Here is a 144,179-nt window from a genome sequence, read left to right as displayed (position 1 = left end):
GTTCCAGTCCCTCCTAGAGGCCGGACCCCACCACGGGGTAGGACGGACAGACAGCACACTCCCCCAGTTTCTAAAAGGGGGAATCCAAAGGACAGGCCCGAAGTCAGCCAGCCCGAGAGGAACAGTCAGCAGCAACTTTCACAGCAGGAGAACAATGGATCACGATGCAATGATCGTCAACTTGGGGCCTGATGTGCGGGCTCAAGACGAGACCCCTCGGAACCCCGCAACAACCAACACTGGTCTCGAGACCAAGAAGAAGCAGCAAGAAGGAACCCTGATCCACCTCACTGAAGGGATGAGAGATCCATCCTATGGACGCCCAAAGATTGCGGAATAAGGGGCGAATTTCAAAAATTTTTCTCTCCCTTCAACTGGGAATCGTATTCCCTATTTAGAAAATCATATTTTCAAGGATCAATCTTGAACCATAAACTGAACCAGATCTGAACCAAAAGGAGTGGGAGAAGATTATACCTGATACGGAGAAATACTATCTCCCAATGGAGGTGTTCACGCCCAAGGAAGGATCCAAAGACTGCTCCCACTGAAGATGGCGCAGTGCAGGATGGAGCAGAATCAGCAACGTTCTTCAAAAGAACTTGACCCTTCACAAGAATCAACTGGATGGCTTGTGAGTATAGCTCCAACCAATCTTTTCACAAAAGATTGAAATCAAGATCCAATCTTGATTACTCCCAAAAACTGGAGATCGAACTAAAGGAATGGCAATGGCAAGAAGGTGGCGGCAAAAGAGAATTCGCAGTATGCAGGAAATCTCTCAATCTCTCTTTCTTTAAAGAGAAGAATGCTATTGATTATGATCTGTGTTCCAAGGCTGCCGCCCCCTTCCCCTTTTTATAATCTCAAAGGGATCAGCTTCTAATCAAATTAGGAGTTGTTAATCCAAATCATATTTGGGTTAGAAGTCCCTTAGTGATAAGGGATAATCCTTATCTTATCTACAGATCAGATCAGCTATCTCCTAATCTAATTAGGAGGTTTCCATATCTAAATCTTATTTAGATCTTGGACTCTCTGAGTGGATAGGGTCTAAGCCCAATCCTTTTAGCTGACCCACTTCAGAATTCGCCCCCTTTAGATGATTGATCAAATAAGCCCAGTTCGAAATGGGCTTAAGGCCCATTTAAGGTTATGTACTCAAAAACCTTCCAAATTGCTGCCCAGTTGGGCTTCCTTGTATGGGGTGGGACCCAAGCATTGATCTACACATCAGCCACATGGGTTCAGCCCAGCCTTTGTTACAAGAACTGGCCGAATGCACTGCTGAAGACAGTGTACCCCCTGAAACCCATCAAATGAGCTCTATGGGCCCAACACTTACACTAAGTGGTCCCTGGGCCAAGCCACCTTGTAACACCCAAGGACTGTGGCCAGATGCAAGATTAGCCCATCAGGTGTTATCCTCAATGGTCTTACACTTAACCTCTCAGCCCATAATGATCATACACTGCCCGACAAGAGAGGACCTCTCCCTCGGCTGCAAGGAACAGTGTTGCACTCTCCACTTATATGGATGCCGGGAATTAAAACCTTTTGCAAACATTTTAGAAACCATATATATACTTTTATATCTTATATAAAATATATTTTGCAAAACAAATCTCAACGGTTGAAATCGGCTGCCGGCAGTCTTGGTTTCCATCAATGAGAGTGCATCCCCGATCATTACCTTTGTCCGACAAAGGGGCTGATCCTGTCACTATGATCACCCACTCAGATGAATTCTCGGACTGTCCCAACATACCCAGGTTTTGACCCCCGCTAAGGATCTCACTGATTGGTACATCAAAGATAGCCCAATCCGACACCTAGTGCAGTATCATAATCGAGTCTACGGGTCAGGTGTAACTTTCCAGTTTTGCCCATCAATCTCCAAGGTCCAGGGCAATACTAGAAATTTGGTCCAGTTCAAAGATTCAATTAATCCTACACTGTATGTGCCTAGGGTCTCACCCTGGCAGCTGAGACAGGCCACCCCAACCGACTTGGTGGCACAACAGTGTCAGCCTTGTCAGGATAGGTCTCCCCAGACCGACCCACCGGCTGTGAACATTCTAAACTAACACGAGTCTCATTAAGTGTCCAATTTAAGGGTATTACACAGAAACATACCAAGGGAACATGAATCAAATATGTATCTTTATTCATTTACAATAAACTCATTAAGTACATCATTCTGATTGAAGCTAAGGAAATACAAAACTGTTTAACAGCTCCCACTTGCACTTAGGTCCAATCAGGTACTAGCTGGAGTCCCATGCTTTTCACGTGTTTCTCAAACACTTTCTGTGATAGTGGCTTTGTCAATGGGTCAGCTACATTTTCCGCTGACGCTACCTTCTGAATCAGGACGTCCCCTCTACCAATAATCTCCTGCAGTACGTGGTACTTCCTCTCGATGTGCTTCTTCGAGTGGGCTCGTGGCTCCTTAGCCTGAGCAATGGCTCCATTGTTGTCACACAACAATGGGATGGGTGATGTGCTGGACGGAACAACTCCCAACTCGTGAACGAACTTCTTCATCCACACAGCTTCTTTGGCAGCCTCACTTGCGGCAATGTATTCGGCCTCGGTCGTGGAGTCTGTAGTTGACCCCTGTTTGCTGCTTTTCCAGCCAACAGCACACGATCCTATCGTGAAAACATATCCAGATGTAGACTTTCTATCATCTGGGTCTGACTGGAAATCGGCATCTGTAAACCCCTGAATCTGAAGTGAGCTACCGTCGAACACCAGACAAAACTCTTTTGTCCTTCGAAGGTACTTAAGTATGTTTTTCACAGCAGTCCAATGCTCCTACCCTGGGTTGGCCTGAAATCTGCTTACTACACTCACTGCCTGAGCAATGTCAGGACGAGTGCACAGCATGGCATACATGATGCTCCCTACGGCAGAGGCATAGGGAGCGTCTTTCATGCCATCAATCTCCTCAGAAGTCTTGGGAGACATCTTCTTGGAGAGAGTGACTCCGTGCCTGAAAGGAACATTTCCTTTCTTGGAGTTTTCCATGCTGTATCTCTTGACTATTTTATCAATGTAAGCAGATTGGGATAATCCTATTATCCGCTTCGATCTATCTCTATAGAGTCGAAGACCTAGTATATAGGAGGCTTCTCCAAGATCTTTCATGGAGAATTGTTGTGAAAGCCATACTTTCACCGCAGTTAACATTCCTACATCATTCCCAATGAGAGAATGTCATCTACATACAGAACAAAGAAGGTAACCTTATCCCCACTGTACTTCCTGTAGACACAGGGTTCATCCGGATTCTGTTCGAAGTCAAACGATTTGACAGCAGAGTTAAAACGGATGTTCCAACTTCTAGAAACTTGCTTAAGTCCATAAATGGATCTGTTAAGTTTACATACCATGTTTTCCTGACCTGCAGCAATGAAGCCTTGCGGCTGCTGCATATAGATATCTTCAGTAAGATCTCCATTCAGGAATGCAGTTTTGACATCCATCTGCCAAATCTCATAATCATGGTATGCTGCTACAGCTAGCAAGATCCTAATGGATTTAAGCATGGCCACAGGCGAAAAGGTTTCCTCATAATCGATGCCTTCTTTCTGAGTGTACCCTTTCGCCACAAGACAAGCTTTGAAGGTCTCAATCCTACCATCGGGGCCCTTCTTCCTCTTGTAAATCCATTTGCAACCGATTGCTTTTACCCCGGAGGGTGGATCTACTAGAGTCCAGACTCCATTGGCCTCCATTGAGTCCATCTCTGCTCTCATGGCCTCCACCCACTTCTGGGAATCTATGTCCAACATAACTTCCGCGTAAGTCACGGGATCCTCCTCACTAGTCAAGGTTTCCACCAGGTAACTATCCTGATCATAACCATAACGGACTGGTGGTCTGGATGCCCGAGTGGATCTTCTAAGTTGGTCACTACCTGGAACTTGTGGGACATCTCCCACTACTCCTGAGTTCTCCTCATCAAGAACAACTTCTTGACGATGGGTGTCCAGGATATAGTCGGTTTCCAAGAATTGTGCATTTCGACTGCAGAACACTTTCAGCTCACTTGGGTCATAGAAAAGGTAACCTACAGAGCCTTTTGGGTAGCCTACAAATAGGCAACGGCTAGTCTTAGATTCCAACATGTCTGCACTCGTTCTTTTAACGTATACTGGACAACCCCAAATCTTCAAGTGTCTGACACTTGGTTTCTTTCCGGTCCAAAGTTCATATGGAGTATTCGGAACCGATTTGGTTGGAACCCGATTCAGCACGTAAATCGCAGTCTCTAATGCGTAACCCCAAAAGGATGTGGGTAACTCTGAGTGTATGAGAAGCGACCGGACCATATCTAATAAGGTCCTATTCCTCCTCTCTGAAACACCGTTAAGTTGTGGTGTAGCAGGAGGAGCTAATTGTGATACTATCCCATTGTCCTTTAAGTAGTCCCTGAATTCGTCAGAGAGATATTCGCCACCTCGATCTGATCGAAGGGCTTTAATTTCTCTCCCTAACTGTTTCTCGACCTCTTGTCTAAACTCTTTGAACTTTTCAAAGGATTCAGACTTGTGTCTCATTAGGTACACGTAACCATATCGTGAAAAATCATCTGTGAAGGTGATGAAATACACGTGTTGATTTCGTGTCCTAACACTCAGGGGACCACATACATCAGTATGCATTAGGTCAAGTGTGCCTGTACATCTTTCAGGCTTACCGTTAAATGGCCGTTTCGTCATCTTGCCTTGTAAGCAAGGCTCACAGGTGGGAAGATCTTCTACAGCTAGAAAATCCAAAGGACCATCCTTTACCAACCTTGTGATTCGGTCAACACCGATGTGGCCAAGTCGGTAATGCCACAGACACGTGGGATTAACTGTATCACGGGCTCTCTTCTTGGGGATTTCAGCCGACGTAGTTTCGGTTATGTTAGTTTCTAGAGAAGGATGTAGAACATAGAGACCGTTCTCCAGTTCCCTGTAAGCGATGAATCTGTTGTTTCTTTTAATAGTAATCGTATTACTAAAGAAGACCGAATAACCATCTGCACACAGTTTTGAGACAGAAATCAAATTTCTTCTTAAATTTTGTACATAAAGACAATCTTTCAGTACAATTATTCCTTCTCTAAAACATAATTCCACGGTTCCTATGGCCGCGGCTGCAACAGTTGCAGTAGTCCCCAAGTAGAGTGTTACTTCTCCTTCACTCAGCCTTCTGCTTACCTTGAACCCCTGCAGTGAGTTACACGCATGAGTTGAAGCCCCGGAGTCAATACACCAGGATGCAAAAGCTACCAACAAATTGGTTTCTATAACACAAGTTTCGAAGTTACCTTTCTTGGATTCCATGTAGGCAGGACAATTCCTTTTCCAATGGCCGGTCTTCTTGCAAAAATGATAGGCATCTGATGCCTTGTCCTTCCTCTGTTTCTTGGGTTTGGCAGCCTTTTTCTGGGGCTTTCTCTTTGCCTTCCTTTTCTTGCCCGATTTGCCAATTTCAACAAGCATGGCAATGGGCTCATCCTTTTTAATCAATTCTTCGGCCCTCTGCAACATATTGCTGAGTTCCTGCAAGCTGACGTTCAGCTTGTTCATGTTGTAGTTCATGATGAATGGATTAAAGGATGGAGGCAGAGAGTTGAGAATTCCATCGATCTGAGTTACCAGATCCAGCCCGGATCCTAGTATAGGTATTCGATCTGAATTGAGAATTACAATAGATCGAATACCTATACATTGAGTCTAGAAAATAAAAAAAATTATTTACAGACCAAATGTAATAAATAAATCAAGAAACTGCAAATCTTGCAGGTTCCCTGCGCAAACCAAGATTTCGATCTCCTCTTGTACGTACAGCCCATAAATCAAGAAAATCATAAAGAACAATTCAAAATAATAATCAAATTTATATAAAATTAATTTCAGATTATTCGCCCATTAATTTTGGGAACAAAATTTCCCAAAACCCATATCTGCGCATATCGGGTAGAACACCTTCTACCCATTTGCGCAGGTTCAGATCTGAAACAAACTGGTTCAAGATTTGAACCTGGCTCTGATACCACTGAAGGGATGAGAGATCCATCCTATGGACGCCCAAAGATTGCGGAATAAGGGGCGAATTTCAAAAATTTTTCTCTCCCTTCAACTGGGAATCGTATTCCCTATTTAGAAAATCATATTTTCAAGGATCAATTTTGAACCATAAACTGAACCAGATCTGAACCAAAAGGAGTGGGAGAGGATTATACCTGATACGGAGAAATACTATCTCCCAATGGAGGTGTTCACGCCCAAGGAAGGATCCAAAGACTGCTCCCACTGAAAATGGCGCAGTGCAGGATGGAGCAGAATCAGCAACGTTCTTCAAAAGAACTTGACCCTTCACAAGAATCAACTAGACGGCTTGTGAGTATAGCTCCAACCAATCTTTTCACAAAAGATTGAAATCAAGATCCAATCTTGATTGCTCCCAAGAACTGGAGATCGAACTGAAGGAATGGCAATGGCAAGAAGGTGGCGGCAAAAGAGAATTCGCAGTATGCAGGAAATCTCTCAATCTCTCTTTCTTTAAAGAGAAGAATGCTATTGATTATGATCTGTGTTCCAAGGCTGCCGCCCCCTTCCCCTTTTTATAATCTCAAAGGGATCAGCTTCTAATCAAATTAGGAGTTGCTAATCCAAATCATATTTGGGTTAGAAGTCCCTTAGTGATAAGGGATAATCCTTATCTTATCTACAGATTAGATCAGCTATCTCCTAATCTAATTAGGAGGTTTCCATATCTAAATCTTATTTAGATCTTGGACTCTCTGAGTGGATAGGGTCTAAGCCCAATCCTTTTAGCTGACACACTTCAAAATTCGCCCCCTTTAGATGACTGATCAAATCAGCCCAGTTCGAAATGGGCTTAAGGCCCATTTAAGGTTATGTACTCAAAAACCTTCCAAATTGCTGCCCAGTTGGGCTTCCTTGTATGGCGTGGGACCCAAGAATTGATCTACACATCAGCCACATGGGTTCAGCCCAGCCTTTGTTACAAGGCCTGGCCGAATGCACTGCTGAAGACAGTGTACCCCCTGAAACCCATCAAATGAGCTCTATGGGCCCAACACTTACACTAAGTGGTCCCTGGGCCAAGCCACCTTGTAACACCCAGGGACTGTGGGCAGATGCAAGATTAGCCCATCAGGTGTTATCCTCAATGGTCTTACACTTAACCTCTCAGCCCATAATGATCATACACTGCCCGACAAGAGAGGACCTCTCCCTCGGCTACAAGGAACAGTGTTGCACTCTCCACTTATATGGATCCCGGGAATTAAAACATTTTGCAAACATTTTAGAAACCATATATATATACTTTTATATCTTATATAAAATATATTTTGCAAAACAAATCTCAACGGTTGAAATCGGCTGCCGGCAGTCTTGGTTTCCATCAGTGAAAGTGCATCCCCGATCATTACCTTTGTCCGACAAAGGGGCTGATCCTGTCACTATGATCACCCACTCAGATGAATTCTCGGACTGTCCCAACATACCCAGGTTTTGACCCCCACTAAGGATCTCACTGATTGGTACATCAAAGATAGCCCAATCCGACACCTAGTGCAGTATCATAATCGAGTCTAGGGGTCGGGTGTAACTTTCCAGTCTTGCCCATCAATCTCCAAGGTCCAGGGCAATACTGGAAATTTGGTCCAATTCAAAGATTCAATTAATCCTACACTGTATGTGCCTAGGGTCTCACCCTGGCAGCTGAGACAGGCCACCCCAACCGACTTGGTGGCACCACAGTGTCAGCCTTGTCAGGATAGGTCTCCCCAGACCGACCCACCGGCTGTTAACATTCTAAACTAACACGAGTCTCATTAAGTGTCCAGTTTAAGGGTATTACACAGAAACATACCAAGGGAACATGAATCAAATATGTATCTTTATTCATTTACAATAAACTCATAAAGTACATCATTCTGATTGAAGCTAAGGGCATACAAAACTGTCTAACACTCACAATAGTGTTCGGGAGCGAGAGCGGACCAAAATTGAGGTGCCTAACCATACAAAAGTTAGCAGCACCAACGCCGAGCCAGTAAAGAAGCAATAGCAACGGCGTCTCAAGACTCGTCGAGCCTCATCCAGGAATAGCCTGCCAGTGAAGAACAGCAAACCGTTGGAACAAAGCAAGGAAAGGGAAGAAGTAAGCTCGGTGGCTACACGGGCGGCTCCAGCTTTATTGAGTCGACCATCCCCCTGTTACTCAAGCTACTAGCGGTCCCAATGCCGAAGGATTTCAAGGTACCTCCGTTGGACAAGTACAACGGATCTTACGACCCCAGCGATCATGTAGACGCGTTCTTGTCTCAGATGCACCTCACTGGGGCTGATGAAGCATGTATGTGTGTGGCTTTTTCTACAACTTTCAAAGGATTAGCCCAGGCTTGGTACAGGAACCTCGCATAAGGCTCCATCAAAAGTTGGGTATAGTTCGTAGACATGTTCACAGCCCACTTTATCACAAGTAAGAAGTGCCTAAAGTCACAAGAGAGCCTTCTGAACGTCGTGCAGAGGGAAGGTGAGTCAATCTGGAGCTACATCAAGCGTTTCAATGAAACGTGCTTACGGATACCGGATCTCGACCCAGTAATACGCCTCACCATAGCTCCGAAAGGAGTCACGCACAAGGAGTTTAGGTGGTACATCAGAGTGAATCGGCCGAAGACCATTACAAAGTTTCTCGCATTAGCCGAGAGATTCATAAGTACCAAGGAAGAGCTCCGTCAGAAACCGGAAAACCAACAAGGTGAGAAGAGAAAAAGATAAGAAGAAGGTACGAGCAGCAGTAAACACAAAAGGAAGAAGAGCAAATCACCAAGGAGAAGTAAGTCACCTCGCTCGAGGAGTAAGTCCCCCTCCCGAAGCCACAAGTCAAGTCAGCGAACCAGGACCCCTCCTGTAGAAAGAACCAACTACACTCCCCTCAACATGAAGTGAGGAGAGATCTTGATGGCAATTAAGGACTCCTCCTTCGTCAAATGGTCCGAGGAGACCCAACGACCAGGAACCTGAATGTGTACTGTCACTTTCATCGGGACCATGGCCACAACATAGAGAACTGTCGGAATCTCCGCGATGAAATCAAAGAGCTCATTCGCCGCAGATACCTAAAGAACTACATTTTGCGCAAAGAGAAAGAACAGGGAGATCAACAAAGAGACCAAAGGAGAAACGCTCTAGAGTCAAGCAGATAGAATGAGCAGCCACCTCGACAGTTACCAAAAGAAAGACTGATCTGTGGGGTGATCAACATGATCACCGATGGGTCCATTGTGGTGGGGTGCACTACAGCAGCGGGGAAGACCTCAGTCAGAGAGCTAAGGCATAAAGCAGAAAACCCATCGAAACGACCTCGGGTAGAATAGCTTATCTATTTCACCGAGGACAATGCACATGGGATACAATACCCTCATGACGATGCTCTTATGGTGAAGATCGTCATCAATGACTTTGAAGTGAAGCAGATTCTGGTGGACTCATGCAATTCAGCTGACATCCTATCCAAAGGGACTTTCGATAGGCTACAACTGAAGCAAAGCGACTTGGAGCCAGCAAATACACCCTTGGTGGGATTCAGTGGCAAAGAAGTCAGACCTCTTAGTCGGATCACAGAACCAGTAAAGGCAAGAACGTGGCCAAGCATAGTGTGATTTGAGCATGCCTTTCTGTTAGTCGTAACTTCATCCCCCTACAATGTGATCATAGGTCAGCCCATCCAGCACGTCTTACGTGCAATAGTATCGACATACTACCTAGCGATGAAGTTCCCGATGGATTACGGAATAGGGGTTGTACAAGGTGACCAGCTTAAGTCCCGGAAGTGCTACATGGCTACATTGAAAGGAAAGGCAAAATTGGCAGAGGATGTCAAGCTAGAGCAACCAGCAGACTACACCGAGGAGCGATATGCCCCGATGGAGGAAATAGTCCACATACCAGTTTCTAAGACCGAACCAACGAAGACTCTCCAGATTGGTGCCCTGATAAGTGAACCACTCCGAACACAACTAGTAAGTTTCCTACTTAATAATTTAGACATTTTTACCTGGTCCGTGGAAGAAATGCCCGATATCGACCCTAGTGTGTGATGGAGGCCCATCACAAGGCCCATCTCACCCCTAGGAGCGGCAGCTCCCAGGATAAGGTTAAGTCAAGATAAAGTCCAAGAAAGATAAGAAGAACTTCCAAGAACTCAAGATAAAGCAAGACTCTCAAGATTAACAAGACTTCCAAGATTATCAATAAATCAAGATCAAAATTCCAACAAGACTCCAAGAAGCATCAAGATTAGCAAGACTGCCCAGATTCATGCATAAGGAGAGCCAAGGAGATCGGACGGTGGGAGATCAAGCCCAAGAACTCCAAGAAGGTTCGACCTTATCAGGACAGCCCAAGAGGATCAAGATCAGGATCAAGATTCATGTTCTTTTCCTAGTTACTTTACAACTTCCAAGATGTACTATAAATATTGATTATTTCCAGTTAATACACACTTCATATTTTTAGAATTTCTTCAAGTTCTCTTCTTTGAGTTTCGCCACCTTTTCTCTCTCCTAGGGAAATCGGTGTTATTCGCTAGGAACTAGCGAATGCCCAGTGCTTGCATAGCCAGCTCTGGTGTCCATTGCTTCCACACTGCGTCAATGTGATTACTCACAAGTTAAATGTGGACCCTTTAGTCAGGCCAATTAGACAAAAAAAATGCAATCTCGCCCTGGAGCGGTGGAGGGTAGTCGATGAGGAGGTCAAGAAGCTCCTCGCTACAAACTTCGTCAAGGAGGTCCATTACTCGAGCTGGTGAAGAAGGCCAATGGCAAGTGACGCATGTGCGTCAACTACACCGACCTAAACAGATCATTCCCAAAGGACTACTTCCCCTTTCCTAGAATAGACTGCCTGGTAGATGTGACCTCGGGGCATGAATTGCTAAGCTTCATGGACGCCTACTCCGGCTACAACCAAATTAGGATGGACTTAGCCGACTAGGACAAGACTGCCTTTGTAACTGAGCTCGAGCTGTACTGTTATAAAGTCATGTCCTTTGGTTTGAAGAATGCTGGAGCAACTTTCCAGCGACTTGTAAATAAAATTTTTGAGCCTTTGATTGGTAATAAAATAGAGTGTTATGTAGACGACATGGTCCTAAAGACCCAGTTTCCCAATTCTTTAATTGATGACTTAAATTCGGTTTTTCAAATTCTAAGGAAATTTAACATGAAACTTAACCCAAACAACTGTGTCTTCGGGATGACGTCAGGTAAGTTCCTCGGTTACATAGTGAACCCATGTGGCATTGAAGCCAACTCGGATAAAATTAAGGCCATCTTAGATATGAGACCACCCCAAAAAATAAAGGAGGTTCAAAGACTCACTGGCCGAATAGCCGCTCTTAACTGGTTTATGTCTAAATCAGCAGGTCGGTGCCTACCTTCCTTTAAGGCGATAAAAAGTAACGAAAATTTTGCATGGACTGGAGAGTGCCAGCTCGCGTTTGATTAGCTGAAAAAGTACCTAAGTACCACCCCAATTTTAACCCGACCTGAGGAAGGAGACGAACTAAAGTTGTACCTCTCCGCAAGTGACAAGGTGGTCAGCTCGGTACTAATCAGAGAAGTAGACCGGGTCCAACGACCAGTCTACTACGTAAGTAAAGTTTTGCAAGACATGGAAGCTAGATATCCCGACCTTGAGAAACTAGCGTACGGGCTAGAAGTAGCAGCTCGGAAACTATGACCATACTTCCAAGCCCCCACCATTGTCATCCTCACCAACAGACCTCTGAGGCACATTTTGCTTAAGCCTAAGGTGTCAAGGAGACTGACGAAGTAGGCCATCAAGTTGAGCGAATACGACATCTGGTTTGAGCCATGTCCAGTGATCAAAGCCCAAGTCTTGGTGGACTTCGTAGCAGAGTGTATGTTCAGCATGCCAACCCCTGAACTGATTGAGCCCACTAATGCGTCGGAGGCATCAACCAGTGCGGCACCGCTCCCAGCCAGGGTAGGACCAACCTGGGATGAGGAGCCCTAGATCCTCCACGTAGACGGCTCATTTAACCAATGAGGAAGTGGAGCTAGACTGGTACTATACGGCCCGAGTGAGGTGAAGCTGGAGTATGTTCTTTGGTTCGGATTTGAGGCATCAAATAACGAGGTGGAGTATGAGGCACTAATTGCCATGCTAAACTTAGCGAAAGAAATGGGTGTCAAACACCTTGTCGTGGGCAGCAACTCTCAGATGGAAGATGACCTAGACCTTAGTCGCGTGAACAGCTGGACCAAGCTGCAAGATAGAGGATCAGAGAACCCAGGGTGGCTAACCCGACGAGGTCGCTCTAATGCTTAAGTCAGTATTGTATTATGGTTGCAAGCTTAATACTTGAGTGGTAGAATGCTAGTGAGCAAATAATCGCACGTACCTGAGTCTTGGGGGTTGATGCCCTTATATAGTTGGGATACCGTAGGTCTCTTGAAACATCTCAGAATCTTTGGCCCGTGACGTTGGGTTCCATTCCGCTTTGGTAGGAGAGTAACGCATCAATAAATGAGGTTTATCGTTTCCCTCCAATTCGGACGGGGAGAAGATAAGGCCTATGGTTACGCAACATGATTCCAGGAGGTTCAGAGATAACTAGTGACCTTCTAGGTTCGGTTACGTAACACCTCGGCATGTGTGGGTACCGAGGTGCTCTAGTTCCGAGGTGCTCTAGTACCGAGGTGCTCTGGTTCCGAAGTGACCAAACTCCCGAGGTTCTACAATCTACTATCATGGCACCACATGCTGATCTGTCGCCTGGCTGGCAGGCCGCATCCATGTGTTCCTTACTCATTAGATCGGGCCAAATCACCCATCATCAAAAATGACCCAAAAATTAAAAAGGTAAAAAACTAATTATTTTTAAAGTATATATGTATAATAAATGTATATAAATATAAAATATAAAATTTATTAATTATAAACTTTATATAATTACACATAATATCTATATGTATACATAATTATACTACATATATATATATATGATTATATTTTTTTACTAGACATGGATTTTAATCAAACCGAATAGGGTTAAATCTACATCCAACCTCATTATTAATCAGATGCAAGTTTTGACATCCAAATCTACGATAATCAAATTCAAAGTCTAATTGGGTATCAGACTTTTGGAGTCCAATGACAACCCTAGAAGATAGGGCCCAAGCTAAGTAACCCTTAAGATCAACCTAGAAGTTATATGCATATATGGTAAATATTATTATATAATATTTAAATAACAAATTTTATATTAATATATAAATAGAAATGTTAACAAGGCAAGCTTGTCCATGTCCTAGGCCCAGACAAGTATTATTATTCTTGAGGTATGGGGCAAGCTAGGCCAAACAACCTTAAAATTTGTTAATACATTATCAAAATCTAGCCCAAGATCTTTTGTTTTCTTGGTTCATTGGACTACACAATGGGGGTAGTCCATCCTCATAGCTCTTTTGGCTTGAATATTATTTAAAAATAGTTAAAAAAAACAAAAAGCAATGCATGCATGGGCTGCACTCAGTTTGGTTTAGTCCAATTAGGAATGTCACATTGCTCTTAGGGATGCAACTTGGGTGGGTTGGGTTAGGATGAGGATCAACCCAAGCCTTACCCAAAGTCTTAAACCTCAAGCCCGAGCTTAGATTAATTTAATTATGACTACAGCATAGTTTTATATATTTACTAATATTTAAGTTTTTATATATTTATGTAATATTTACAAATTTTGTAACATTTAATCATTAATAAAATAAAATAAATAAAATAGAGCACTAATAGATAATATGGAAAAATAATTATTTTATTAAATAATTAGCAATATTTTATTATTTTTATTAAAAATTATTAATATAGTTAATCCAAATTACTAAATTACTTAGTTATTTTCATAACAAATATTAAGTTAAAGATTAATTATTTTAATCAACATTACATTCTTTCCTTCGGTTGTTTCACTTCCCTTCATAAGTCCCCACTAGTATATTATATTTAAATTCATTTTGCTTACAGCCCTACCCCAACGGGATGCAAAATGTGGTGTGTATATATCAAATTAAATCATTTGTGGTATGTCCATATCAAATTAAATCATCCATGGTGTCTCTATATCAAATGGGGTAACCCTTCATAAGTAGCACATTTGTTGCAATTAAGGTTATAGGATTACCTTGACATAGCCCAATGAAACATTAACATGTCAATGATAGAAAATAAAAAAAAGGTAAAATAGATGATATTTTAAAGAGAAAATTTTCGATTAGTACCATGTACTTTGGGTCTAGTGCCACTTTGGTCCTCGAACTTTAAAACGTGACAATTCAGTACCCAAACTTTCAAAACATGTCAATCCAATATCTATCATTAACCAACCGTTAACTGGTATTTGAAAAGATACAAATGCCCTTCAAGTGTCATCTAATTTTCTTTATTAACCATCCAAACGTTGACAAAAAATGAGCAGTCCCATATCCTTTTTCTCTTCTATTCAAGAATGTTGGGGTTACTTCTCAATGGACATTCTGGTGACCCTAACTTTCTTGAATAGAAGAGGCATGGATTTGGAACTGTTCATTTCTTGTCAACGTTTAGATGGTTAATAAAGAGAAATAGATAACACTCAAAGGGATTTATCTCTTTTCAAATGTCACTTAACGACTGGTATTGGATTTGCACATTTTGAAAGTTCAAGTACTAAATTGCCGCATTTTAAAATTGATACCAAAGTGACACTAGACCCAAAGTACGGGACACTAATTGGAAATTTTTCCTATTATAAATTCATTTCCTTCCCTGACATGTCTATATTTCATTGGGAGAAGTCATAGTCATAAAGCAGCTGCGACTAAGGCCAATTCCCCTCCCTAAATCCGGGTGAAGGTAATTCAAGTCTCTGCTAGCTACAAGCGACCAAAACCTTACCAGCAAGTTAGCTAGCATTTTCTCTAACACTGTTATTATAATTTGTACTTACCATGGTTTTTAAAACCAGACCGGACTGGAAAAATCGGGAATCGACCGGTTTCATTTTCCTCAAAAACCGAATTTCCCCCCAAAACCATTGATTTTGGTCAACGAACCACTGAACCGGACGATTAACCGTTCGAATGATTTTGACCTTTTTTTTGAATGTTTTTTATTTTCTTGCCAAAACGGGCCGAAAATTCAATTCAAACGGTCAGACCATTCGACCCGTTAACTGAACCCCTAACCAATTCAGTCATCGGGTCGGTTTTAAAAACCATAATACTTATAATAAAAGCCCAAATTAATGCCCATTTGGGAGGGTTAAAGTAGTAGCTTCCAGCTTTCTGAAGTGAATCCCACACAAAGAGTTAATAAATTATGTTTGGTGAAAAAATTAGAGAGCTCAAATCAGCTGTCACTCAGTCGTTTGGAGAACTGTCTACTTCAACCTCTTTCAATAGTTCATCCGGAGTGCTTCAAGCTCAAGGTAGTTGAACCAGTGAGTGAATCTTCAGCCCAACCCTATCAACCAACGTTACCTAGCACCATAAGGTAACTCTTGCTAAATATCCCGAATAATAATTAAAAAACTATTTACATAGAAAGTAAAATAAAGCATTGAAGTCGAGAACAGAGATAAATATAATAAAGAAGAAAGAAAGAAACCATAGCCGTTTTCCAAATCTTTATTTCGTGTTTCCGTTGTCTTTCTTTCTCTCTCCTTCACTTTTTCAACGCACTAGCTAAAATGCTGAATATGATTGAGCAAACCATATGCTTGGCCATGTGTTTCTCTTTTTCTTTTCTTTTTTTTTGTCTTTTAGGAAGATTCCGCTCTCCTTTTTTGCCAGAGGCAGAGGAAGTTACCAATAAAAGCTGATGCAAACACAGTTGCGTTACTTGACCAAGGTACAAGAAAGCTTTTTTAAGTTCTCTCGCCACCAACTATTTTTTTGGCAAATTTCTTAAACTACCGGTTTAGGAAATTGACTAGCTAACTCTACTTCCATTGTTTCACTATTATCTTTTAAAGTATCCCTACTTTTCATAAAAATTGCCACAGTCATTAAATACTAACAGAGGCATACGAAAAGTCTGTTTTGCCCTTACAGTAAGAAAGGGCATGAAATAGTAAATTACTATTTTGCCCATTTATCTAATAACAAGATGCACCAAAACTCCGATCAAACAAAGAAGCTAAACCCGCCTGTTGGAGTAGAGAAGGTCAGTCTTCGTCGCCTGCAATGGACACCGCTGCAACTTCCATCCAGCAGTTCGACGGTGAAAACCCTAACTTTATGTTGTTTGAAACCCTAAAACTGACCTATCAATGGTGCAAATTCCATCCGTGATGTTATTTAAACCCTAAAACGATATTCAATGGCACTAAACCCTAAAACCAGCTTACTTAAATATGAGTTTTGTCTCTTTTGTTTATCTTACATGAATTTTTTATATTTTTCTTGCAGTGGGATCAACGGAAGTCAGCAATTGCATATATTTCTCCTGCAATATTCAAACAGTAAGGTATGTACAAAGATTCTTGTACATCCTTTATCTGGAGCGTCTGGTTCTGAAGTTTATTGTTGGGGGGACCATTTCATAGACATGGGTGCCTACCTTTTTCAAACCTCATGTTTTCGTCTGGGTAAAGTGGCTAGAGTTAGGGGACCGACCACTTCATTAGTGTTTCAAAGGGTTACAAGTGGCAACCCATGTGTTTGCTACAATGCACACATGGGTTCCACACGTGTGTAGCTCAAAGAAACACATTTGTTGGTGTTCACAGTATCAGGTATTTGGTTTAATTCCTGAACCACCAAATTTACATGTACAGTTATATAGCATTTAACCAATGCCTCCAAAGGATAGTAGATAAGTGCTAATGGGCAGCTACCATGTTGGCAAGCCTTGCTCAGATTTGCCTGGGCCCAGCATGTCCTACACTAACCCTAGACAAGGAATCCCAGGGCCTAGGTGTTCAGACATGACCCACATGTGAATACTTCTATATGTTTACACTTGAATGTATTTTCATGAATAGCTTTCAATTGGCAAATTTTATTGGCATCTAATATATGAATACCATGTACTATTTAATGGGTTTTGATGCAAGAAATGGATGGAAACAGGTATTTGGTCATTGTGAATCATGGTGGCCAATGGAAGACCATCAATGGGAAGTTGTTATATGTGGATGGTGAGGTGGGATATGTAGAAAACATAGTGATCGGATATGCTTCCTGAAAATTATTGAGGACTTTTGCAAATTGGCTGGGGTACCTAATGGCATTGTGGTGAATATCAATTATAAGATACTAGGGTGTGCATTAGAGGAACAAATCAGGTTGTTGGGTTGTGAAAATGACATGTTGGAAATGTTTGCTATTCATGGTGGGCTACGTGAGATAGTGTTCTATGTTACACATGCTGATGCAAAATGTCTAAGTGTAGAAGACAGGGGTAGTATGCAAAAAGTAAGTGTTGGTAACAATGGAAAGGGGAAGGGAAAATTTGAGTATGGTGATGATTGTTGTCTTATTGATTCTTGTTCAGATGATGGTGCGCATGGTGATGAATATGGTGAGGAGTGTGATCAGGGAGATAATGAAGGGTTTGAAAGTGAATGTGATGACATGGATGCTAAGGAGGATGTACCTGATGATGATGGTGAGGGTGTACAGGGTGTTGGTGTACAATGTGATACATCTATGGATGGAGAAGGGAATAGAGGTGGGAATGGGGTTACAACTAACCTATCGGACTATGGACCAGCAAGTGAATATGATAGTCTGTGCGATAATAAATCTAGTTTCAGAAGGGGCAAGGACCGCACACAAGGTCTACATGAGTTTGACTTCTCTAATCCAAAATTCCTGGTAGGCATGGCATTTGCAAATGTTAAGGAGTTTAGGGAGATTTTGAGGCATTACTATGTGGTGGAGGGCATTGGAATCTAGAAAAAAAAGAATGAGAAATGTAGGTTTACCAGTGTTTGTGCTAGTGATTCATGTAACTAGAGGATACATGCCTCCCTCAGTCATGATGGGGATAGTTTCATAATGAAAACCCTGAATGACACACATACATGTTTGAGGGTGACCACAAATAGGGAGGCAACAAATACTTGGCTCTCCATCAAGATAGATTTAAGGGTTGATCCTACAAGAGGATCTACAAATGGATCCGCCCTCCGGGGTAAAAGCAATTGGTTGCAAATGGATCTACAAGAGGAAGAAGGGCCCCGATGGCAGGATTGAGACCTTTAAAGCTCGTTTGGTGGCGAAAGGGTATACTCAGAAAGAAGGCATCGACTATGAGGAAACCTTTTCGCCGGTGGCCATGCTTAAATCCATTAGGATCCTGCTAGCTGTAGCAGCGTACCATGATTACGAGATTTGGCAAATGGATGTCAAAACAGCGTTCCTGAATGGAGATCTTAGTGAAGATATCTACATGCAGCAGCCGCAAGGCTTCATTGTTGCTAGTCAGGAACACATGGTATGTAAACTTAATAGATCCATATATGGACTTAAGCAGGCTTCTAGGAGTTGGAACATCCGTTTTGATTCTGTAGTCAAAACGTTTGACTTTGAGCAGAATCCGGATGAGCCCTGTGTTTACAGTAAATCCAGTGGGGATAAGATCACCTTTTTGGTCTTGTATGTGGACGATATCCTACTCATTGGGAATGATGTAGGAATGTTGACTTCGGTCAAGGTATGGCTATCACAGCAGTTCTCCATGAAAGATCTTGGAGAAGCTTCATACATACTGGGTCTTCGACTCTATAGAGATAGATCGAAGCGGATAATTGGATTATCCCAGGCTGCTTATATTGACAAGATTGTCAAAAGATACAGCATGGAAAACTCCAAGAAAGGAAACGTTCCTTTCAGGCACGGAGTCACTCTCTTCAAGAAGATGTCTCCCAAGACTTCTGAGGAGATTGAGAGCATGAGAGACGTTCCCTATGCCTCAGCCGTAGGGAGCATCATGTATGCCATGTTGTGCACTCGCCCGGACATAGCTCAGGCGGTGAGTGTGGTAAGCAGATTCCAGGCAAACCCAGGACAGGAGCATTGGACTGTTGTGAAGAACATACTCAAATACCTTCGAAGGACGAAAGAGTTTTGTCTGGTATTCGATGGTAGTTCACTGCAAGTTCTAGGGTATACCGATGCCGATTTCCAGTCGGATCCAGATGATAGAAAGTCTACATCTGGGTATGTTTTCATGATAGGATCGTGTGCAGTTTGCTGGAAAAGCAGCAAACAGGGGTCCACTGCAGACTCCACAACCGAGGCCGAGTACATTGCCGCAAGTGAAGCTGCCAAGGAAGCTATGTGGATGAAGAAGTTCATACACGAATTGGGAGCGATTCCATCCAGTACATCACCCATCCCGTTGTTGTGTGACAACAATGGAGCGATCGCCCAGGCTAAAGAGCCTCGGGCCCACTCGAAGTCAAAGCACATCGAGAGGAAGTACCATGTACTATGGGAGATCGTTGGTAGAGGGGACGTCCTAATTCAGAAAGTAGCATCAGCGGACAATGTGGCAGACCCATTGACTAAGCCACTGACACAGAAGGTGTTTGAGAAACACGTGGAAAGTATGGGACTCCGGCTTGTACCAGATTGGACCTAAGTGCAAGTGGGAGCTGTTAGACAGTTTGTGTATGCCCTTAGCTTCAATCTAATTTGATGTACTTTTGTTATTTAGTGGAAATAAAGTGCATGTTTGATTCATGTTGTTTGGTTTAATTCTGTGTAAAACCCTAAAACGGGACATTTGTAGAGACTCATGTTAGTTTTAAATGTTCACAGCCGTTGGATAAGTCTGGGGAGATTTATCCTGCCAAGGCTGATGCTGGTGTGCCACCAAGTGTTGGGATGGCCTGTCTCAGCCATCAGGGTAAGACCCGAGGCACATGCAGTATGGGATTACTTGAATCCTTGAACCGGACCAGATTTCCAGTCTTGCCCTGGACCTTGGAGATAGATGGGCAAAACTGGAAAGTTACACCTGACCCCTAGACTCGATTATGACACTTCACTAGGTGCTGGATCAGGCTGCCTTTGATATGCCAATCAGTGAGATCCTTAGTGGGGATCAAAACCTGGGTATGTTGGGGCAGTTTGAGAATTCATCTGAGTGGGTGGTCATAGTGACAAAATCGGCCACTTTGTCGGACAAAGGGTAATGATCGGGAATGCACTCTCCCTGATGGAAACCAAACTGCCGGCAGTTGATTTCAATCGTTGGAATTTTGTTTTGCAAAATTAATATATTTACATATATATGTACGGTTTCAAAATGTTTGCAAATGGTTTTAATTCCCGGGATCCATGTGAGAGGAGAGTGCGGCACTGTTCCTTGTAGCCGAGGGAGAGGTCCTCTCTTGTCGGGCAGTGCTTGATCATTAAGGGCTGAGAGGTTAAGTGTAAGACCATTTAGGATAATACCTGATGGGCTAATCTTGCACCTGCCCACAGTCCCTGGGTTTTTATAAGATGGCTTGGCCCAGGGACCACTTAATGTAAGTGTTGGGCCCATAGGGTCCATACGATGGACTCAAGGGGTTCATTGAGTTTTTCAGTGAATTCGGCTGGGCCTTGTATTAAAGGCTAGGCCGAACCCATGTGGCTGGTGTGTAGATCAATGCTTGGGTCCCACGCCATACAAAGAAGCCCAACTGGGCAGCAGATTGGAAGCTAATTAAACACTGAACACTTAATGGGCCAAAAGCCCATTTCGAGGTGGGCTGATATGATCACCCATCCAGGGGGCGAATTTTAGATTGAAGTTAGCAAAAGGATTGGGCTCTTAGCTCTATCCACTCTTAGAGACCAAATTCAAATCAGATTTGAATCTGGTAACCTCCTGATAAGATCAGGAGTAAGCTAACTCTATCTGGGAAAGGGATTAAGATTATCCCCTATCCAAATACTGATTTGGATTGGGATAACTCCTAATTAGGAGATTTCTTAATCAAGAAGAAAAGAGAGGAGATTTTCGAATGAACCAAGAGGGAGAGAAATCAGATTTCGATCCAAGAGGTTCTGGTAAGCAAGAAAGGTTCCTGCGAATTGAGATTAGATCTCATTCTCTCCAAAAAAAGAAAACAGTTCAGCCTTTTCGTTTCTGGAAATCTCCTCCTGCCGCCGCCATCTGCATTGTTGCAAGATTTGATCTTTGCAGAAAAGAAAGTCAAGAAACCAGTTCTTGACATCAGTCTTGCAAGAAAGACTGAAAGAATTCAGTGTTTAGTACATCCAGGGGATTCTTGTGAAGGATCCAGTGTGTAGGACGCACCCTGCTGGTTCTGTTCCATCCACAGCTGTGTCATCTTCAGCAGGGACAGATCTTGGAGCATTCTTTGGGCGTGAACACCAACTTTGGGAGATACTGCTTCTCCGGATCAGGTATAATCCTCCCATTTATCTTTTGGTACAGATCTGGTTTGATTAGGGTTCAAGTAGATCCTTGAATATTGTATTCTAAATTTAGGGAATATGATTCCCAGTTGGGAGAAGGTAGGAAATTTTTGAAATTCGCCCACCCATTCCGCAACCTTTATGGCGTCCATTAGATGGATCCTACCATTCTTTCAGTGGTATCAGAGCCACAGGTTCGAATCTTGAACCAAAAGAAAATCAGATCTGACCCTGCGCAGATGGATAGAAAGTGTTCTTTCAAGATTTGCGCAGATTGTTTTCTTTTTCAAGAAACTGTATCTTGTTTAGGGCGATTGATCTGAAATTAATTTTTATTAAATCTAAAATTTATTTAGAATTGTTCTTTATATTTTTTGATTTAATGGACTGTTCGAACCTGGAGATCGCAGTGCAGATTTAGCGCAGATGGTCTGCGCACCCTTTTTCTTTTCTTTTTATTTATTTCATTTAATTCGGTCTGTAAATAATTTTTTTTTTATTTTAGACTGAATGTATAGGATTTGATCAAGGATGTAATTAATAGAAATAGGTTTTCTGTTTTATTTTTCTTGATTAAAGAAGAAGAAAGAAGAAGGCGGCGGCAGGAGATTTGCAGTTGGAGAAATCGTTTTCTGCGATTTGCAGTTTGTGAAACTGCAACCCTTGTGATTAACCTCTATTTTGCAGGTGGTGCGAACAGTCCATAATTGTTTTGTGTTTGTTTGAAATCAAAACTATTAATTTCAGATCTTTCAATAATTAATTCTTGAATTGAAAATCAATTTTGGACCATTTCGGACTAGATTGGACCAAAACTGTTTGGACCGAATCTGGGGTTCGAAGGGGGCTGTTTTCAGTCCAATTGTCTCACACCTTTTGTTCCAAATCTGATGTTCAATTACAGGGATTAATTCGGCCCACCTGTAAAGCCCAGTTTTAAAGGGTTAAAACTGCAAAAGCCCATTAATGTGAGATAAGCTGTATGGGCCGAACTGCTATCTGCGATTCAGCCCATACACCTAGTGGACATTAATCGTTAATGACTTGTTTTTTTTAAATGGGCCGTTGAATGGGCTTTACAGCAATTAATTGATTGGATCAATTCCTCCTTTACATGTGATGTTTGGATGTTTGATGTGCTGCGACCATGGGCCATAAGTACTTGGCCCGTGATGACTCGTTAGTGGCTCTTGCGCACACCATGGCTGAATGCACATCATTGCCATGGTGTCCCTGAAAGTCATTGGATGACCCCCTCTTTGCCTGGTGGGCCCCACAACCCTGAAAAAGGGATGCGTACGGAACCCCTAGCCGATTAAGGCCCACCAGAAATCTGACTTTATGAAAGTCAGTGGGAGCCACTTTGGTTTGACCTAAATTAGAACTAGGGCGTAATTTTGTTCCCTCCAGCAAATATGAATGAAAGTGATAGGGAGATCCATATGATGGACTCTCTAAAGGCCTTCCGTCATTAGCACAATGGTGGGTCCATCAGTAATGAGGAAACGCACCATAAAATTGGGCTATCCATTTGCTGTTGGATCTGTTAGAGTGTTTCATAAGATGATAGGGGCATCATAGACCGATGTGGGAGGGGCTTCACCAGAAAATGGGAACTCTCTCACGGTACCTTGGCGTAACCTGAATATGATGGGTGTGCACTCATTGGACAGAAGGGTTTACCTGAAAACGGCTCTGGACCTTGTCTGACAGAGGCCAAAGGGAAACTCATTTGATGAGTGGATATGATCCGTCACAGAAAGGTGGTGGAGTTATGCAGCTGAAACAATTGGCTTCACGCACCCCATGTGATTTCCCACATTTCCAGAGACATTTCGTCGTCTCCGTCACTGAGATAGGAAGGAAATCTCAGAGATGAACAAATGGGAATAGAACATAGATTAAAAGCCATATCTATGTAGGTAAACATGAATCAAACTAAGGTTGTGGACTAATGATTTTGCTGTTTTATCAGAAAATGGCAAACGGTCAATTTGCAAAGCTTCTAGACGATAACAAGCTTAAGGGCCCAAACTATGCCGACTGGTACAAAAATCTTATGCTGGTCCTAACTTCCGAAAAGTTAGACAAGGTAGTGAAAAATCCTACCCCGGAACGTCCGGGTGATAGGGCTTCTGAGGCCCGTAGGAGGGACTACCAAGATTGGGAGGATAAGAACTCCCTAGCCCGCTGCTTTGTCATTGCCTCATTAGACAACTCAATACAGAGGCAGTTCGATCAGATCGAACTAGCCAAGGACATATTGGACAGTCTAAGGACAATGTATGAAGAGTAGAACCGTTCTACTCGACAGAAGGTCCTGAAATTGTTCATGACCGCGCAGATGACCAAAGGGCAGAAAGTTCATGACCATTGTCTTCGGATGATGGGATACATTAATGAACTTGAAGCTCTTGGATCCGGACTAGATCTTGGCACGCAAGTGGATGCCATCCTGAATTCTTTGCCCTCTTCCTTCAATGCGTTCACTATGAACTACAATATGAATAAGCTGAATTCGGCTGGGCCTTGTATGGGTTGGGCCCATAGGGTCCATACGATGGACTCAAGGGGTTGGGCCTTGTATGAACTACAATATGGGTTGGGCCCATAGGGTCCATACGATGGACTCAAGGGGTTCATTGAGTTTTTCAGTGAATTCGGCTGGGCCTTGTATTAAAGGCTAGGCCGAACCCATGTGGCTGGTGTGTAGATCAATGCTTGGGTCCCACGCCATACAAAGAAGCCCAACTGGGCAGCAGATTGGAAGCTAATTAAACACTGAACACTTAATGGGCCAAAAGCCCATTTCGAGGTGGGCTGATATGATCACCCATCCAGGGGGCGAATTTTAGTTTGAAGTTAGCAAAAGGATTGGGCTCTTAGCTCTATCCACTCTTAGAGACCAAATTCAAATCAGATTTGAATCTGGTAACCTCCTGATAAGATCAAGAGTAAGCTAACTCTATCTGGGAAAGGGATTAAGATCATCCCCTATCCAAATACTGATTTGGATTGGGATAACTCCTAAGGAGGAGATTTCTTAATCAAGAAGAAAGGAGGAGATTTCGAACCAACTAAGAGGGAGAAATATCAGATTTCGAACCAAGCAAGATTGCAAGAAGGGTTCCTGCGATTTGGGATTAGATCTCATACTCTCCAGAAAAGAAAAACAGTTCAGCCTTTTTCGTTTTCTGGAGATCTTCTCCTGCCGCCGCCATCTGCAATATTGCAAGATTCGATCTTTGCAGAAAAAAAAAGTCAAGAAACCAGTTCTTGACATCAATCTTGCAAGAAAGACTGAAAGAATTCAGTGTTTAGTACATCCAGGGGATTCTTGTGAAGGATCCAGTGTGTAGGACGCACCCTGCTGGTTCTGTTCCATCCACAGCTGTGTCATCTTCAGCAGGGACAGATCTTGGAGCATTCTTTGGGCGTGAACACCAACTTTGGGAGATACTGCTTCTCCGGATCAGGTATAATCCTCCCATTTATCTTTTGGTACAGATCTGGTTTGATTAGGGTTCAAGTAGATCCTTGAATATTGTATTCTAAATTTAGGGAATATGATTCCCAGTTGGGAGAAGGTAGGAAATTTTTGAAATTTGCCCACCCATTCCACAACCTTTATGGCGTCCATTAGATGGATCCTACCATTCTTTCAGGGTGGTGCAGCTACTCATGTTGTTCAGAGCACTCATGACGTGACACTAGCATATGCAATAGGTTCTTCATCAAGTAGGGGAGCTAGAGGGATACCTACCAATTCGGGAAGGGTGGAAGAGGGACGTTGTACCATACTTACACTAGCCCACCAATCAGACAGGGTAATAATACCCATATGCACATTGTTCTCTGATATATGTTGTGCCATGAATAGAAAATTGACATCATTTTCCTTGTGTGTGTAGGTTGAAGAACAAAGTATCCAGGAGATCAGACATTCCCAGCCTCGATAGAAGCATGGGAGCCTAAGAATGATCTTTTCTTTTTGTTGTTGATAGTATACTTGGCAGGTGTGCATTTGGAGACATATCCCACCATATTAACTACTATGTGCCTGGACACAAATCCCACTCTTGGTGTATGAACCATGTGGATGATCAACACACACAATATTTTGTGTATTTATTATATATGCTAATATTTTTTTGGACTATGTGGTTAACATCCCACACAATACTAAACTTTTTTGGTATAATCAACACTCTTAGTGTGGGAAACATGTTTTCTATAAATGTTGATAAACACTCATTCATTGGGTTGCCAAACTGGTCCCAATGGGAGGAGGGGGAGGATAGAAGCTATATGTCAGTTGACCCATCATCAAGACTGTAACAACCCACTCATCAAAACTGTAACAACTGACCCCATCATCCTCCTCTTCTCTCTCTAAGGTTAATTCAACTAACTGTAACAGTTGACCACATCATTTCTTTTTGTATTGTTTTGTGTAATGATAACTAAATGGGGGAAGGAGACATTGCAATTGTGAAAATAGTCCTAGCTATAGGAATTTAGGCACTTGAATTTAGACACTACAAATGTGAAAACAATCCTAGCTATAGGAATTTCTTTCTATGTTGTTTTTGTGTTGTTTGATGCGGGACCTGAATTTAGGCACCTAAATTTGTATTATTTACATATTAGAAATGGCCAATGCATTAGCACCTATAGGAACCCAAATGAATGAACTAACCACCCTTGTCCTAGCTAACCAACCAATGCATTAACCCCTATATGGAGTAACTGTTTGCAATCAAGTAACTAGAGTATCAGGGTTGGGAAAGTGGAAGGAATCAAAAATTCATAGAAAAATCAAGAAATAGGGTTTATACAGGGTATTTGGCTATTGCTATTGGGAAATGGCCCTTATTTTAATAAACACTATATTTCTCTCAGCTATACTTTGAAATTCCAAAATCTTAATTGTAATTGTTACTTTAGATCCACCCCTGTATTATTTTTTAATAACTAATCTTAACATTTGAAAAAAAAAAAGTCATCTAATGACTTAGGGCTCAGGAGATGATACAAGAGTAAGTCATAAGACTGTCTAGTTAGTAGTTGTTATGCACATAATATGAACCATGTACTCTCTCCCCTGAATTCTTTCTTAGTACTCTCTCTTCTGAATTAATTGGCTGCAATATGCCTGAGGAGGGGAAAAAAGCTCACACTAAAATAGTTTGAACATCACTAAATTCAACATAATTTTGTTGTTGGAGCAGCTATTTTTGTTTTGAGAAAACAACATAGCTTGGACATCACTAGCTTTTGGGTTTTCAGTAAGTCCTATTGAATTGAAATAATATAAATTGGAATTCAGAAACAAACCTATTGAATTGGCTTCTCATGACAGCCCCTAGTGTTCTGTGTGTAAGGTTTAGTTGATTCCTCCTTGGGTGGTTGTTCTGTGTGTAAGGTTTAGCTTTTGGATTTTCAATAAGTACAAAACTAAGAAGAACTGGAATTGGCCATAGAATTCAGTCTAGTTTCTATTAGTTGCACACTGATTCTAACCATCTAATTGAGTGAAGATTCTACCTGAGAACCTTCAAGATGATACAAAAGTCATAAGATTGACTAGCTAGTGTAGTTGTTATGCACATAATATGAACCATGTACTCTCTCCCCTAAATTCCTTCTTAATACTTTCTCCTTTGAATTGATTGACTGCAATAAGCTTGAGGAGGGGAAAAAACTCAAACTGACCTATAATTAGTTATTGGTTTTGGGCAAAGGTGCTTGAATTCACTCAATTGGAGCCAAATCAAGTGGTATTCATGTTGGCAAGAGAATCATATCAATGTGATTGGTTTTATAGTTTTCAAAATAAAAATATCTTGGGCATCACTAAAATAAATATAGTTCTCTAGTTTTTTTTAGAAAACAACATCATGCATGTTGGCAAACATTCCCTAAGGCATTGTACTAGAAGAGTATTGACCAATCAAAGGAACCCATAAATTTTGATGAATACCACCTGATTAGTCACCTCTTTTATGATACCGTTGATAGGTCATAAGATTTTCTAGTATCAGACATGATTCAACATGGCACCAAATCTTTAACAACTATCGAGTCTCCCCTTTTGGCACCTGAATTTGGGCAACCACCATTGGATTCACATCCCATGCAATTATGCACCACCAAGCTTCGTATAAAGAAAACTATGGAGCTGAATGATCCACCGGGCCTATTTTTTTGCAAATTTATCAAACCCCAATGAAAAAGCAAAAAACTAAAGTATTTGAATTCAACTAAATAGTAGACCATCAACATGGCTTTTAATTCAATCAAATTGTCCAAGTACCAGGATTACATAATAGTGCAATATACATCTTTGATTCGTAGATTTTTTATATGACCCAACAATTTATCACAAAACTCAGACATTCGATTGAAGTTATATTTCTCTGATTGGACAACTACTTCAACATCATCTAGTGGGTCTTTAGAAGGCCCAGCCCCATCTCCTTTGATGGTTACGCTCCCCATGCTATGTTGCACATGTGGTCTCCATGGTATCCATGCAAAGAACCTACACCCACCTTCTTCCTATAAAAAATATTGTAGATTAAGCAAATGAAGATATAACTAAATTATAGAAATAAAATAAATCTTACTTAGGGCTTTGTGCAAACCCAAAATTGTCTCCTTTATGTAACAGGCCATTTAGATGTGAAGACCTTGCAAACCCCATTTCCAAATGGACAGCTCCTTGTCTCATCCTTCCAATAGAAGAAATTACATCTTCTACAAGGGTAAACTACAAAAATAACCAAGAATTGGGCTAGATGATATGCTATCAAATCGAAAAAATCATAACACACTCTCCACCACCACATGGGCAAAAAACCTTTGTGGCATTAGAGGGGTGCTTAGGTGCACGGGGATGATGTGTAGGGTGCATACAGTGGGGTGGGGTGGGCATGCGTGTACGGGCACAAGCGTGGACTTGGGCATGTGTGTGCCTGCATGGGCATGTGCATGCGGGTGCAGGGTTGGGCAGGCATGGGTGGGCGCAAGGCTGGGCAAGCGTATGCGTGGGCATGGGCTGAAACAAGGCTGGGATAGAGTAGGTGGGCGCGAGGCTTGATGGGCATGTGCGTAGGCGGGCACGAGGCTGGGCATGGTACTAGGCATGCTACGCTAGTGGCAGGGCTAGGCATGCGCATGAGCGTGGTCAAGCATTTCATCGAACATCTACAAGTCAAAATCGTCCTTCCTCCATCCTACTCCTTTCTAGCCCTATTTCTTCCTCTCTGTCATTATTCCCAACCCAAAATAGCCTTATTTCTTCCTCCCTCCTCCTTACTCCTTATTCAGGGACGTCGATACCCAACATGTCTTTTCACACTACAAATCTCATTGTTCCCAACCCATGGTTTCCATCATCACTTCCATGCCCTTAATCTGCACTAGATCATACCAAAATGTTGTTCACTTGGCTCCTTGATGTGAGGGAGTCTAAACCTACACCAGACCATACCACCGTAACAGCTTTTGGCCGCTACCTCTTTGTCTACAAGTCAAAAGGGCATTTCCGACCATTGAAGGGTACTTTCAATATTATGTAAGATTAAATCAAACACATGAAGTCACGTGTAAACGACATGTGACGGAGAGTTAACAGGAAGGGAAGCATGTGACAATTGTCAGGAACAATAGGGGTACTTTAAGACAATAATGAAATAGTAGGAGTAGAGTTAATCAATTTCCTAAACCTTAGGTGCAGGCAGGATTCTACACCAAGTCTCTGCTCCGACCAATAAGAGACCTTATTAGCCAATTGGTTGGCATGCACCTTGTCACCACCAACTTATCAAGAAGTGTGATAATTGCAAATTAGGGCAAGTGCTTTTTTTAAGATATTTTTGTGCTATCAATCCACTTTCCATGCGATGCCTCACCAAATGCAACGATTTTTCTTAGCTACCACACGAAAAGCCCATGAGGAACCATTAGCTTATTCATGTATTATTATGTTTGTTTGATTTAATGCCTGTTTAATAACAGAAGTTTACTTTTCCCTCAAAGCATATATAATTGATAATTCTACACCAATTTGGCAATTTTAATAGTGAAATCATAGTTTGTTCATAAGATTATTATTTCAATATGTATTTTATTCTTATCTTGCATTCAAAGTTCATCTGGCTTAAAGCATGGACAAGCAAATACCCATCACTTAATCAAATAAACTCTGATACCATCACAATAATTGTTTTAATCTAAAAGCTTAAACTGTTAGGTTAAGTCTTTGAATAGGTTTTTTATTCTATAATAAATTTTAATGTTTTTGACATTCATGTGATGGAAGGGGGAATGGATTGACCCAAACTCTTTGACCAGAGCCAAATGGTAGGACTATCAAAGCTGGGAACATGAAATGCAACAAAACGGATTTTAGGTGGCACGGTTCTTAAAAATGTTGACTTTGGCCGGATTTAATTCGAATCCATGTGCCAACATTTATTTGAGTGATTCGAGTAATTAAATTGGGCAATATTCAAGTTGTTCAATCAATGACCCAAATGAAAAAATTGGTTTTAAGTCGAAGTCCAATAACATTTGCTATAATATTTCTCAAATTTTGACATAATCAAATTTGCTCTTACTTAGTTGAATGAGATTCAGGGTAACTAAAATCTTAGTCTTGAAAACAATAAGCATATGAGTCTTGAATCGAGTTGGATCCATAATAACTCAAATTTTCCATCTACATTATTTTCTTTACCTATTGGTTTGGCTTTAATTAATAGCATCTACACTTAATTTTTTATGCAGGTTGCAAGAGATGAACAAGTTTTGAAGGTTAGGCATCGATAGATAACCAACATTTTTCCAATGACAATGCCTATATAAGTTTCTCGTTATCTAAATTGTAGGATTCCTATTATGAGGACCATGACATGATGGGAATTGCTACAAGTAAAAAATTGTGTTAACATTTTGATAGCAAGTTAATGTCTATGTCCCATAGAGCATGCCCCACAGGTGCCCCACATGCACATCTCAACACTCATTGGGAATATCTCATGTACTTGTCATTGGGAGATGCTCCTAATATACGATTGGGATGTGCTATGGGGTGCCCGTGGGGCACGCTCTATGGAATGCCGAAGTGATCTTGTTGATAGCATGACATCTAGTTGTACATGGGAAACTTATCCTCATGGATGTAACAAACAATTATAGGAGATATTTCTGATGTGAAGCCGGACGTCATGTTGTCAATGCGTTAACACACATTTTGCTTGTAGCATAACAGGCCTAGCCCCATGATAATGTGGAAGGTCAAGCCTTTTAGTTTTAAAGTTTAAATGTGTTGTATATTGTACTAAAATTGATGCCAATACTACAAGATTGTAATAACATAAGAATAAATCTATCTATACTATATGTAAAAGTGTGAATGCAATGTGAAACTTTATTTGGACTAAAATTACCCCTCTAAAATGCCCATGATTGTGTATTTAGTTCATCTCTAATGGTAAGGTTGAAAATGTAACTTCAATTATTACTTCCCACATCATTTAATCTCCTCTCATTAAGTCTTATGCTTAAATTATTAACTCTCATTTTCTCTTACTAACTTAAATTCGTGCCAATGTTTTTAACAATATAAATCTATATATTTTAAAACTAACTCAAAAACAAAACCATTTTTAATTCAATTGGTGACAAAGCAATTCAACCATCTGAATCAAATTGATCAACCTACGATGTCATAGTCAGGTAATAAAACTTTTAAAATAGAAAATGAAATACATAATTTAGAACTAACCAAAAATGAAATTATTTTACTATTTGGCAAAGATCAATAGTTCAAATTTTGGATCAAACATGTTAACCTTTAATGTCATAAATGAATAATAAAACTTAATAAAATATAAAAATACAAAAATAAAGACAAATATAAATTTTGTAAAAAAAATTAGGCACAAACAAAAAGTAAGTGTGACATATTAGAATTATTTTTTCACACAAAAATATAAAAAAAAGTTATAGAAAAAATTGAACACATCTATAATTTTATATTTACACTACTATTAAAAATACGAATAAGACTGTGGAGCTTTCTTTTAACTAAAATACTCATTTTTTAATTTAGTCTCTATTTAATTATGAGGTTTAAATTATAAATTGAACTACTACTCTTCACCCCATTCAATTCTCTCTATTTAAATCTTACATTTTTTTTGATAAATGAACAAAAAAATATACACCCAAAAGATTAAATATTACTTTCCACCTCATTTAATCTTCAACAATTAAGTCTTATACTTAGGGTATTAAATCCATTTTTCTCTTATTAAATCCTATATTTTTAAGTTATTTTCACTAATAAATGCTACTGATTAGATCTAGAACAGTATTTTTAACAACATCCATATATTTTAAAGTTGACTAAAAAACAAAACCATTCTTTATCCAAGTGGTGGTTAAGCAATTCAACCATCTGAATCAAATTGATCAATCTACAATGTCATAGTTAGGTAATAAAATTTTTAAAATAGAAATAAATATATAAAATTAAAAAAATGTAGAAAAATTAGACACAATAAAAATTGAGCATATCTATAATTCTCTATTTACACTATTATTAAAAATATGAATATGATTATAAAATTTTCTTTTGACTAAAATACTCAGTTTTGAATTTAGTTCCAATTTAAATGTGAGGTTTAAATTGTAAATTGAAACTACTTTTCACCAAATTCAATTCACTCTATTTAGATCTTAATTTTTTTGTAAATGAAAAAAAAAAGATACACAAAAAAAATAAAACATTACTAAATGAAGAATCTAGCCAAGCAATAGGGGTGCAAATGGATCGGATCACGATCCAATTCCAATATATATATATATATATATATATATTGTGTTTTTGTAAATTTGTTATATTATTTATTTTTTATAAAAAATGTATATATATAATGAAAATAGTTAAAAAGATACATGTTTATGAGATGCAATCAGATCGTTGTTAATAGTATTGGATCAAACTTAGATATACCCTTATTCAAATTTGATCCAATCTGTTTGTATCCCTACCAAACAGGTAGGCTTGTCAATGATACCTGAAATTTCACAACTCAATCTGATTGTCAAAAAACATAAAAGTTTATAGAAAATTGTGTATATATTATTACTATCATTATCATCATCTAGAATTGCCACGTGCAAAGCACGTGCATGCTTACTAGTACAATATATAAAAGTGTGGACGCAATGTGAAACTTTTTTGGACTAAAATTACCCTTTATTTCTTTATTTGAGAAAGGGTATAAAAGTCATTTTATTATAGCTTTAATGCTAGCTTTTATAGCTACTAAAATGCGCATATTTGTGTATTTAATTCATCCCTAATAGTAAGGGTTGAAAATGTAAATTCAATTATTACTTTCCACCTCATTTAATCCCCTCTCATTAAGTCTTATACTTAAGGTATTAGATCTCATTTTCTCTTATTAAATCCTATATTTAAATTATTTTTCATTAATAAATGCTACTAATTATATCTATGTCAATATTTTTAATAACATTTTAAACCCATATATTTTAAAGCTGACTAAAAAACAAGATCATTCTTTATCCAAGTGGTGGCTGAGCAATTAAATCATCCGAATCAAATTGATCAACCTATGAAGCCATAGTTAGGTAATAAAAATTTTAAAATAGAAATAAAAATATAAAATTACAAAAATATAAAAAATTATACACATTTATGATATTTTTATTAATTAAATTAAAAAAAATAAGTGTACATAATAAACAAGAATTATTTTGTCAATAATGAAAATGAAATACATAATTTAGAACTAGCCAAAAATGAAATACAAAAATTAATAATAAATAGTTCAAATTTTGGGTTAAACATATTAACCTTTAATGTCATAAATAAATAATAAAAATTAATAAAATATAACAATACAAAAATGAAAAATATATATTTTGCAAAAAAAGCATTCAAGTACATATATTTATCATATTAAACAAAAAGTAAGTGTGACATGTCAAAATTATTTTTACACACAAAAAATTATAGAAAATGAACACATCTATTATACTATAGTTACACTACTATTAAAAATGTGAATAAGATTGTGGAACTTTCTATTAACTAAAATACTCATTTTTTTAATTTAGTTCATATTTAATTGTAAAGTTTAAATTGTAAATTGAACATTTACTTTTCACTTCATTCAATTCTCTCTATTTAAATCTTATATCATTTTTGATAAATAAGTAAAAGAAAAAAGATATAACATTACAAAAAGAAAAGTTTAGCCAAGCAGGTAAGCCTGTCAATGATACTTAAAACTTCAAAACTTGATTCGATTATCACATATTTGGATGAGGTATTTATGTAATCAGATTTGGATTTTGCAATCTACATTCGATTAATAAAAAAAAACAAAAAATAAAAAATACATAAAGTTTATAGAAAATTTTGGATATATTATTACTATCATTATCATCACTTAAAATTATTACATACAAAGCACATGCACATTTACTAGTCAAAAAAAGATACACCTCTATTTGCAAAATGGAAGAAAATGGGGTCATATCTCTTCAACATGAGTTTGGATTTCCTCTTCACAGAATTTCTCATCTACCTTATAACACTTGCATCCATGTATTAGGAACATCTCTGTACTTGCATGTTTTAATTCATGGGAAGATGTTCCTAATGCACATCTATTAGCTAGTGTTGTGAGGTGGGTGTAAGGACCAATTTTGTAAGGAGGAAATCTAAATTCCTTAAACATTGGAGGAGATAGAGAAAGAAAATAAAGAAAAACCAACAACAGACTGAGATATTTTCCAAAAAATTTATACTAAACCCCACAAACTAACCATCTAAAAGGAAAGCTATGATTGACTCTAGAAATGGATATATTAAGGAGTTCACATTGTCTATCCCTAAGGGACAAAAATTTTTATCCCATCCAATTAAATTCAAACACGCCACCCTCTCCCTCTTGACTTTCAAACTGACGGAGTCCAGAGCTAACGATAGTCTAGACTCCAAAGTTTTATGAAATCCAATTAATTCTCTTGTTTCTTTCTCTTTTCTCATTCCCTCTCTCTTCTCCTCCCTTCCCACTATTCCTACATAGCACTGAACTGCCCCCATGAGTGCTTGAATCTCCACCTCCCATACAACACCGCCATCAGAAAACGTCATTGCAACCCTCAACTCTGGAACCACCACTCTCTCTGACTCTCTCTCTCTCTCTGCTGAGATTTTTCTTGAATTTTGCTAGATCTTTAATGGTAGATTCTTGAAAGACTAAGCAACCATTTTGAGAAGAAAAGGGTGTCATGGCATTGCCCTTCTCTACATTGAAAATAACTCATCGTCGATATTAATGAAGTTAGGAGCGGGTCTCACCAAAACTAGAAGAACAGGTGTTCTTCAATGACGCTAGAGTTTCTTTACTTTTGGAGAAAGGAGAAATGATGCCAAGGGAGGAGAAAACCCTCTTCTTCTCCAACAAGGGTTTTCACTGACAAGTGAAGTTCTTTGAGCACCTACTGTATTTCGGCTACCGCAAGTCTGGACTTGAAGTTTGAGATTTTTTGATTGTTTAGGTTGATGAATATATAATCGTAGAACTTAGATTAAAAGCTTGAATGGTGATGTTCTATTTGTTTCTTCTCTATGTTACTCTTCTTCCTCGCCCTTCTGTATTTGGTATTAGCTAGATGAACTTCTCAATCCAAAAATTAAAAAGAAAAAAGGAAATAAGAATTTACAGTATGGAGTTCATAATTCTCTGCTTTTTTATTTCCTAAATAAATCTTTTTTTTCTCTTTCTCCTAGGGTCTAAATCCACTGCACGAAATTCCCATAAATAAATTTTATGTATAAATTTATTTTCACAGGTTCAATTCCACTGGATGGCTTTTTTCTGAAGCTCAAGATCTCCACCCAGTCATCTCTTCAAGTTGCTTCCTTCCGAAATATTTTCACAGTTTCGAAGTTGTGTAGTGTGTAGGGACAAGAGGGAATGTGAAAGGAGAAAGAAGCGAGAGGGTTAATTAATTGAATTCATAAATTTTTGGAGTACACTATCATTAGGTCTCGACTGGTCCGTTTAAAATGTAAGAGGGAAGGAAAGTGACATTCGATTTTAATTGGATGGGGCAGAAAATTTTCTGTCCCTAGGTGACAGGCGATGCGAACTCTCTATTAAGAGGTGCTTTGTGAATTGTGAAGTTGGATTTACAACTCTATTAAATTGAGAAGTGAATCCAATAGTCCGAACTCTATATTTGATTAAGTTGGATTGGAATAATAATAATAATAATAATAATAATAATTCATTTATTTAATTAAGAAGTGAAATCCTTGTGTCTATATAAAAGAACATGTATTTATTGGCAAAGTTGGTTTAAATTATAAAAATATATTTCACATATAAGGGCAAAATGTTCAAGTCTGGTGAATCGGTTCAATTTATAACCCTATTAAATTGACTTGTCTAAGGAATTGATAGCTATTATTCATGAAGTTTTAACACGAAAATATTAATTCCATACTCCCTAATGCAAAACAACTTTTTAATATGAAAGTAAGTTTTTTTATTTTTTTTAATTTCCAATACATGGCCTCGTCCAATCTGATCCAATGTTTTATTATCTAGAAAATGGGGGAAATTACTATGTTGGAGAAATATAGAGAATCCATGCAAACTAATGGAAAGCTATATTGTAAATTAATTTTTATGAATATAACCGCTTTGTATGAAAAAAATCTCATAAAATCTACTTATAGTAAATCTCAAATGTGCTAATAGTGGAAGGGAATGCATTATTATTAGCATGATTTTAAAGCATCCTATTGAAAAATTACGTTTATTGTATTTGGACTTAGGGATGGGTTGTCAAATTGTCAATAGACTGAATATTTCTCGAATCCATTCCAATGTGTTGGACAATTGGATATTTGATGAGCCCCAATTTCTACTAAATCATGTTGTTTTTGATAATTGGTTGTACAACTAGTACTTCAAAGCCTATTATGATGGTACCTTCAAATACAAGATAAAGCAAGTAGCAAGAAGATGATTTGCCTTTTGACTGTCTTGGCCTCATGGGGAGATGTTACCAATACATAGTTGTAGTATGTGTTTGGAACCATGGACGTTTATTGATTTGTTTGGAAAACCGATAAAAACGATAATGAACCCATTTATTAACACTTAGGTGTCATTAGGCGTCACATTAGTAAAATAGTGAATAAATGTCTACCCATTGAGGAAGCGTTAAAATGAAGCTTCCCCCAATGATAAGGGCACACATAAACCGAAGCCTACTTTTGCAAGTCCCTATGCGTACAGATTCACATAATGGGGGAAATGCTGAAGTGGCACATATGTGGCATCATTTATTTAATAAATGCCCACGGTTCCAAACACCCTTATAGTGTTGTGTGGATAAGCGTGGGAAGCAATCCATTCAGGAGCAGCATAGATGCCCAATTCAATCCAATAATTAAAACAAATTAAATTTTTAAGTCAAAATCCAATCCAAATTGTTTAATGAATGTCCAAATCCACCTTAATTGGACTAGATATTCAGTTTGAATTGGAGTGGTATCCAATTCATTGACAGACCAATTTGTAAGGTTGCTTTTAACATAATTGAACCAGTGAATCTAGCAATATTCTTTTTATATATTGAATTTCAATAATCTAATTCCACTAATAGAAGTTGAAGAGCCTAAGAGGTCATAAAGTCTATTTAGGCTGCACTTGTTTGCGGTGTAAATACGAATCAACATAAAATTCTATCATTTGTTTGTATTTGCTTGCTTTGTTTTCAGTGTAAATACGGACTCATTTAAAACTACACTCTTAATTTGTATTTTCACGTGTTTGTTTTCAGTGTATCGATGTAAACCTCCTCATCAGTTGAGTTTTACATTGACAATCGATGTAAATACTACATTGATTTCATTAATGTACTATTTACATCAACTACACACTTTTAAAAAAGTTCCAACGGTTCACTAACTTTAAACCCATCGGCGTTGAACTCCATCATGTACTTTTACATCAATGAAGTTTACACCAAAAACAAACGTAGCCTTATATGTGACTTATTATAAAAACATGTTCTAAAGAATTGCCACATCAGTAAAAATAATAAAATTTTGCTGATGTGGCAATTGTTTTTATTTTCAAAAACAAAACCAACCATATTATTGAACAACTTAGCCGGATATATGTTTGGTATTAATATCTTTTTTTTTGTATTACACATTTGAATTGGTATACAAATTCTTTTAGGGAGATGTCTAGTTTATTATTAAAAAGTAATGGCTAATGAGCATTATTTCAAGAAATATATATGGGAATTTATGTAGAACCTCCTCTTACTCTAATGGTGATGTAGCGCGATCTGGTCACTCTTACCTGGCAGGGGCCTCACTCCTAGCTGGCAACGGACAACACCTGAGAAGGAGAAGAAGACGAAGCATTCCCGGGGAGCTCGCCCGACGGGAATACTCCAATGCTTAAGTTAGAACTCGGCGGAAAATTGAGAGAGTTGCAAAGGAATAAATGCAAAGAGTGTAGATGCGCGATTTTCGATTATCCTTTTCCTTGGGGGTCGGAGCCCTTATATACTGATGCTCTATCAAATCGGGTGTAACTGCCTCTGATTCTCTGTTACAGCCGTTATTCGCCAAGCTGATTTGATTGGTGCAAGTAACCATCGCAGAGTACGTGAAAGAATGGTAGGATCCATCTAATGGACGCCATAAAGGTTGCGGAATGGGTGGGGCGAATTTCAAAAATTTCCTACCTTCTCCCAACTGGGAATCATATTCCCTGAATTTAGAATACAATATTCAAGGATCTACTTGAACCCTAATCAAACCAGATCTGTACCAAAAGATAAATGGGAGGATTATACCTTATCCGGAGAAGCAGTATCTCCCAAAGTTGGTGTTCACGCCCAAAGAATGCTCCAAGATCTGTCCCTGCTGAAGATGACACAGCTGTGGATGGAACAGAACCAGCAGGGTGCGTCCTACACACTGGATCCTTCACAAGAATCCCCTGGATGTACTAAACACTGAATTCTTTCAGTCTTTCTTGCAAGACTGATGTCAAGAACTGGTTTCTTGACTTTCTTTTCTGCAAAGATCAAATCTTGCAACAATGCAGATGGCGGCGGCAGGAGGAGATTTCCAGAAACGAAAAGGCTGAACTGTTTTCTTTTTTTGGAGAGAATGAGATCTAATCTCAATTCGCAGGAACCTTTCTTGCTTACCAGAACCTCTTGGATCGAAATCTGATTTCTCTCCCTCTTGGTTCATTCGAAAATCTCCTCTCTTTTCTTCTTGATTAAGAAATCTCCTAATTAGGAGTTATCCCAATCCAAATCAGTATTTGGATAGGGGATAATCTTAATCCCTTTCCCAGATAGAGTTAGCTTACTCCTGATCTTATCAGGAGGTTACCAGATTCAAATCTGATTTGAATTTGGTCTCTAAGAGTGGATAAGGCTAAGAGCCCAATCCTTTTTGCTAACTTCAATCTCAAATTCGCCCCATTGATGGGTGATCATATCAGCCCACTTCGAAATGGGCTTTTGGCCCATTAAGTATTCAGTGTTTAATTAGTTTCCAATCTGCTGCCCAGTTGGGCTTCTTTGTATGGCGTGGGACCCAAGCATTGATCTACACACCAGCCACATGGGTTCGGCCTAGCCTTTAATACAAGGCCCAGCCGAATTCACTGAAAATCTCAATGAACCCCTTGAGTCCATCGTATGAACCCTATGGGCCCAACACTTACATTAAGTGGTCCCTGGGCCAAGCCATCTTATAAAAACCCAGGGACTGTGGGCAGGTGCAAGATTAGCCCATCAGGTATTATCCTAAATGGTCTTACACTTAACCTCTCAGCCCTTAATGATCAAGCACTGCCCGACAAGAGAGGACCTCTCCCTCGGCTGCAAGGAACAGTGCCGCACTCTCCTCTCACATGGATCCCGGGAATTAAAACCATTTGCAAACATTTTGAAACCGTACATATATATGTAAATATATTAATTTTGCAAAAACAAAATTCCAACGATTGAAATCAACTGCCGGCAGTTTGGTTTCCATCAGAGAGAGTGCATTCCCGATCATTACCCTTTGTCCGACAAAGTGGCTGATTCTGTCACTATGACCACCCACTCAGATGAATTCTCAAACTACCCCAACATACCCAGGTTTTGATCCCCACTAAGGATCTCACTGATTGGCATATCAAAGGCAGCCTGATCCAGCACCTAGTGAAGTGTCATAATCGAGTCTAGGGGTCAGGTGTAACTTTCCAGTTTTGCCCATCTATCTCCAAGGTCCAGGGCAAGACTGGAAATCTGGTCCGGTTCAAGGATTCAAGTAATCCCATGCTGTATGTGCCTCGGGTCTTACCCTGATGGCTGAGACAGGCCATCCCAACACTTGGTGGCACACCAGTATCAGCCTTGACAGGATAAATCTCCCCAGACTTATCCAACGGCTGTGAACATTTAAAACTAACATGAGTCTCTACAAATGTCCAGTTTTAGGGTTTTACACAGAATTAAACCAAACAACATGAATCAAACATGCACTTTATTTATTTCCACTAAATAACAAAAGTACATCAAAATGATTGAAGCTAAGGGCATACAAAACTGTCTAACAGTACGGTCCTGTCAATTGAGAGACGTTATGCAGAACTGGCGTGCATGACGCCGCCTAACGTGAGACATGGGCGCAGTCCTCTGGACTGGCAGGTGCTGCGCCGCCAGACAAGAGACACGTGGGAGCAGTCTGACAGGCACGGTCTTGTCGGATAAGAAGTTTTCCGAAGACTCCGGGTTACTCAATAGCGAGCTCCTTTGTAGCGAGCTCCCTTGTAGCGAACACCTTTCTAGCGAGCTCCAATAGCGAGCTGCCTTGCAACAAGCCATTTTGTAGCGAGCTGTTTTGTGGTGAGCAGTTCTGTTGGGGTTTCAACGAGCTCATTACGCCGAGTTGTGGCCAAGCTGTCATGCTGAGCTGTCATTTACGTCGAATCATATCCACATGTCCCCTGGTTAGGAGGTCAGATCAAATCACCCTCCATCAATTGCCCCCCACTCCTCGGGCTAAGGGTCTTGCTCTAGCGCGAGGAGTTCATGAAATGACGGGTGGATTTGACCCACAATTCAAATTACTCTGACCGACCGCACGTGGTTTTCAGGTTTTTCGGGCGCCAAATTGCCTTCAGTTTTGGAAGACGTGTGGTCGTCTTTATTGCGAGCCGTTGGATTCGCTTCAATCGGAGTCGTTGGCTTTCAAGCACAGTGGCTATAAATAGGAGGGCCCCAGGCCTCATTTTTTTACACCAACTTGCCTTGCTTTCGGTTTTGAGGTCATGCCTTCGCCTTGTTTGCTCGAGCTCTCCCCGTTCGCGTCGCTTTCTCAGTTCATTTTTTTTAGTGAGTCTCTGTCTTGTCCAATAATGTTTGGGTACCCGTGGGACGACAACCAGGGCGAGGTCCCCTCGAGCTCGGGGGGAGCTTGGGGTTTCCCCAAAGGGCGGTCTTTGGAGGCTCGGGAAGCCTTCGGTAACTTGTCTTCCACTTCCCGAGTTTGGGAGCCAGATAGCTTCGGCCCTTCCTCCATGTCTATGGAGAGACTTCAGGCCCTAGTCTGTCATTACAACCTCCCTAGGGATCTTATTTACAGCCTCCCATCCGGCAACTATCCCTAGGAACACGATCACAATGAGATCGTGATTTTTGAAGAGCAACTCGTGGCTGGTCTTCGACTCCCTCTACACCCTCTGATAGTGGAGGTTCTTTCCCACTTCAATGTCACCATAGACCAACTCCACCTGAACTCTGTTCGGAACTTGTTGGGGACTATTTCCCTGTTCTTTGAGTATTGTCTTCCTCTATCACTCGACACCTTTGCTTCTATACTGTCGATCAAGAATGCCTCCCCCGGAGCCCCTCTAGAAAGGCGCTCTTATTACTTTTCCCCCGTTTGGGCTTTAAGCTCCTCCACGAGCTACCTAATAGGATTCCAGCCTGGAAGCGGGGTTATTTTGTAGTTCGCAACCCCGAGGGGTGGCCCTTTCTGACCTACTAGAGGACCGCCATTCAGGATCTGTGCGTTAACTTGGACCTGAAGGTTCAGGAAATGTTGCAGTCTTGGGCGTGGGTCGGCTTTCTTTTTTCGGATTACTTGGCTGAGGACAAGCTTGTGCAGGCCGGCCTGAGCCTCGGTAGGTTACCTTTAGGTCACCTTCTCTCTCTCTCTCTCTCTCTCTCTCTCTCTTTTTGCGAGCTGGACTATTGCCCTATGATTCTTGCAGCCAACATGTCTGGTGTAGATGCACGTCGCCTGTTGTCGAGCAACCAGAAGCATAAGGCGAAGAGGTCGCACCCTGACCAAGCGTCCACTTCTAGGGCCGCTGAGTTCGAGGCTGTGGACCCAGCCTTTGTTCTGCCGCTGGAGGTCCCACTTGTACCGTTCGAGGGAGTAGCCACAGGAGGCGGCAAAGAAGTAGAGGTCCCACCCTAGGAGTAGTACCCTCTAGCCGCGCGGTTCGGCCCCACAGTCTTCCCGCGGTTTCCTATCGAGGGGAGGGATGAAAGCATCACCAACTTCCTTGCGGAGGAGCTGGCAGGCGGTCAGTCATGAGGAGATCGCGGACTAGGCCGGGATGCACCCTAGGCAGCTCTCCAAGATGGCCTCAGCTCACTGCATGGTGGTAAGTGCCTGCTTCTTCCCTTTTTCTCCCCCCTTTCATTTTTTTTTATTTACCTCGGCTTTCTATTGGCAGCTGAACTCCACCATCCACGCCATGGCCTGTCAGACTGCTATTCACTCCTAGGATGCCACTAAACAGAGGTCAGAAGTGCAGAGGCTCCAACGTGAGCTCGACCAGGCCTGGGGTGAGGTCCTCTAGGCTTAGAAGGGGACTGAGGCCCAGGAGCTGCTCGTTAAGTACCAGGAAGCGCAGATCTCCCGATTGTCTGAGGAGAGCGCCCGTTATAGGGAGGAGTCTTCGAGGGTGACAGCGGAGAGGGAGCTTCTTCGTCAGCAGGTCCAGAGCTTGGAGTCCATGCTCCACGAGCGGACCCGAAACTTCGATGCCGCGGTGGAGGAAGAGCAGGCTAAGGCGGTGGAGGACTTTAAAGAGTCCCAACAGTTCCATGACCTCTAGGTCGAGTACGGCTCGAAGTCCTACCGCTTGGGGTTCAAGCTTTGCCGATGGTTGGTCCGGAAGAAGTTCTCTGGCCTTAACCTTGAAGGCGTGACAATGAAGGACCTGGCCCCGGAGACGGCAAACACTGCGGAGGAGGAGGAGCCCGACTCCCTGGAGGAGAGCGACGAGGACGTAGAGGTGGAGGGACTTTGAGGTTGGTTGCTCTTTTTTCTTCTGAATGAATGAATCTTTGAAGTGGTTGTTCCCGGGCGGCTGAGCCCGGTTCTCTTTTTTCTTTTTGCCTTGATGTACTCTCCCGGGCTGTTAGGCCCGGTTTTTTTTTTATAAGAACTAGTAATGAAATGTTCCTCTCTTTTTTTGTTGCTAAGTGTTGTGCGATTTACTCTTTTTCCGAAGTGACTATTTCACTCGAACTGTTAGAGATAAGTACCCGAAGTGGGGTTTCTCGACTATCGTCACCCCAAGTTGTCTCCCCATACTTAGTAGGGGTGATTTTATGATGTACACCGAGGTGAGAAACATAGTAAGGCATATTTCCGACCTGTCTACACCTGGGTTACTGAAGTTGAAGTTGGTTGTCCCTAATGGGTCCAACTTGTATACCGGGGTGGGCTATGCATCACAAGATTCACATCCGAGCTGCCTCCGCCTTTGGTATTAGTACTTAGCCTATGCCGATGAAGCGGTTAGGTCTTATACGGTGCCAAGGTCTTCGTTAGCTCGGCGTTTTAGCCCTAAGGCTAGGGGAATGACTTATAGTCCACTCTCCAAGAGTTCGCCCATGCCGAAGAGGCGACTGTGTCTTATAGTGCCGAGGTCTTTTGTTAGCTTGACATATTGGCCCTTAGGCTCTGTGAGCGATTACGGTCCACCCCCTTCTGGAGTTCGCCCATGCCGAAGAGGAGACTGGGTCTTATAGTGTCAAGGTCTTTTGTTAGCTGGGCGTATTGGCCCTTAGGCTCTGGGAGCGACTACGGTCCACCCCCTTCTGGAATTCGCCCATGCCGAAGAGGCGACTGGGTCTTATAGTGCCGAGGTCTTTTATTAGCTCGGCGTATTGGCCCTTAGGCTCGGAGAGCAACTTGTAGTCCACTCAGCTCGGTGATTACAGGTAATACTGCCTTAAGTTGACAATATTCCATGCCCAAGGTACTTGTTTCCCTTCTAGGGTTTCGAGCTCATATGTTCCTTCCCCGAGCACCCGCTTTACTTGGTAGGGTCCTTCCCAATTTGGCCCGAGCTTACCAACACCGGGCTCAGGCACCATAACTTTATGAAGAACCAGGTCTCCGACGTGGAGGTTCCACTTTTTGACCCTGGCGTTATAGTACCGAGCTACTCTGTTGGTAGGCCACGATCCTAATGTATGTGAGGTCCTGTACCTCGTCAAGTAGGTCGAGGTTGGTGCATAGCTCATCTTCGTTTGTTTTGTCGTCATACACTTCTAGACGTAGCGTGGGAACCTCGATCTCAGCTGGGATGATTGCTTTAGTGCCATAAGTGAGGTTGAAGGGGGTCTCACCTGTTGCGGTTTTACCATGGTCCGGTAAGCCCATAGTACACTGGGTAGCTCGTCTACCCATAGTCCCTTAGCTCGGTCGAGGCGTGCCCTCAGTCCGTAGAGAATGACTCTATTCGTGACTTCCGCTTGGGCATTTTCTTGAGGGTGCGCCACCGAGGTGAAGTTTTGTTGAATTCCCATATCTTTGCACCAGTTCTAGAATTTAATATCCTCGAACTGCTTACCATTGTCAGAGATCAGTACTCGGGGTAGTCTGAAATGACACACTATATTCTTCTAGAGGAAGTTTTGCACATTCTGCGCTGTGATTGTTGTGAGAGGTTCAACTTCTACCCACTTAGTAAAATAGTCAACTGCCACCACTAAGAACCTCCTTTGCCTTGCCACTGGCGTAAATGGTCCGAGTATATCGATCCCCCACTGTGCGAAAGGCCACGGGCTGGTGAGATACTTCAGGTCGGCGGCGGGCTGGTGGTGGATGTTGGCATGCTTCTGGCACTTGTCACATCTTCTAACGAGCTCAATCGCATCTGCCTTCATCGTTGGCCAGCAGTATCCCTGTTGTAGCGCTTTCTGGGCGAGAGCCCTATCCCCCAAGTGTCCACCGCACAGGCCCTAATGAGTGTCACGGAGCACGAGCTCGGCTTCGAAAGGTTGCAAGCAGCGCAAATAGGGGAGCGTTTAAGACCTTCGACACAACCGTTCGTCTATCATGACATATTTTGCCGCCTGATGCTCTACCCTTCTGGCAGCATTATGATCCGCAGGGAGGGTCCCGTGCAGCAGGAAGCTTGCGAGTGGGTCGATCCAGCTCAGCTCTGCTTGCTCGACAGGACCGACCTCCCCTGCCCCCCCCCCCCCCCCCCCGAGAATGTTAGGCCGAGGCAAGTTCTCTATGTACACGGTTCTCATGGTATTATCACTGGTGCTGGCTAACCAGGACAGGGCATCGGCCTCAGATCTCGGGATTTGCTTGATGAAGTGAGATTGGAAGTTGAGCAGAGTCTCTCTTACTTTGGCTAAGTAGGTGATCATGGTTGGCTTGCGAGCTTCATATTCACCTGTAACTTGGTTGACAACGAGCTGGAAATCACTGCAGATGACGATGTGCTTGGCTTTCACTTCATTTGCTAGAGCCAGCCCGGCTATTAACACCTCGTACTCCACTTCATTATTGGACACCGCGAACTCAAAGCGTAACGCATGCTCTAGTTTCACCCCGCTTGGACCATACAGAACGATTCCAGCTCCGCTGCCCTGCTGGTTGGACGAGCCATCCACGTGAAGGATCCAGGGCGCCTCATCCCAACTCGGGTTTGATCTAACTAGGAGAGAAGCCGCATTGGTTGCTACCTCATGGTGCTCGAGCTTAACCGGCATGGGAACCTCGGGCTCGACCGGCCTGGGGACTTCGGTGCTGAAAGTGCATTCCGCGACAAAGTCATCCAAGGCTTGGGCCTTGATAGCAGTTCGCAGCTTGTACTGGAGGTTGTATTCACTGAGTTCAATGGCCCACTTTGTCTACCTACCAAAGACCTTAGGCTTGAGCAAGACTTGCCTCTGAGGCATGTTGGTGAGGACGACGACAGTATGAGCTCAGAAGTATGGACGGAGCTTCCGAGCTGCAATGACTAGCGCATATGCCAACTTTTCGATCTTTGGATACCTCGTCTCTGCACCCTACAACACTTTGCTAACATAGTAAATAGGTCATTGGACCCGATCTACTTCTCTTATCAGTACTGAGCTAACCACCTCGTCACTTGCAGAGAGGTACAACTCGAAAACATCACCCTCCTCGGGTCGGGTTAAGACTGGGATACTGGCGAGGTACCTTTTGAGCTCGTCGAACGCGAGCTGGCACTCTTCGGTCCATTGAAAGCCTTTGCTTTTAATTGCCTTAAAGAAAGGCAGGCACCGATCTGCCGATTTGGACATGAAGCGGCTCAGGGCGGTTATATGGCCATTCAACTTCTGAACCTCCTTCAATTTTCAGGGTGGTCTCATATCTAGGATAGCCTTAATTTTATCCGGGTTGGCCTCAATGCCACGCCGGTTGACGATGTATCATAGGAATTTACTCGATGTGACACCGAAGGCACACTTGTTTGGGTTTAGTTTCATGTTAAACTTACGCAAAATTTCGAAAACAGAATGCAAATCTTTTATTAAATCATGTGAAAACTGAGTCTTGACGACCATGTCGTCTACATAACATTCTACTTTCTTGTCGATCAACGGCTCAAACAATTTATTTACAAGTCTTTGGAAGGTGGCCCCAGCATTATTCAATCCAAAGGGCATGACCTTGTAACAGTACAAGCCTAGTTCAGTTATAAAAGTTGTTTTTTCTTCATCGGTAGGGTCCATTCTTATCTGATTATAGCCCGAGTAGGTGTCCAAGAAACTCAGCAACTCATGCCCTGAGGTCGCGTCCACCAGGCGGTCAATCTTGGGGAGTGGGAAGCAATCCTTCGGACAAGCTCAGTTTAGGTTGGCCTTCTTTACCAGGACTGGGTTGGCTACCCAGCTCAGGTAATGAACTTCTCTGATAAAGTCGGCTGCGAGGAGCTTCCTGACCTCCTCGTCAACTTCCCCCCAGCGCTCTGGGGCTAAGTTATGTTTCTTCTGTCTAACGGGCCTAACTACAAGATCAATATTTAGCCTGTGAGTTATGATGCTAGGGTCTATGTCGGGCATCTCTGCCGCGGACCATGCAAAAACATCAAAATCTCGAAGTAAAAAATTTACGAGTTGAGATCGTAGGGGTTCTTGGACTGAAGCGTTGATCTGAAGTGTCCGAGCTGGGTCCTCCGCCGAAGTGGGCACGGGAACAGTCTCTTCCGTAGGTGCAGCTCGCTCTTTGCATTGCTCCGTAGGTCGCTCTAGCTCGAGGTCATCGGCCACCTTGGCTTTCCCTTTGAGGGCGGCGACGTAGCACTTGCGAGACTCAAGCTGATCGCCTCGCGCTACCCCAACTCCGAAGTTCGTGGGGAACTTCATCGCCAAATAATAGGTGGAGACCACCGCATGTAGAGCGTGGGTGATGGGCCATCCTATTATGGCATTGTACGGGGAGAGAGTTGCGACCACCAAGAAGTCGTGGTTAAGCCTTACTATGCTAGGCCAGGTGTCGACTTCCACAGGTACTGTGATTCTCTTCAAGGGCCTGACTTCCTCTCCGTTGAAGCCTACCAAGGGAGTACTTGCGGGCTTGAGGTCGCTCTCTTGGAGCTGAAGCTTGTCGAATGCTGCCTTGAAAAGAATGTCTGTCGAGCTGCCGGAGTCAACGAGGACACGCTTGGCTTCGAAGTCATTAATCCTTATCTTCACGATGAGCACGTCATCGTGGGGGAGTGGACCCCGCGCGCGTCATCCTCAATGAAGAAGATCGAGTCTTCTGTCCTTGGCCGCTTCGGAGGGGTCTACTCTTCCCTTCTGACCTCACGGGCTGAAACCCGAGCTGCAGCTGAGGTGCAGCCCGCGACGATCGACCCTCACGGCCGCTTCAGGGGGCTGCCGCTGCGGCTGCTCTACTTGCCTACTGCTGGGCTCGGGAGCATCTCTACCCTGCTCCCTTTGCCGACATGCCTTATTATTATTATTATTTTGTACAAAATTCCTTAAGTATCCGCGACGGATGAGCTCTTCTATCTCGTCGTGGAGGTTTTTACAACTTTCGGTACTGTGACCGTGATCTTTACGAAAACTATAATACAGATTCTCATTCCTTACATTGGGGTCCCCTTTCAGCTAGGGTGGCCACTTCACATACGGGGCATCTTTGATCGCCATGAGGATCTCGAACCGCTTCGCATTCAGGGGTGTGTAGTCAATTCTTTCTGCTGGAGGGGCTCGGAAAGGCTGACTTGGTCTTGCCCCCCGAGCTGGGTCATTCTTCTTCTTGCTGTCCCCGTGGGTCAAGGGCTCAGTTTCTCTTTTCCTCTTTTCAGGCACATTTTCTTTCTTCTGGTTAATCTCTTCCTCCGTCCCTATGAATTGGTCTGTGAGCTTGAGGAACTCGGTCACAGTCTTAGGCTAGTTGACAACTACATGCCACTTGAACTCCTTGTGCGTTATGCCTCTCTTGGTTGCTGTAAGTCGCACTGCGGGGTCCAAGTGGGGTATCTGTAGGCAAGCGTCATTGAACCGCTTGATGTAGCTGCGGATAGGCTCCCCTTCCCTCTGGACTATGCCGAGGAGGCTCTCTTGGATTCTCAGGCACCGCTTGCTGGTGACGAAATGGGAGGTAAAGACTTGCACGAATTGCATCCAGCTTCTTATTGACCCAGGCGCGAGGTTCCTGTACCATGTGCGAGCTACTCCTTTGAAGGTGGTGGAGAAGGCCACGCACATGCAGGACTCACTGGCCCTTTCCAAGTGCATCTACAACTGGAAGGCATTGACGTGGTCATTTGGATCGAACGATCCATCATACTTGTCCAAGGGAGGAAGCTTGAAGTCCTTTGGCATAGGGAAAGCTAGAAGTTCTAGAGAAGGGGGGACGACACTAAGAGGAGTGAAGTGGCTTTCACTTCATTTGAGCTCACCTCTTCCTTACCCTTGAGCTCGGGCAGGTTGTGAGTGGCAGTTCGGCGAGCTCGGCGGCGTCTCTGCTGCTTCGTTGGCTCGACATTAGTACTGCTTGCTTCTGTGTTGCCGAGCTTGATGGGCCCATGAAGGGGCTCGGATTGCTACTGATGGTTGTGAACTGAAGGGCCTTGTCTACAGTCCGCGGCCAGGACCTCGAACTGGTTCTCGGCGAGCGGAAGCTCGAACTGTAAAGGCCGAGGCGACGCGGGTCTGACTGGCTGAGAGGCCCCCGGCCTGACTACAGGCTACGAGGTGGGGGGAGTAACTTGTCTTTCCCTCTTGCCATGGGATGAGACCTGGCTTCCGAGAGGGTTTTGAGTTCGGGAGGTCTCTCATCGGCGGGGAGACGCTCGGTGCGACAACGGGGCTGGGCCTGCTGCGTAGCGGGGTGTCAAGGTGGAACTTACTATTGATGCTGAGGCAACGGTGGGAACTGTTGCTGGTACTGTTGTTGGTAGACTTGGTGGAGCATTTGTTGCTAGTACAACTGGAATTGATGGACCTGTTGCACTTGAGCTTGCATAGCTCGCACGCAGTGTACCAAGTTTTCTAGCTGGTTTTGTTCGACTACCAGAAGAACTGATGGTTCTGCAAAGGTCACCTCCACCGGCGAAGGGAGTGGAGCATTTACTGGCGCCATGACCTGAGGCACGCTCAGGGTAGGGACTCCGTCTGCGGAGAGGGGTTTTGGTTGGCACTTCGTCCGGCGTTGCTGGAGGAAGCCATTGAAGTCTTACTGAAGTTGCTTGGTGAGAGGCTTTTTAAAGCGTATTCCCATAGACGACGCCAAAGGAAGTAGCACGATCTGGTCACTCCTAGCTGGCAACAGACAACACCTGAGAAGGAGAAGAAGATGAAGGATTCCCAGGGAGCTCGCCCGGCGGGAATACTCCGATGCTTAAGTTAGAACTCGGCGGAAAACTGAGAGAGTTGCAGAGGAATAAATGCTAAGAGTGAAGATGCGCGATTTTTTATTACCCTTTTCCTTGGGGGTCGGAGCCCTTATATACTGATGCTCTATCAAATCGGGTGTAACCGCCTCTGATTCTCTGCCACAACCGTTATTCGCCAGGCTGATTCGATTGGTGCAAGTAACCGTCGCAGAGTACGGTCCTGTCAGTTGAGAGACGTTATGCAGAGCTGGCGTGCACGACGCCGCCTGACGTGAGACGTGGGCGCAGTCCTTTGGACTAGCAGGTGTTGCACCGCCAAACAAGAGACGTGGGAGTAGTCTGACAGGCACGGTCTTGTCGGATAAGAAGTTTCCCGAAGACTCCGGGTTACTCAATAGCGAGCTCCGTTGTAGCGAACTCCTTTGTAGCGAGCTGCCTTGCAACAAGCCGTTTTGTGGTTAGCAGTTCTGCTAGGGTTTCAACGAGCTCATTACGTCGAGTTGTGGCCAAGCTGTCATGTTGAGCTGTCATTTATGTCGAGTCATATCCACGTGTCCCCTGGTTAGGAGGTCGGGTCAAATCACCCTCCATCAAATGGCAATGTGTAAAACTTCTCTCAACCTTTAAATACCTCCTAGGAATTGGAATTCCTTGTCATAAGATTTGGTATATCATCATTAGGGGTGGATTCGAGCTGAGCCAAGCCGAATAGTACCAGGTTCGAGCTTGATTTTGAGAAAAAATATTTTATAAAAATAAAAATTATATAGATTTTTTAATTTATATTTAAAAAATTAAGAATTATAATATTTTTATTATATATATATTCGAGCCGCCTCACGAATCTCATGAGCCGAGCTCTAATAGGCTCGAGTTCGGCTCGTTTAATAATTGAGGCACTGAATTGGCCTCGAGAGCTCGAGCAGCTTGTGAAAAGATCGACTCATCGCCACCCCTAATCACCACATCCCTTGTGTCATATATATATATATTCGAGCCGCCTCACGAACCTCATGAGCCGAGCTCTAATAGGCTCGAGTTCGGCTCGTTTAATAATCGAGGCACTGAATTGGCCTCGAGAGCTCGAGCAGCTTGTGAAAAGCTCGACTCATCGCCACCCCTAATCACCACATCCCTCATGTCATATTTTCTCATTATCTCATAATTTTTTTTTTTGTTTGCTAAATGTCTTATAAATAATTTTGGAATGACAAAAAATGACCCTAACCCACTTCTTATCATCTCATCTATTTTCATGTGACAAAAATACACTTAATGCATACTAACCATCTCTTTTTTCTATATATACCCCAAAATATTGTTATAAAAAATATCATTTTCTGAACTATTTTTTATCAGTTTATTCAAGTCACATTCATATATTATAAGAATGGGGAAGCAATGAATCACATTAAATTGATTGCTTATTGGCATGTAGGGGGTCAATTGGGCTGGGTATGGTCTAATCCGATCTGGTCCAATATGAGTCTATTACAAACGGATCAGGTCTAATCCAATCCAATGAATACTTTGGACTATTTTGGACCGGTCTAGACCATCTAATATGTCCAAATTGGCTTTAATTTAGGTTTGTTCCGATTCATACTTGATCCATTGACACCTATATTCTTATCTTCTATCAATGGGCTAGATATTGGTTCAATCTCATCTAACCCAATATAAATCTGTTACGAATGGACCAGGTCCAATCCAATCCAATAAATATAGACTATTAAGTCTGAAATACTCCAATTCAATATGTCTTATTGATTCGTCCAATCTATTCAAATTGATTTTGATTTGGATAGGTCCAACCCAAATCCAATCCATTAACATCCCTATTGGTGTGTCATTGTCCAATTATTCCAAAGATCTAAACATTAATCATGACCATTCATTTAATGCCCAACACCTAACATTGATTTTTTAGAAGAGGAACTAACAACTTGTAGGAAAAGTTACGAGGGTTATAGTTTGACTCTTGGAATGGAAGAAAGATTGCATGATAGATTTCTTAACCAATTGAGAGGGTCTTTGGTAATCTCCAACTTTTGATCGTCTACATTTCTATTTCTACTAGCTATTTCATGGGCCATTCTATTTTTGTTGCTTGATATTTGTACCATTTACAAAAATGAGAATGGTTATTGTCAAAATACCCTGATTTTATGACACAACAATTCAAGTGAGGAATAAAGATGGGATATTTTTATTTATTTCTATTACCATATATAAAAATGAGAATGGTAGATGGGTACTCCGATTATCTATTTCCATTATTACCCCTCTTTATTCATTATAATTCTAATTACATATCTATTTCTATTATTGCCCCCTTTAGTCATTGTTATTCCAATTGTATTTTATAATATTATATATAGTATTTTATATTTCTATTATTGTCCCTCCTTAGTCATTGTACCCTAATTTCTTTGTAATCATTATATATTTCTATAATCTATAATAAAAATGGGGATGGTAACAACGTTTCATCAAAAAGCTTGGTTATACTTTCCCTTTTAATAGGGATTCAAATGGATCAGGTCGGATTCAAATCAGGGTAATACCTGAATCCGATTTGATAAGTTATAGGTCCAGTCCAATCCGATCGGATCTCACAAATATTGATTTAGATTCGAATTTGATAAGGACGTTGGATATTTGAATATGATCCATTTAGATTTACTTTTTTTAAATAATAAATTATTAAAAAAGAAAATATAACAATTTAAATAAAGAAAAACAAAAAAAAGAATGTATTTATTGTCATCATATATACATGTTTTTTTATAAAAAATAAATAATATAAAAAATTTATAAAAATAACATATTGGATCCTTTTGAATCAGATAGGGGTGATCTAAATCCAATTCGGGTTTTAATTAGATCTTATTATCCAATTTGATCCGAAATCCGTAATGAAGATATCCAAACCCAATAAAATAGGATTAGACTTTGGATCGATCGAATCATGATCCCTTTTTACCTTTCATGTTTTTTGTTATTCCAATATTTATTTAACCTATCATTAAATGGGATGTACACTATGAAAGAAAGTTTTTTTCAATAAAAATGAATACTAATCGTTAACATACTATCAACCAAAGTTGCATCCTTTCATTTTTACCTTCATCATTTTTTGCTATTCCAATGTTTCATCACTCATAAATGTGAAACTATAAAGTGGGTTATACCCAACACAACCTAGTCACTATAGCAATTGGCTAGCCCATACCCTCAAGTTGTGCTAGGCTTGGGTTTTAAGGCTCGTGCATCATCATGATATAGAACAAAAAAGTGGACCATGCTTGTATAGGCCTGTAGCCCATCATAGAACACACACACACACACACACACACACACACACACACACACACACACACACACACACACACACACACACACACACACACATATATATATATATATATATATATCAATTTTTGTTATACTATTTTATTCAAATTATACTGTATTTTTTTAAATTTCATTTTATTATTTCATATATAAACAATTGTATACATCAAAATTCATATAGAATAAAACTTTAAGATTTTTTTTTTTAATTTATTGTCTATTTTGTTAATTTATTTAATTTTTCATTTTTTAATAAAAAATCATGCCTCTCACACCTCGGCCTATGGCTGGGCTTGTCTGGGCATTTATTGCAGGCCTAACCTTTGAAGAGTTTTAGGATAGGTAGGGCACAACCCACATAGGACCACGTGTCAGCATGGCACGATTTATTAAGGCATAGACGGACCTACAAAATCGTGTTGTGCCAGCATGATGCAATCCACTTTATATTTTTTGATGAAGTAGTGAAAAGTGCACATTAAAGACAATACAAAAAAGGGCATAAAAGATAGTATATAACACACATACAAATAGATGAAAAAGTAATAACAAAGAAATAATCATAAATTGTCAAACATGGAGTTAAGTCGAATTTTCATCCCAAATTATATTTTCTTTATTATACTTGATTTGCATTAATGAATTTAGTTATAGTTTTAATTATTATTTTTTTATTCATTTTCACCCGTGCATCGCACGGGCTTCTCCACTGGTATACAAATAATCTACATACACCAAATGTTTTGAACCTAAGAAACTTGACCTCTTCAAGGAAGCTTCACGTTACTTTCTTTGATGTTAGAAGGTCTTCCATGTGCCGAGCAACTGAACTGATGCGGAGTTTCTTGAAGCCTGATTATTTAGCATGATGGAGAGCAAAACCAAACATATTTGTCCCAGCTGTCATAAATTAATTAGCTAATGGTCCAATACAATATTATAGTGCCAGAAAAGTGGCAATAAATTAATACAAAAAAAATAGTAATGAATTAATCGATATTCTCAAAATTCAGCGTGGCATCCCCAAAGACAACGTTTTGGACTTTGTCGCGCGGAGGTTTTTGAGTAATTTCATCTAAAGTCAAAATAAAACGACACGACTCTACGGGGCACTGTTGAGCCAATCGAGAAAGTGGAAACCCTATCAAGACGTTGATCAGAATTCTGGCCAGCTGGTGAGGTGAACCCCCTCCGGCTAAATTGGGTTTGCCGTTGCTTGCCGATAGGTTCCTTTTCCAACGCGGCCGGACTAGATTCGTCGACCCGCCGATTTCACTCATCTGTAAGAAAATCCAAGCTAGCTCGGAAGCTGCCTGTTTTGGGCAAGAGGAATTGCTAAGTGCCGAGTGGCGAGTAGGCAGTGGCGGGATTTTGGAACCAGGGGAGAGGGAGAAGGAGGGGTGTTTCCAACTTTCCACTTTCTAGTCCAGGGCTCTCGGTTAATAGTAGTCATGGTCATGTTTTGACCCCCTGCCTTTCGGAGGTATGGAGGGAGCAGTGGCAGTGATCTACTTTCTGTTCCCAGTCTCAACTCTCAAGATCCAAATCGATCGCTCTTTTGCTTGGTGTTGTGGCTGGTTTTTCTGAGCTCTAAACGGAACCGAAATAGAAAAAGTAAATCAGAGAGAAGTGAGACGGATCCGGAAGGCCGAACAGGAGAAGTGAGGGAGAAGAAGGAGAAAGGGAAAGATCAAATGCGATATCATACTTATTTTTTCCTTTGATTTAGTACAGGAGGAGAAGGTCTGATCAATATTTTATTACTTTTTGAGATTTAAGTCCGGTTTCCTATTTTATTGCAGAAACAGTGACGCTATTCCGTACCAGGGATAGTAACAATAATAATATTACACAAGGAGAAGAAGAAAAAACAACAAGAAAACTGAAATGGAGGACTATCTCAATAAGAATTTCGGAGATATTAAGCCTAAGAACTCGTCGAACGAGGCGCTTCAGCGATGGAGAAAGCTCTGTGGCGTCGTCAAGAACCCCAAGCGAAGATTCCGCTTCACTGCTAACCTTTCCAAGCGTTACGAAGCCCAGGCTATGCGACGCACCAATCAGGTCTCTCTCCTTCTCTCTCTCTCTCTCAAAAAAAAAAAAATAAGAAAAAAATAAGAGAAGAGAAAGAAAGACAACAAAGACTTATCTTCTTTTTGTTTAAAACCCTTATCGTAGGCTTATTTTCTTTGTTGGCGTCTTTTTGATTTTTTCACCAGATCACTTCCCATCGAGTTCCATTCTGCCTCTCTTAAATTATTTCTTACTTCTACAAACAATTCCTTTTATCGGAATCAAATTATGAGGTTCCAAAACTTTATTTTTTCACTGCTGCCAAATTCTTTTAAATAATTAGTGCTGTCGCCCCCTTTTTTTTGTTTGGGACATATGAATGTTACATGCATCGACAGTGAATAATCTTGAGTAATTGGGAAAAGATGGATATTGACAGTATCATTCATATAATTACAAATGAAGCATTTAATCTTCCAGCTCTTGAAATGTTTTACCTTAGTGAGGAAGAGTTCAGTTTAATTTATAGGCTACATGGAAAAATGAGATTGTCTCTTTCTATCGAACTACAAATATTGTCAATGATCCAGCTTTGAAAGTCAAAATCATGAAAGTGAATAAAACACAGTGTTGGACTAGGAAAGCCACTGTCCTATTCCTGGGTCAATACAAGGGGCTTGAGAGTGGGACTTCTAAAGGAGTAGAAATAACCCCCCACCCTCCCCCAGAAAAGGAAGAAAAGAATTCGGGACGTGGATTGGATGACCTAAATCAATCTCAGTGTGTACCCTTTGTGTATTTCCTTCTTAACAGTTCAATTTCAAGTATGTTGCTATTGGAAATATTTACTTTTCTTTTTTTTTTCAAGTATCATTCTACCAGTTCCATCTTAAGTTTATTGCAATATATTTGCTTTTCTTTATTTTTGAGAAGAGAAAAAACTATGGATTAAGAACTTCATTAGCATTACTGCATTATAAGCAGGAGAAACAAACTATCTTCGGATCATCTATAAAAAACCATAGGGCCATTACCCACATATTGGCCTTGGCTAGCCAGGGTCTTGGAAGAGAGTTCGGCTTTGGTCAGGGCAACACCTGTTCGAACAGCCTTTACAGCCTTGCATTGAGAATATCTCCGTATTTATATGCTTTATTTCATGGGGAGATATTCCCAATGCAAGGTTGCAACAGGCTGTGCGCACGGTGTGAGAACAGGTTTGTCCTGACCGAAGCCGATCTCCTTTGAAGGGGTGTACTGGATACTGACCTAACCCTTGACATTTTCTGCTCTCAGACTCATATCCATTTTCTCACATTTGTCAGCCTGAGATTTTACCATTGTGCCAAGCATGGTCCTGTCCTCTCAAGAAAACCTAATATCTTAAATTTACTCAGAGTACGCTGTATTGATAAGCTATCTTAAAGTTTCTGGCTGCATTTTCTTCTTACAAAGAGGGTGGCTTCTCTCCGAAAGTAATATAAATGTTTTTCATTAGTGCATCTTATGTTGATCTGTATTCTATTAGATCACATGATGTTTTTCTGTCTTGGACATTGTAGGAGAAGTTGAGAGTTGCAGTTTTGGTCTCAAAAGCTGCACTTCAGTTTATCCATGGTATGGTTCTCCAGGAGTTGGGAAAAATGAACTAATGCACGATTAGTTTTCTTCATTTTAACTTATATTGAATTTGTTCAGGCATTACATTATCCAACGAATACACGGTACCTGAGGAAGTCAAAGCAGCAGGTTTTCAGATTTGTGCTGATGAGTTAGGATCCATTGTTGAAGGCCATGATATAAAGAAACTGAAAATTCATGGTGGGGTGGAGGGTATTGCCAACAAGCTCTCCACGTCAACTACCAATGGGCTTACCACTTCTGAGGATTTACTCAAACGTAGGCAAGAGATTTATGGAATTAACAAATTCACTGAGAGTGAAGTAAGGAGTTTCTGGGTGTTTGTATGGGAAGCCCTTCATGACATGACACTAATCATCCTTGCTGTTTGTGCCTTTGTGTCACTGATTGTTGGTATAACAATGGAAGGATGGCCAAAGGGAGCCCATGATGGTCTTGGAATTGTCTCAAGCATCCTCTTGGTTGTATTTGTAACTGCAACAAGTGACTATCGACAATCTCTACAGTTTAAAGATTTGGATAAGGAAAAGAAGAAGATCAATGTGCATGTTACTAGGAATGGGTACAGACAGAAGATCTCAATATACGATCTACTTCCTGGAGATATTGTGCATCTTGCGATTGGAGACCAGGTCCCAGCAGATGGCCTGTTTGTGTCAGGGTACTCCTTGCTAATAAATGAATCTAGTTTAACTGGTGAGAGCGAGCCTGTGGGGGTGAGTGTGGAGAATCCTTTTCTGCTATCTGGCACTAAAGTCCAAGATGGGTCATGCAAAATGCTTGTCACTACTGTTGGAATGAGAACTCAATGGGGTAAATTGATGGCTACGCTTAGTGAAGGAGGTGATGATGAGACCCCGTTACAGGTCAAATTGAATGGAGTAGCGACTATCATTGGGAAGATAGGTCTGTTCTTTGCTGTTGTTACCTTTGCAGTTTTGGCACAAGGCCTCTTCAGCCATAAGTTTCAAGAGGGGACGCACTTGAGCTGGTCTGGAGATGATGCACTAGAAATGTTGGAGTACTTTGCGGTGGCAGTTACCATTGTTGTGGTTGCAGTACCTGAGGGTCTGCCCTTGGCTGTAACTTTGAGCCTTGCTTTTGCCATGAAGAAGATGATGAATGACAAGGCACTTGTGCGTCATCTTGCAGCGTGTGAGACGATGGGGTCTGCTACAAGCATATGTAGTGACAAAACTGGTACACTTACTACTAACCATATGACTGTTGTGAAAGCATGCATTTGTGGGAAAATCAAGGAAATAAGCCGCTCCATGGAGGCTTCTAGTTTGTCCTCTGAAATTCCTGATACTGCTAGAAAACTTCTTCTCCAATCTATATTTAATAACACTGGGGGAGATGTTGTGGTTAACAAAGATGGAAAACTCGAGATCTTGGGAACACCAACTGAGTCAGCTTTATTGGAGTTTGGCTTGTCACTAGGTGGAGACTTTCATGCTGAGCGCAAACAATCAAAACTTGTTAAAGTTGAGCCATTTAATTCCATGAAGAAGAGAATGGGTGTTGTGTTAGAGCTTTCTGAAGGGCATATGCGTGCCCACTCTAAAGGAGCTTCAGAGATAATACTGGCTGCTTGTGACAAGGTTATAGATGCAACGGGTGAGGTTGTTCATCTTGATGAAGCTTCTACCAACCATCTCAAGGATACAATAGAACAATTTGCTAGTGAAGCTCTTCGAACTCTTTGCCTTGCTTATATGGAAATAGAAAATGGGTTCTCTGACAATGATTCAATTCCAGCTACAGGATACACTTGTATAGCAATTGTGGGTATTAAAGACCCTGTCCGACCTGGAGTCAAGGAGTCTGTTGCAATTTGTAGATCAGCTGGTATTACTGTACGAATGGTTACAGGAGACAACATAAACACTGCAAAGGCCATTGCTAAGGAATGTGGTATTCTGACTGATGGAATAGCCATTGAAGGTCCGGACTTCAGGGAGAAGAGTAATGAAGAATTGCATGAATTAATTCCAAAAATTCAGGTTGTCTGTTTAAACTTCATTGTGGCACAGTTCACCATAATGGCAAAATCTTGATGGGATCAACCTCTAATTCTTTCTATTATATCCAGGTCATGGCTCGATCTTCACCTTTGGATAAGCATACATTGGTGAAGCACTTGCGATCCTCATTAGGTGAAGTTGTTGCAGTGACTGGAGATGGTACAAATGATGCTCCAGCACTTCATGAAGCAGATATTGGACTAGCAATGGGCATTGCTGGAACTGAGGTGATATTTCTTTACTAAGCAGAGCTTTTGTTGCTACGCATAAATTAACAGTTAATGAACTTCTGCCAATAGGAAAAATGTGCAACACAGGTTTTTAGTTGGCTAACTTCTCAGAGTCATTTTAACTAAGGTCCTTGCTTTTATGCTTTGGCTCTGATTAATGAAGTTCATACCTCACTGCCTCATCAATCTTTGCTTCACCTTTTATTTTTCCAATGCTATCTTCTCTACATGTTTACTTTCACTAGAAAGGGAAGAATGTACTTTGAATTGTGGGGCTTTATACTATTTTTAATGGTGTTTATATTCATAATTCTTACTTAAATACTGAAGATAAGTCAATCTCCTCAGATTTGTTCCAGATTTAGGAGCTTAGCATTTTAGATTTATTTGGCATTTTTATATCTGTAATAGGTTTGCAACTCATAAAGAACTTCTCTGTTTTTTTTTTTTTTTTGATAAGCAACAAAGGGAAAATAATCATTAAACACCAGGCTGCACATGAAAAGTACAGCCAAAAAAGCATCCAAAGCTGACAACAGAGAAACAATAAAATACAACAAAGCAAAAAACAGCACTGGTTACAAATTAAACATTAGCAGCCAGTCCTGGGCATCCCCCATCTAAACAAGATTTCCCTACCCCAGCCATAGCCAGAGAATCAGCCAGCATATTGGCATTCCTAGGCACCCATTTGAATGAAGCGTTCAAATCAACACCTAGAGCTTGAGCATTCTGACTAAAGGTCTGAACTTCCAAGGAATTTGGTATCACCTTGTCATCCAGCCTAAAACCATTTGACAGTCACTCTCAAGTCTCAACTTCCGCATTCCTTAACTCCTGTCTAACCAACAATTTCAAACCCTGAACCAAGATCAAAAGTTTAGCTCTAGAAGAATTTCCCTGTTCCACTGGACTGGAAGAGCTTAGTATGATACTAACCTCATGGTCTCTAGCAACTCTGTAGAGAAACAGTATAGTAATTTATTTGGTGCTACCCTGCCATATTGGTTATTTCTTTATTTACTTTTTTTAGTTCTGTTTGGGCCTTGTTATGCGCCTGCTATTACTTTTCTTTTGGGCCTGCTGTAGTTACTATTTTATTCTTCTCTTCTTCTCCTCTCTTTTCTGCCAGGGTTCTCATGTAGTCTTGTTCCAGCCAGCTACATGAGGATAGACTGGGGCTGGACTTTTCAGTCAGAATTGCTTGATTCTTGGAGGTTTGTTGGAGGAGATTGTGCTGCCCAAGATCTGGAGTCTTGGAGATCATCAACAAACCAGGAAGGATCAGTGTGTTCGTGGATCAGATTAAGGTTTAGGAGTTAAACCCTTCAGTTGATACTGGCACATAGGGTTTTTTGGGTAGAAAACAACCTTTTTCTGAGATCAATAGCTTGGAGAAGGAGACTGGGCACTTCTGGAAGGTGCGCCTGAATCTTTCTTTGGTTATGTCTAGGGCCGGTTCCAATTTTTACTGAAAAACATCAGTTCTAGGGTGTGGCTGAATTTTCCCTTGATTATCTCTAGGGCTAGTTCCAGACTTTACTGAAAACATATCAGTTTTAGGGTTTTAGGTATTTCAGAACTATTTCTTTGTTCTGGACTGCTTTAAACTATTGATAACAAATCAGCTCTAGGGTTCTAGGCATTCCAGAACTGTTTTTTGTTGTGCCGAACTGTTATACAGACTCTTTTTTGAATAGTGTGTTCGTGGATCAGATTCTTTTTTGAACTGTTATACAGACTCTAGGGTTCTAGGCATTCCAGAACTGTTTTTTGTTGTGCAGAACTGTTATACAGACTCTTTTTTGAATACCTGTGGATCAGATTAAGGTTTAGGAGTTAAACCCTTCAGTTGATACTGGCACATAGGGTTTTTTGGGTAGAAAACAACCTTTTTCTGAGATCAATAGCTTGGAGAAGGAGACTGGGCACTTCTGGAAGGTGCGCCTGAATCTTTCTTTGGTTATGTCTAGGGCCGGTTCCAATTTTTACTGAAAAACATCAGTTCTAGGGTGTGGCTGAATTTTCCCTTGATTATCTCTAGGGCTAGTTCCAGACTTACTGAAAACATATCAGTTTTAGGGTTTTAGGTATTTCAGAACTATTTCTTTGTTCTGGACTGCTTTAAACTATTGATAACAAATCAGATCTAGGGTTCTAGGCATTCCAGAACTGTTTTTTGTTGTGCAGAACTGTTATACAGACTCTTTTTTGAATACCTGTGGACCTTGGTGGTGTGATTAGTATGGAGACAATTGGGAAGGAACCAAAATCACTTGGGGATGGATCTATGGGGTCTGGAAGTATGTCAAACAATACTTTTCAGTCGGCCATGATGACTTGGTTAAGGGCTCAGTCGGCCATGATGGCCATTGGAGGAAGGGGGAAACTGGGATATGTAACTGGAAACACAAAGCAACCAGCAAAGGAAGATTCAACTTATGCTTAATGGGTTCAGGAAAACTATATAGTGATGACTTGGTTGTGCAATTCTATGCAGCCTCACAACAGTAGAAATTACCTATGGGTGAAAATTGCTAAGGAAATTTGAGAGAATATGAAGGAAACTTACTCAGCCCCTGAATATTGCTAGGGTCCATGAGTCGAAAAGTGAAATGAATAACCTTAAACAATGGGGAGATTTATTAAAAAAAACCTTAAAGGGGGGGGGACCTGTATTTGTTTATTTCTCCACTTTGAAATCTTTGTGGCATGAAATTGATCACCTGGAAACCATTGAATGGGAAAGCCAAACGGATGCAACAACACATAGGAAGTTGGTTGAAACAAATAGAGTGTTTGAATTTCTTGCTGGTCTAAATTTAGAATATGGCATTGTGAGTCACTTTGTTTCAGGTCTATTCACTAGTACACAGTGAAGAGAGTAAAAGGAAGGTTATGTTATAGCTCCCACCCATGGAATCAGCCTTGGCAGCAGTGAAATGGTGGAACCAACGACTATTGGTAATAAGGAGAGGGAAATAAAGAGGGAAGACAAGAGTCAGATGGTTTTTGATTATTGTAAGACGCTAAAACACACTAGGGACATCTGTTGGAAGCTCTATCCCCATCTTATTCCAACAAAACTCAAGAATAAGAAGGGTAATGCCAATGCAATTGTCTATTACAAAATCTGCATCCCTAGATGCCTTAGCTGCAGTCAGAGTTGCCTTAACTCAATTAGAGTGTGAAGCTGGAGCCTCAAGATCATCTCAGTCATCCGGATCAGCTACTACATCTACTACTACTCCCACTTCAACTTTTGCTCACTCAAGTACAAGAGCTACTGCTTATCATGCTTCGGTCCCAGGTAACTCTAGTCCTTTTTGGATTGTTGATTTAGGTGCTTCAGACCATATGATTAGTTTATCTTCTATGTTTACTTCCTACTCATTATTTTCTGGTAGAGACAAGGTTTCTATTGTTGAAGGCTCCCATGTACCCATTTCTGATCAGAGTGTTTGATTCCATTTCCTTGTCTTTTGTCCTTCATGTCCCCAAACTCAACACTAATATGATTTCAATGAGTGACATTACTAAAATCCCGAATTGCTTAGTAACTTTTTTCCCTATTCATTGTGTCTTTCAGGATCTAAAGACAAGGAAGGTGATTGGGATTGGCCGTGAGATGAATGAAATCTACTTGCTTGAGCATCCACTTGGGAGGGGGAAAGAGGTTGGAAGGTCTTTTGTGTCTCAGTCTGTGAGTCAGATTATGCTTTGGCATAATCAGTTGGATCATTTGTCTTTTGGGTCTTTGAAGAGTCTTTTTCCTATTCTGTTTGAGTCAATCCAAGTGTCTAGTTTGAAGTGTTAGAGTTGTGAACTTGCAAAGCATTGTAGATATTGTAGATCAACCTATTCCTTGAGTAATAAAAGAAGTATGGTTCCTTTTGAAATTGTGCATACTGATGTTTGGGGGTCATATCATATTATTGCAATGGGTGGGTACAGATATTTCCTTTTCTTTGTGGATGATTACTCTTGTTTCTCTTGGGTTTATCTTATGCCTTCTCGAGATGAGGTACCTACTTTGACCCATGCCACTAGATGGTTTTGACTCAATTTGGAATCAGAATAAAAAATCTTAGATCTGAGAATGCCAAGGAGTATTTTGCAAAGCCTTTAGCCTCATATCTCCTTGAGTATGAGGTTATTCATTAGAGTACTTGTCCTCATACACCCCAGTAGAATGGAGTAGCTAAGAGAAAGAATGTGAAGAGTATTGATGTATTCTAATATCGTAGCCCTTGTTGCATTGTATCTTTTATTACTTTATTTTTCTCTATCAGCCTATAAGGGCTTTCTTGTAATCCTTTTGGCCTATAAGAGTCTTCTTGTAAATTCTTTAAGCTCATGTGGGCTTATTCTATTCTTTGACACCCCTGAAACCTGGTTCTAGACTCTCCACTATTCATCTTATTGACATGGTATCAAAGCAGGTTCTTTGTACCAGCTCTAACATATGATTTCTGCTCAAGATTGAAGGTTTCTCTTGAGTTCTTACATCTGGTTTGAAGCTTCTGTGGGCTGTTTTGATCAGTCAACACTATATTCCGTTCTGGACTCTTGCGACAGCAGCTTTAGGGCTTTCTTTGGTTCTCTTGTTTGAAGTATCAGATCTGCCTAAAACTTTGGATTTGGTGTCACCCAAAGGAGCTGTACTAATATCTCCTTGTTTGGTTTGGTTTGAATCAGTTTGGAAAGGGTTTTGAGTTCTTCTGGTATTTCTCCTGGAAAAGGACACCTACCAGGTAGAGTTTTCTCCGATTTCTCTTGAATAGCTGCTTTGTTAATCTTGAAACTCTAGAGTTGGTGTTGCCCTAGCCTACTCTAGATACTATTTGGTTTGGTTGAGGATTTCAATATGTTTTGGTAGGGTTTTGATCCCTTCTTTGAATCGGTAGGACTGCAATCTCCTTCTTGGACTATTAACTTTGAATACTTTGCTAGTTGGACTTGTTTCTTAGGAAATCCTTCTTCTGTTGTAAGACTCTTCTTAGTGTGTTGAAGGATTTCAGATATCTTTGCTTGAAGATCAGTCATTGTTTGTCCAGTTGTAAGCTTGGCTTCAATACTAGCATAGTTTTCATCTGTGAACTATTTGATAAAATTGCTGAAAAAGTAGACATAATTCTAGTAAAGTTTAATGGAACTAATTACAACTTGTGAAAGTTCCATATTGATTTTTTTGTTGAGGGAAAAGGTTTAGAGGGCTATTTGAATGGTAAAGTCACTAAACTTGAAGAAACTGATGTGAGAGCATTTCAGCAATGGAAAGTTGGTCTCTTGGATTCTGAATTATATAGAGACCTATATTTCTATTCATATGAGAAGAATGAGGACTGCATATGATATGTAATGCATATTTGGAGAATGTTTACCATCGATCAAACATATCAAGATAGTATCAAAGTGAAACTGAAAATTTTGATTATTGCCAAAGGGATAGAAAAATACACGAATACTATTCTGGATTTCAGGATTTATGGGTTGAATGTGAGTTGGTCCACATTGACCCCTTGGATTTTGCGGAATATGTCAAATACCTTCAAAAACACTTTGAGAAGCGAAGACTTAAACATGAGTATGAAATAATCAGGTCTAACATCTTGAGCCAAGGAACTCTTCCAGAGCTAGACTTAGTGATGGGTGAACTCCTTAGGGAGGAGACTAAACTCTTGACTGTTGTGGGACTTGATGGAAAGTGAGCTGATTTTGGGGCTGGTAATGCTTTCATTGCCCATGGAAATAAGAAACCAGCCAATAAGGATGCCTCCAAGACTCAATGCTATGAGTGTAAAGCGTTTGGCCATATTGCTTCTCATTGTAAAGAGAAGAATGTGATAAAGGAGTTGATTATTCATAGACTAATTGTGGAAGGAGACTCAAAGCTGGTTATAGAAGGACAATGGACTGTGGAAATATGCAAATGAGAGAAGGGAGGCTAAATGGCTAACTAGGGGGTTGGAGGTTCAGAGTCAATGGGTGAAGAGCACTGCAAATGCTTCTGCAGATACATGGGAAGGGAACAAATGTTTTGGGCTGTATTATAATCATATTTTCTTTTTTCTTTCTCGGGAGAGTTAAGCCTATTTACCTCTTCCCAACATGTTGTAATATTATTGTCCATTAATAAAATGATTTCTGTTATTGATAAAAAAAATGTGTGCACTTATTGTAAGCAACATGGTCATATTATTTGGTGTTCAAGAAAAGAACCAGCATCGTGCTTACCAAGTAACTGAGACCTAGACTTTTGATATCACCCCTACTAAATTTGATCCTTCTGCCAAAGGTGAATCCAGTGTTTTAAAAGCGCAAGGTGCAAAAAAGGCGCAGGGGTCAATTTGCGCCTGAGGCACAAGGCGAGGCGCGCACCTTTTTGATGCAACGCGCAAAAATACAAAAAAATGCTAAAAAATAAAAAATGTCAGAAAATTAAATAAATGGCAAAAAATTCAAAAAAAATATTAAACATAATATTAATAAAAAATATAAACTTAAATTTTAAAATAAATGTTTTAAAAAACTTATTATCTAAAATTAAAATACAAAAATAAGATGTAAAGCATATCCAAATGAGAATTTAAAAATAAAATCAAACATATAAAACATTTTCAAGCATGTAAAACCTCTAATCTCCTTTTCCACTCAATTGCATTACTTCAAGTAGCTAATGTAGTGTAAAACATATTACATTCCTAATTCTACAAGCCGCCTTTGTGCCACACCCCTCGAGGCAAGCCCAAACAAGTCCACGTTAGGTCTTAAATTCTTAGTTCTCACACAAAAAAATGATGATTTTATAGTTTTAATTGCTTTTTAACAAGATATTTTATTAGAATGAATGAATGAACAACATTACCAAATTGGGGGTTCTCGGTCGCTCACTCACTGGAGCGGAGTAGAACCCCCTATTTGCTAATGTTGTTCATTCATTCATTCCAATAAAATATATTCTTAAAAGGCAATTAAAGTTATACAATCATTATTTTTCATGTGAGAAATAAGAATTTCAAATCCTAACAAAGACTTGTTCGGATTTGCCTCAAGGGGTGTGGTCAAGGGTTTGGGGGCGGAGCCCCAGTCCAGCTGCTATGTCCAAAAAGGGCATAAAAGCGCCAAATTTTCAAAAGGCGCACACCTGGGCTGAGGCGCAAGGTGCTTTCGAAAGGGTTGCACCTAGGACCTAGGCGAGGCGCATACCCTAAAATGCGCCTCGCCTGTGCGCCTAGGCGCGCCTTTTAAATCACTGGGTGAATCATCTGCTTCTATGGATAAAGAGGAAATTCGGCAACTAGTATCTTCGTCTATCTCTTCTACTTTCTCTACTGTTGGCTTATCTGGTGAGTTTTTTGGTCATTGTTCTTCCTCATCTCTTATTTGGATTATTGATTCTGGAGCTACTGATCATATGACCGGAGCTTACTTAGAATCCTCAAATAACTACACTAAAATCCATCACAAACATATTGTTACTACCAATGGTGAAAACTTGGACATCATTTGTAGTAATGATTTGTCCCTTAGGCTTTCTCCCTCTTCTTCCCTCTCCCTTACCAAGACCTTTCTTGTCCCAAATCTCACTACAAACCTGATTCAATTGGACAACTTCTTGATGAAGGCATTTTTTACTTTTTCTTATGATGGCTACTTGATTTAGGACCGGTGCACTAGGAAGGTGAAAAGAAAGGGGCATAGGCTGGGTTGACTATTTACATTGGGATTCAAGAAGCTACTCACAACCAAGTCATCTGCTTATTTCAGCTCCTCATCTAATTCCTTTTTTTGGTCAAAGAAACAGTATCTGAGACTTGCAACATAAGTGTTTGGGTCATCCGCATTTTGAAAAATTTCCTCTTTACAAACTTTTGATACTTAATGTGTTTTTTGTTGTTTTAAGAGTTGTGCTTTGCCTTTTTCTCATAAGTTTGAGCATGCTACTTTTCCATTTGAAATTAAATATACTGATGTTTGGACCTCTTCTGTTACTTCTCAATTGGCATACAAGTATTTTGTACTATTTATTGTTGATTGTACTAGGCACACATGGATTTATTTTGTTCGGCACAAATCAGAAGTCTTCCCAACATTTCGGTTATTCCACACCATGGTACGAGCTTGGCTACAATCTTGTGTACGTATCCTCTGCTTAGATTTGGGGGGAGAGTACATTGATGGAGACTCCTTATCTTACTTGAAAACTAATATAGGATACAAGTTCAACGAAGTTGTCTAGATACTCCCAGCAAAATGGAGTGGCTGAGCACAAGAATGGGCATGTCCCTAGTGTGGTGAGGACCTTATTATAGGAGTCGCATGCTCCCCCTTCCTTTTGGGTAGAGGCAGCTAGTACAATTGTTTTCTTGATCAACTACATTCTTTCTTTCGTTCTTTCTAATGTCTCTCATTTTTAGAGATTGTTTGGTCATCCACCAAACTTTTCTTCTCTTCATGTGTTTGGTTGTCTATGTTTTGTACATCTCCCCTCTTGTGAGTGCTCCAAATTATCTGCTCAATTTGCTATATGTGCCTTGTGGGTTATATTCCTGACCATAAGGGATTTTTATGTTATGATCCATCTGTCCGACGTATCTGTATCTTCCGTAATGTTGTTTTTCTTGAACATATTTCTTTCTTTGTTGGTATTGCTAAATTACCCGCTCCTTTAGTTTCTATCTTGTATAACTTTGATACACAAGACGATTCCTTTTTGATAGTTGTGAAGGATCTTCTTGTCTTCTTCTGCAAGAAGTTGCGTGCACAAACCCTACTGCTGCCACCCTTTTCTTGCCGGTTTGGATCATCTCGTTGTTGTGCCTGTAAGTGATACTCCTCTTACCTCTATTCCTCTTTGTTGTTCTACTTGCATTTCTAGACTTCTTGACCACTATTGTTTTCCTTCAAACCATAGTTCCTTTTCTACGGTCTTTTCCTTGTACCTACCAACAAGCCAGTAGCAGCCCTCATTGGAAAGCTATGGATGCAAAGATCAATGCTTTACATGAGAATGACACTCAAGATCTTGTCCCTGCACCCTCAGATGCTTTTGTTATTGGGAGTCGATGGGTCTACACTATCAAATTGAAATCTGATGTCTCTTTAGACTAATATAAGACTTGCCTTGTTGCCCAGGGGTATATGCAAGAATATGGTATTGATTATGAAGAGACATTTGGCCCAATTACTAAGATTACTATAGGTCGTGTTCTTCTGGCTCTATCAGCTGTACACTCTTGGTCTATTCATTAGTTGGATGTGAAGAATGTCTTTCTTCATGGCTAGTTCAAGGAGACAATGTATATGAATCCTTCACTGGGCTGTAATGATCTCTCGCTTGTTTGCAAATTGAAAAAGTCTCTCTATGGTTTGAAACAAGCTCCTCAAGCTTGGTTTGAGAAGTTCTGTGATGTTGTTGCTATTGGCTATAGCCAAAGTTCCTTTGACCATTCTCTATTCGTTCGTAGAAGATCTCAAGGCATCACAATCCTCCTATATGTTGATGATATGTTGTTGATAAGGGATGATGATGAGGGAATTAGAGAACTTAAATCCCTACTTCATAATTCATTCCATATGAAGGATTTGGGTGCTCTCACCTACTTCCTAGGACTTGAGGTTCAACAAAGTGATCGCGGATAAAGTATGCATATGATCTTCTTAAGTTGGCTAATTTCATTTGATGACAAGCAAGTTGATACTCCCTTGGAATTGAATATCAAATTATCCAAAACAGAGGGTCCAGTACTTCTTGATGCCACACTCTATCGACAACTTGTGGGTTCTTTCATTTATCTTACTATGACTCATCCTGACATCTCTTATGTGGTTTAGATTGTGAGTCAGTTTGTTTCTGCTTCTCATCAACCCCATTTAACTGTTGTTCATTAGATTATTCAATATGTTTGTGGCACGTTATCCTAGGGCCTATTCTTTTTAGCCTCCTCTCCTATTCAGTTGTGAGTCTATGCTGATTCTAATTGAGCAGGTTTCCCCAACACCAAACACTCTACTACAGGGTGGTGTGTCTTCTTTGGTGATTCCCTTATTTCTTGGAAATGCAAGAAACTACAAACAGCCTCCAAGTCCTCTACAGAAGTAGAGTATAGAGCTATGTCATCTGTTTATAGTGAAATTGTTTGGCTACAATCTCTCTTTGATGATCTTGGTGTTCATCTTGCTACTCCGATTCCTCTTTATACTGACAACACCCGTGCTATCAAGATTGCCTCAAATCCTGTTTTTCATGAGAGGACTAAACACATTGAGGTGGATTGTCACTTTATCCTAGACATGTTTCTTGTTGGATCTATTTCTCTTGCTCATGTGGGCCTTAGATATGCAAATTGCTGACATTTTTACCAAGGCCATGACGAGGGCAAGACATCTATTTCTTGTGGGCAAACTGATGCTTGTGACTTCGCATCAGTTTAAGGGGGAGTGTGGAGAATATTGATGTATTCTAATATTGTAGCCCTTGTTGCATTGTATCTTTTATTACTTTATTTTTCTCTTTCAACCCTATAAGGGCTTTCTTATAATCCTTTTGGCCTATAAGGGCCTTCTTGTAAATTCTCTAAGCTCATGTTGGCTTACTTGTAAATATTCATAATATAATAAATGCTCTTTGGGGGTTGGGGTCGGATTGATTCTTTGACACCCTTGAAACCTGGTTTTTTTTGATAATTGAAATGATTTTACAAATCAACAATAAAATAGTACAAAGTCCTCATGGAAAGGTACGAGTTGCAACCTCTCTAGGCTAGTTAAGTACAAATTTTCGAATTAATAATAACTTACATAGAAGCACAAAAAAGATCTTCCCTATATACCCCCTGTTTGGCTAGAGCATCAGCCAAAGAATTAGCAGACCTACTAACCCATTTTACCTCCACTCTCATATTGCTGGTTAACCACTTTACTTTTTTGATGAGATCTTTGTAGCCCCAAATGGTGGTATCCAAGTTTAGGAGCCACCTGGTTACCACCTGAGAGGCCCCTTCAACTAGGAGATGCTCCACCCCAAGCTGGTTGGCAATCTGAATTCCTTGCACTGCAGCAAGTATTTCTGCCCTTGTGGAATCCCCCACTCCCACCGGTCCTGAGAATAGGGAAATTATGTTGCTGTTCTTATTTCTCAGGATACCCCCTATACCTGAAGGCCTGGGATTGCCTTGGCTGCTTCCATCAAAGTTCAGCTTAATGACACTTTCCAAAGGCGGAACCCATTCTGACAGAATTCTATCATTCTTTGTTGAAGTGTTGGCTATTACTAGCCAATTTCTCCACAAATCATCAAAGGAGAAGTCATCAAACATATCCACAGTTTTCAGCCAATGGATTGCTCTTGTTAGGATACAATCCTTCATTTCATCTAACCCTCTTTCCTTCTCTAAAAAAATTCTTGCATTCCTTTCCTCCTAAAGAGTCCACAGAGTGGCTGCCCTGACACATCTCCACATGACCTTACCTCTTCTAGTATGCCAAACAAAGACAGATGGGTTGAATAACAAGCTTAAATCAGAAGGCAGAGACCACCTACCTCCAAATAGACAAAGGCTCCACCTCCATATAGCTGTAGCGAAGGAACAGGAGATCAACAAATGGACACAGTCCTCATTCTCGGCCTTACACAAGGAGCACCAATTTGGGGAAAGACAAAGCGAGGGTCTCTTTTTCTGTAAGTTTTCCAAAGTATTGATCTTCCCATAGAAGACTTCCCAGCAGAATACAACGATTTTTGGGGGAATAGGTCGCGCCCAGACTTCTTTGACAGGGAATCCTTGGGAAGAGGGGTTAGAACTGAGGGATTTTAGAAAGGAAGAGCAAGTAAAAGTACCTTTTGGAAGATGAGTCCAAATCCGTTGATCAGAAGAAGTGGGGTCCAAGCAAACGGATTCTAGTAAATGAATTAGTTCAATAACACAATTTGACTCACCATCCCTTAACCCTCTTCGAAATCCAAAGTCCCAATTTAAAGATAAGGGGTTTAACGGGCTCGGGAGAAAAGTTGCAATTGGCTCATGTTTGTAAAGGGAAATGGAATAGAGCGAAGGGAAACAATCTTTGAGGGGTTGAGTACCCACCCAAATATCCTCCCAGAAAAGAATAGCATTACCAGAACAAACATCAAACCTGATGAATTTGAGGAAGCGAGGGAGAATACCATGTATAGCCTTCCAAGGTGTAGTAAGGGTAGCTCGACGAGATATCTCGGAATCCCAACCATTTCCTACACAACCATGAATGCTTGCCACCACCTCATGCCATAATCTCTCTCTCTCGGGGCCATCTCCATAGCCACTTCCCTAGAAGGGCTACATTCTTCAACACTATGTTCCCTATCCCTAAACCCCCTTCTTCCTTTGGTTTAGTAACTATCTCCCATCTGATCAAGTGATCCTTTTTCACCTCTCCTGGTTCCCATAGAAAGTCCCTCATTCTCTTCTCCAGTTTCTTAGCCTCCCTTAGAGGAATCCTGAACACAGAAAGGAAGTAGGTTGGAAGGTTGGCAAGTGTAGCCTTAATTAAGGTCAGTTTACCCCCTATTGAAATGTAATTCTTTTTCCAGGCCGCCAAGCACTTATCAAATTTCTCCACAATAGGGGCCCAAAAATTACTTTCTTTAGGGTTGGCTCCTAAGGGTAGTCCTAAGTATGTCAAAGGCCAGGAAGAAATATTACAACCTAAGCATTCTGCAATGGATTCAATCTCTCTATTCTCCAAGTTTACTCTAGCCACACAACTTTTATCAAGATTTACCTTCAAGTTGGAGACCCTCTCAAAGGTACTTATTAAGATCTTAAGGTTCTCCACTTTGCTTAACTCATTCCCTTCACAGAAAATAACAATATCATCAGCAAACTGAAGGTGAGTTACTGGAATGCCTCTACTCCCTATTCTCCATCCCTTTATTTGGCCCTCCTCATCTGCTTTGGAAATCATCCTACTAAAAACATCAACAACAAGTGTAAAGAGGAAAGGGGAGAGTGGATCCCCTTGTCTTAAGCCTCTATTGGATGGAAAAAATTCCTTAACCATCCCATTCACCAGCACTGAATAACGACAAGAGTGTAAGCAACCTCTTATCCACTTACACCATTTATCCCCAAAACCACATCTTCTCAACATCTCCAGTAGGAAATTCCAATCCACTAAGTCATAGGCTTTCTCCAAGTCTAGTTTGCAAACAAATCCTTTTCTGCCCAATCTCCTTATCTCTTCCACACTCTCGTTTGCAATAAGGATCTGATCTGTAATTTGTCTATCCTGAATAAAGGCTCCTTGTGCTTGGCTAACGAGAGAGGGGAGAACAACTTTGATCCTCCTAGAGAGCACTTTTGCCAGAATCTTGTAAATGCTTGTCACCAGGCTAATAATCCAAAAATCTTTGGGGTGTCTGGTCTCATTCTTTTTGGGAATTAAGGCTATAAAGGTGGCATTGCTTCCAGGACTCACAAAATTTTTATCCTCAAATTCTCTAAATACTCCAATTAAGTCTTCTTTAACTATGTCCCAGCAGTCCTGATAAAATGCCATTGTAAATCCGTCAGGGCCCGGTGCTTTAGCCCTATCCATAGAAAAAACAACTTGTTTAATTTCCTCTTCCTAAATCATTCTTTCCAACCATCCCTTATCTGTTTGGTTCATAGTTGGCCAATTCTCCTCCCCTACTATTAACCGATTCTCTAATGGTCTTTGATAGATGGATTTGAAGTGATCCACAATCCTACTGGCAATCTCCTCTTGAGAGGTTATCTCCACACCTTCAACCTCAAGCTTTAGTACCAAATTTTTCCTTCTTCTCCCATTAGCCAAATCATGAAAAAATTTGGTATTCCCATCCCCTTCCTTGATCCACTTATGTCTGGATTTTTGTCTCCAAGAAATCTCCTCCCTCAACAAAGTCTTCTCTAGCTCCTTTTTCAGTTTCCTCCTCATTTCTCTGTCTTGCTCATCCATCATCCCTTGGGATTCTTTTGCATCTAACTCCTCAATCTGAACCAATAATCTAACTTTTACCTCCTCCACTCTTCCAAAATGAACCTTATTCCATTCTTTTAATTTGCCTCTCAACCTTTTTAGTTTTTTGTGGAATCTAACCCCTTCCCATTTCACTCTCAATTCTTCACTCCACCATTCCTTAACCTTAGGCAAGAAGTCTGGGTGTGTCAGCCACATATTTTCAAACCTGAATGGTCTAGGTCCATTGCCAAGAGGTTCTTGTCCTACTTCTATAGGGTAATGATCAGAGGTTATCCTAGGTAGAGCCTTAGCCACCAAACCTCTCCAGTGGCTCTCCCAACCCTCATTAAATAGGAACCTGTCAAGCTTTGAGCAGATTGGGTTTTCTTGGAAGTTGGACCAAGTGTAGGTAGCCTGTAGTAGAGGAAGCTCCCGTAATTCACAGGAATTTATGAAGTCATTGAACTTCCTCATACTAGTTGTAATGGCCTGCCTAGGATTATTTGACTCATTTGTTAATCTTATTGCATTAAAATCACCCCCTAAACACCAAGGACCTTCCCACAAACCTTGAATCCCATGAAGCTCCTCCCAAAGCTCATTCCTCTCTCTCTGTAATTATTTGGACCATACACATTTGTTAGCACCCAAGTAAATCCATCTTCCACCATTCTGAATTTTAGGGATACAGTGAAGTTTCCTATTAGCTCCTCTACTGGTTCTCCGAATTCCTCCCTCCACAAAGTTACTATTCCCCCCGAGGCCCCCCACGACGGAGCTGAGCACCATCTTACCCCTCTTATTTTCCAGATCTCCCTGACCCACCTTCTATCCAATTTAGCTAATTTTGTCTCTTGCAACATCACAATATCAGGTCTTTCTCTTCTAAGTAACTCCTTAATCGATCTCCTTTTTCTGGCACTACCCAAACCCCTTACATTCCAGCTTATTATCTTCATTACCTCTCAACAATTTAGCTCTCCATTAAAGTGTCCTTCATTTAGAACCCCTTTTTCTTTCCCCTCTACCACTAAACTCGATATCCCCCTCGATGTCCATAATTAGTCTCTCTACTTCAGACAGTTTTTTCTTTTTCCTACCCTTGTTTCCCATTGACTCTCCCAATTCCTGCCTCAATCTATTGGTTCTTGCCTCTGATTCAGGGCTTTTTGGAGCCACCTCTGACATTTCCTCCTGTTTATATTCCTCTAGCAAGGCACAAATCTGCTCCCAAATCCATTCCAGCTCCTCTTGTTTCCTTTCTAACAAGCCAACTCTCTTCTCTGATTGGACTCCATTATTGTCAATGGCCAGTTCCTTACTACCAATTAGTTGGTCTGGTCGGGATTCCAGGACATCTGTTACAGGCAAAGAACCCAAATTAGTATCTAAACCCAAATGGACAGGCTTACCTGGAATTAGCATAGGTGGTTGCATGTGGACCGGCTACTGGGTATCAATTCTTGAAGTCAGGGCTAGGCCCTTCCCCTTTTCCGGACTCAACTGTGGAAGTGGACTAGGTACAACCAATACTTCCTCACCCTCTACATTCAAGAAGGCTTCACTTCTCTTTCCCTTTGCGTAATTCCTTTTGTAAGGCTCCAAGGATGATTCCCGTCTCTCTGGCCTGATGTCCTGACTAGGCTGCACATATGGGATGGACTCGTCTATTGGTCGGGATGCACTTTGCCTTACCTCTTTCGGTGTTCCCAACTCCACCTGTCTTTTGTATAGCATACCCAGATTGGGAGAGATCTGTTCTCCGCTGCTAAGGCTCACTCTTCTTTGCGTTTTGATAGTACCAGAATCTTGCAGATCCGTCTCCTCCTCGAGGAATAACAGTTCGGTGTTTAAACTACCCTCTTCCAATATATCTCTTGGCTTTTGGAGATCGATACTTCTCAAGCTAACAGTTTCTTCAAAATCTGAACCGGAAACAACAAAATCTTCATCGTTTGTCAATCTTTCCGAATCAGAGTCGAAGACCTCACTGCTCTTCACACTCCTGGGATTACGACGATCCTGTTCCTTAATTGGCAACTTCTTCAAGGGTCTCCACTGTAACGAGCTGGAGACTTTTGCTGAACTATCTTCTTCACCTAAGTAAGCATTGTCTTCAACAAGGTCTAAATCCCGCCGTTTTCTGCTTCTGGTATTCCGCCTATCCAAGGGTAAATGGTTTTCCTTCTCGGTCGGAAGCCACTGTAGCGACGAAGTGGCCGAACCTGCAGCTGGTGCACGGAAATGAGAGGAGGGGCTAAAAGGAGAAGAAAATAGATAGTTATTACCATCTATTGGAGGCTCCCCCTTCCCAAGCGCACGTGACTTAAGTGAGTCACGTGCCCTCTTTAAGTGAGGCTTGATTTGGGCCGACTTAAGAGGACACGGCCCACTCTTGGTTTTTTTAACAGGCCCAACACATTTTTGAGGCCCACGTGTGCTAACTAGCACGTGAGGCTCAAGTTCACCCTTTTTTGGTTCGACCTGGTCTGAAACTTTTAATCTTCCTTCACAACTTAAATTTAAAATCTCCCTCTTACTGCCTTTAACTATCTGCGCATAAGAAATACTGCACTCCTTACTGATAGCTTGCACTCCACGTCTTTGACCACCCATCTGCCCCTTCTCTTTTAAAGTCTCCAGTTTTTGCTTACCCAAATCGGTGAAAGACTGATCAGCCTTTGAGATTACCACTCGCCTTGTTCCACGTAGGGCCTCTTCTTCTACCTTCTCATCCCCTTCCTTGCGAGCCTCCCTCCATAGTGTAGCTTCTATGGAGGAGGCCAGCCAAACTGAGTAGAAGCAACCTTCCACGTTTATCTCCACTTTTCTGGGAATATCTTCTGGTTTCATTCCGTTCAATAGCAGAGCTGCTGATCGAAGGTCCCCCCAAAAAGCTCTGGCAAGCTTACCACCACATAACAGTGCAATGGATGCGGCCACTTCCTGTTTCCACAAATGAAAGGGCAGACCAAGAACTTGTATCACCACCCCATCCTCAGTGAAGAACTCTTTAGAGTTAGATGAAAAGTTCCACTTAGATATTGTAATCACACCATAATCAGATTGAAAACTGATAGCTGAGAGCTCTAACTTATCTTCAGTCAGATCAAGCACGGCTTTATTGTTCTCAAAAGGTGTTAGAATAAACTTCCCTTTTAACTTCAGCTGTAATACGAGCAGATCTGTAACTCTTCTCCAGTTGCTAACCGGATTTTTAACTTGAACCACATATTTATCTTCCCACTCTTCTCTCCTGGAATAGCCAACCAGTCTGTTCTGTCCAAAGGCTAGTAGCTCTTGGACCTGATCTTCATCTTCATTTGAGAGTTTGATGGTTTTACCATTCTCCTTTAGTATATCCAATCGCATGTAGTGATGAAAGTCTTCCAGTATTCCATTGATTTTCTTCCATCCAAGACCCTGTCTACCTTCAGGAAGGCAGACTAGTTGCCTCCTTCCTTTCCCATAGAATTCAGAGAGAGCTAAGTAACCCCCTTTACAGTTTCTTCTGCATTCTACAACATACCTCTTCCCTTCTTGAGTTCTCAATTCCTTCCAGTTTCTTTGTTTACCTTTGAGGCATGCTTCATTCACATACTCCTTGAACCAGTTAATCACTTCCATACCTTGCAGCAGCACTGTGGCCTTCTTTCCTTCCCTAATCTTCAAGCTTGCCCCACCTTTGTTTTTCAGCTCTTCAAGCAGAAACTCCTTGGCTTCGAACTTCAGTATTCTCCTCCACCGTCCTGCAGCCACAAACCCATCCCCTCTCATTTCCTCCTTCCACATTGTATTCATGGATTTTGCTACATGCTTATGTCATGTCCCCCTGAAACCTGGTTTTAGACTCTACTATTCATCTTATTGATAAAGAATAGATAGATTCTTGAAGTTTCTAAGAGCATTATGCTGAATTCTAATGTTCCTATTCAGTTCTTGGGGGATGCCATCTACACTGGTTTTTATCTTATTAACAGAGTTCCATCACGAGTTTTAGACATGAAAGCTCCTTTTAACCTGTTGTACCCTGATAAAGACCAATTCACCATTCCCCTTAAGACTTTTGGCTGCACTTTTTTTGTTCAAATCCTTGGACCTCACCGTTCCAAATTTGATCCCAAGGCAACCAAGTGTATTTTTCTTGGGTATGCACAAAATCAAAAGGGGTATTTCTATTATGATCTTGATTTTGGGACTTGTTTTGTGTCTATGGATGTTACCTTCTTTGAGGATGACCCTTATTACTCTAGGATTTTTTCTTAGGGTGAGAGTGGTGAGTAAGGTGTTTTTGGTCAAGAAGTCCCATTGCATATTCTTGTCACTAAAGGGGAGTGTAGTGAGAGTGGCTGTCAAAAGTGCAAGGAATTGAGGGTGTTTCATAGACGATGGGAGAAGCAAATTGGTTCTAGTAATGAGCAGTCCAGGTCACCTCCAATTACTTTTGTGACACCAGATTCATGTATTACACTCATTGTACCCATAGTTGTTGTAGAAGATATGCCTACCACTACCATTGAACCTCAACCACCCACAAATGATCTTGACCTTCCTATTGCAATATGCAAAGGGAAATGTTGTTGCACCTCATCTACTGCCCATTGCATCTCTCAATTTTTTTCTTATGACCACCTCTCACCATCATTTAAGTACTTTTTAGTGTCCATTGTTGTTGTACCCATTCCCAGAATAGTGCAAGAAGCCCTGGTAGTACTTGAGTTGAAGGAAGCAATGAAGATAAAGATGGATGCACTTATCAAAAATGATACTTGGGAGCTAGTAGATCAGCCAAGAGGGAAGAAACTAGCTGGGTGCAAATGGATATTTACAGTGAAATACAATGCAGATAGCTCAATTGAAAGATATAAAGCCCGGCTAGTTGCTAAAGGATACATAGACTTATGGTATTGATTACATAGAAACCTTTGCACCAATTGCCAAAATGAACACAATTAGAGCGTTGTTGTCACTTTTTTTTTGATAAATGAGTGTTGTTGTCACTTGCTGCAAACTTCTCATGGCCGTTGTTCTAAATGGATGTTAAGAATGCCTTTTTGAATGGTGATCTACAGGAAGAAGTATACTTGCCTACTTTGCTGATAAAAAAAAGGATACTTGCCTACTTAAAGAGGTGTCTAGGCAGACTCTTCAAGAATAATGGTCATATGAAGATAGAAGTGTACACTAACGCAAATTGGGCTAGCTGTGTGGATGATGGGAGATCTACCTCGGGGTATTGTGCCCTTGTTGAAGGCAATCCTGTTTCTTGGAAGATTTAAAAACAAAATGTTGTTGCTGAAGCAGAGTACAAATCTATGGCTAATGGGGTGGCTGAAGTGTTATGGCTAAGATCACTATTGTGATGACCAGGTTGCTATTAATATTGATCATAATCCCATACAACATGATATAACTAAACATATTGAGGTAGATTGACACTTTTTTAGAGAAAGAGTTGCCTCCCAAGAAGTTTGCCTTCCTTATGTTGCCCCCGATATGCAGTTTGTTGATCTCTTCACCTAAGCAAATATCTATTCCCAACTTGAGGGAGAGTGTAGAGAAATAATATAGTAATCTATTTGGTGCTACTCCGTCATATTGGTTATTTCTTTATTTACTTTTTTTAATTCTGTTTGGGCCTTGTTATGGATCTGTTATTATTTTTCTTTTGGGCCTGTTGTAGTTACTATTTATTCTGTTAAGTAGTGTATTAGGGGCAGGGTCATTGTAATCTCTTTTATCATAGAAACCTATAAATATCATATCTGGGCGGCAGAATCATAATAACTGCTCCCTTTTTTCATTCTTCTTCTCTCCTCTTCTCTTCTTCTCCTCTCCTTTCTGTTATTTTCTTTTCTTTCTCTATTTTCTTGCAGAAACTGAACCACAACACAGTCCGAAGGTTGTTAGTACCAGCCATCTAACTCTTCTCACCCCTGAGGGTCCTTAGTTTCTGTAGAGACTGGGCCGAATGGGCCCTAATACTTTTTTTATTTTAAGTAGTGTTCTGTTTATATTTTATGTGTCAGTGGGCCTGTTAACTTGTTTTGTTTTCTTTTAAGTGTTTTATGTGTTGGTCGCCCACTTAAAGGGCAAAGATGTATTAAGTCTAAGTTAAGTGGGACTAAATAAAAAGAGAGAGAGAGGAGGGAATCCATCGAACTCTCTTCTCCTTCTCTTCTTCTCCATCTTCTTCCTTCTGCTGTAATCACTTTTCCCTGTTCTTTTTACTGTTGTAATCAGATTTGAAGGATATATTTACATCTTGGTATCAGAGCAGTTTCTTCCCTTTCTTTTCCCATACACCCTTCGATTAGAAGAGTGTATGGAGAGATAAGTTTCTGATCAATCAGAGGACTGTTTACCTAGTTGGTAGAGGGTTTGGAGAATTAGAGTCTAGCCGAAGAGTGCCAAGAAGTGAAGCTGTTATCTTTCTACCCAAAACCCTAGCCAACTAGAGAGATTTCAAGTTATAGGATAAGGAGAAGGATTGGGTGTGGCGCTTAGGGCTTGGGAGGTGTCTTTTGATTCCCAGAAGGGGGTGGTTGAGGTTTGAAGAAGGTTGGGAAGCTCTGGTAGGAGTGGCTGCCTCTTTTCTCTTTTTTCCATTGAGCTGGGTGTAGTGAAACCCTAGTTCTTGAACCTTTTGGTATTGGGCTGGCCTTAGTTAGTCCCATAAAGATTGAAAAATTAGTTTTTTTTTATTATTTATTTATTTTCATTTGATCAATGGAGCAATCTAGAAGTGAAATGAAGTAGGTTCCAGTATCTGAGGTTGGTCTAGCATATTACTTTTTGGGTGGAGTGACTACACTTAAACTAGATGGAACCAATTATCTAGCCTGGGCACAGTCTATACTGGTTTATGTTTGTAGTAGAGGTAAATTGGGGTATCTCACAAGCAGTAAGGAGAAACTTGTAGAGACGGACCCTACGTATGAAAAATGGATGTAGGAGAATTACGCAATGATTGGATGGTTAGTCAACTCTATGTAGCCTCACATAAGCCAACATTGCCTTTGGATGACTTCAGCCACGGAGATTTGGGATAGTGTCATTGAAACATATTCATAGAAGTTAAATGTTGCGATAGCCTATAAGTTGAAGAGTGATGTGAACAATCTGAGATAGGTGGAGAAGAGTGTAGCAATTTACTACTCCATGTTTAAGTCATTGTGGTAGGAGACAGTTGTATGGGAGGGCACTGAGGATGCATAGACATTTAGAAAATTGGTAGAATGAAACCGGGTGTTTGAGTTTCTTATAGGAATCAACCCTAAGTTCAACATTAGTAGGCATGATATTTTGGCCAAAGATGAAGTCACCCTTGCTCAAGCATACTTTATGGTGAGCAGTAAAGAGAGTAGGTGACAAGTACATCTACAAGGACCACCTTCAGAACACTTTGCAAATGTTTGGATAAAGCTAAAAGGGTCGGCTGAGAAGAAGGAAGTGATATGTGAATATTGCAAGAAACCGAAGCATACTACGGACACTTGTCGGAAACTCCAACTAGAACTTCTCCCGGACAAGTTTCGGAACAACAGTAACAACAATTTCAAGAAGAGTGGTAAGACAGGGAAGCCTAAAAATGCAAGTGTTGCTACAGTGCCTGAAGGCAGAAATAGAGAAAGTGAAGAAAAATCGGCTATGGAGCAGTTGGTAGTAGTAAAGGCAGAGTTTGAAAGGTATGGGAGGTTACTTAATCACTTGGAGACCATTGTTGCAGCATCCAACCCTTCAGGCAACACCTCATCATCCGCATTTGCTCACTCAACCACACAGGTACTTGTGCTTCTGCAAATCATGCTACTATTTCAGGTAATCATAAAACCCCTTGGATTATTGATTCTGGTGCATCAGATCATATGACCAGTATACCTAACCTCTTTTGTTCATATTAGCTCCTCTCTGATAGAGAGAAGATATATCCCTTGTAGATGGGTCTCTTGCTCCCATCTTTGGCAAAGGAGATGTCAAAGCCTCTGAGACTCTTGTTTTATCATTTGTTCTCCATGTCCCTAAACTTAATACCAACCTGTTTTCTGTCAGTAGCTTGAACAAGTCCATGAATTGTAGCATAACCTTCTTTCCTACTCATTGCGATTTTTAGGTCCTGAAAACTTAGAGGATGATTGGGAGTGGCCATGAGGCGAATGGAATATACTTGCTGGACACACATGGTAGAAGTCTTGGACCACCTAATGGAGTTGCTTTGGAGTAAGTTTTGTTAGAGTCTATTGATCGAGTCATGTTACGTCATTTATGTTTTGGTCATTTATCTTTTTCTGCTTTGAGTCATTTGTTTCCCGACATGTTTAAAGGACTATCTCTATCGAGTCTTCATTGTGAGTCATGTGAACTTGTGAAACATTATAGACAATCTTATCCATTGAGTAATAAAAGATCTATTTTTGCTTTCCATATTGTGCACTCTGATGTGTGGGGGTCATATCATTTACCTACTATGGGCGGTTATAAGTATTTTATCCTCTTTATTGATGATTTCTCTCGTGATACTTGGATTTACCGAGATCCTGGGATAAGTACCAACTATTGTGCAAAAGTTTCATGAACTCATTCTTACCCAGTTTAACACTCGGATCAAAATATTATGATTTGATAATGTTAAGGAATATTTTGAGAAGAACCTTTTTTCCTACCTTGATGCCTTTGGGGTTATTCATCAAAGTTCTTGTTCCTACACTCAACAATAGAATGGAGTGGCAGAAAGGAAGAACCACCATGTAGTTGAGGTTGCTAGAAGCCTCCTTTTTGCATCTCATGTTCCTACTAAATTTTGAGGGGATGCTGTCCTTACTGCTACATATTTTTTAATTAACCATATGCCTTCCCTGGTTCTAGGTTTCAAAATCCTTTTTAGCCTTCTCTTTCTAGATGAGGATCTCTTCTTTCTTCCTTTCCGAGTTTTTGGGTGCACCTATTATGTGCATGTTCAGAACCATCAGAGACACAAATTTGAGTCTAAGGCAAACAAGTGTCTTCCTAGGATATGCCTTCACGTAGAAGGGATATTGTTGTTTTAATCTGGTTCGTGGCACCTACTTTGTCTCCAAGGATGTCACATTTGCCGAGTCTATTCCTTTCTTTGGTACTTCTCCTGAGGGGGAGCATTCTGAGGAGCTGTTTGCTATGTCCCTAGCTATTCCTATTGATTCTTCATTAGCATCATCTACTTCTGTAGCACCTCCCATTGTGTCTACTTCACATGTTCCTGCAACCCCTTCTCCTCCTGCTCATCCTCCCACGTTTCCTTCACATCCTATTGTCCAAAGGTGGAACCAAAGACAGACTCAGGTATGGGCAAGTTGTTTCCACTCCTTCAATAGAGCCTTCTACACCTTCCATCACTACTGAAGTCACAAGTTAGCTTTCCTCTAACCCATCTACTATCTTTCCAGATCTTGACCTTCCTATTGTCCTTTACAAAGGCAAATGGAAGTTTACAACACATTGTATCTTCAAACACTTGTCCTACAACCTTCTTTCCCCAGCCTATTATTATTTTCTTGCCTCCGTTTCTACACATGTGATTCCTAAGTCCGTACTAGAAGCCTTATCCAAACCAGAATGGAGGGATGCTATGATGACTAAGCTAGATGCTTTGCATAAGGACCATACCTGGGATATTTTGGACTTGCATGAGGGGAAGGAACCAGTTGGTTGTAAATGGGTGTTCACTATCAAGTATCATTCTATTGGTATTGTTGAGAGGTTTAAGATTCAATTGGTTGCTAAAGGTTACACTCAGATGTATAGTATTGATTATCTTGAGACCTTTGCTCCTGTGGCTAAAGTGACTTCAGTTTGAGTTCTGTTATCTCTAGCGGCTACTTTTGATTGGCCCCTTCATCAATTTGATGTAGAAAATGCCTTTTTGAATGGAGATCTACATGAAGAGGTCTATATGTTTTTACCTCCAAGAGTTGTATGGGAAGGAAATGCAAGGGAATGTGTGTAAATTGAACAAGTCTCTTTATGGTCTCAAACAGTCTCCTAGAGCTTGGTATGAGAGATTCAGAGCTGCCCTTGTTTCTTTTGGTTACATGTAGACTCAATTTGACCATACTTTATTTGTAAAGAGAAGTAATTCCTTGGTGACCTTTTTGATTGTTTATGTTGATGATATTGTAGTTATTGGTAATGACACCAAGGAAGTGGTTAAGCTCAAAAGGTTTCTTAACACTGAGTTTGAGATAAAAGATTTGGGGGATCTTTGATATTTCTTGGGAATTGAAGTTGCTAGATCTAAAGATGGTATTTTTATTTCTCAACACAAGTATGTCCTTAATCTCCTTGCAGAGACTGGCAAACTTAGTGCTAAACTGGCCTCCACCCCTATAGACTTAAATCACAAGCTTTGTTCTATTGATGGTGAATTGTTGTCATATAAGGGAGTGTTGCAGAAATTGCTTGGGAAGTTGCTATATCTCTATATGATTCGGCTAGATATCTCCTATGCAGTGAGTGTCATTAGTTAGTTTATGCAATTCTCCTAGAGATACACATTTAATAGCTGCAAAAAGAGTTTTATGTTACTTGAAAGGCACTCTAGGGAAAAGTATCCTATTTTCCAAGCATGGACACATGAAGTTGGAAGCATACACTGATGTTGACCGGGCCGGATGTATTGATGATAGGAGATTCACTTCAAGATATTGTGCTTTGGTAGCAGGGATTCAGGGAACATTGTCTCATGGAGGAGTAAGAAGCAGTCTGTGGTAGTTAGATCTTTAACTGAAGCAAAGCATAGGGTAATGGCATATGGAGTGTCAGAATTATTGTGGCTGAAGATCACTTTTGGGAGAGTTGGGTATTGATTGTGAGAAGCCAGTGATGCTCTATTGTGACAATCAGGTAACTATCAACATTGAACATAATCCCATCCAGCATGACAAAACTAAGTATATAGAGGTCGATGGACACTTTATACAAGAGAGAGTTGCTTTAGAGGAAGTTTGCTTGCCTTTCATTGCTTCAGAGGAGCAGTTGGTTGATCTCTTGACCAAAGGTGTTCCAAAAGGAAAATTGATTCACCATATATGCAAGCTGGGCATGATTGACATCTATGCTCAACTTGAGGGGAGTGTAGAGAGATTGGGCTGAATGGGCCTTAGTGCTTTTAAGTAGTGTTCTGTTTATATTATATGTGTTAATGGGCCTATTAACTTGTTTTGTTTTCTTTTAAGTGTTTTATATGCTGGCTGCCCACTTAAAGGGCAGAGATGTAATTAGTCTAAGTTAAGTGAGATTAAATTAAAGATTAAGAGAGAGAGAGAGAGAGGAGGGAATCCATCGAACTCTCTTCTCCTTCTCTTCTTCTTCTCCATCTTCTTCTTCCTTCTGCTGTAATCACTTTTCTTTGTTCTTTTTACTGCTGTAATCAAATTTATTTATCAGATTTGAAGGACAGGTTTACATATGTTTCCAAGGCTGCAACTGTCAAAATTGAGTTTGAGCACCTCTAGATTAAGAGGGGACCAATCTACCATCCTTTGTTTTCGTGTACGCCATAGTTTTCAAGGCGCCAAGGCGAGGCTAGGCGACTCGGGGGCGACTACTCGCCTAGGCGATGAATTTTTTTATATTAAAAAATAGATCTTAGGGTAGTTCCCTAGGTACCATAACCATATTTCTTTAATAATTATTCATGGTTTTCATAAGAAAAGTATAAATTTCATATTAAAGTATAGAAAATCAACATATTCATGAGAAGAAAAGGAAGAAGGAAAATGAAATTCAAAAAATATAGGGGCTGAACCCTTATTTTTGTTATAGGAAAAGAAGAAATAAAAAGTATTGGTAGTAGTAGTAGTAGTAGTAGTAGAAGAAGAAGAAGAAGTAGAAGAAGAAGATATGGAAGAGGAAAATGTGCTGATTAGATAAAATTTTTAGTTCTTCCTTATGTATTGGTTCAGGTTTTTAAGTCTTTGAGGGTTCAATACAGCATTTAGCAATGTTTGTGTTGATTAAACCCTAATAAATAAGAAAATAATAAAAAGAAATTAGTATATAAACACACAAAATGATTATTTTAGTTTAATAATGTCTATTTTATAATTATAATCTCAAAAAAGAATGAATAAAGAAGTATTTTATAGTAAGAAGTAGAAAACTGTTAGGTGATTGGGCGAGGTGAGCCTCAAAGGGCGCCTTGTCGCCTTGACAACTATGGTGTAAGCTGAAACTCTGTCACCACCTGCCACTACCTAAGCAGATCATTGATATAAACCCCTTGAAAAGCTCCACATATCACAACCCAGTGAGCTACCCTTACTTTTGTAAGTTCAAACACTTCCTCTACAGGTTTGCATTTTTCTTCAAAAATCTTCGCATTTCTTTCACACCATAAAACCCATAGAATTGCACTGCGAATGCATTGCCAAACAATCTTTTGTCTTTGAGTGGAGCCACCATAAACATCTGATTTGAATGGATCTACTACTGCACCTGGTGCCACCCAAGTTTTTCCAAACAGCAAGAGGAAAAGCTGCCATAGTCTAGAAGCATAGGGACATTGTAACAGCAGATGGTTAGTATTTCCCCCGCTCTTCAAGCAAAGAGCACACACATGAGGAGAGAGAGCCCAGTGTTTCCATTTCCTTTGGAGCCCCTCATGGGTGTTGATGATTTGGTTAACAGCCTCCCAACAAAAAACCTTTACTTTAGGGGGAATCTGGCAACACCATACCTCTTTAACTAGGAAAGGTGGAGCTTCTGTAATGAGAAGTAAGGATTGAAAAAAGGAGGCACACGTGAAATAACTATTTGATTGCAAGTTTCAACATTATGCGTTGCTTACTAATTTGATATATTACTAATAACTATAGAGATAATATTGGTATTGATTGTTATGGCATTTTTTAGATAATAGTTAAAAAGGAAAATTTATTAAGAAAGAAAAAGAAGGGAATGCAAGAAAAGTGATAAGATATCACCTTTGAGCATACACACATGTTCCGAAATCTTTCCCTGTAACTGACCCGATTGCCCTCCCATCCATAGCTACAACACTCCCCTCACATCTATCTCCACCTCTTTCTTATCGCCAATTTCCTGTCTCTTTGCCTCCTCCCGACTCCTCTTAAAATCAGAAACTTTTTCAACACAAGCGCTTCCCCACCTCCAACTTTGATTCCTTCCCTTCCCTGAACCTCCTTCAACCTCCCACTTGAAACTTCCTTTTCTGCTGGAACCTCTACTTCGTGTTTTTTTCCAATTCGTATGCATGCTGATTGGCATATTAAACTATGAAACTAACCTAAGATCATGGTTCGAAGTCTCGGTACTCTCAATGCACAAGTTTTGCATATTGAGAGCTTTGGGTTTTCCAAACTATTATTGTTGTAGTTGTTATTTTGGTCTGACCTTCACAGTGGACTTGTCACATCATCTTTTAACCTTTAAAAATGTTCAAACCCCCAAATTCCTTTTATAAACCATGTTTGTGACCCTTAGATACAATATGATACACCTGATACAGGGTGTATCATATCGATACTTTGAACCTCACCTAAAATGTATTTTTTTTAATGTTGTAAAATTCTATCACTAGGTGATGCCTAGTCAACTCTAGTAGGTGCTTCACTGTTGCCTAGATTCGCTCAAGTCTGCTTCTTAGATCCAGGGGCTAATTTTTGGGGTGTAGTCAAATTACAATTTTGTAATTGTTAGAGTCCCTTTTGACTTGTTTTTCCTTGGTTTAATCTTAACACCTGAGTAGATTGTAATCTCCTTTTTCTTTTTAATGAAATTTGCTTTTTACTATTAAAAGAAAACTACGATTCAAAATGTAATGGAGGTTAGTTCCATATCTAGTCCACCCCTCACAAGACCCTGGGTAGTCAGGGCCAAGATTGGGAAATGGCTCTTTATTGTTATGGCATGCATCCGAAAAATTAAACTTGATTGCTGGTAAATGGTTGTTTTTGTCCTTTTTTGTGTAATCAGACACTGAGCACTAATGACCAACAGGTTTCAGCTGAGATGGATTTTTCTTGTGACTTAACTATGTGACTGGATTGCTGCAACATTTGTGTGCTGGTCTGCAATCCTAGATTTGGTCATGCAGTCTGATCTAGAAAAAGGGCTGGAAACACATACTGCAAGATGCTGTCTAGAGAAAAATACAGGCAGAAATATATTCTTGCATTATTATAAACTTGGGTTGAAATATGAAGTTTATGAGTCTAGTATATCGTGTAATGTGCTAAACCTAGCATCGATTTAAGATGATTTCTGTGGGTGTTATTGGTGTTTCTTGTCTTTACATATTATTTAATTGTGGATGATTTTCTGATTTCATTCTTGTCAGCTGAAACACATCCTGCAAGATGCTGGCTAGAGAAAAATATGGGCAGAAATATGTTATTGCATTAATATAAACATGGGTTGAACTATGAAGTTTATGAATCTAGTATATCGTGTGCTAAACCTAGTTTCAATTTCAATTGATTTTTGAGGGTGTTATGGTGTTTTTTGTCCTTCCATATTATTTGATTGTGGATGATTTTCTGATTTCATTCTTATCTGCTGAATTTGATGCCATTATTTTGCCTTTTCACTTTGCATTGAACCCCCCCTTTTGTTCAAATAATTTGGTAATGGATGTTTATTATTATTAAGCTCAACTTTTTCTTTATGAATGAAGAATATCAAACATCAATTGAAACAATTCTTTGCCCAATGTTCAGGTGGCAAAGGAGAGTGCTGATGTCATAATACTTGATGATAATTTCTCCACAATTGTGACTGTGGCCAAATGGGGGCGTTCAGTTTACATAAACATTCAAAAATTTGTTCAGTTTCAACTGACTGTTAATGTGGTTGCCCTAATAGTTAATTTTTCATCTGCATGCTTGACAGGTAAAAGCAAACCCATGCACATATTTACCATTTCAACCTTTGCAGTCTCTTTTTCAAGAAAGTCTATGCTTGTGATCTCTTTTTAGTTTCAATCTTTTATTTTTTTGTCCTTTTTTTTCTGAACTTTTGGTAATGAATGCTCCAGGGAATGCTCCTCTCACAGCTGTTCAACTTTTGTGGGTGAACATGATTATGGATACACTGGGAGCACTTGCACTTGCTACCGAACCTCCCAATGGTGAGTTAATGAGGAGATCACCAGTCGGAAGGAAAGGGAATTTTATCAGTAATGTGATGTGGAGGAATATCTTAGGACAAGCCTTGTATCAATTTGTTGTCATATGGTATCTTCAAGCACAAGGAAAACCATTGTTTCATCTTGATGGCCCTGATTCTGATCTGGTTCTGAACACACTGATTTTTAACTCATTCGTCTTTTGTCAGGTAATTTTAAGCTGTCTCAATGCTTTCTTTTTATAACTTTTCTGAACTATGTTTCAAGTAGATTCTTGTCTTTGGGTGGTAAGCCAATGTTGTTGAATGCTAGATAACAGCAGCAGTTTGATTACTTTTAGTTGTAACACTATTTGGTGGTTCGCCAAGAGGTGGTTATTGTCTTCCATCACCAATCTGTTTATCTATTTGGTATCTCGTTGCTAGCCTTTTGCCCAAAAATTATGCTAATGATGGACAGGGCCATGATACTGGATACGCAGAATGCAATGAGCTGCAGTGGAGCTATAGTATATAGGTTTTCATTTTCATTTAAAATCAAGGGGCAATTTTGTGCTGCAGGTACAGATGGCTGAATTGAGACAGCTAGGTGGCTGGTCATGAATCAGTCTTCAACAGGTCAGGGGGGGGGGGCAAATAAAGGTGAAAACCAAAATGATTGGTTAGGGTAAACTTAGGGTTCAAGAGGTCAATTAAATTTAGCAAGATGTTGGGTGATTTTAATATTTTATAGGTTTTAGTTAGATATCGATCAAGGCATCTCAGTAGGGCTAATCAGATAATTAGGGTTGCAAATGGATTGGTTGGGTTGGATGCAGGAAGGTTTAAAATATTGATATACATGATAGAGAAATGTTGTGTATCATGTGTTTTGACCAGTGAATCCCCTAAGTTTTAAAATATTAACTTTTTCAGTTTTATATTTAGATAAGAGATAAGCTTGTTAGGATGAATCCCCTAACTCTCAGCATTTTGCATTTTGGTGGCCATCTATACTGATACGATACATGTCAATACTTTGAGCCTTTGAATGCAGGTTGAAGGCTAACCCATCCACTAACCACCTACATCCATTTGTAATCCGAATTTCTAATATCTATATGGATAATGGGTTGCAACCTACTTTGACCCACTTACCCAAAGTTAACAATTCTCTTTCTCTCTCTCTTTCTCTCTCTCTCTCTCTCTCTCTCTCTCTCTCTCTCTCTCTCTCTCTCTTACACACACATGCAAAGTGCAAAGAATTCTTTCATAGATGGCATAATCAAGTTGGGTCAACCTATAGACCCAATATTGATCAGTTAGTGATTTAAAAGGCGTGCCTAGGTGCACACGTGAGGCGCAATTTGGGGTATGTGTCTCACCCAGGTCCTAGGTGCCCCTTTCAAAAGGCACACGCTTGATGCGCCTCAGCCCAGGCTTGCACCTTTTTAAATATTTGTGGTTTTTGCCTCTTTTTGAGTCTAACGGCTGGGCCAGGGGCTCTGCCCTCGGACCCCTGACCACACCCCTCAACCCAGGCATGGGCCTTTTTAAAATTTTGCGCACCGGAGCTCCGAGAACCCCCTATTTACTAATGTTGTTCATTTATTCATTCCAATAAAATATCTTCTTAAAAGGCAATTAAAGTTATAAAATCATTATTTTTCATGTGAGAAATAAGAATTTCAAACCCTAACATAGACTTGTTCGGGCTTGCCTCGAGGGACGTGGTACAAAGGCTACTCATAGAATCAAGAATGCAATATGTTTTACATCACACTAGCTACTTGAAGCAATGCAATTAAGGATGTTTATGCAAAAAGAGATCATGGGTTTTACATGCTTGAAAATGCTTTATATCTTTGCTTTTATTTTTAAATTTTCATTTCAATACGCTTTACATGTTATGTTTATGTATTTTAATTTTAGATAATTGGTTTTTTAAAACATTTATTTTAAAATTTATGTTTATATTTTTATTAACATTATGTTTAATATTTTTTTGAATTTTTTCGCATTTTTTAAATTTTTTGGCATTTTTTTTGAATTTTCTGACTTTTCTTTGATTTTTTAGCTTTTTTTTGTAGTTTAGTGCCTTTCTTAAAAAGGCATGCGTCTCACCTTGAACCATGCACCCTAGGTGCAAATTGGCCCTTGCGCTTTTAAAACACTAGATCAGTTAAAAAGTTCCAAGTCATGTGTTGTTTGGTCTCCTAATCCTAAAGGGATTTATTTTTCTTGTGCTTCCTTTTTCTCTCGTTTGTGTTCTCCTTCCTTCCAGCTTTATCCCCTCCAAAGTAATTTGGTGTAGACCTTTTCACCTTAAAGTTGGTGCGTTTTGTTCGAAAGTTTTCTATGGGAAGATTAATACTTCGGATAACTTATAAAAGAGAAGGCCTCTTCTTTGCTTGTCTCCAAACTGATGCATTCTTTACAAAGCTAATGGAGATGATTATTATTGCATACTAATCTCCTGTCCATTTGTTACAGGTATTTGGGAAAGGTTTTTCTCTTTGTTTGGGTGCAGGTGGACCTTGCCTTTGGTGCTGAATAGGCTTTTTGACATGTCTATATGGCCCAAGAGAAGGGGGAGAGTTCTTCAGATATGTACTAGGGCAGCAATGGTTAGAGACTCAGAGGATTAAGGGCCTACTTCATTAAGCTGAGCCATCTGTTATTGTCACTGTCAATACTGGGACCATTCATATGGCTGTGAGCTTCTTGGCCATCTCAGATTCTCATGTGGAAATGATGCTGCCACAGTTGTCCAATCGGTGGGTTCTGGGCAATTCTAACAAGGCTGGATTTTAGTCAAGTCTGGAGTTTCACAACTACATCAGAGGTGGTTGTGCCAACACTGGACATGGAGGAGACACCATCATAGCTATCAATGACAAGGTAGTTTCCATAGCAACTAATTGAAGAGGTATCGATGGCAAGGGTTGGGATTATTCATCAATCGCATAGGGGCATCTGAAAATGCTGCCTTCGTTTACTATGCTGGCGTCACGGAGGAGGGAGACAAAAAGCTGTAGAATAGATCTGTTTGAACCCTAAACCTAAATGATGACCCTATTGATACCCTTGACCCAACTGACCCTAACTCTATGTGACCCAAATTGGTTACTTGACCAATATGGACTTGCCTGTTAAATGGTTGGATTTGGATGGGTTGGGTGGGTCAAAAATTGCCATCCTTAGTTTTGAGATTTGAAACAGAAAACAGCTGCTGGAAACAATGCTTTAAAGTGACAAATTGAATCTTGCAAGTCTGGTCAAAGAGGGTACAATTGAAGGGAAGAGGTAATGTAGCTGGACTGTGTAAGCATAAGAATCGGAAGCCCAAAGTAGCAATAATAATAAAGTTGAGAAATAAAGAGAAGGTGGAGATTAATGTGCATCAAGGGTTAGAATGCATAAAATCTCCACCAAATGATGGAATCTCTCCAACAACATAGCGGCAATATAGCATACAAGGAAGGGGTCTTATGGAACAGATATGTAGGCGAAAGAAGGATTAAAGGAAAGGTGATATGAGTTCATTATGGAACAGATATGTGGATTGAGAGAGAATTTTGGCAAGAGGAAACTAGCACAACAGAAGGGAGAAACAATAATATCTCATTGGCAGAGTGGGAAGTATTGTTTAGAAGGACCAAGGGGGATTGGGTATAGGAATTATCGAAAAGAAATATTAAGGCCTTGTTAAGGAAATGGTTATGTAGGTTGCCTATTGAGAGAAAGAAGTTGTGTCATAGAGTGGTGGTGACTATTCATGGGCTGATGACTAATGGGTGGGATGCTGGCTTATCCTCAAGGGCCTTGTCATTTCCTTGGAAGGGTATCCACAATATTCTTTCCTTATTCTTTCCTTGTTCCTAAATTCCATCATTTACGATGTTTGCTCTGGAAATAAAATCCTCTTGAGAAGACTTGTGGGCAGGGGAAGTCCCTCTTAAAGACCGTTTCTCCTTTTTTTTTTTCAATCACTACCTTTAAAGAGGAGTATATATCTAAGTTTGTTTTAATTTCATCTTCACATGTTGGCTTGATTGGGATTTGGGTTTAAAAAGAGGTATTAGGGACTTACCCTACTGTCCTAAACTTGCTAAAATTCCTGGAAGGGGTTTAGTCTGATCCTCAAAACCCTAATGGTCGTATTTAGTCTTCTCATCTAATGAATTCTTTCTCATGTACCTTCTTTTGAGTTCTTTGCCCTCCATCTACTTTGTGCAGGCCTTTCTTGTAAAAAAGGTTTGGTGTACTCCTGTTCCTTCCAGGATTAAACCTTTTTGTTGGGAGATGTTCCATAAGAAGATCAATACAATGGATATTTTTAGAAGAGAACTAATTGGTGCATCATTTGCAAAGCTAATGGTGAGACCTACCATTACTGATTTGTTGTTCATTTGTTATTTGTACTTGGTAATGGTTTCTCTCTTTATTTGGGTGCAAATAGATGCCTCGTTATGATGTGCCTAGCTCATTCATCTTGTCAACCTTTACATGGCCAAAGAAAAGCGGGAAAATAATGTGGAGAACTGGAGGTGCACTACTGCAGCAATTATTAGAACAATTTGGGAAGAAAGAAATACAAGAATCTTCAAGGAGCAAGAATGAAATAATGAGGCTGTAATTGAGTGCATTGCTGTAAGGGTAACCTTGACAATTTGGGACCATCTGGAACGGAAGGTGTCTGTAGAGATGAGGGAGGCCAAGTAAGGGCATTGTTCTTGGGTCCAATTGGAATTTGGGACTCTTTAAGAGCAGAACTACTGGCTCAGTGGCTGTTATCCAAGGGGTGCAGATGACAAAGGATATGAACTTTAATAATTAAAAGAGGATTCAAAGTGGTGATCAGTTGGATGAAGAACAATGAAAGAGTTTTGTGGTGCTACAAAAATGAAACTCGAAAGTTTAATGGTTGACAAGAAATTCTCAAATAGAAATTCAATGGGTACATAGGTCAGCTAATAGCATTAATGGTGCATTAACCAAACAAGGGGATACTAGAGAAGAATTGTATTAAGCAAAGTTGTAAAGTGTTGATGTAGTTGGGAGAGTGGTAGATGACCTAACCTCCCCTAGGGACATCTACGAGCTTTGTAACATTTTCTGTTTATAACTAAAAAATATGAGTTGTCAAAAAAAAGTATCTCACTGGCACTGACCAAAGCAAACGTCGACTTGTACAATCAATATACCAAAGTATGGCACTTGCAATACTGTTTATAGGCTGCAGCATGGTTAGATAGAGTTGAGGCTTCTTAGTTTTTCTTTTTATCAATAAAGAAGAATTTATTAATTCAAAAGATCAAAGCAATACAAGCTTCCCAAAGAGAGGCATGAGTTGCGTCCTCTCTAATAACAAATGTTAAAAAATAAAGCAAGTTACAAATGAGCCCAAAACAAATGCTCCCTATTTACCCCTTTCTTGGAAAACAATCAACCAAGGCATTAGCCGCCCTTCCTTGTATTCATATTCTATGTGCTATTGAATATCTTGATTCTTTCTATAGAACCAAATAATAGATTTTGAGTCTTTCAACCACCCCACCACTACTTTTGAGTCTCCTTCCATCAGTAGCAATTCCATACCAAGCTGATTTGCAATTTGAACTCCTTGAACATCTACTAGTAATTCAGCCCTTATAGAATCTCCAACTCCCAGCAGACCCGAGTAAAAGGATAAAATATTCCCAACCTCATTTTTGAGGACCCCACCTATTCCTAACGGGCCTAGAATTAGATTACCAATACTACTTCCATCAAAGTTTAGCTTTACAAAGCCTTCAGGGGGAGGTGTCCAACTTTCCAAAATTCTATTCTTCTCTGGAAGATCAACTTGCCACAAATTTCTCCACAAATCATCAAAGAAAAATTGACCGAATAGTTCTGAAGTTTTTAACCATTGGATAGCCCTATTCATCACATGATCCTTTATCTCTTGTAGCCTTCTCTCTTCTTGGAAGATTCTTGCATTCCTTTCTTCCCATGTGGTCCACAATAAAGCTGGTCTATCACACCTCCACATGAACCTTCCTTTTTTTAGGCCAAGCAAAGGTAGAACAATCAAATAGCATGCCCTCTAGTGGCATATTCCACCTGCACCCAAATAAAAAGAAAAGCCAAGCCCATGATTCTGTAGTAACAGAACAAGAGATTAGTAAATGGTAGGAATCCTCATTGTTAGACCTACAAAGAATATACTAATTAGGTATGATACACAGGATATGTCATCTCTTTTTAAGTTATTAAAAGTGTTTACTTTCCCATAGAACACTTTCCAATAAAAAACACTAACTTTAGGAAGAACAAGCCTACAAACTTCCTTAACAGAGAAACACTGAGGAGGAGTTTTTTTTTTTTTGTTTTTTTTTGATCAGTAACAAGAAACTTTATTAATAATATGAAACTATGTGAAACTTTAAGTACAAAGGGGGGGAGGTAAAATGTCTTAACTCCCCACCAACAGAATACATTGGAAGAAAGTCAAAAGTTAGCCCAAAATATAGATTCCCTATTCACCCCTTGCTTGGCTAACCCGTCAGCAAATGAGTTAGCAGTCCTCTTCATCCAGCTGTAATGCAACACAATATCCCTACTCAGCTATTTGAATTTTTTCTTCTCATTGTTATAACTCCACAAACCACTGTTTTCTTCCTTTAGCCACCTAATCACCACCTCTGAGTCACCTTCAAGGACCAAACATCTGATGTTCAAATCTCTTGCTCTTTGGATACCTTCCAGGGCTGCAAGAATCTTAGCCCTAAGAGAGTCTCCTTCTCCAATTGGGCCTGAGAGCATGGCAGTGATAACCCCATCCTCATTCTTGAACACTCAATCCCAGAAGGCCCTGGATTCCTTAAGCAACTACCATCAAAATTCAGTTTTATGAACCTAGAGGGAGGAGGGGACCAAGAAGGACTACGAGTCCTCTTACATAGGGCAGAGGAAGCTATCTCTTTCCAATATCTTACCAAATCAGCCACAGAATAACCTGAGAATAGCTCCATAGTTTTCAGCCAGTGGGTACCCTTAAAAGTATTAGATCTAATAAGTTTTCTAGGGTTCTTTCCTTGTCTGAAAATATTTGTGAGTTTCTTTCTTCCCATAGGGACCAACACACTGCTGCCCTAATGCTTCTCTACATAATCTTCCCTCTCTTCTTCGGCCATCTGAAAAATGAAGAAGAGAACAAGCTTTGGACGCTCCCCGGGGGAATCCAAATACACCGAAAGAGGGAAAAAGCCCACTCCCATACTGTTTTAGCGACCGAACAAGTAACCATAGGGTGGTAATCAGTTTCTCCATCAGCTTTACAGAGAGTACACCTATTAGGAAGTAAACAAGAATTGGGTCTCTTTTTCTAAAGTAGGTCATTTGTGTTAATTCTTTCCAGGAAAGTTTCCCAACAAAAACTACCAACCCGAGGAGAACATTGAGGAGGAGATTGGCAAAGGAATTTAAAGAAAGAGAAACAAGAAAAGACCCTTTGGAAAGTAGAGACCAAACCCTTTTGTCTAGTTTTGAGGGATCCACACAAACCTTACTAAGGGTACTCAACAAATTGGGCAAGGAACCAATCTCCTCATCCCTTAACCCTCTATGGAAACCAAAATCCCGAGTTGGGTCCAAAGGATTTACCAAGGTGGAGATAAAATTGGACACGACCTCATTTTTATACAAAAAAGATGGAGTATAGGGAGGAAAAAGGGTCCTTTAAAGCACGATCCCCAATCCAATACCCTCCCAAAGCAGAACAAAATTCCTAGAACACACATCATACTTGACACACCTGAGAAACTGGGGAAGAATATTGTGAATTACCTTCCATGGTGTTACCAACATGACCCGATGAGAAACACCGACATCCCAACCACTCTCTAAACAACCATGAATACTTGCCACCACTTCACTCCACAAACTTCCTCTTTCCAAAAGCCACCTCCACAACCATTTTCCTAATAATGCTGCATTCTTTTATACCGTATTTCCTATTTCTGAACCCCCTTTTTATTTTTGCACACAATCTCCCACTTAATTAGATGGTCCTTCTTGCTTTCCCCTAGCTCCAAAGAAAATCTCTCATAAGTTTCTCTAATTTCTTGGATTCTTTAGGTGGGATCCTGAAGACAAAGGGAAAGTAGGTTGGCAAATTGGCAAGAGTAGCCCTAATCAATGTGGTACACCCTCCCAAGGAGATATAGTTCTTTTGGAAGGCCGGTCTCCCATTCACTTGAGATGGCGGTGGGAGATATGTTGGGTTCTGCAAGGCTGCAGGTGGAAGAAGAAGACTCCGGTTTGGTGGTTCAAGGAGGGACAAATGATTGTGAGAAGGGGTTGGGCGCTAGCCAACTCAACGGTTGGGGAAGAAAAGGGGAGGGTAGGTGGAAGGAAGAGAAAGTGGTTTATTGATTGTGGAGGGGGTGATAAGCAGGAGAGAATTTATAATAGGAGACTAGTGGGTATTGCTATGGCTGCTGAAGATGAGAGAGGGATTGAGGTAGGAGATTGGGAGAAGGGTCTAGAGGAAAAGAGTTGGGGCAGGAAGGAGGAGAAGAGGGGGAGTAAGGTAAAAGAAGAAACGAGTAAGTGGTCTATTGATTGTGGAAGGGGTGATAAGCAGGAGAGAGTTTATAATAGGAGGAGGAGACTAGTGGGTATTGCTATGGCTGCTGAAGATGAGAGAGGGGTTGAGGTAGGAGATTGGGAGAAGGGTCTAGAGGAAAAGAGTTGGGGCAGGAAGGAGGAGAAGAGGGGGAGTAAGGTAAAAGAAGAAACAAGTATATTCCGAAATGGAGAGGTGGAAATAAGCAAGTTGGTTGAGAGAGAGGTGAAAGTGGGGAAATCCCTGGGCCTGTTCTATTGGGGAGGGGAAGATTTTGCGAGGAAAACTTTTGAGCAAGTTAGAAAGGAAGAGAAAAACAAAAAAAAAAAAGAGGAAACAATTGAGAAGAATAGAGGTTGGGTTGAAGAAGGGGGTGAGGACATGTGAGGAGTCGAAGCCTAAACTTGAAAAAGAACTAGGAAGAGGGGGTAAGGATGAGGGTGAGGATGGATCAAAAATAGCAGGGAAGGAAGAACAGTTTGGAGTGGCTTCTCTTTTTTCTACTCTGGATTCTTTGGAATGGAATGGAAGAAATAGAAGATGTTTTGAAGATAAGTTAAAAGTTTTGAGGTCCTTACAACCTGGTCGGAATATGGTGGTGGTTTGAGTATCGGTGCCTTTAGATTTGGATCAAAGTAGCTGATCAGATTTGGGGGAAATCTTTTGGAATGTCCTCGAAATTCAAGATTGTAATTCTGATCATTTCTCTGTTGTTTATGTTGCTCTTTTGTATTGACGAGGTGTAATCTTGTCACCTCTCGGATTGTATTTTCCTTTTTTGTTAATGACAAATTTCCTTTTACTCTTCAAAAAAAATTTTTCTTCCACGAAGCTAATCTCTTCTCAAAATTTTCTACTACTGGGTTCCAAATACTTCTCAAAATGTTCCTAGGGTTGGCTCCTAATGGAAGGCCCAAATACTTCAAAGGCCAAACAGAGATAGAAGACTTTAAAGAAGCTGCAATAGCCTCAACTTTCCTATGCTCTATATTAGCACCTGCTATGCAGCTTTTGTCCAAGTTAATTTTTAGATTAGAAAGCCTTTCAAACCCACCTTATTAACTCTTTTAGATTCCCTACCTTTCTGACATCTGCCCCTTAACAAAAAATAATTATATCATCTGCAAACTGAAACTGTGTAATTGGAAAATCATTTCTTCATAATCCCCAACTTCTTATCAAGTCCCACTTATTAGCAGACGAGATCAACCTACTAAACACGACGGTTACTTAACTGAACAGAAATGGTGAAAGGGAGTTACCCTGCTTAACACCCCTAGAAGCTGGGAAAAAGTCCTTCACCACTCCACTAATCTCAGGACTGGTTGTTCAAAAGTTCAAAACTTTTACCATATATCAGTCTTAAAAAGATATAAGTTGAAATGTTTACGGCAAATCCCGACTTGTATGAATTGCTGTTCATAATTGTTCAAGTAATGAGTTTTCCATTTGTAACTATGCTGGATGTAACTTGAAATAGGGGTATCTTATTTTCGTTCTTACAGGTTTTCAATGAAATAAGTTCCAGGGAGATGGAGCAGATAAATGTTTTCAAAGGCATACTGAAGAACTATGTATTCGTGGCTGTACTCACCTGCACTGTTCTCTTTCAGATTATAATCATTGAGTTCCTTGGTACATTTGCAAATACATCTCCGCTCACTCTACCACAGTGGTTCCTTAGTGTGTTCATTGGATTTCTTGGAATGCCAATTGCTGCTGTCATTAAATTGATCCCTGTGGGATCTAAATAGGTATTCAAACCTTTTTTTTTCAACATCAGTTAGATTGAATTTTAAGAGTTGTATTAATGATAAGGTTACAGTTTATCTCCATAGTCCTGTAGGTGGTTGAGAAACAAGCTAGTTCTAATTTTTCTCGATCAAATTATTTCTCTTCTTGAGGATGTATTTTGACGATACATATACTATTATCCATTTGGTGTGTAAATTTCAGATATCCACCAAATATTAGAAACCTTCGTTATAGTTGCTGTTCTAACATATAAATACCATTTCCAATTTCCCCCCTTATATTATTGATGTTTAAGTCTTTAGTATAATACCCTCTCATAAGTCATATCCATCAACTTTTGATTGATCAAAAGATTCACAACATCAGGAGTCGTTGAGCCACCAGATCTAATAACGGTAAAAAGATGCCATCTGCATTATATCTTCATTTTTACAAGAGTTTCACTCATCTTTTTTCCCTTTCATTCATGTTCCTACGGTCCAACTTCTCTTTCCACCCCTATTCTCTTTCCAACTTAACCCAGCTCTCTTATATTGCACTTAAGTGTGAGCTTTGAGGCGGTTTGAGGCATAAGCCTCAAATTAAAAATTTAAAAACTATGAAAAAGATAAATAATTGAAATTTTATATAATTATGTCACTTAAAGTAATTTTATATAATTACTTGAAGTTAACTCAATAATACAAAACAAGGCAGGAGGTTTGTGTCAGATTGGGCTAACGCCAGCTGGGATAGGGCCAACCTTGGAGCTAAAAGCAAGCATATTATTAAGCCAAAGTCATTTTTAACCAAACCTACTCTAGATGGTAGATACCAATCAACCCTACGGATTTGATTCTCGAACCACACTTATAAAAGGTTCACATGCCAATGATCTAACTAGGCAAATAGGAGTAACGGTTGTGCCATTTAATGATCCTGTTTGTATAATTCCAGTACGAAGGGGATGAACTAGTCTTAAATTTGAAATAGGATATGCAGAAGAGGAATTATTTCACCAAGACTGTTCAGAGGTAAAAGTCGGAAACATTCAAATGAGAATAACAAAATGGATCTAGATTCAATATATCTGATGACAACATAGCAACATGTATCCAAGCAGTTCATCACCGCACTTACTATCCAAAAGTGAAACTAAAACAAAGCAGCACACCTACACTTCTGAGTCTCTTAACCTCCCACAAATCTGCTGCCCCACATAGTTGAGAGTTTGAGACAAAAAAAAAAAGAAAAACCATGGGTATTAGTTTTAACTTAAAGCTACCGCCTCATGTATATTGAGGCAAAAGGCCAAACGCCTACGCCTCGCTAAAGCTGAGGTTTACGCCCCTTGCTCTGAGACCGAGGCTGCTGAGGCCAGGCGAAATTTGGCCGCATCACCTTGAGGTGTACGCTTCTCACCTCACCTCAGCCGCCTTTTAAAACCATGGCTACTAGTTTTAACTTTTAAGTGATAAACATAAATGGACATTTTCCTATCCAATAACTATAATAGAGAAACGAGACCGGGACAGGAAGTTGACTTTTAAATCCTTGCAGGTTTGGTCCGGTAATGCAGTAGGGAAGACGATTAAAAGCAATGTTGTATGACCGAGACCGGACTAGAAACCAGAATGTTCAACGGGTCATGGTTTTACCAGCTAACCAGGCGGTCAGCTGTTGAACATGTGAAAATCGTCATCCAACTGGGACATTGATTCCCAGTTTTTACGGTCCAATCCTCCAGTCTTAGTAAAGCAATAAAATACCGTTCGACCTTTCTCTCTCTTTCTCTGGTTGGGGAAAAGAGTTAATAGGTGCCACAAGCATGGCGGTGATGCAATTCCATTAGGTTAAAACATCTCAATGATGTTTAAATAACTACAATTGTAGAGTTGCAGTACGACATTGAGATGAAAGTGTAAGAGATCCGAACTCTCTCATTCCTTTGTCAACTTTCTAAGGTTACGTTTGGTTAAATTATCCTCCAAATAATCACTGCTTGAAGAATTAAATTTTGAACAAAAAAATTAAGCTAAGCCATTTGTTTGCAGTGCAATTTCATCTGCACTAGTAGCACAAATGCATGAGAGTGCAAACAAGAAGACCGTAAATTACGATTTACTTTTAATTGCTTTGAATTTATTTTATTTTGCATCAGATTTTGTTTTATTTACACTACAAACAAGCAAAGTAAAACAGTGTTTGCATTTAATTCATTTTTACTCCCATGCTTTTGCATCAATTCAGAGGAAATTGCATACAAAGCCTAAGGCCCTGTTGGTTTCGTTTGTACTTAAATCTTAGGGAAATCTAAGCTGCTGACATGATACCAAAACTGCTTTAATCTATCATCCCCGGTGAATTTTGATAAATACCACCTAATTATGACATTATCCTATCCTTTTTGCTATCTATTGTTTTATATAATAATGTTAAAATAACATAAAATAATTGCAACATATTATGACAATTCTATAATATCATTAGAATTGCATTAGAAAACATTAAGACATACCAAGCGGAGACTAGATAGCTGTGTAACAAGCATGGAGAACTCCGGCCTTGACACTCAAATTGCACTTTCGGGAGAGCATTAGAGGAGGAACATTGTGAGATTGAAGCAGTATACAGGATCCCTAAATGGAGGGTATATTTGAAAACTACTCTGTCAAGCACCAAATTATTAATCCAGCACTTGTTATTGCTTCCCAACTGTTACGTGCTTCTATTGCATATAGTCTTCAGAAAGCGGAGTTTTGAAGTCCAGAATGTTTTCCTGGATTCTTTATACAGGGTTGTCTTGGGATTTTACAGTGGCTGTACAAATAAATATTCCTTGGTGTTGTGTTTCGGTAGTGTGTAACATGCTTGTTTCACAAACCATGGTCTTGTGAGAGCCGGCCTGTATTTTTCCTTTGGTCTTTGAACAAATTCCGACATCTGAAAGGTGGAAACGAGGAATGAAATTGTGAAAGAAAGGGCCAAATAAGTTTGCAGTCTTTTTTGCAATCTTGAAAGGTCACTTTCAGCCTTATTATTCAAACACCTGTTTTGAATATAGGGAGACCAAGTTCAAAGAGTTGGGTATTTTAGTCAGAAAAATTCTAGGATCTATAACTTACTCACACTTTTAGTAGTATAGATTAGACAGGTAAATAAGGTAACTTGAGTTAAGGCAATGAGAATTTACAAATAAAAAGAAAAGGCATGGGCCAAGGAGAAGGCCACCATTGGCATTGGTAAAGTGGAGCAGTTACCGTGGGAGAAACACTATTAAGCAACGCCAGCTAAATGATACTGAACTTCAGGTTGCTTCCTCCAGTGGATCCCAGTCGGCTGAACTTTCTCGTTTTTGCAACAATTTGAGTGACGAAGTTTTAAATGTTTGTAGGTGTATATCTTGTGATGGATGTATACTGAATATCTTGTAAATCTCTTATATATGGGTCTTAAATCCTCCTTTTGATAGTAATACAATTTTACCTGACCTATTCAAAAATAGATACAAATAAATAGGACTTTCCTTCTATATTTCATACTACGAGAACTTACTGATTAACAAACAGGGCTCCGTGAAGTTAGCATCTAATCTTCCGCCATGCACCCATCATCATCTTCATAAATATAATTCCTCCAAACAGGTTCAAGTAACCTCATTGTACTCTCTAATTGCTGCCTCTCATCCTCATTTATTCTCGGATTCCTAATGTAAGCATCTATTTGGGGGTAAAGCACTTTCAGACAAGCCAACATGAGCCCCAGTTCTTCCCACTCTCCATGGTCTATTCTGGCCAATTTAATACAAACAAAATGCACCAATCCCAGAACCAACCCAAAATCCTTCCTTTCAAGCCCAACTGCTGAACCAGTCAAGAATATAACCCCAACAGCATCTAGTACTTTTGGATTTTCTCTCATAAGTAGAGCTACCTTTTCCATTAGTTCCTTGAAAACCACAAAATCCTCTGGTTCATGAACTTTCAGTCTCCTCATCTTGGTTAAAGTCAATTATTTCATAGAGCTCAACCTTACCCAAAATTGTGAGCCATGATGGGAAACGTTGCTCAAATGTGATCAGATGCACTGGAACAACCTCCTCCTTGTGGAGTCCTTATCATAACGTGGTCATATCCTAATGCTAATATTATATCAGGTATCCATGGCTTCACTGTAGAAACAAGGCGTGTGGCATGGCCCAAACCCACGTATGATTCAGTTGAGGCAATCAAATCAAGCATGTTATTCGCAAGACCAGAGACCTCCAGTGGTGGTGGTGAAGAGTCATTGCAATTTGTGAGAACTATATTTAGCAACTTTATTGCATAGGTGAAGGAACTCCTGAGGCAAGAGAACACTTCTTTCAACTCGTCTTCTTTGAATTGTAGTTTATCATGGGAATGCTTCCTTAGAGTTGAGATGACATGTTGAACAAATACTGAAGTGAACCACAAGCACCTTTCTTGATTGTGAGAACCGACATGTATGGCCATAGCATCAACAATAGACTTGAGAACTGTGGTAACCATTTTCAACATATTTGATATCTTCCTTTGTTCGGATAAACTGGATCCTGTGTTTAAGTTAAAGGAAAGAAATAAGATAATGAAGAAAGATAAGTATATACTTCTGAACAAAGGAAAACATCCAGTTGGGTACTTGGGTAGTGGAGATGTCCTTCACATACAGAGTGCTTCAGCACTCCCAACTGAACTTTACTGCAATAAACATTTTTTTTCTAATTTGTGCTGAAAATAATACTGAGATTGAGGGTATGTATGCATCCAAATTGATATTGGATTGGGAGATACAAATAATGAATAAGGAAAAACTAATCACACTTGCTAGTCAAATCATTTAGTGAGGAAGTCAAAATGACCCTGGAATCACGCATGTGGCAACTTAGTTTGGCACCTAAAAGGACACCCCCGATCCCCCTTCTGGGCCCAATATAAGTTGACCCATGGAAGTTTCCTGGGTTGTTTTGGCTAGATAACAAGACAATCCAACTAAGAAATCTTCTCATTGTGTGTTTGGGTGTATGATATAAGAAAGGAAGGAGAAGGTATAGAAAGATGACTTGTAGAATATGAAAATAGAGACTGCAGTAGAGAAACATAAAAGAGTAACAGAAGAACAGATAGAGGAAGAGAAAGAGAAAAATAAATAAATAAATATCACACCTTTAGAAGAAAAGAGAGGATGCACCACACAATATTCAAACTTCAAATTCATTTTCGCTCATTCAATCTATTCAAACTAAGGATTCCATCACTTTAATAGAGATAGGGTTTACAAGGCCTTAGTCTTGACCAAATAAGACTTCTAACAGAATTAGATATTCAATGAAAACACAAACTTTTAGTGATTCAATACTAAGCATCTAATTCATCAAGACATCTTCTAGAATATTCTAGAATATCTTACTAAAGAGATTGATCCCCCTAAAACAAATTTAGAAACCAAAAACAAATAAAAAGCAACTCCCTAGATAAAATTAAAAAAAAATTGGAAAAGATTCAATTCCCAACATAGCCCAACTCCTTATTGGTAAAATGGCCATAATTCTCTAAAAAATATGTAGGATTTATAAAAGCATAACTTTCATTAAATAGATAACTATATAACCGTTTTAGATATGGTCAGGTGTAAGTAAGCTGCTAATCAATACTAACATATGGACTCATGAATTGCATGATAATATTTAATTTCCAGTGATGCTAGTAAGCTATGTACTCTTCATATGCATTCCATAATTGACATCCAAAATGTTAAAAGTATTGGTAACAAAAAACAGAAGCAATAACTGAGGTTGAAATATGAAAATTAAAATTCCAAAGTGCAATAGTGTAACGAAAATCCATATTTTATGATGTCTAAAGGGCATTCTTGGTTTAGCATTATATATGCCCATCACCTTTCTTAGAATTTAAAGGCAGTGAGCTAGTTTCTCCAATGGGCCTTGCATCAATTAGCTTCTCTGCACAATTGAGCAGATGATTCACTGACTGATCCAACTCTGTCAGCTGAAAAAGAAAATAGCAGTTAGAATAATTTTTGGAAATGTAAGATAATGCTTTGGTCAGCATCAATCTGTGCTTGAAAAGACAGACTAAAGTCAAAAGTCAAACCCAAAAGAAGGAAAGCAAGAAAGAATTACCAACTCTGTCAAAGTAGACATTATTTGGTTTTAACATTCAGATGTTGTTTCTTTGATATTAATTAAAATAAAACATCAAGTAGACAACTGGCATTTAATAAAAATTGCTAGAAAAATTAATGCATTAAAAGAAAGAAAATGAAGTTAAGAAGAGCCATACCTCCAACGATGTAGTATCCAACCTGTTGTTCTTGTTTTCATCAGGACTGGTTTTATTAGTTAAACCAATTTTTTGAAAAGTCATGTTCATGGCAAGAGCTGCGTATGCAAGAACTGGTGATGTTTCCAGGAAATCATAACACATGCATTGTTCAATAATAACCTCAGAGATGATCTTCAAAGCTGAAAATGGCAGTTCCAATGTCTTGGACTTTAGCATGGCATTTTGTGTATCTACAGACATGAGCAAGTCTTTTATCTGCCATGCCACTCCCGCAGCAATAAGGCAATCTTCCTCAAAATTGTAAGTATCAGAACTAGAAGATTTTTTTTCTGCTGGCGTTATTCGCTGAGGTTTTCACAGATAACTTAGTTTTTGCCTGTCTGGTAGATGGTACACTCTGAGAGGAGACTTCTTTTCCAAATCTAATACGAAATCCAGAGGCAATATTTTGCAAAAGGCTTGTTAAGGATGCAAACATGTCATCAAATCTACCACAGGATAGCAACAGCTTGTGGACAGAACTTATCTCTGCCTGCCTTTCCACATTTTGGGATAAACCACTGCAATTCATGATAAGGTCCATGCATTCTTCAGAATGGGTAGCTGGAAAATGTACAATGGCAGGTACGACTAGCGAGCTTGGCAGTCCAAGCCAAAGCCATTCCAATGAAATTTTTTTTGTGGTACAAGTGTTTCCTAGCTTGCCTTGACCAAACAGAGACCTTCCACCTCCAGCTTGGGATTTTTGAGGTTAAGGCTCCGTTTGCTTCAATGTGAAAAGGGTAAAATCATTTTCACGGGGAAAATGTACTTTGTTTTTCTTGCCATTTACATAAAAAATAAATTAGATAAGGAAGGGAACACAAAGTCTACCCTCCAGAGTCCAGACACAAGAGTCTCTCACTCTCCAAACTTGACCCTACACAGCCCTTATCTTAGAATTAACTTAATTATATTCAGTGCAATATTAACATAACTTACATGATAATTGACAGCACACCCTTTTAAGTTTTGAACTTTTAGCTATCAACAACATTAACTACCTTTGGTTGGGTTGGAGTTGGACATGTCTCGTGCAAGGCTTGGCTTTAATACGAATGAGAGGACGTTGAGTAGAACAACAGGGTAATTAACTGAGTTGAGTTGAGTTGTTAATGTTACCCACGCCACCAGCAAAGCATTAGCCTGTTCCAAGGATGTATGACAACGTGATAAGGGAAAAAAAAAAGTTGGCAGTTGCAATTCCTTGCCAGATTCCAAGACAATTCAGTGGACCATCCAATCAAACTATCCTTAATAAGCATCATCTCTCGAATGAAATTCCGGTACAGAAAGATTTTTAGCTCATCACGTAATCATCTCTCAATGCACTGAGTTTCGTGACTCCAACACAGGCTAGTTAACAGTAAAAAGCAGGACCCTCCCCCCAAAAGGCACCCCCCACCCCCTCTAACATTCAAACAAATCGAACGACATTCAGCTTTACATACTTTTTGATGGCCAACAAGCAACACAGATGCATCAAATCACACAAACAATTCCCTTCCCTTCCCCACCCCCCCCCCACCCCATCCCCAATCTCTCCTCATTGCTTTCATTTCAGCCTTTAGAAAGACATTGGAAGCATCCCAAGCCCCCTATAAGAAAGAAACGAATACAACAAATTGAATAAGTGAGTAAGTAGTAATGTAGTATAAAATGAAAACACCACTCTGAATAACTATCAACAATCTTCCATGGCTTTCTAGACTTCATTCCCCTCCGCCTTCACTTCCCTCCTTGTATTGTAGCTTTCAGGCTTGCAGTTAGCTCTTCATGGTGGGGTAAAGTTTCATTTTGCTTTTTTTTTTCTTTCTTTTTCCCCTTTTTATTAAAATGCATGCTAGTTCATCTGTCGATCAGACTTTCTTGAGTATCATCGGAAAACAAAACCCATACTCAACTCCAAATCATATCTAGGAACTGGAGGGTAACACTCATTAGATCAGTAAATCAGATTGAAAAAATAATAATAATAAATTAAAAGAAAAACACAAAATCTTAGTAAAATGCACTCTCGAGATTGGCATTAGTCGTCAATTAGATTTGCCTTAGCGGAGTGGTTTCTCATTAACTATACCACAATTTTCATCACTGTCATTGAATGTAAGTCTTCTCCTCTTAGTGTCCACCGCAGAGGTTAAGGATGAATCCTCAACAACGTCTGTTGAAGTTGTATAAATTGAAGATATATCTAGAGAAATTACAAGCCTGGGTATTCTCAATTTCCCCATCTCTAAATCCTGCATTAGATTATAGCAGGAAAACACATGTTCCTGCAAACAAACATTTATCAAAATCCGATCTTTGTAAATTGTTTTTACAAGACTAATGAAACAGTAAAGGAAAAAGGAAAATAACTCACATTTTCAAGAGACCCACATGACGACACAGAACTCATCTTAAACTCTATTGTTTTTCTTGTTAATCTCTGATCCATTGCTGCCAACACTGCGGCAGCAGCAATTGCAGATGGGCGATGATCCATCAAATTCATCTCTGTATATAATAAACAAACAAATGAAAGGACAAATATACGAAAGCGAAGAAATAGTTCTCAGTCTATATCAAATACCTATCAATTTTTCTTTCCCTTTTTTAGGTAAAGATTTCCGCTCAAGATTACCTTTTATTATAGCGAGGACGAGTTCCACAGCTCTAGATACCAAGTGCTTCGGTCGATATTCCTCACAAAATTTGTTGATGAAGTAATGGAAATAAGCAAAAGGAGTGATTGAACCCATTCTCCATTCTAACGTATTCAGAACTAGAAGCTCCATTCTTTGAATGATCTTACTTTCGAAGTTGCATTCTTCTACTCTAAACTCAGATAATGCCGGTACTTTGCATTCTTCCAGTTTTGCGGCCAAAGATAAACACGCAACCGATAGTAATTGAATCGCCCAAGATTTCCCTCTCTATTATTAAAAAGAAAATGATCAATGAAAACAACACCTAAAAGAACTAAAGAAGTAATAGTTAAACCCTCTTGTTGTTTATTTGCCATTTGAAAAGGAAAGTAAAGGGGAGGGAAAAAGAAGAAAGTTTTTCTTACATCAATGGTACGCCTTGAAAGAAACTGATCAAAGTAAGTGACGGATAAATAAGCTGTTTGGAAGCGAAATCCAAAGTATGCCCGAGTCTGAATCAAAAGCATCGGAACTCTCAGAAGCTGAACCAAATCCAAGATAAGAAAAAGGGGAAAAAAAGAAAACAAAGCAACATAGAGAAAAAGGTTGAAGCAAACTTTGAAAATCCATTGAATAGCATCCAAGCGAGCGCACTTGAGCCAGCTCTCGTTCATCATCGAATAGTCATTTGTAGATTCATGGCATTTGCTTCCAAAACTATTCTCTCTTTCAACCAACATTTCTATATATTCCTCTTCAGTTTCTGAATATGGGTAATTGTTTAAATTAAGAAATACGTCTTCGTATACCTCTCCATCCAAGCAACCTTCATTTTCTTGACAGAGAAGATTGGAGAGGGAAAATGAAGAGCCGGAATCCTCCATTCATTTCTCGCTATCTTCTCTCTACATCCACACAGAAAAATCCATTATTTGAAGGCCAAATCCACTGTACAAGGAGACACGAAATCTAATTGACCGCTATTGCGACAGAACCAGAGAGAAATCTGGTCTTTGGTCGAAGCGATGATAGTTAGGGGTAGTTTTAGTGCCGCCAAATTTAGCGGATGTGATAGTCTGATAGAGTAGCGATTTAGGTGCGTGACCTTTTTTTTTTTTTATTTTAGCGGTTACACAGTCACAAACGCACTCCCCTACTCTCTCTCTCTCTCTCTCTCTCGTGAGTCGTGACTCGTGACGAGATTTTGGTCTTCAAAGGGGATAGCGAGCTGGGGAGAGAGTACGTGTAGCATTGTACATGGGCCAGTGGGCCTGTTATTAAGGGATGAGCCATTGGAGTGGGCCTTAAGCCCTTATGACCTAGCAGGCTGGCACCCCTAATTTCTATACAAGCGGAAATATTTCCGAAATAATAATACACATGATTTATTAACCAAGATAAATGGTAGTTACTAGTTAGTTATCTTATTCTTTGTTATAAAGAGACATAGAGACCCACCATATTTTTGTGTTTCCAAGTTTGCCCTTAGCATTTAGAATTAATTTCTTCTGGTAGGAGTAACCGAATACATCTAAAACCAAGTTTGGTGAACAATAAGAAGCAATAAGAACCAAGTTTGGTAGGAGTAGCCAAATACATATTAGATAATCAAAGTCACTATACAAGTGTATGGCACGTTCTGAGTATCTAGAAAATGGTTTACTTGGGTTGAAATGGAGTTATCACATCAGTTAAGGAAATAGAGGTGATGGAGACTTCTTGGAATGACATCAAAATTCATTTTGGTTCAATAGCGACTCTAAAGCCTAAGGCATCGGTTAAGTCAATCTAGATAAGGCTTCGATGGGAGAGGGAAGGGGTTAGACCCCTCTCCCGGGTCCAATAGGAGGATCCACACATGGCTTAAAACGATCATAAGCATAAAAAGCACAATTAATTATTCAAACCAATAGGATAATAATCATTAAACACATCAAATTATAAAAGTAATGTACATAGAAGAGAATTTTAACCATTTCTAATTATTTATTTATTATCTTACTTTTTTAATTAATTTTTTCTACTATTATTTTTGGTTATCTTCTTATAGAACCCCATTATTATTATTATTATTATTATTATTATTATTATTATTATTATTATTATTATTATTATTATTATTATTATTATTATTATTATTTTAATCTTTTATATTTCCATATGTTTTTATTTTTTATTTTTTCCCTTTATTCTTTTTATGACCTTTTTTATTGAAATTGTTTTTTATTTTATTTTATTATTACCCCCACCCCCTTTGCAAATATATATTCTAATCTATCAAGCCAAAGTTTTGTTTGCCAAACTTTTTATTTTAACTCTCAATCAGCAAAAGACCTAATCCCTACTAGTGTCTTAGCTGTTCTTCTCTATTTTGTTTTTTTATTTAATTCTGTCTTACAATCATTTTTTATTTCTTTTACTGATATATCATTTATTCACTTAATCCTTATTTATCTGCTGAAACAGATCGCTATCCACCCAAGTTTTCAGATCAATCCGCCTTCAAAAAAAAAGTTTTCAGATCAATCCCCTTCTCCGGTGTCCGAGCATCTACCAACTAAACATTCACCTCTGCAAACACAAATAACTACCGTCCCAAATAACTAACTAAATAAAACCTGAACTAAACAGCAATCACTTCATCAAATCAGAGATTCAAAAGCAACATCATCGGCAATATTCAGAAGTTGGTTTGAGAAGAAAACAACGATCCAATCTCTAAGAAATAAAGGATAACTGAATATCTAGACTACACCCATCAACAACCGAAGAAAACGGCACGCTAATTGCAGTCTTGAATATGGCAAGCATAGCAATCAACAGATCGGGAAATCTATTCAGCATTGAATCCTGAACGATAGGATCAATTAGACATCCATATTATCAGCAGTATCACCAAAGAAAGAAAACTGCGAACAGAGAGACTACGGCTGATCTGGGTTTCGAAGATCACATGTAAACCGACTCGGCATTGGCCTCATTGCCGGCTCCGAGAACTTCCTCCTCCCCCCAGATCTTGATTAATCGAATGCAAACGGGAAAACAAATCCAGAAAACAAGATGAACAAAAAAATAGCAATCACAGTACTTACTCGGTTGGGATTTTGGCTCTGAACTTTGTCAAAGCTGCAAGAGAGAGAGTCAGCTGGCTATGCTTCGTTTGGGGTTGACTTCTCGAACGACAATGGTGACCAGCATTTGCGACCAGAAGCTTGGTGTGAGGTTGCGGTCCTTTTGAGTGTTGGGTTTCACTTGAAGCTGAGAAGGGAAGGCCGTCGGAAATAGTAGATACGTTCGATCTTAATCAGCGGTGACAATGGAGAACAGGGGACCTGTGACTAATTTTGGGAACCGAAATGGTGAAGGGAGCTGATATGGTTGTCGGGGAATAGGAATGATTTGATAAGAGCAGTGAGAAGTCACCGAAAATCCAGGAGGAAATAGGGAAATATCCCCCCACCGTGAGACCTTTCTGCGACTGAGAACAAGAGAAGCCGATCTGGAAAAACACGCGAACAGGGAGAAAGAGAGGAAGAAGGAGAGGGGGAGGAGAGAGGGAAAAAGAGAAAGATAAGTGTGAGAGAATGAGAGGGAGAGAGGAGATTACCGCCGCTGCTGGAAGTTGCTGCGACGGCAGTGAGGTCTGAAAACAGGGGGAGGAGGGGGGGGGGGAGGAGTTTGGACGCAAAACAAAAAAAAAAAATAATCAGCAAGAGGGAGAGAAGATGAGAGAAAAAAAATGCAGCCGGAAAAGGGAAATCTCAGCCTTGCTGCTGTGCGTCGAGTGAAGAGGTAGAAGATGAACAGTATTTTTCTCCTCTCCCCTTTGAATTCGTCTCTCTCTCTCAAAAGAAAGCTAGGATCGGCTTTATATTAACATACAGTGGTAATTTGGTAATTTTGGGGCAATTTGGTAATTTCGAAAAACCGTGGTATTTTTGGTTCAAACGGGTTAAGGGCGGCCGGACCGAGATTCTAATACAGTGGTGGGTGTTCTAGGTCAGAGATCAGAAGGTTGAAAAGGGTCTGAGTGTGTACTATGATTTTGCATGTGTGGGTTATTGGGATTAATCGAAACAGAATCTTTTTTGAAGAATGGGCAAATAGGGGTATTTTTAGTTGAAATTTTATAACATGGGGTTCTTGGACATTATGAGCTGATTCGTAAGGTTGGATTGGCCCAACATGACCGGGATTTGGCAGATCTGGAAAGGTGGTGGTTCAATTAATTTAGGGCTTCGAAATGGAATCTTGATGAGATGAAGGGGCAAATAAAAGTATTTTAGGCTGAAATTTTACAGGTGGGTATTTTAAGGTGTCCGGGATCTGGTGGTAATGTCTGATTGGTTCAGAGGGTCAAGATCAATGGAATTTGGGTCAACAAGAGGATGTAGAATGGAATCTTGATTTGATTGAGGGGTAAACGGGAGGATCTTGGGTTAAGTTTATGGGCAGGTGTTTTGGTGTGTTTAGAGCACAATCATATGATCTGATTGGCTCAGATGTGTTTGGATTAAGGGGATCTAAGTTGTGGGTGTTTTAAACTAACCATAGAAGTCAAAATGAAATTTTTGCTTGGTAAACAGAGAAATTTTGAGTTGATATTTGCCGGGTAGGTATTCTAGGAGGTCTTGAGTCTAATGATGGCATCTGATTTAGTGGTTGAGGTGTTAATGGGGATTGATTGAGGCCATCGGATTGGTATTAGGTAGGTTTGCGGTGGATCTGAAGGCTTTTGAGGCTAAAAACTAGGTTTTGGGGTATTTCGAAGAGGTCGAATGGGCCTGATCAGGTGTTTGAGGTAAATTAGAGGTTCAGGTGATAGGCCGAGCAAAAATTGGGTGCTGACACAGGTGCATCTCCCTAACAAATACTTTAAGATGGTTGTATTAACGTGTATCAATAAAACTATTACCTTTTATCTACATCTACACTTTGATTTTATAATAAAAAATTAAAAGAAACTTATCCACATTAATTGTTGTAATAGGGAATATAGTAGAGACTTGTGCATCTATTTGTCATATATCTACTCTATATTTTTTTGGGCTATATCTATTCTATATTTAGACCAATGATTAAAATATCATTATCTTGGTATCTAAAGTTGGGTATTGGTGTATATTGATATTTATATATTTTCCATTTTTTTATTTTATAAGAGGAATGGAATCTATCTTTTCATGGCTTAAAATGTTTTAAAACATTTATGTACCAATATATCCATATATATCGTACAAATACAAATATTTCCAATACCAAACATATTGTATTAATATTTTAATCCTTAATTTAAATTTTAAACAAACATGATTAATCCCATTTCATCTTATAATCAACTTTATTTATATGTATTAGGATTTATGATAGAGAGGCCTTAGTGTTAAACTTTCAGTTGTCCTTGGAATGATACCATTTCACGATAAGTGTATACTACATTATCCCATCATTTTGTCGATCATTTGCATAAGTACATACTACAGTATCCCACCTTCCAAATGCAGTGATCCTCTTTAGATAAATACCAAATTCATTGTTGAAAGATGATAACATGGGCACTGTGATAAGATAATGAAAGTTTCAACTTCATTCATGAAGATAATTAAGTGTCATTAATTGACTCAACCTGGTAAAAACATCTTAACAATTGGATCATTTTTTAGATAGTATAAACAAGGACAACACTAAGGTTTTTTTTTCTTTTCCTTTTTCTTTTTTTATTTTGAAATGTCTTGCTATTAGATGCATAAAATGGTGTAACTAAATTCATGTAATATACTCAAAAATTGAGGACACACACACACTAGCATTTACTTGGGGTGTTTGGCAAGTCTTTCTATCTGGTCTTGATGTTGTTCAAATTAAGGTGGATGAGTAGCATATAAAAGTCATGTTGAGCTGGACGAGCCGAGTTGGATGTTTTGTGATGGACAGGTTACGCTAGATGAGCTGTGCTAGGTGAGTTATGCTTGGCAAGTCCTTCTATTTGGTCTTGATGTTTGATCGAATTGAGGTGGATGAGCAACAAATAAGAATCATGTTGAACTAAACAAACCGGGTTGGATGTGTTGTGATGGGTGATTTGTATTAGGTGAGTTGTGCAAGATGACCTAATGAGAGTCCAACGACCTGCAAAATCCGAAGTCAGAGAGGCCCCAAGGTGGTTCCCCATGGAGGAGCACTCCAATGCTAAAGTTAGTAAAAGTAGAGACAAGGTCGGCTAGGCTAAGCTACTAAGGACAAGTTGGCCTTAGTCGAGCAAAGTTGAAAAAGCAAGAGAGTGAGAGGGATAGAATGCTGAGAGTGGAAGAAGAAAGTAGTACCTTGAGGGGAGTGGCTTTAAAAACTTGGGGAGAGTGCAACAATGCTCCCTACTTGTTGGGATAGTGAAGTGCACCGAGGTACCCTCTGTTTGAGGTTTTAGGGCAGTTCGACATTCTCTATCGTAGGTAGTTGTGAAGGGCTAGACTTGCTACCACATGCCCTTATCATATGGGGTTCTCGGTCCACTCTATGGCTATTGCTCCTCTCATGTTGGAAGTTCATACTTATGATGTGGTCAAGCCAACATTTGGACTACCTACAACTTTAGATTAAAGGTGGCAGGCCAACTAGTCAAGGGTATGGTCCCATCACCAGCCCCCTAGTTTTGTAGTCAAGGAGGGAGGTGTTCGGCCGCAGTCAAATGGACGAGCTTCTGTTGTGCTTAGTAGTGGCATCGGGGCTTGGTTGGTTCATACGCTATGTGGTCAGACCTAGTTCAAAGTAATGACAACGGTTTGTATGTGGTCAGACCAAGCTTACATGCGTGCAGAGTAGAACACTTGATTTGGACCATTGGCTGGCCATGATCTAGTCGTTGGTTGTCTCTATATAAACCAAGGGGGCAACCTCTACGTGTATGAGGAGAGTTTTGTAATGGGCTTGGGTTTCCTTTGGACCAAGGTCTTATGTCCATGTAGGGGTGCAAATGGATCAGATCATGATCTGATGTGATCTAATCTAAAGTCCAATCCTATATTGTTAGATTTGAATATCCATGTTTCGGATTTTTGGATATGATAATTGGATGCGATTAAAAATCGGGTTGGATTTGAATCACCCCCTATTCGGTCCAATATATATGTTATGTATTTATTTATTTATATATAATATATATGTTGTTTATTTATTTATAAATATGTTATTTATATTGTATTTTTGTAAAATTTTTATATTATTTATTTTTTTATAAAAAACATGTAGATATATTCATGAAAATAGTTGAAAAATACTTATATTTTTTTGTTTTTATTTATTTAAATAGTTATATTTTCTTTTCCTTTTAATAATTTATTTAAAAAATAATTCAGATCAAATCAGATTCGAATATCCAACACCTTGATCAGATTTGAATTCAAATCAGTACTTATGAGATATGCTCGAATCTTCAAATTGGACCAAATCGGACCTACAGTGTTTTCGAATCGGATTCAAATCCGATCCAATCCGTTTGCATCCCTATGTCCATGGTGAGGTGCACCACATCTTGCCCGTATAGCTAACGTCAAATTCCTTTAGGTATTCAATTTGGATTCTTAAATTTTGAACCATCCTGGACATTCCAATCACTTTCCCTGTCCTTCACTACCTTCTCCACCTCAAGAACCACAATAGGGATATTACTATTTCTTGGATTAGCCAAACACATAGGTTCTCGTCGAGGCCTTCTCCTCGGTTCATCACTAGAAGGTTGGATTTTCTTTATAAAGCACAAGGATGGGTGACCTCTAGAGCCTAAGTTGACCACACTGAGGACAAAGGTGAAGGCTCTGAAGGAAATGGAGCTAACTAAGGAGGAGAGGGCGGCCTTGATATCGATAGTCGAGGAGGATATAAAGTTGTACACCTCCTCGACCATGTTAATTTGAGCTAGGTTGATGTTGCCCCCTAGCTAGTTGGTCCCTAAACTATGGAAGCTTGTATGTTTGGATCATTTTCTTTCTTCTTTTGTTTTCTTGCTTTTCCAAGTATTGACTATTCGTTCATGTCATGTAGGCACTGAGATGGGTGCCAAGTGAGCAGGTAGATAAAGCACTTTTAGGAGGCTACAATGAAGAAGGCTATGACTTTGGGCATGGTCTTGCCCTCATGCCAAAAATAGGCTGAGGAGTTGACCTCATGACCCTCAAAGAAGTCGAGGGTGCAGACTAAGGAGTAGCATTTGATGGGTCGAGGTTGCCAGTTGATGACTTCGAGGAGTTTAGAGGGACAAACCTCAGGACAGGTTGGGGATGACATATACCAACTACAATGTACTGTTCGTTTTGCTGACACTTTGGAGATAGAGGGTGTGGCCAAGTAGATCGCCTAAGTCATACTACTCACGTAGGTTTGGATGGAGATGACGAGCTACATGATTGGTGCCTTGGAGAGCACAATGATTCATGAGACCACGTAATAAGTACCTTGTCATATTGTTGCTAACTCTTTTATCTTAGATTGGTATTGATGACATGTTTTACAAAACGTTTGCACAGTGATGCAGGTGGTGAATAGGTTGCAGGGCATGTGAAAGTATGCAGAGCAAATAGAGACTACCAAGGCGGAGCTCAAGGACAAGCTGGAGGCCGAAAAGGCACTTGAGGGTACGAAGGATGAGGTCAAGAAGCTAAGTCATCAAGGTGCATGATATGAAGGGAAAGATGGCGTCACACAAGAAGTAGGCGAAGGATAATGACACCAGGGTGACTTGAGCAAAGGAGGAAGCGGTGGTCGAGTTCAAGGCCTTAGGCGAATTCAAGGCCATCATGGATGACTTCGGAATAAGATGCTTTGCCCCCGAGTCCCCGGCTACATAAGGAATAAGATGGATTTAAGGGTTGTTTTGTACAATAGCGTTGTATGTAGAGTAGCACTGTAGCATTTTGGGTGATTAATACAAATTTGTCTATATTCATTTTTTCAAATTTTTATATTATTTATTTTTTATAAAGCACATGTATATGTATGATGAAAATACTTGTATCTTTTGTTTTTCTTTATATAAACTGTTATATATTTTAAAATTTTAAGAAACTAAATCGGTTGGATCATATTTGAATCCAACATTATTAACAGATTCAAATTCAAATCCATGTCAGACATGAGATCCGATCAGATCTACTATTTAAAATTTTGAATCGGATTCATATATACCTTGATTTGAATCTAATCCAATCCGTTTGCATCCCTATTTATGCAAATATAACAATTTGTATTGATCAACTCAGAACGTTTTCAAAAGGTTTTAAATATGAATGGAAAATTTATGATATCATAAGAGTTTTGACCAATCAAAGCACCTCATGAATTTTGATGAATACCACCTGATTGATATCTCTTTTAATGATACCAGTTTATTGGTGGTAAGTTTTTTGATATCTTTCTTTTTGGTATTATAGTCGAACCTTAAAATAATTTATCATACAAATTTGTATTGATCAACCCAAAATATAACAATAATAAAATATAGCTGTACCAAACACCACCTTAGGCTTCCAAATCAATTTCTAGTGAATTGTTGAAAAGGCTGTTAAGTAGGGTGGAGAGAGAGGTAAGTCTCAGACAAGAGAATATACTTAAAAAGTCCAATTATTTAATAATCCAGGTATTACTGACCGAACCAAAAGAAGAGTTTGAAAAGCTTTAGGTTTCAAAGCTTGTGAGTTGTGAGTGACAAAACCAATCTACAATCTGCACACTGCATGTTTGGATATTAGATCCCATCTCATTGTTGTAAGTTGTCCTTATGATTCCAAATAAAAGGATCCTTGTCCTTGTTATATATTATTATTATTATTATTATTATTATTATTATTACTATTATTATTATTATTATTATTACTAGTAATTAAGCACGTGTGTTGTACGTAAGAACATTTTTTTTCATATTAATTACTTAAATTTTAGATATATCATAGTTACGATAGAAATTGGAAATTAACAAAAGTAACAATTTGATTAAAAATAAACATAAATGTTTGTAGTAAATGTGCATGCGCATTGCACATGGAAATTTTAACTTACATTAAAAATTATTATTATTATTATTATTATTATTATTATTATTATATTTTATATTCCATTTCTGTCATAAATAAAAATAATTTTTACTTTAAAATATATTTTTATTTAATATGATGAATATATAATATTAGAAATGTTCCCAAATGTTTTCAACAAAATTCTGTACTTTTTCATTTTTTTATGTTCTATCTTTTTTAAAACATTTATTATTCAATTATGACATTATGAGTTTCTTTGAAAAGTTGGATCATTAACCCCCCATCTAGATAAAAAAATAGCTTTTCTTTCGGATTAGTTTTAAATTATATAGTTCATATATATCTATATATATATATATATATTATTTTTACTTTTTTTTAAGATTTATTATTTAAGTATCATATCATTGATTAATCCATTTGACCCAAACTACTAACCCACCACCCAAAAAGGAAAACAGTTTGATATCTAGGTTGACATTAAAATTTGTATTACATTTCCATCATTGATAAAATTATTTCTTATGTATAATTCTAATTCTTGTTCAATATAATGAATTTATAATATTAGAGATGTACCTAATATTTTTTTTATAAATATATAACATTAGATATGTGCCCAAATTTTCTCTTTTTTAATTTTTTTTATTCTTTGTATTTTTTATTTTAAAAATTTTATTATTTGACTATGGAATCATTTCATTTCTAAGTTGATTTTAAATTTGGTATTCCATTTTTATCATTAATAAAACTACTTCTTATATTTCATACTTATTTTTTTGTTTAGTATAATGAATATACAATATTAGAGGCATGCCCAATTATTTTTTATTTTTTTGTACTATATATTTTATTTATTTTAAAATTTTTATTATTTAATTATTACATTATTTATTAACCCATTTGACTCTAAATGGTTTAATTGCTTACCCACCACTAGGAAGGAAGAAAATTGTATTGTTTTCAAATTATTTTTCAAAATGTTTTTATACTATTAAAAATAATGTTGTAGATTTAATTAGTAGTATTTAATGATGAGAAAAAAAATATATCTTAAATATAGGATTTAATGAGATAGAATAGGAAAATGGTTTTATTTAAATTTTACATTCCATTTCCATAATTAATAAAAACATTTCTTATTTATCATACTTATTATTGTTTAATATGTCAAATATATGATGTTAAAAATGTTCCCAATTTTTTTAAATTTTTTTATTTTTTTTTTGCATTTTATCTAATTGTGAATTTTATGATTTAATTGTAGCAACATGGATTGACCCATTTGACCCAAAATAGTTTAATTTCTTACCACCACCTAGATGAAATACTATTTTTTCAAGTAGATTTTAAAAGTATAAGTTTTTATGTTATTGGAATTATTAATTTATTATATATGGATTTAATTAATAGAATTTAATGATGAGAAGAAACAAAAATGACTTAAATATATGATTCAATGAAGGTAAATGCAAGTTAATACCTTAAATGTTGGATTTAATGAAAGGGAATTGAATGAATTGAATATCTTAAGATTACCTCTTTTCAGCTCATTTAATATCAATAACCAATTTTCCTATTTATCCTCATTTTTATCAATAAATTTAAATATAGAGAGATAAATTTTATACTTACAAAATTCCAGAAATATTCTTGAAGTTATTTATGCTTTTTAAAGTAGATAAATTTTAAGATTACCTCTTTTTGAAGTTATTTATTCTTGTTGTTATTACTATTATTGTTTTTCCTTTTTCATCACTGTACTTGTCCATCCAATTCACCTCCCAAATGGGAAGCCTTATTCAGAGTCTTACACAGACCAAATACGTAAGCACATCCTGCATACGGTGGGTCCGTAAAACATCTGAGTATGAGTATGGATGATCAGATGGGAGTATTGTAAATATATGAACGGGAATACAGGACAGCCCTTCTTTTACTGCTAATTGTTGAGATTATATAGAGAGCTAATTAAGTTATTATGGGATTTGAAGTTTGAACTTCGAAGCCAGATATTCCACCAGTCTAGTATATTGTATAGATGGGAGTTACGGGCCACGTGTTGTGTTGTGATTCAGGAAAACACATCCTAACTGGCAATATATAGAATGCTATTGGGAGAGTTTCTTGAAACTCCAATAGTTAACTACTTCAATATTTGATTTTGCCTAGACTCGTATATATCAGTGATTAATTAGGGAACAAGAAAACAGGAACCAGTCAAATTAAGTAGTTAAGTTAACACGGGCAAGAAGTAGTGTTAATCAAGTTTTGCACAATTTTTTAAAGCATACTTGATTCAATCTGGCCAATGAGTTGAAAGCTCTGGGGAAAAACCAAACAAGGTTTGTTTGTTTTGATGTTAATTATGGAGGGATTAATAGTTTTTTGAATTTGATCATCAAGATTATTTAGAAACACGGGCAAGAAGGAGCCAAGTACCTGATATGCTACTTGCATGTAGGAGTGTAGGATAGGAGAGGAGACTAATAACATTTAGGACCCACCCTCTGTGAGTGAGAAAGAGAGAGAGCTAATGCCTAGGAGATTCTTTCGCTATAGATTAATTCAAAACACTGTCTGATTACCCCCATCATCTTCATCTTTTGCGTAAGCAATTAAGGTGGCTTAGCTTTTATGTACCTCGGTTTCGATTTGTGAGAATTTGTAAAAGAGCAATCATTAAGAGTTCAAAAATGTGTTTTTTGACATTTTTGTATCCTGAGGAGAGGGCATTACTGTTCCCATTTTTTGGATACATTTTTGTACTCTTTAGATAATCGGTGCATTTGACCAAAAGTTTAAGGCATTTAATGATGATGCCCACGCTTTGCATCGACTTCAAACAAATAGGAAGAATGCAAAAGATGGATTGCACTGTAAAACCACTTTGCATTCTTGAACCGGAAAGAGGGTATTTATGCAAAGCACATATTTGTTTTTGCATCGCAACTAAACACAGCCTTAGGGAAAAAACAAAAGCAAAAATGCTCTTCATTGACATTCAACAAGCTGATTTTTGGAAAAACATCTTGCTATGATTGATTGTAGCTTTGGGGTTCTTAAGAAGAGGGTTTTATTGAATCATGAATCATCAAATTAAACATTTATTGAATCAGCAAAGTGATGTGGTACATAAATGTGAAAAGTTGACAGCTTTTATTCAATGTAAATTGTCAATTTGTCATAGTGAAAATATTATAAAAATGAAGTCAAAGCAATTTAAACACTGATGAGCATGCATCTCCATATATATATATATATATATTTTATGTATTTTTGCATAACCGAACCATAGAATGCTTGTGAAATGTATTGATGCCAAACACAATGAGTCATATAAAGGAATATGGGAATAATTGCAATAGATGATAAAATGAAAGAGTCATATAAAAGATACTTTAGGCCACTAAGCTCGATTTGAAACCGGATCAATTAATGATAGCACCAAAACTCTTAACACTACTTTAAGCCACTAAGTCATCTTGCTTTGTGTTATTTAATCATTTAATGAAACAAAATAATTTTTATTAACTTTTCTGTCCATCCAAACAAACAGTATATATTTATGATTAACAATTCCATCTAAAAATTAAAAGAAATAATATTTAAAATTAGCATTTTATAAACAAATAGAATAAATACTCTATCAAATCTAAATTTACATCAAAAGATGATTTTAATCCCATGAAATTTATATAAATAAAATATTAATAATAGAATAATTATCTTATTACTTCAAATTTATAAATTTGTGCATGATATATCTTACAATTTTTATAATTATAAGTTAATATTTTAATTAATGTTAAATAACATTATATTTATCATTTACAAAAAATAAAAAAATATTTACAAAATATTCAAGAATATAATATTAAATTAATCAATCAAATCCACTAATTTACATTTATATGAAAAAATGATTTTTAGTTTTAAAAAACTTATAAAATTTCAAATTTTAACAATGAAATAATTATTTTAGTAATTAAAAATTATGAATTTTCATATGATATATATCTTAGAAAATTTAAAAGATTTGATATATTTTGAGTAAAAATTCTATATTTTATATTCGAGAATTTAATATTTGATTAACCTTTTTGCCAATGTTAAAAAGTAAAAATAATAAAATAGAAAATAATAGAAATATATAAGAGTATATAATTATTTTATATTTTAACTTTTTAATAACCAATTCAATTGAATTTGACCCGAGTTAGTCGGTTTTCTAGTATTTTCAATCAGCTTTGGCTTAGCAATTTTTTTTTACCCGACCAAGTTAAGTCAGTTTCGGTTTGGTCATTTATAAACTAACCAAAATTGAGCCGACCCGACTATATATATATTAATATTTTATATTTTAAATATAATTTTTTAATATGGAAAAGTGGGAACATTCCCACATTTCTTAGTCTAAAATATTTTATATCATAAATTTAATTTTTAATTTATTTTTTAATAATACCACTATAATTTATTAAATTTAAATTTAATTTTTAAGTTTAAATTTTTGAACCAATAAACCAAATCAAAATAGACCCAAACCGATACAACCCGAGTTGGTGGGTTTTCACTAAAGGTCAATTGATTTTAGGTAACAAACTCCTGACCTAACCAGGTCAATTTGGTTGGCGAAACAACCTACAACTAAACTAAACCAATCCTTGAACACTCCTAATTTCAGATAAATTAATAGTTTAATCTCTAATAAATAACAATAGTTTGATCTCCAATAATTATTGAAAATTTATAGTAAAAATGCACAATAATTGAAAGTAAATTTACAATGAAAATAAAATAGCTATCTAATAAAAAAACAATAATTAAAAATATACAATAAATACTGAAAAAATATTAAGTTAGTCAGAAAATAGTCAAATCTCAAATAATAGTTTAATTTCTAATTATATTAATCAATAAAATTAAAAAATAAATAATAACTAAATAAATTTATAACAAAAATACAATAAATTAAATTTCAAAATTTGAATAACAGTTATTTAATCTCCAATACTTATTGACAATTTTCTATTAAACAACAAAGCAAAAATATATTTATAAATAATTATTGAAAATATATTTATCAAAAATATAATAAATAATTACAGAAAATACATTGAATATTAATTTTAGTATATATAATTATATAATGAATATAAACTATTATTGTAAAATTATTACTAATAAATATTATTTTTTTTGAAAGTTATTTTTTATAATTATTAATTGATATAAGTGAAATTATTTATTTACAATATTATTTAGTTATTTAAATAATATTGTCATTTAAAATTTTAAAACATTAATTATTTATTGAATTTAATAATCCATAAAATTATAATTAGTACTATAGTTACATAATTCGTTATTAACTTTGTAAAATATTAAATTATTATTAATATGAATATTAAGAAATGTAATATAATTATTTTTCCACTTTTAATAAAATTTTTAAATTTATTACATAATTTCGCTATGTTAACTATTTAAAATTGGTTATGTTAAATTTTTCATTATTTAAATATTAAATAATATGTAAAATATTTAAAAATTTTCATTATTTGAATATTATTTATTTTAAAGTTATTACACAATATTAAATATTTTCTATATAATTATTTATCTATTTTTAATGTTTTGTTATTTAAGATATTTAGTTATTGAAATATTTAAATAGTTTTATTTTTTAATCTTAAATTTTATTATTTTAATAACATTTATATTGGATAATTTGTAAAATTATAATTTATATTGTTATTACATAATTTCATGATGAATAATTTGTAAAAATATAGAATTATGAATACTATAAATATTATTAAATCTATTATAATTAACTTTTGTGTTTTGAATAAATATTTTAAAAGTTAATATGTAATTTCATTATAATATTTAAATAATTCTGAAATTTTGTAATTAAAACTTTCTTTAGATAGATGTAGATAAAAAGTTGGGGAGAGGATAAATAAGAATTAGAGATAGTTTAGGAGAGAATTTTTCTACTAAATTAGAGATAATTTAAGAGATAAATAGGAGTTAGAGATCATTTAGGAGATAAATAGGAATTAAAGACAATTTAGGAGAAAGTGGGGCCACTTGGCTAAACATTAGAAAAGGAAATCCCTCTTTCTTTATGGTTGTTAGAAATAGTTAAGGCTATGTTATTTCCTTATTAGTTTAATGGGTAATTATGTGGAATTAAAAAATAAAAAATCAAAAAACAGGAAATGAGGAAGGGGGGTTATATATATTATGGCTATTTGACCAGAAATTTAGTATTATTAATGTATTTATGAAAGTTGTATGCATTTTCCTATTATCCAAGCATTTTCATATTTTTCATTTGTATCTATGCATTTCCAAAGCATATATGTATCTATATATGCATCTAAGTTGTCTGATACGATACTCGGTACCGATACTTTATTCCCTGGTTCAATATTAAGTATATAAAAAATGTTCTTCAAAGTTCATTACCAACCAAACAACATTCAACAAGAACCAACATTACATAAAACCCTTCCATATAAAAAAGCAAAACAATATTAATATAAGTTAAAAAATAAATAAAAATAAGTGACATAAGAGAATGGGAAAACTACATAAAAAAGCAAAATAAATAAAAATAAGTGATATAAGTTTATAATTTCAAAGATCAAAAAATCCAAAAAAAATCCCAAAAGTCACCGTCAATAGGTCTTGGACTCTTGTTCTTAACTATTAAGCTTTAAGGGTAAATGGGTAAACAAATAAACACGAAGGTTGAAGGATTGGAACTTGACTTAATGAAAAGAAATTCTCTTAATATATTATATATTATAAATTATTTTATACTATATGTTATACCATACCACATATTTTATTTCTTTTATATATATATATATATATATATATATATATATATATATATATATATATATATATATATATATATATATATATTATTAACCAGATTTACAATTAGGTATTGGGAACAAGTACTGGTGTTAAATAAAACTGTTCTTATTAGGGTTGAAACAAATCGGATATCTAAAAATTCCCGCAAAATTGTCATCCCTACTTACATGGGGTAGAGTCCAAAATTGTAACAATTGGAAAAATGCTGGTTAGTCTTCAATTAGGATCCAAAATCTCAACCAAATCGACAACCCATTTGGTCTAAAGTAAATATTTAATTCATAACATTATTATTGTTGATGCTCAGAATGGCTGAGGAAAACATTGTTAATTCACTTCCAAGACCGAGTGGGGCCAAAATGTCCGAGGTCTGAGGACTGAAGTGGTCGAGGAGTAGAATCCGAGGTGATGGAGATCCAAGGTCCGAAGTCTGAGGTAGCTGAGGACCAGGAGGTCGGTTCTGCAAAGAGAAGAACGTCAGAGGCCTTGGGTGAAGACCTAAGGCGGAGACTCCAACGGTCAAGTTAGTACTGAGGTACGGAGTGGACGAGGTTCGAGTTGTGAGCACCCAAACGAGGCCACATGAGAGTAAGAGATCTCAAGTGCTAGTGAGAGAGTTCAAGTATTCGATCCTTTACTTGGAGGGAGTCACCTCCTATTTATACTTGAGGCCGCTTGGGAGCTATAGAGCCCAGATGGTTGAGATGGAGTCCATACGTGGGGAGCGTGGCCATCCGAGGCTGCCAAGTGACCCCGCTCCATTGGTTCCACGAAGCTCACCAAACTTGGGTGTATGTAAGCCCTGATTGGTCCTGACTTGGAGTGCGCCCTTGGACACGTGTAGAGTTGCGGTTGGCTGAGCTAATCATGCCTACATCATTTGCCCCCACTCTTGAGGCCAGGGTGGAGGCCCGGGGTGAAGACCTTGGCTTCGGTTGAAGGAAGTGTGCTAATGGTGTTGGGTGGCGTTGTTGGATTTCCAAGAGTGATGTGGCCTGTGGTGGCGTTGCTGACCTTGTTCTTTGAGGGTGGCCATAGAGGATCCTGTTGGGAGGCCTCAGCTTCAGCTTCAAGGGTACCATTGTGTGTGAGTGAGGGGAGGTCTTGCCCCCTGCCTTGTCTTCACATCGGTGCAATGGCGAGTTTGTTGGGGCCTCGGCCTCAGTTGTGTGTGCCGAGGAGAAGGCACTTGTGCCCGAGCTGGTACTTAGTCATTTTCATGCGATAACTCAGTTCCCCAGTGCCGTGAGGCATGGAGGAGGTGGATCCTGGTACCGGGTCCAAGTTTCATGCGTCGTGGGTTCCTGAATCGGTGAGTTGGGGCCGTGCCTGTGGCAGGTTGTGGTGTTGTTGCCATAGGGGAGACGGAACGCGGGTGAACCGGGTCGTGCACTCCTTGGGTCAGCATGGTTGGGTGGACCAGCAAGTTATGGTGAGGAGACCGATTGGTTCATTTGGCATTGTTTCATCTTCCCGAGGCGAGTGACGCATGTCAGTTAGCAGACGGGGTTGCAGAGGCAGTCGTTGAGTAGCCGTTGGATATGGTGTGATCTAGGCCGTCCATTTTCCTTTAAATAGGGGCCTTAGTTGCGCATTTGCCCACCATTTGCTTTCGAGTGCTTGTACTTCCAAGAGCCCTTTACTTCCTAGAGCCTTTGACTTTAGCTCTCATCTTTAGAACTCCTCATCCTCGTCCTCGTCCTCGTCCTAGGTAAACGCCTCGCCATGTCTTACTTTGATTCCAGCCCAGAGTGCTATGAACTCCCGAACTCCTCGATAGCGAGCTCTTACTACACCCCAACTCCTGTCAACTCCGAATGAGGCTCATTGGTTGCCGAGATCCCAGCCCCATGCTGAGTGGTCGAGGTGCTGAGGAAGAGGGTCGCTCCCAGGGACGTTGAGTGTAGCCAAAGGGGAGAGGACTCTCCCTGTGAAAATGCCAAGTCTTTGGCGCCTATGGAGGCCGAGGGGTCCCCCTTAGTGGTAGAGGGGGAACCGGTTGCCAAGCTCAGCCTGAGGACGGTGGTCGAGCATGTCGCTCGAGGGGTGAACATAGAGCACCTGTCATGGTCGGAGTATGATAGTATCCTCAACTATGACCAGGTGAAGTCCCTAGCTAAGAGGTATCATATCCCTCGGTCCAACCGATTGAGAGTCCCCAGCGTTGGTGATTGGCCATGGACCCTAGAGGAGGGGGAGATCTATGTTTACCAACATTTCCTTGAGTTTGGCCTCAATTTCCCCTTCATCCGTTGATCTCCAAGATGCTGAAATGGTACAGAATTACCCTTAGCCAATTAGCCCCCAACGCCCTTAGAACCATCATTGCCATGATGGTGGTGGTTTAGCTTCAAAACATGGTCATGGCATTGAAGATGTTCTGAGCCATGTTTGTGCTGAGGAAGCACTCCTCCGAGGTCGGCATGTATTATTTCCAACCTCGGCGAGGCCAACCCCTAGACAATCCCTCATCTGTCCATAACTAGAAGAATAAATTCTTCTTCATCTCCTGTCCTAAGGGTTGGTCATTCAAGTCGGGCTGGGGGGAGATGTATTTAGCCGTCAAGAAGTCCAAGCCTTTACTTTAGGATGATGAAGCCGCCACGATAACCCACCTTTAGGATGATGAAGCCCCTGGTGCAGTGGGAGAAGTCCTGTTGTCAGCTCTTTCACACATCGACTATTCGTTATACACCAAGGTACTGATCCCTTGCTTTTTCTTGCAGAGGTGCCACTGGATGCGAAGCAAATGCTATTGGAGAATGCCTTTGTGAGGAAAAGGGGCCCCGCTGAGGGGACGTCGGGAGGATGGATGCCACAGAGGCCTGCCAAATTGACGCCTACGCGTGTAAAGAGGGGGTGACCAAGGAAAGAGGCCGACAGAAGGGAGTCGGTCGAGGGAAGTCGGCAAGAAGAGGCTGCCCGAGGTTCCGTCTGCACCTCCGGCAAAGAGTTTGGCACACAAGGACCATCCTACTGAGGGTGGTGAACAAAGGAGGGAGCCTCCTACCACTTTGAGGAGGCTTCCTGCCAAGGGGCCTGCAACCGAGCCTTCATCTACCCCTCCTCTCTTCATCGAAGCTGGCCGAGGAGGGGGGCGCCTCACACGCCTGTTCCGCCCCAAGTGGAACATTCACAAGGGAATGGTAGGGACTTGATCAAGGGGATGATCCCCCAGGGGGATCACTTAGGGATGATGCAAATCGACCCCCTCATCGTCTGGGACCAGGGGTTGGACTTCCTGGCCGAGGTGAGCTTTGTTCAACTTTCGACTTGTTATTTGTTGGTTATTGTTTGTTTTGCTGATGATGTATCTGTTGCAGGTCTGCCATCACTATGTTGGCCTAGGAGACCGGGTTGGTCTCCTCCTTGATCACGTGCATCAGCTCGAGAAGAAGAACAAGCAGCTCGTGGTATGGGTGGCTTCCGCGGAGAGCAGCCGAGATGAGAAGAAGCTGAAGAAGTTCGAATCGCTCGACTCCAGGAATAGCTGAAGAAGTTTGAGGAGCATGCTCACCTTGATGGGGTTGCACGGGGAGCCTAGAGGTGAGCAACGGATGCCGAGGCTCGAGCGACAGAGGCCATGGAATCTGAGGCCAACTATTGGAACACTGTCCTTGTCTGGAGGCAGACCCCGGAACATCAAAAGTGCTTGGCTAATTATGCGTCTGAATCCTACTTGGAAGGCATTGAGGAACCAAGAAGGCATTGCTGAGGCAGGTGCCAGACTTCCAGGTGGACAAGCTGAAGGTGCTCCCTGACTCCCTTCCTCCCAAGGATATTGCTGAGGTTCTTACCGAAGCTCCCGCAGGTATCGCTGAGGACTCTGCTGCTCCTTTGGCTGAGGGTGACGCATAGCCAGTCTCCTGATGTTCCTTTTTTGTTTCTTTTTGTAAATGGGTTCGGCCTCCCCATCTGGGTCCGAAACTTTTTGTAAATTCGAACATTGAATATCAAATGGAACTTTTTTGCATACTTTGTGCCTTTGTGTATCATTGTTTGCTGCTTCTTCCTTCTCTCATTTTTTTACTGAGGGATCTATGCCCCTCCCCTTTAAGAGGTCACAAGTAGGCAAAAAGGTAGTCCAAAGTGGCTCTTAGTCGCTCCTTAGGGAGTTAAACGGCATTGGCCAAGGCTGAGCTATGTCATCAAGGTGTAGCTCTCCTGGCTTGCTTTTTATTCCCTTAAGTATTGATTTAGGCGAGGCCGATGTGAACTGTCGAGGCTGTTGGGGTTGCGTTCCTCTTGATTTGGTCGCACTAAGTGTTGGGGAGCCGAGGTGGTCGATTGGCACCAAAGATTGGGGCAGGGTGTGTAACACCTCGGTCGACCTGGCTTGCTTCTTCCTGGTGAGGTACTTAGGTTTATTTGCGTTTGTTTGTTATAGGTCGAGGGTATTGGCCCTAGTTTGTTGCTGAGGCCCTTATCTGTCCTTGCCTAAGTTGTGGAGGTTGAGGAGACATTTGGCTCGAGACGAATCATATGTCCCGACCACAATGTAGTCAGAGCGCGGGGACCTTAGAGAAGGCTAGGTGCATCAGCCGGTCGTGCAATCGAGGGGTCCTGGTCACTTAGAATAGGAACTTACACATCAAAAGATTGAACCGAGAATAAACTTTGCAGTAGTATTCACTATTTAGCCAATAGGTATTACAATCATTGGTAGTACATCCAGAGATTATCCGAGTTCCATGTCCGAGGTACCAGTCTTCCATCCAAGTGTTCAAGATGAAAGGTGTTGGAGCCGACGACTTACTTGACTTTGTAGGGACCCTCCCAGTTGGGGCCGAGATTACCTACGCCGGTCTTCGACACCTAGGCTGTGATGGTGGCTAGGGGCTCGAAGTTTTGGATCACCCAGGTTGTGATGGTGGCCAGGGGTTCGGCTTCAACCCACTTAGTGAAGTAGTTGATGGTGATGACGAGGTGTTTTTTTGTTTCCTGTTGGTTGAGGGAAGGGTACAAGGAGATCCATGCTCCACTTCACGAAGGACCAAGGGCTGCTGAGGGCCGATAAGGTTATGGTTGGCCGATGGGATACGTTTGAGTGTCTTTGGCACTTATCACATTTTCGCACTAGCTCGGCTGCGTCTTTTTGAACTATCGGCCAGAAGTACCCTTGCCTAAGTGCTTTTTGGGCCAAGGTTCGGGCTCCGAGGTGGCTGCCACAAATGCCTTTGTGGATTTCTTGGAGCACGTACTCGCCCTCCTCCTGGTGGAGGCATCAGAGGTAGGGTAAGGTAAATGACCTTTGGTACAACTTTCCTTCAAGCAAGGTGTAGTTTGTGGCCTGCTGTCGGACTTGTTTGGCTTTATTTCTATCATCGGGTAGATGCTTTGTCGTGAGGAAGGTGATGATGGGATCCATCCATGATGTCTCGGCCTACACTGGAAGGACTTGGGCTTCCTTGATGGATGGCTGAGGTAACTTTTCCATGCAAACTGTGCGGCCGAGGGACGAGCCCAATGTACTTGCCAACTTGGATAAGGCGTCAGCTCTCATGTTCTTGGACTAGAAGGCTTGCTGTAGGGAGACGTGTTGGAAGTGGCGGGCTATTTCTTGCACTTTGGTGAGGTACTTGGCTGTGCTCTGTTCTCTGGCCTCGTACTTGCCGTTCACTTGGTTCACCACTAGCTGAAATTCGTTGAAGACCTCCGTGTGTTGTGAACCAAGGTCCTTGGCGAGCCGTAGTCCGACGAGAAGGGCTTCATTGTTGGATGTCGAGAAGTCAAACCTCAGTGCATACTCCACTTCAGAGTATGAGGCCAGATCCACTTCCTTTAGAGTTGAATGATCCGTCAACAAAAATCTTTCAGGTGAGCCGAGCTTCCTCAACCGGCTGAGGTCTCTCTTCTGGTCCTTCTTTTAGGGCTTGACCTAAGGGTCGGTGAAAGGTGCATTTTGCCACAAAGTCTACCAGGGCTTGGGCTTTGATTGCAGGTTGAGGCTGGTACTGGAGGTTGAACTCAGAGAGCTCAATGGCCCACTTTGTCAGGTGTCCCGAGGTCTTGGGCTTGGTGAGGATGGCTTTGAGAGGTTGATTTGTCAGGACCGTGATCGTGTGGGCTTGAAAATACGGCTTGATTTTCCTGGCCAAGACCACCAAGGCGAAGGCCAGCTTCTCTACCTCGAGATATTGGGTCTTGGCATCACAATGGACCTTGCTAACATAGTAGATCGGCCTCTACACTTTGTCTTCTCTGATTAGGACCGAGCTGATGGCCTTGTCCCCGGCTAACAAATATAAGTACAAGATATCTCCTAGTTGGGGGCGAGTGAGGAGAGGAGGTGAGGTGAGGTAGGACTTCAGTTCTTCGATGGCACGCTAGCACTCTTTTGTCAATTGAAAGTCTTTTATCTTTTTGATGGTTTGGAAGAAGGGTAGGCAGCGGTCGGCCAACTTTACCGACCGAGGTGGTGCCATATCTAATAAGGCCTGGATCTTCTCTGGGTTGACCTCTATGCCTCATTAAGTGAAGACGAAGCCCAAGAACTTGCCCAATGTGACGCCGAAGGCACACTTGCTGGGGTTAATTTTCATGTTGTACCTCCACAAGGTGTCAAAGGCCTCGGCTAGGTCCAAGGTGTGTGCCTCGGCCTTCAGGCTCTTTACTACCATGTCGTCTACATAGGCTTCGACATTCCTCCCCATCTGATTCTGAAAACTTTGTTAACAAGGCACTGGTAGGTGGCCCTGGCGTTCTTGAGACCGAAGGGCATGACCTTGTAACAATAAGTGTCATGCTCGGTGATGAACGAGGTTTTCTCCTCGTCTTCGGGGTGCATCTTGATCTGGTTGTATGTAGAGAAGGCATCCATGAAGTTGAGTAGCTCGTACCCTGTGGTGGCGTCGACGAGGTGGTATATCCTCAACAAAGGAAAACTATTATTTGGGCAGGCTTGATTGAGGTTTGTGAAATCAATTCAGATTCGTCACTTTCTATTAGCTTTCTTTACCATAACCACATTTGATAGTCAGTTAGGGTAGTGTACCTCTTGAATGAAGCCAACGTCAAATAGCTTGTCAACTTCCTCTCCTATGGCCTTCCAACGTTCTGGTGCAAAGTTCCTCTTTCTTTGTTGAACTAGCCTAGAGCTCAGGGTCCACATTCAGCCTGTGAGTAATGACTAAAGGGTCAATTCTGAGCATGTTAGCAGCAGACCAAGCAAAGATGTCGGCATCGGCTCTGAGGAAGTTTACCAGTTCATATAGGCTCTTTGGGGAAAGGTTGGACCCAACGCAGACTATTTTATCAGGCTCGACCTCGTCCAGGGGAACCGAGACGAGGTCCTCGATCAGCTGGCCTTGGCTCACTGGCTCCTCCTTGAGGTCGAGACCCTCGAGTGGCAATGCTTCCTAATTCTTGCCCTTCAGCACTGGCGGACTACTTGTTGGTCCCCTCGAACGACTCTGACGCCGTGCTCAATGGGGAACTTGAGGAAGAGGTGGTAAGAGAAGATGGCTGCCTTGAGCACGTGGAGGGTTGGCCTCCCAATGATGGCGTTGTAGGGGGAGCCAATCTTCATGACCAGGAACTCGTTCATCCTTGTCACCTGTTGAGGCTTTGTCCCTACCATGACTGGTAGGGAAATTCTTCCTTCTGGCCTGTCCACATTGCCAGAGAAGACAACAATTAGGATGTCGACGGGTTGAAGGCACTCAGGCACCTGCTTCATCTTCTTGAATGCTTCATAGAAGAGGATGTCGGCCAAGGAGTTGCTGTCTACCAAGATCCTCCTTTCCACAAAATTTGTGACGACGGTCAAGATCATGAGCGCATCGTCATGGAGGATCGTGACCCCCTTTAAGTCCTCATCTGTGAATGAGAGGACTTCTTCCTACTTCGGCTTCTTGGGGGTCGGCCCTTGGATGTTCAATTGTTTGACATAGGCCTTGCAGGCCGAGGCTCCACCCGAGGCCATGCCCCCAACTATGATGTCGATGACGCTGGTGAGCTATTGATGTTGCTGCTGTTGTTATTGTTGGGAGGATGAGGCCCCAGCCTCACCCCGACGTATTGCTTGAGATGGCCGTCGGGTATATCCTTTCCTTAATTTGGTTTCAGATTTGGTCTGGTTTGGTTACAAGAACGAACCTTAAAAATGTAGTTTTCTAAATTGGGAATAGGATTCCCGGATGGGAGTAAAGAAATTTTTGAAATTTCGCCCAATCCTCATGTTGGGTTTGGCCATCCATATGATGGATCTCCCATCCCTTCAGTGGTATCAGAGCCAGGTTCAAGTCTTGAACCAAATTAGAACAGATCTGAATCTACACAAATGGGCAGAAGGTGTTCTACCCGATTTGCGCAATTAGCATTTTTTTTCTGGGAACTGGTTCCTAGATTATGGGTGGATGATCTGGAAAAGAAATATTTATTATTCTCTGAAATTTATAGAATTGTTTTGTGAATTTTTCTTGAATTTTTGGGCTGCACATGTGATGGAGATCGAATCTTTATGGTGCCAAGATTGGCACACCCTGCGATTTCTCTTCTATTCAATTCTGGTCTGTAAATATTTTTTTTTTTTATTTTTAGACAAATTGTATAGGAATTTGATGTGATGTAATAATAGAAAAATTAGGTTTTTCTATTTTATTTCCATCTGGAGATCGCTGGAGTGCGCAATAGAGGAGAAGAAATTTTCGCAGAAACAAGTTCTACGATCTACGATTTTGCAAATATCGATTCTACAATCTGCGATTAACTGTTCTTTGCAGGATATCCAAGAAAATCATAGTACAGCCCTCTGATTTTAGTTTCTTGATAATTTGATCATCTTGAATTAATTTATTTTCAGATAATTATTCTTGAATAAAATCTTGAACTGGACACCAAAACTTGGGCCGATTTACACCAAATTTGGTCCAAACTGGTTAGACCGAATTGTTGGTTCGATGGGGTTGGTTTTTTCTAACCCTAATCCGATTTAGGCCAGAGAGTTGATGGCCCACTTCAAGTTTTAATTCGGCCCACCTCTGTAAAACCTAAATTTAATATGATAAAACTGAATCAGCCCTAATTTAGATACATGGGCCAAACTGCTTTTTGTAGTACAACCCATGTACCTAGATAATGTTATATGATAACATTATGGGCTCTATTGGGTTGATACTGATCTAATCTAATTAATTAAGGGTTTTACAGATATTTTAATTGATTGGATCAATTTATGCATGTTATGTATGGATGTGTGATGTGCTACGTACGTGGATCATAAGTACTTGGCCCATGATTATTTCGATAGTGGCTCTTTCGTACACCGTGGCTGAATGCACATCATTGCCATAGTGTCCATAAGATCATTGGATGATCTCCCCATTTGGTGGGCCCCACATCAACTTCTTCCCCAAGAGGAACCGTGTGGAACCCTAGCCGTTTAGGGCCCATTTAAATCTGGCTTTGAGAAAGTTAGTGGGAGCCACTTTGGTTTGACCTAAATAAAACTAGGGCGTAATATTTCGTTCCCTCCACTGAAATATGAGAGCATGTGATAGGGAGATTCATATGATGAAATCTCTAACGGCCTTCCATCGTTAACATGAAGATGGGTCCTTCAGTAATTAGGAGATGCACCATAAAATTGAGTTATCCATTTGCTGCTAGATATGTTGGATTGTTTCATAAGATGATAGGGGCATCATAGACTGATGCGGGAGGGGCCTATCCTAAAATGGAAGACTCTCTCACGGTACCTTGGCGTTCACGAATATGATGGGTAAGCGCTTACTAAACAGAAAGGTTTAACCTAAAATGACAATGAATCTTGTCTGATAGAGGCCAAAGGGAAAGCTCATGAGATGAATGGATGTGATCCTTCACAGAAAGTGGTGGAGTTATGCAGTTGAAACAGTTGGCTTCATGCACCCTATGTGATTTCCCACATTTTCAGAGACATAGTTCGTAGTCTCCGTCACTGAGATAGGAGGGAAATCTCAAAGATAAACAAATGGAAATGGAACATAGATTAAAAGCCATATCTATGTAGATAACATGAATCAAATCGGGTTGTGGACTGATATTTGCTTTGCCTTTTATCAGAAATGGCAAACAGACAATTCGCCAAACTGTTAGACGATAATAAGCTTAAGGGCCCAAATTACGCTGACTGGTATTGTAACCTTATGCTGGTCCTGACGTCCGAGAAATTAGACAAGGTTGCTAAGAACCCTGCTCCGGATCATCCGGGTGGTAGGGCTTCTGAGGCCCGCAAGAGGGAATATCAAGAATGGGAGGAGAAAAACTCTCTTGCCCGGTGCTATATCATAGTCTCCTTAGACAATCAGATATATCGACAATTTGATCAGATCGAATTATCCAAAGAAATCTTGGATAGTCTAAGGACAATGTATGAGGAGCAGAATTGTTATACTCGTCAGAAGGTCCTAAAACAGTTTATGACCGCACAAGTATCCAAGAACCAGCTAGTTCATAACCATTGTCTTAAGATGATGAGGTACATTAATGAACTAGAGGCTCTTGGATCTGGGCTTGATCATGTCACCAAAGTTGATGCCATCCTGAACTCTTTACCTCATTCCTTCAATTAGTTCATTGTGAATTACAATATGAACAAGCTAAATGTTAGCCTCCAGGAACTCAGCAATATGTTGCAGAGGGCCAAGGAACTGATAAAGAAGGATGAGCCCATTGCCATGCTTATTGAAGGTGGAAAATTGGGCAAAAGAAGAGGAAGACAAAGAAGAAACCTCAGAAGAAAACTAGCAAGCCTAAAAGGCAGAGGAAGGACAAGGCATCAGATGCTTGTCGCTTCTGCAAACAGGCCAGCCATTGGAAGAAGAACTGTCCTCAGTACCTAGAGACCAAGAAACAAGGTAATTTTGAATCATTTGTCATAGAAACTAATATGTTGGTGACTTCTGCTTCTTTGTGTATTGACTCTAAGGCTTCTACTCATGCATGTAACACATTGCAGGGGTTCAGGACAAGTAGAAGACTGAGTGATGGTGAAGTGATTCTTTACTTGGGGACTTCTGCAAGCGTTGCAGCTACAACCATAGGAACTGTAGAATTGTATTTCAGATAAGGAACAATTACATTAAAAGATTGTATTTATGTATACAATTTGAGAAGAAATTTTATTTCTTTTTCAAAACTGTGTGCGGATGGATATTCTGTTCTTTAGTAATGTGATTACTATCAAAAGAAATAGCAAATTCCTTGCATACGGAGAACTTGAGAATGGTCTCTATATTCTTCATTCTTCTCTAGAAACAAATATAACTGAAATTACGTCGGATAATAACCCCAAGAAAAGAACTCGTGATATAGTTAATCCCACGTGTCTGTGGCATTACCGACTTGGCCACATTAACATAGATCGTATCACAAGGTTGGTAAATGATGGTTCTTTGGATTTTCTAACTGTAGAAAATCTTCCAACCTATGAACCTTGCCTTCAGGGTAAGATAACGAAACGACCATTTAACGGTAAGCCTGAAAGATCAACAGGCACACTTGACCTTATACATACTGATGTATGTGGTCCCCTGAATGTTAGGACGCGTAACCAGCACATTTATTTTATAACATTCACTGATGATCACTCTCAGTATGGTTACGTGTACTTAATGAGACACAAATCTGAATCCTTTGAAAAGTTTAAAGAGTTCAGGCAAGAGGTCGAGAAATAGTTAAGGAGACACATTAATGCCCTTCGATCAGATCGAGGAGGCGAATATCTCTCTAACGAATTTAGAGACTACTTAAAGGAAAATGGGATAGTATCACAACTAGCTCTTCTCGTTACACCACAATTAAATGGTGTGTCAGAAAGGAGGAACCAGACTTTATTGAATTTGGTTCGATCACTTCTCGTACACTCGGAATTACCCACATCTTTTTGGGGTTATGCATTAGAGACTGTGATATACGTGCTGAACCGGGTTCCAACCAAATTCATTTTGAAGACTCCCTATGAGCTTTCAATCAGTAAGAAACCAAGTGTGAGACACTTGAAGATTTGGGGTTGTCCGGCACATGTTAAAAGAATAAGTGCTGATAAATTCGAATCTAAAACCAGTCGTTGCCTGTTTATAGGTTACCCAAAAGGCTCTGTAGGGTATTTATTCTATGACCCAAGAGAACAGAATGTGTTCTGTAGTCAAAATGCCCATTTCTTAGAGGAAGATTACATCCTGAACAATCATCGTTAGGAAGTTGTTCTTGATGAGGAGAGCTTAGGAGTAGTGGGAGATGTCCCATAAGCTCCAGTTAATAACCAACCTAGGAGATCTACCCGGGAATCCAAGCCTCTAGTTCATTATGGCTATAACTAAGAAAGTTACTTGGTGGAAGCCACAACTAGTGAGGAAGATCCCAGAACTTATACGGAAGCTATGTTGGACATAGATTCCTTGAAGTTGGTAGATGCCATGAGAGCTGAGATGGAATCAATGGAGACCAATGGAGTCTGGACTCTGGTAGATCCACCCCTAGGGTAAAAACAATTGGTTGCAAATATATCTATAAGAGGAAGAAGGACCCCAATGGTAAGGTTGAGTCCTACAAGGCTCATCTTGTGGCAAAAGAGTACACTTAGAAAGAAGGAATCGATTATGAGGAAACATTTTTGCCTGTGGCCATGCTTAAATCCATTAGGATCCTGCTAGCTGTAACAACATGCCATGATTACGAGATTTGGCAAATGGATGCCAAAACCGCATTCTTGAATGGGGATCTTATTAAAGATATCTATATGTAACAACCGCAAGGTTTTATAGCTGCAGGTCAAGAGCACATGGTATGTAAACTTAATCGATCCATATATGGACTTAAGCAAGCTTCTAGGAGTTGGAACATCCAGTTTGACTCTATTGTCAAACAGTTTGACTTTGAGTAGAATCTGGATGAGCCCTATGTTTATAGAAAGACCAGTGGGGATAAGGTTATGTTATTGGTTCTATATGTAGACGATATTCTACTCATTTGGAATGATGTAGAAATGTTGACTACTATGAAAGTATGGCTTTCATAGCAATTCTCCATGAAAGATCTTGGAGAAGCCTTCTATATCTTGGGACATTGACTCAATAAATATAGATTGAAGAGAATAATAGGATTATCCCAATCTACTTATATTGACAAAATAGTCAAGAGATACAATATAGAGAACTCCAAGAAAAGAAATGTTCCTTTCAGGCATGGTGTCACTCTCTCCAAGGGTATGTCTCCCAAGACACCTAAGGAGATTGAGGGCATAAAGGAAGTTCCATATGCCTCTGCCGTAGGGAGCATCATGTATGCCATACTGTGCACTCGGCCAGACATTACTCAGGTCGTGAGTGTGATAATTAGATACCAATCTAACCCAGGACAAGAGCATTAGACAGCTGTGAAAAATATACTAAAATGCCTTCGAGGAAAAAAGGGGTTTTGTCTGGTATCCGATGGTATTTCACTACAGATCGTTAGGTATATTGATACCAACCTCCAGTCATATTCAGATGATAGAAAGTCTATATCTGGTTACATCTTTGAAATGAGGGTCTTGAGTAGTACTAAATAGTCCACAACCCATTGCCGTAAGTGAAGCTGCCTAAAGAATGAAGGTGTTCATTCTGGAATTTGGAATTCAGCACATCACCCATTCCACTATTGTGTGACAACACTGAATCTACAGGAGATTGATGTTAAAAGGTAGCATAAGTGAAGAATGTGATAGACCCATTGATTAAGCCACTAACACAGAAAGTGTTTGAGAAACACGTGAAAAGTCTAGGACTCAAACTTGTATTCGATTGGACTTAAGTGCAAGAAGGAGCTATTAAACAGTTATGCCCTTAGCTCCAATCAGATTGATGAATCTTTTCATTTATTGTAAATGAATAAAGTACATAATTGATTCATGTTATTATGGTGTATTTCTGTGTAACACCCTTAAACTGGACACATATGAGACTTGTGTTAGTTTAGAATCTTCACAGTCATTGGACAGATCTGGGGAGATTTATCTCGTCAATGTTGACACTGATCACCAAGTTGGTTGGGGTAGCTTGTCTTAGTTGCCATGGTGAGACCTGAGATACATGTAGTGTGGGTTTTTTTAAAACCCTAAACCGGACCAAAATTCTAGTATTGCCTTGGACCTTGAAGATAGATGGGCAAAGCTGGAATGTTACACCTGACCCCTAGACTCAATTATGATACTACAGTAGGTGTCGGATTAGGCTATCTTTGATATGCCAATCAGTGAGATCCTTAGAGGGGGTCAAAACCTAGGTATGTTGGGACAGTCTGAGAATTCATCTGAGTGGGTGATCATAATGATAGTATCAACCCCTTTGTCGAACAAAGTGAATGATCGGGGATGCACTATCTCTGATGGAAACCAAAACTGTCGACAATTGATTTCAACTGTTGAAATTTATTTTTGTAAAATATATTTATACAGAGATATATATACACACACATATGGTTTCAAAATGTTTGCAAAAGGTTTTAATTCCTGGGATCCATGTGAATAGAGAGTGCAACATTGCACCTTGCAGCCGAGGGAGAGGTCCTCTCTTGTCGGGCAGTGTTTGATCATTATGGGATAAGAGGTTAAGTGTAAGACAATTGAGGATTATACCTTATGAGCTAATCTTACATCTGCCCACAGTCCTTGGGCCTTCATAAGATGGTTGGACCCAAGGACCATTTAGTGTAAATGTTGGACCCATTAAGAGCCAATAGTGATGGACTCAGGGGTTCACTGTATTCAGTAGTGAATTCGGCTAGGCCTTGTAACAGAAGCTAGGCTGAACCCATGTGGCTAATGTGTAGATCAATGATAGGGTCCCACGCCATACAAAGAGAGCCAAGCTAGCTAGCATTAAAAAGGAAGTGAGCCTGAAAGCTTAATGGGCCTAAAATCTCATTTCGAACTGGGTTAACTAGATTAATTAAATAGGGGTGGATCTGGGATTTGGATAAGCAGATAAGATAAGGGATTATCCTTATCCACTTAAAAGAGTCCAGATCCAAATAAAGATTTGGATCATAGGAACTTCTAATTTGATTAGGAAGGTTGATCTTTATCTACAATTAAGTTAAGGGATTATCCTTATCACTTAAAGAGTCCATATCCAAATAAAAGATTTGGATTAGGAAACTCGTAATAGGATTAGGAAATTTTCTCTTTAAGGCTATAAATAAGAGAGCAGGGCGAACCTCCAAAGACACATTCGTTGAATACAGAGAGAAAACAACATTGTTAGACTGCTCTTGCCTTCTGCTTTTTTTCTTCCTACTCTTGCCGCCCCACCCTATTCGATCTCTAGTTCTTGGATTTGATCAAGATTAGATCTTGATATTGTTTCTTGCGAGAAGAAACAATCTAGAAGTTGTGGTCACTGTCCTATTCGATTCTTGCTGAAGAATCACTAGTTCTTGGTGAAGAACTACTTGTTGATCCTGCCTCACCCTAAGTTGCGTCATTTTCAGTGAATTGAGGATTTGGTACTCTCTTTGAGCATGAACACATACGTTGGGAGGAGCATTCTTGCGTGGATTCTATATTAGGTATATCCCTCCCTTAATATGGTTTCAGATTTGGTCTGGTTTGGTTACAAGAACGAAGCTTGAAAATGTAGCTTTTTAAATTAGGAATAGGATTCCCGGTGAGAGTAAAGAAATTTTTGAAATTTCGCTCAACCCTCCTGTAGGGTTCGGCCATCCATATAATGGACCTCCCATCCCTTTAGGTACTTCGGCTACTACCAGATTCTGAGGGCTCGGCTCAGTGAGAGTTAGCGGAGACGAGGGCTAGCGGGTCTGTGGAATCGCGCTGGCCCTAGTGGCCCGATGCCTTGACAGGGTGGCCACCCTGAGGGCAACCTCTTGTTTGGGGGTACACATCCTTGACCCACCGGGCGAGGTGGTCTAGTCAGTTGAGGACCACTTGGAATTGCTCGTTAGTGACTAGGTTATGGGCGTTCCTGGTGTTTTGTACCATGTTGATTAGAGCTTAGGAATGTTCTCTTGGTTTTAAGGTAAGTTGAGGGAAGTCTTAGCAACGTTCCACAAACGGTGCCAATTGTTGATGCTCGGAATGGCCCAAGATAACACTGTCAATTCACTCCCAAGCCCGAGTGGGGCCGAGGTGTCCGAAGTCTAAGGACCGAAGTGGCCGAGGAGTAGAATTCGAGGTCTGAAGTTCGAGGTAGCCGAGGACTAGGAGGTCGATTCTGCAAGGAGAAGAATGTCAGAGGCCTCGAGTAAATACCCGAGGCGGAGACTCCAACAGTCAAGTTAGTATTGAGGTATAGAGTTGATGAGGTCTGAGTTGTGAGCACCGAGATGAGGCCACAGGAGAGTAAGAGATCTCAAGTGCTAGTGAGAGAGCTCAAGTATTGGATCCTTTACCTAGATAGAGTCACCTCCTATTTATACTTGAGGTTGTCTGGGGCTACAGAGCCTGGACGGTACTCGGGGAGCGCGGCCATCCGAGGCCGCCAGGTGACCCCATGCCATTGGTTCCGCGAAGCTTGCCGAACTTGGAGGCATGCACCGTAATTGGTCCCGACTAAGAGCACGCCTTTGGACATGTGTAGGGTTGCGGTTGGACGAGCCAATTGCGCCTACATCAATTATTATTATTATTTCTTACGAAAAAATAATATTATTAAGAAAACATAACCATGAGAGACCGAACGATCGAGTTATAAGCAAGCGAGTTAGGTCCGAGCCTACTGGGCCGAAATTGAATAGTGTTGATGTTCGAGTTGACCACACTTTGTAATTTAAGGAAGAATGCTCCGGATCAAGATGCTGTCTGGTAATTACTAATTAATTGCAGGATTGATTGGTAAGTTTCTAGCTTGCGCAGTTAGTATCAGTAACAGTATGATCATGGGAACCAGCTATGTGATGCTGAGTTTTATTCACAGCAGGTGCGTTTTTCTTAAAGCTGATGTCTGTATACGACCCGACCTAATCAAGGCACAAAGGCCCTTCTAGTCCTAGTCCAACAAATGTTTGGGAGAGGGGAAGAACCTACTCCACTGGGCCCCATTTTCATACCCCACATCCATGATACAAGCCCTAAAACTTGTTCTCTCATGGTCCTACTTTAACCAACCAATGACCAATCCCACTTCATAGTGCAATTTTATGTATATATAAAGCTTCTCTCTGTGCAAACACCAAACACCAAACCCGGCGCCACACAACCGTTTGATCATTAATCAAGCGGTATTTATGCGGTGACTATTGATAAGTTAAGCATTGTGAACAAGTAAAGTAGTAGTTAGTGTAAAATGCAAGCAAGACTGTCGAGCACTAACGTAACGTTTGATCATAAGGGTGGCCCACTGCTCTAATGTCTGATCAAAGAGAGGAGGAGCCTAGGAAGCTCTCTAACATCACAGTTACAAAAGTTGGAAAAGAAAAAAAAAATAAAGGAAAGAAGATAAGAAGGTATTGATGGTGGAGGGGACTGAAGGAGTAGCATTAGCATCACACCCACACGTGAACATAATTGAAATGAGGACGAAGGAGCGTCTCTGCCTCATATGTGTGTCAACTCTCTGATCTGTGAATGCCATACCATACAATGCCACCACCACCACCACAGCCAACTGTTTTCCTCTCCATCAAAGTTACTAGTTTTAGTCCATTACAAGTGCAGCCCAAACCTTATTATTATTTACTATTAAATGTAATAATAATGATATTTAGCTTGGGCTAAGTGCTTTGACCGGAAGTCTAAAGCAATTGATCAGGTGCCAGCAAATTAAGATGGTCAACATCTTTGACCGTAACAATGTGTTGCACCCCTGACTCGTTCATTGTGTCACTATATTATATTGTATTATGATATTATAAGGCGATAACAAAAAATTTAAAAATATGTTCGTAATAGAGCAGTTGGGCAGTTCCCACTATTATTATCATTTATTAGTATTATTGCTGTGAGGGCTGGCATGGATCATGGATGGATATTGGAGAGTGTGATCTGGGACTGGGGGAGGTGATGGTGAACTCGTGGCCCCTTCCTTATAAGGCGATTTGGGTGGAGAGCCACTGGTTCAATGTTAATGCTGCGGCATCCACCATTACTTTATATGTTCGTAACTTTTGGAATCCATCCATTTTCCAAAAGAGAGATGGAAACCTGAAAAAGGTCTTGCAACAGTAACACAAGAACAACTGAAGAACTTCTCTTGGGAAGAATAAAGATGGGGAAAGCATGTCCCCTGCCTAACCCACATGGGAAATGTCAGACTCTCCCCAACCAACCTTTGGAAATTCATTTCCCCCCAGGCCCCCAACAACCTCGATCCTTTTTCTATCTTCCAAACTTGATCAATTCCTTTTCTTGTTTGTATATTTTCATAAGAAATCGAAGACGAAGGCTTGTAGCATCCAACGATTAGGGGACCTGACTTGTATTATGATTATGATTCTGAAGCTTCTCCCTCCCAAGTCCCAACACAGAAAAGCCTCCATTTCGATCCAACCATTTTCCCCCAAAACTCTCTATAATACAAGTGGTTAGTTAGGGTTTAACATATAGCAAATTAAAGGGATGGGACTACATGATGGATTGGGCTGGGCTGGCCGATGGAAGCCCCACAGACCACACACGCACACTACAACAGTCAACAGTACAACTCACACTCACTCAGTGGTATGACATGATTTTTCAAAGGAAAGTGAAGCGTGAATCATCTTAGCTTGTATGCAGTTACAGGCAGGGAGGGTTAGATTCCCAAAGTTTGACCACCCTGACCCATTCAAACTTCGAACTTCAAAGCAACCCGGGCAGAGTGCTCACATGGAAGAAGAGTCCTTAGCCGTGCCACCCCAATACGGAGAGTAGTAGAGTACCCCCTCCAAAGGCCCCGGCGTCCGAGTCCGGCCTGGACATTACTGCCAAGTTCTAAATGCTTGTCTTTGACGTGTAACAATATTGATCAACAATTATGAGTTTATGACAAGTTAATATAGGATCAATCGCTGAGGTTGTTAAATTTTAGATAACAACCAACGTGGGTACTACTTCTTTCATTCTATTATTGTCCTCCCATTATTGATAGTTGATAGTACGCTTTTCTCGGTATAATTCTCATAACGTCTTTCTATTTTTTTATTAGGCAAATCGGTATCGAGTATTCTATCTAATAATTTTAATTTGGATTCGAATATTGATATTTTTTGAAAACTCATGGATATGTATGAAAAATATGAAAAACTTGATTATACTAGGAAAATACATACAAATTTTATAAATATATTAATAATAATAAATTAATGGTCAAATAGTCATAAATAATGTATAAATATATATTTAATAGTGTACATGAAAATATATTATAATTAATAGCAGAATGCTTAGAAATCATACAATGCATAGAAATCCTAATTATTATGTCAATTATTTTCTATTTTATTATTTTTACATTTTAACATTAAGAAAAATAAGTTAACCAAATATTAAATTCTCAAATATAAATTAAATTATCATTTAATAATTTATAAAAATATATAATTTTAACTTAAAATATATAAAATTGGTTAAAATTTCTAAGATATATATCATATGCAAATTCATAATTTTTAATTATTAAAATAATTATTTCATTATTAAAATTTTTATTTGTACATTTTTTGAAATTAGAAATTAATATTTCATATAAATGTAATTTTGTGGATTTGATAAATTCAATTTAATATTATATTCTTGAATATTTTGCAAACAAACTTTTATTTTTTGTAAATAATAAATATGTTATCATTTAATGTAAATTAAAATATTAATTGATAATTATATAAATGTATAAAATTTGTAAGATATATATCATGTGCAAATTTATAAATTTTTAGTAAGGTAATCATTCTATTATT

General features: G+C 39.7%; 4 protein-coding genes across 5 annotated transcripts; 1 reads left to right on the top strand and 3 right to left on the bottom strand.

Moving 5' to 3' along the window:
* The first annotated feature begins 54,170 nt into the window (after positions 1 to 54,170).
* On the top strand, positions 54,171 to 98,703 carry LOC104590643 (calcium-transporting ATPase 10, plasma membrane-type-like). 2 transcript variants are annotated; one of them, XM_088894136.1, is made up of 8 exons: positions 54,201 to 54,825; positions 54,910 to 55,146; positions 56,658 to 56,712; positions 56,794 to 58,742; positions 58,832 to 58,990; positions 87,676 to 87,847; positions 87,993 to 88,291; positions 98,180 to 98,703. In XM_088894136.1, the coding sequence occupies exons 2-8, from the start codon at positions 54,970 to 54,972 to the stop codon at positions 98,426 to 98,428; spliced, it is 3,060 nt and encodes a 1,019-aa protein (XP_088750262.1). In that variant the 5' UTR covers positions 54,201 to 54,825; positions 54,910 to 54,969; the 3' UTR covers positions 98,429 to 98,703. The 2 variants fall into 2 exon arrangements, with proteins under 2 accessions (XP_010247663.1, XP_088750262.1); XM_010249361.3 differs by having other exon boundaries at positions 54,171 to 55,146.
* A 2,143-nt stretch (positions 98,704 to 100,846) lies between these two features.
* Positions 100,847 to 105,083, bottom strand: LOC104590641 (uncharacterized). Its single transcript, XM_010249360.3, has 3 exons — positions 104,729 to 105,083; positions 104,326 to 104,434; positions 100,847 to 102,981 (listed from the first exon to the last, which is right to left on the bottom strand). The coding sequence occupies exons 1-3, from the start codon at positions 104,969 to 104,971 to the stop codon at positions 102,476 to 102,478; spliced, it is 858 nt and encodes a 285-aa protein (XP_010247662.1). The 5' UTR covers positions 104,972 to 105,083; the 3' UTR covers positions 100,847 to 102,475.
* Positions 105,084 to 106,571: 1,488 nt separating this feature from the next.
* On the bottom strand, positions 106,572 to 111,252 carry LOC104590640 (cyclin-D5-1-like). The gene is made up of 6 exons (XM_010249358.2): positions 110,493 to 111,252; positions 108,018 to 108,305; positions 107,826 to 107,912; positions 107,397 to 107,688; positions 107,136 to 107,269; positions 106,572 to 107,046 (listed from the first exon to the last, which is right to left on the bottom strand). Exons 2-6 carry the CDS (start codon positions 108,282 to 108,284, stop codon positions 106,822 to 106,824), a joined length of 1,005 nt encoding a protein of 334 aa, XP_010247660.1. The 5' UTR covers positions 108,285 to 108,305; positions 110,493 to 111,252; the 3' UTR covers positions 106,572 to 106,821.
* Positions 111,253 to 131,697: 20,445 nt separating this feature from the next.
* Positions 131,698 to 132,099, bottom strand: LOC148803766 (uncharacterized). The gene has a single exon (XM_088897744.1). It carries the CDS (start codon positions 132,097 to 132,099, stop codon positions 131,698 to 131,700), a length of 402 nt encoding a protein of 133 aa, XP_088753870.1.
* Between the last annotated feature and the right edge of the window lie 12,080 nt (positions 132,100 to 144,179).

Source organism: Nelumbo nucifera, chromosome 1 (genome assembly GCF_055504915.1).
Source record: "Nelumbo nucifera cultivar China Antique chromosome 1, China Antique-T2T, whole genome shotgun sequence".
NCBI lineage: Eukaryota > Viridiplantae > Streptophyta > Magnoliopsida > Proteales > Nelumbonaceae > Nelumbo > Nelumbo nucifera.
This window is presented reverse-complemented; position numbering and strand designations above follow the sequence as displayed.

Bases quoted from the DNA above. Each gene is read 5' to 3' on its own strand.
- LOC104590643 (XM_010249361.3), top strand. From the start codon at position 54,970: ATGGAGGACTATCTCAATAAGAATTTCGGAGATATTAAGCCTAAGAAC. The intron at 58,743-58,831 runs GTTGTCTGTTTA...TATTATATCCAG, and splicing joins AATTAATTCCAAAAATTCAG to GTCATGGCTCGATCTTCACC. The intron at 87,848-87,992 runs GTAAAAGCAAAC...TGAATGCTCCAG, and splicing joins TTCATCTGCATGCTTGACAG to GGAATGCTCCTCTCACAGCT.
- LOC104590640 (XM_010249358.2), bottom strand. From the start codon at position 108,284: ATGGAGGATTCCGGCTCTTCATTTTCCCTCTCCAATCTTCTCTGTCAA. The intron at 107,913-108,017 runs GTTTGCTTCAAC...CTTTTGATTCAG, and splicing joins CTATTCAATGGATTTTCAAA to ACTCGGGCATACTTTGGATT. The intron at 107,047-107,135 runs GTGAGTTATTTT...GTTTGTTTGCAG, and splicing joins CATGTGGGTCTCTTGAAAAT to GAACATGTGTTTTCCTGCTA.
- LOC104590641 (XM_010249360.3), bottom strand. From the start codon at position 104,971: ATGTCTGTAGATACACAAAATGCCATGCTAAAGTCCAAGACATTGGAA. The intron at 104,435-104,728 runs GTATGGCTCTTC...TTTCTTTTTCAG, and splicing joins TGGATACTACATCGTTGGAG to CTGACAGAGTTGGATCAGTC. The intron at 102,982-104,325 runs GTGATGGGCATA...ACTTAAACACAG, and splicing joins GCCTTTAAATTCTAAGAAAG to GATCCAGTTTATCCGAACAA.
- LOC148803766 (XM_088897744.1), bottom strand. From the start codon at position 132,099: ATGATCTTGACCGTCGTCACAAATTTTGTGGAAAGGAGGATCTTGGTA.